Genomic DNA, 112882 nt, shown 5'->3' with positions numbered 1-112882 from the left:
TGCTATTTTAGGCATAGCACTTGCTTTTCATCTTTATACTTTCAATTAAATTTGCATTTTAAAATTCCATGATTGTACGAAAATAGTAACCTGCTTGCAGTGTATGAAAAATTCAAAATCAGCTTTTATTTAAAAATGAAAATCTACAATAGATTCATTAGTTTAGAAGTTTCATGATAATTTTATTATTTTTAATGCTTCTACAACGGTAGAATTATTAAACAAAACAAAACAATTTCTACTATGCTGAAATTTTGCCACCACGTGACGTATTGGAGCAGAGAAAACCCAGGGCTGTCTTAGAGCCTACACATAATACCAGGGCAAACTTTATGGCATATCATCTGAAAGTCTGTCATTACACAAAGTTCTAGTGAACAATTTAAAAGTTTCTTGGCAGGGAATAGTTTTTGATTGTTCATTTCAAGCAAATATGAACATTTAAAAAAATTTAAATAAACTTATTTAAAATATGTAAATTTTACTTCCCATCAAGAAAGTAACAGTGGCAAATGAATAAAAATTGGCAATGTCTTCAATAATCAATCCTATAATAAATTCATAAATACAACCTTATAAGCTACTTGGAAATGTTTAGCTATTACTATCTTAAAATGGTGTCATTGTGGTTTTCTAAGATATTCTAAGCATCTTTTCCTTTGTGAACCATACCCCTCCAGTGTTTGACAACACTTTGTTCCAGCTCCGGGTTTGCTCTTAATACCTGTGTGGACTTTATCAGTTGTTTTAGTGAGGGCAGTGATTCCTTTGATACTGAGGGCTTCTTCTAAATAGAAAACAAGTCAACTGGAATAGAGAATTTCCATATTAAGTTTCATTTCTATGAAGCAGGCTTTTTTTTTTTTTTTTTGCATGGGCAGGCTTCAGGAATCGAACCCGAGTCTCCAGCATGGCAGGCAAGAATTCTGCCACTGCGCCACCATCGCACCACCTGAACTAGGTTGTTGTCCTCCAAAACTATGTTTAGTCCCTAATTTAAAGAATTCTAATTATGAGTTATCATTCTGGAATTGAGCCTTTTAATGAAAGAGAACCCCTTTGTGGCAAGGACTATTCAGATGTATCATAGCTAAAAATGTAAACCAAAATTCGGGGACCTGGACAGGACCTAAGAGATTTTAGAACTCAATCCCCATATATTTATAGATAAAGAAACCAAGATCAGAGTTCAACTGACTGCTAGTTATAAGCAAAATCGGCATGATGACCCAGTGATGACACCCACTACAATGCCCCACCATATCTTAAATTTTACTCATTAAAATTCTAGATGCAACTAAAACTATCTTGAATTTACATTTACATAATGCGCCATTCAATGGTGATGACCAAGTCCCTCAGCTCTTTGTAGTTCTATTGAAATAATTTGTTGAGCTCAGGGAGTAAAACCAAAATAATTCGAATAAGAAGTGTAAGACGGTTGGTTAGTTAGGGAGGGAACCACAGGGCTGCTCTGCAGGCCACATCTCCCCCACTTTCTGTGAGGACTGTTCTTTTCTTTATGCATTGGATTTGGAATGAAGGTGGATTTTGTTAGCTGAATTTGGGATTATGCCTAGCAGCAGGTTATTTTACTTCTTTCTTTTGCTTGTCTTAGTTTCTCATTGGTTGGTCTTTGCCATCCATTTTCTTTTAGCACATTAAAAATGATCTTTTGTAAGATCTCATCAACCCCAAATCCCTCTATAAGTCCTGTCCTTCTTCTTTCAATTAGGTTCCAACTTCTGTCCAGTTTTCTACGTCCTGAACTTTTTAAAAGATTTAAATTTCCCATACCCCATATGAGAGGTTTCACCTGATGGCTTCTTCAATAGTTTTTTATTTGATACTAAAAAGAGAGTATTTGTTAAGGGTAAAGACGACTATCTTTTAAACTCTAAAAAGACTGGCAGTCTAGTTTCATTCTAGTTTTCAGGTAACATAAGGATTTTTATTTTTATTTTTTTTTGCTTTAATGCTCAAGTCCACTCAGGAAGCAGTGACTTGGAAAGAGAATGTGAAATATTATGTCCCGTAATGTGATTTCTAAGTGTATTTATGCTCTGTTTCATACCATTGCTTTGTTTTGCTTTTGCCACTTTTTTAAAAACAAAGCCATTATGCTATATAGTTAGGTATATGACCTTATATTGAAATTAGGTATTAATACCCATTTTAAACCCTCTATTAAAATATACCAGGATACTTGCCCATGTCAGTTGTAGATGAATACCACGTTTGGGAGAATATAAATTCTATCTCACCGCAGATTTTACTATTTTCAGATGTAATGCGTATTTTCTGATCATTGTCCATATTGTCTGATCAGAAGTTTCTCTCTCCAAATCTAAGCATATTGACTTTAAGATTTTTACTCTGGATTACATGAACCTGGATGTTAATATGAGCACTTAGAATCTGGATTTATTAGGACATTAGCCTTATACACTGTGTCACCAGATCCAGCTGGCCCAATTGTGCTCTGCACAGATCCTCCCAACACAGGGGCAGGTGGGAACTGAAATCCAGCTTGCAATTGGCTCCTCAACCCAGAAATATTTTTATGGTTTGCAAAAATGCACTTATGTGCTAGCAATGACCCTGCTTATACATCTTCAGAAAATAAAAATTAAAAAAATCAAAACAGTACTTAATATCTGCAAATTTAGGATAACAGGTACTTTTGATTTTCATATTAGCTTTCCCAAGAAAGCAAAAGAATATGTTTATCCTGTTGATTTAATTTTTCAACCCAGGTAATCTGCAGCAAGGCACAGGGACCCTGATGTTGGTATCTTCATTGGGTTTTCATTCCATGCACAAATCTCCTTGCTGATTTTGCCTATAAACTGGGATTATATGCATAAATTTTGTCAAACTAATGTAAGCTAGGATGAAATTTACTAATATATATTTTATCTAATAGCTAACTACTAAAATGAGGCTTTTAGAAAATCCAGCTCTTTTTTCCTTTTTATATTAAGTGAGGGTATGTGACCCAAAATATTATATTTTAGTTCATTTCCAGAGTGACTGGTGTCAAGCTCTTTGTACTCTTATCCTAGACATGAGAAGACTATTCAAGCTTAATTTAGGTTTCAGGTTTAAAATGCCCTAAAAACAGAAAATTAGATTCAGATCTCAAAAAAGAATTTCGGATTGACTTTCAAAGTACTAATACTAATTGTACTTTTGGTAGCGTGACTTTTCTTATACCTAAGAACATATTACAAATGTCAAAACTGTTGCATTTTGACATTGCAAAACATGCCTTGAACTCTTGAACTACTGTGAAAAGAATCACTATTGTAAAGACTTTTTTGTAAGCTAGCTGATATTCTTAGGTATGTAAAAATGATATTGCGTTCTAATAGTTGGGTTCGAATGAATGTATGTAGGAATATGAAAAAGCAAATTAGATTTTAAAATGAGAATTGGGCAGTAAGTTGTATCCCAAAAACTGTGTTGATAAGACTTTTACTAGTTGCAATTTAATTGCTTAAGGTGAAGAGAAACACAGATTCCAAAGAGAAACGAATGATTTTTAGATGCTTCATTTATTTCTAGCCTGTGAAAATGTGTACAATTTTAATAGTTAAATATGTACTTGTTTTACTTTAAAATAATGGTATTTTAGACTTTAGTGAAACTCAGTGATAGCTTTCATACCAAATGTTTATCTTTACCAACAGCAAGTCATAAAAGTATTTATTTTAAAGCTTTTTAATATTATTGGTTAACTTTCAGCGGCTTCCAGATGTAAATACTTATCTGCCTAAATGTTATATTTTTATGTATGCATTTAAAAAATGTATTGTTTTATAAAGTGGCAAAGAGAATAAATCAAGCACTCCCTGCACTTGTTTCTGTGAAGCATATAGAACTCTATTTTAAATAAAAAGAAAATGTGTCATATTATGGTTTCTATACAATTATGTTCCATTATTTTAAAATCGTATTTCTATTTCTATGCAGTTTATGGAGAGGCTATCGGAATGATGGCTTCAGTGGGCACTAGAAATTTATTTCCTTCCTTCCTACCAGAGAGTTATAAAATTCTAGAACATCAGCGGTAGAAGAAGCAATCATTTCTCTACTCAGGGAATAATCTTTGTTTTATTCCACTTATAAAGAAACCATTTTTTTTGTGCATCAGCATTTATTGACAGGTGACTGTGTGGCCCACTCTTAAGCCTCAAATAGTTTCCATTACACTTAGAATCAAATCCAAAACGCTCCGGTAGTCTGCATTACTCTCCAAGACATGGAACCTGACTGCCTGTCTGCCTCCATTTCCTGTATCTCCCACCTCCATCCCCAAAAGTTTTCCAGACTTGTGCTTCTTGCTGTTCTTCACAGATGACCAGCACATCCCAGGGGCTCTGTGCTGACTCTTCGCGGAATGTTCTTCCTCCAGCTATTTATATTATAGTTCTCTGTTCCAATGGCGTCGTACCAAAAAGGACCTCCCCAGCCACTCTACCTGGTGTAGGATCTTTACCATCAGTTTTAAAAAGTGCTTATATGAAGGGGAAATCCTGTTTGACATTCACTATTCACTTAGCCTGCTTTGTTTTCTTTATAGCACTTAGCATTAACTGGGATTATATTGTTTCATATATTTTATAGCACATTTCACTAATATTCATATGTATTTGTTTATTGTCTATCTTCTCAAAAATATAGGCTCCATGAAGTAAGAGTGCTTGCTCTGACTACTGCTATCTATCCTATGCTTTAAAGATGTAGTGAATGCTCAACCAATATAAACTGAAGGGATGAAAACAACAAATATGACAGGATCTATTCCCTTTGAGAGCTCACAATCCGTGGGGAAGAGGAGCACAGTCATAAACATGCCTTAATACAAGGCAGCTGAGTTTTGACTTCTATTAAAGGTCACAAAAGTCACAGACATCCACTTTATTCCAGTACTCCGAATCTCAAAAAAAAGCAGAATATTTGGAAAAGGATGGTAGCAAGATAGCTACAAAAATAATCAATCTGGTAGATCCTTTAGTTGTGACTACTTTATAATTCCACTTTTTGTGCATGTGCCATTTTACACAGTGTATTCACATACTTAGTCTCATATGACATGAAATTTAGGCAAGGCAGTTGATGACATGACCGTTTTAAAGATGAATGAGGGAATGGAAAATCTTTGTTGAGGTTAGATTTAAACAATGAGAACTTTTCAGTTTGGAGAAGAGACTCTGAGGGAGCCATCTAACAACTCCCAGATAGAGGGAGGTTAGTTGAACAGTATCACAGCAGCTAAATCCTTGAGCGTTAGAATTAGGGCTCATTTCACTTAAATTTGAAAATAAGTTTGCTTTTTCTTTAACTTTTTTTATTGTATAGAATAACGTACATTCAAAGCAAAGAAATAAAAAAAGCAAGTTTTCAAAGCATTTTTCAACAAATAGTTACGGAACAGATCCCAGAGTTTGTCGTGAGCTACCATATGATCAGATTTTTTTCTTCTAGCTGCTCCAGAATATAGGAGACTAGAATGCTTAAATATTTTTTCACCATCACAATCAATTTTTTTCCTTCTTTTTTGTGTGAAAAATAACATATCTACAAAAAAGCAATAAATTTCAAAACACAGCCCCACAATTAGTTGTAGAACATGTTTCAGAGTTTGACATGGTTACAATTTCACAATTTTAGTTTTTTACTTCTAGCTGCTCTAAGATACTGGAGACTAAAAGAGATATCAATTTAATGATTTAACATTCATATTCATTTGTTAAATACTATCTTCACTGTATAACTCCACCATCATCTTTGATTTTTCTCTCACTCTAGGGGTATTTGGGTTATTGCCAGTCTAAATTTTTCATATTGGAAGGGTCTGTCACTAATATGGGGTAGGAAGATGGGACTACCTGTTGTTCTGGAGAGGCTGGGCCCTCTAGGTTTCAGGACTGGACCAAGGACCCATCTGAAGGTTGTAGGTTTCTGGAAAGTCACTGCAGTGCATGGAACGCTTGTGGAATCTTATATATTGCTCTAGGTGTTCTTTAGGATTGGTTGGAATGGTCCTGGTTGGGATTTGGCAAGCTATGATAGGTAGCAAAGCCTACCTGAAGCTTGCTTAAGAGCAGCCTCCAGAGTACCCTGTCTACTCTATTTGAACTCTCTCTGCCACTGATACTTTATTAGTTACACTTCTTTCCTCATTTTTGATCAGGATGGAATTGTTAATTCCATGGTGCCAGGGCTGGATTCATCCCTGTGAGTCATCTCTCACATTGCCAGGGAGACTTTCACCCCTGGATTTCATGTCCCACGTAGCAGGGAGGGCAATGATTTTACTTGCAAAGTTAGGCTTAGAGAGAGTGAGGCCACATTTGAGCAACATTAGAGGTCCTCCAGAGGTAACTCTTAGGCATGCCTATAGGTAGTCTGATCTTCTCTGCTACCTACATAAACTACACAAGAGTAAGCCTCAGGATTGAGGGTATGGCCTATTGATTTGGGTGGCCCTAAAATTTGACAAAATATCAGGGGATTCCCTGATGGTAAGGTTTAATAGTTCCACATACTTTCTCCCATCTCTCAAGGTACTTTGCCCATACTTTTTGATTATCTACTTAATATATTGAAGGATGTATCCAGGCATTACAATAATCTATACAGAATTAAAGGACCTCTTTCTTATTCTGGGCTCCCTGTGTTCAAATGAGCTTATACAGATAGGTTGAGTTAGATTATGTGCTACAGAAAATTTCAGTTCCGGACCAAATAAACCTTTCTTCCTTTGGTCTCAAAGAGTATGTGTGACTTTAAAATGTAGACACTGTCTTCCTTACCCCTGTGTTCTGAATTACTTTAACACCAACCTGATTGGCTTCATTCTTATCTCTAATATATTAAAAAAAATATATATATATATATGTAAAACAGCCTCTTAAAATCCAGAAATAATAATCACCACTCTGGACGCAATGTGTCTGCTCTAAAAGCTTACAATCTTGGCCCCTGTTTTCTTATAAGCATTTTCTAAAGGTGACCATACCATTGCTGTTTTTATGTTTCTGGCTTATTTTGCCTCACCAAATGTCCCACATGTACATTTACAACATTGCATACTCACGACTTTGTTCCTTTTTGTAGAAGCACAAACTTCATTCAAAAGTATACACCAGCATTCACCAACCTACTTCTCAGTCAGTGCATCCTTCAGCCACCTGCTTTCATCAGGCATCATGAGTAGTGCCAAAGTCCATAGTCCATCAACATTCTCAATTTTAGATAATTTCATTGTTTCCAAGAGAAAGAAAACCAATAAACACACCCTAGCCAAATAAGATATCTAAACATCCTCTTAACACTTGTCCCTCCCCTCATATTTACCTCTACTGTTGCTGTGGTAGCACTGATGTTTTCCTTTTGAACATAGCCCACAGTATGCTTTCAGCACTTCTGGGTATATACCAAGTAGTGTTATTGCTGGGTCATAGGGCAACTTGATATTTGGTTTCCTAGGGAACCGCCAAACAGTCTTCCATAGTGGCTGCACCATTATGCATTCCCACAAGTAGTGTATAAGTGTTCGAATTTCTCCACATTCTTTCCAACAATTATAGTTTCCTGTTTGTTTAATAGCAGCTGTTCTTATAGGTGTGAGGTGGTATTTCATTGTTGTCTTGATCTGCATTTCCCTTATAGCCAATGAAAATGAACATTTCTTCATATGCTTTTGAGCCATATGTATTTGCTCTTCAGAAAAATGCTTATTCATATTTTAGCCCATTTTATAATTGGGTTGTTTGCTCTCTTGTTGTTGAGTCGTGTGATTTGTTTGTATATACAGGAAATAAAATATTTTCTCTCATGGAGTTGGCTGCCTCTTCACTTTTTTGACAAAGTCTTTTGAGGTGCAGAAGCATTTGATTTTGAGGAGTTCCCATTTATCTATTTTTTTCTTTTGTTGCTTTTGCTTTGGGTGTAAAGTTTAGGAAGCTACCTCCTATTACTAGGTCTTAAAGATGTTCCCCTACATTTTCTTCTAAAAGTTTTAATGTGCTAGTCTTATATTTTGGTGTTTGATCTGCTTTGAGTTAATTTTTGTGTATGGTGTAAGATAGGGGTCCTCTTTCATTCTTTTGGCTATTGATATCCAGTTCTTCCATTCCCAATTTTTGGAAAGACTATTTTGTCCCAGTCAGAGGATTTGGGGGCCTTGTCAAAAATCAGTTGACCATAGATTTGGTGGTCTATTTCTGCACTCTCGATTTGATTCCATTGGTCAATATTTCTACTTTGCGCCAGTACCATGCTGTTTTGACCATTGTGACTTTATAATAGGTTTTAAAGTCAGGGAGTGTTAATCCTCCCACTTCATTCTTCTTTTTAGGATGCTTTTGGCTATTTGGAGTCTTTCCCTTCCAGATGAATTTGGTAACTTAGCTTTTCCAAGTCTTCAAAGTAGGTTGTTGAAATTTTGACTGGTACTGTGTTGAATCTGTAGATCAATTTGGGGAGAATTGACATCTTAACTGTATTTAGCCTTCCCATCCATAAGCAGGGAATGTCTTTCCACCTATTTAGATCTCCTTTGATTTCTTTTAGCAATGTTATGTAGTTTTCTGTGTACAAGTCCTTTATGTCCTTAGTTTAAGTTCATTCCTAAGTACTTGATTCTTTTAGTTGCTATTTTTAAAAATTTTTATTCCATATGTTTTACTCGTCTGTTGATAAGGTAGATAAAAAGGACATCACACACAAGGTTTTCACAATCACACAGATAACAGAAAAAGAAATAAAACAAAAACAGAAAAAAATTTATACATAGCTTATCCCTTACCCCTCCCTTTCATTGATTGCTAGCATTTCAAACTAAATTTATTTTAACATTTGTTCCCTCTATTATCTATTTTCACTCCATATGTTCTACTCGTCTGTTGACAAGGTAGATAAAAGAAGCATCAGACACAAGGTTTTCACAATCACACAGTCACATTGTGAAAGCTATATCATTATACAATCATCGTCAAGAAACATGGCTACTGGAACACAGCTCTACATTTTCAGACAGTTCCCTCCAGCCTCTCCATTACATCTTGACTAACAAGGTATTATCTATTTAGTGTGTAAGAATAGCCTCCAGGATATTTGTTGCTATTTTGAATGGAATTTTTTCCTTAACTGACTCCTTAGCTAGGTCATTGCTTGTGTATAGAAACATTACTGATTTTTGCACATTAATTTTATATCCTGCCTCCTTGCTGAATTTGTTTATTAGCTCAAGTAACTTTGCTGTAGATTCCTCAGGACCTTCCAAATATAGTATGATGTCATCTGCAGATAATGAGAGTTTTATTTCTTCCTTTCCAATCTGGATGTCTTTTATTTCTTTGTCTTGCCTGATTGCTCTAGCTAGAACTTCTAGCACAATGTTGAATAATAGTGGTGATAGTGGGCATTCTTGTCTCATTCCTGATCTTAGGGAGAAAGCTTTCAGTCTCTCTCCATTGAATACTATGCTGGCTATCATTTTTTCATATATTCCCTTTATCATATTGAGGTAGTTACCTTTGATTCCTATTTTTTGAGTGTTCTTATTAGAAAAGGATGCTGAATTTTGTCAAATGATTTTACAGCACCGATCAAGGTGATCATGTGATTTTCCCCTTTCAATTTGTTAATGCTCTGTATTATATTAATTGATTTTCTTGTTTCAAACCATCCTTGCATTCCTGGCATAAACCCCACTTGGTTGTGGTGTATAATTCTTTTAATGTGCAGTTGGATTCAATTTGCTAATATTTTGTTGAGAATTTTTGCATCTATGTTCATTAGAGAAATTGGCCTGTAGTTTTCCTTTCTTATAGCATCTTTACCCTGTTTTGGTATCAAAATGATATTAGCTTCATAAAATGAGTTATGTAGAATTCCTTTTTTCTAAAGTTTTTTGAAAATTTTGAGCAGGATTTGGTGTTAGCTCTTTCTGGAATGTTTGATAAAATTCACCTTTGAAGCCATCTAGCCCTGGGCTTTTTTTTGTAGGAAGATTTTTGGTGACTGATTGAATCTCTTTGCTTGTGATTGTTTTGTTGAGACCTTCTATTTCTTCCTGAGTCAGTGTAGCCTGTTTGTGTGTCTCCAGAAGCTTGTCCATTTCATCTAACTTGTCTAATTTGTTGGCATATAGCTGCTCATAGTATCCTCTTATGATTTCTTTTATCTCTTCAGGGTCTGTGGTAACGCACCCCTTCTCATTTCTGATTTTATTTGCATTCTCTGTCTCTTTTTCTTTGTCAGTCTTGCTAGTGGCCCATCAATTTTATTGATTTTCTCAAAGAAGCAACTGTTGATTTTATTGATTTTTTCTATTGTTCTTTTGTTCTCCCATTCATTTATCTCTGCTTTAATTCTTGTTATTTCTGTTCTACCTGCTTTGGGATTAGTTTGCTGTTCTTTCTCAAATTCCTCCAGGTATGCTGTTAAGTCCTCAATTTTTGTTCTTTCCTGTTTTTTAACATAGGCATTTAGTGTAATAAATTTCCCTCTCAGCACAGCCTTTGCCACATACCATAAGTTCTGATAAGTTGTATTCTCATTTTCATTCATCTCCAGATGGCTACCGATTTCTCTAGTAATTTCTTCTTTGACCCACTGGTAGTTTAAGAGTGTGTTGTTTAATCTCCATATATTTGTGAATGTTCTTTTTCTTTGGTAGTTATTGAGACCCAGCTTTATCCCATTGTGATCAGAGAAAGTGCTTTGAATAATATCAATGTTTTTAAATTTATCAAGCTCTGTTTTGTGCCCCAGCATATGGTCTATCTTGGAGAATGTTCCATGAGCACTGAGAAGAATGTATATCCTTGTGTTTTGGGGTACAGTGACCTATATATATCTGTTAGGTCTAATTCATTTATCAAGTTATTTAACTTCTTATTTCTTTGTTGACCTTCTGTCTGGTTGTTCTATCTATAGATGAGAATGATGTAATGAAGTCGCCTACTATTATTGTTGAAACAGCTATCACTCCCTTCAGTTTTGTCAATGTCTGTCTCATGTACTTTGGAGCTCCTTGATTTGTAGCACAAACATTTATGATTGTTATATCTTCTTGGTGACTTGACACTTTAATTAATATATAGTGTCCTTCTTTATCTCTTATGATGTCGTTACATTTCAAGTCTGTTTTGTCCAATATTAGGATAGCTACTTGTGTTTTCTTTTGGTTACTACTTGCGTGGAAAATATTTTTACATACTTTCACTTACAATTTATCTATATGCATCCTTGTGTCTAAGGTGAGTATCTTGTAAGCAGCATATAAATGTGTTATATTTCTTAATCTTTTTTGCCAATCTGTGTCTTTTAATTGGTAAGTTTAGTCTATTTAGCATTCAAAGTTATTACTAAAAAAGCATTTCTTGAGTCCACCATCTTATCTTTTTTATTTTATTTGTCAGATCTATATATTATTTCTCTTTCTCTTTTTAGCCTTTAAATTACCCTTAGTGGTACTCTTCAATTCTGTGCCATCCTCCAGACCTCCCTCTCCTGTTTTTTTTTTTTTTTTTTTTTTACATCCAGCAGGACTCCTTTTAGCATTTCTTGTAGGGCTGGTCTCTTGTTGACAAATTCTTTCAGTACTTGTTTGTCTGTGAAAACTTTAATTTCTCCTTCAGTTTTTTTTTTTTTTTAAATATGGGAAGGCACCGGAAATTGAACCCAGGTCTCCAGCATGGCAAGTGAGAACTCTACCTTCTGAGCCTCTGTGGCCTGCCCTTTGTTCAGTTTTGAAGGATAATTCAACTGAGTATAGAATTCTTGGCTGGAAGTCTTTCTCTTTCAGGATCTTAAATATATCATACCACTGCCTTCTTGCCTCCATGGTACTCAATCTTATGTGGTTTCCTTTGTATGTAGTAGATTGTTTTTCTCTTGCTGCTTTTAGAATTTTCTGCTTCTCTTCGACATTTGATGGACTGATTAGTATGTGTCTTGAGGAAGGCCTATTTGGATTTATTCTGTTTGGAGTTCGTTTGGCTTCTTTGACTTGTATTTTTATGTCCTTTATAAGGGTTGGGAAAATTTCCCCCATTATATCCTCATCTACTCTTTCTAGCCCTTTACTCCTCTCTTCTTCTGGGGCACCAATGATTCTTATATTTGTAGGCTTTGTTTTGTCTATCATTTCCCTGAGATACAATTCAGATTTTTCCAACTGTTTTGCATTTGTTGTTTTGAGTCTTCAAAGTCAATTATCCTGTCACTGATTATTTCTTCTATTTCTTCAAATCTGGTGTTGTGTGCCTCTAGGATGTTTTGTATTTGGTCAACATAGTGTTTAATCTCTGTGATTTCTGCTATTTTTCTATTTATTCTTTCAAATTCCTCTTTATGCTCTACTACTGTCTTCTTGATCTCTTTTATGTCATTTACCATCTCACTTATTTTATTAAGTAGATTTACATGAACATCTTTGATTAGTTGTTCCAGCATCTGTGTCTCCTGTCATTAGGCAGGGCTATATCTATCTGCATTGTGATATGCTTAGTGATCTTCTGTTGTTTTCATCTCATGAAAGTATCTTGATTGATTTACTTTGGGAGTTGATTTCTTTCAGTATTCTAAGGCCTTGTGTTTGCGGGATGGATGTGCCACAGGGAGCAGGGTATGGAGCAAGGCACAAACAGTGCAATAATTCATTTCAAGGCAGGTATAGGTGCCAATTGGGGATGTTACACTGATGCTTGTGAATGTGGGTACCCAGCAACCAGAAAGGATGTACCTGTGAGGGTGCACAGGTCTGGGGGGCATAACCCTGGTGTGTTGGTCTAGGGCATGGGGCCCTTCATGCGCATGTATAGAGCTGTGGCAGCAGGTTGGTGTTATGCCTTCATTTGTTGGGGGCAGACATGAGCCAGCTGTGCAGATGAACACTCTCTCAGAGCTGGGAAGTGTGACTGAGGGCCATGTGCATGCACGGTTCTAGGAGTGCTGTAACTGAATTTCTCAGAGCTGAAGGATGTGATTGGGGGCCCATGTATATGTGCAGGTCTAGGAGTGCCATAAACTGATGCACAGAATTCAATTGGGGAGGTTGGGTGAGGCTGTGAAATCCTATGGGCAGGGTGGGGGCTGGGGGGAATGGGGGAAATCTGGGTGTGGAGGGTAGCACTCGTAGCCTTTAACCACTGGCAACAGCCTGCAGGTAACAGAGAGGGGGCATTAATGCTCAGGAGGGGTGCAGGAGAGGTGGATTAGGCTGAACTTGGGGTGGGGATGTGGGATGGGTATGCGCACTGGGGCCTGGTGGGGCGGGGGCACTTGCAGCGTGGGGAATGGGAGCAGGTGACAGGGTTTGGTTGTGTGGGGTGTGGGGTAAGTCATGGATCACAGGGCTGTGCTGGTGAGGGTAATGCGTTCAAAGAATGTGGCCTGGTTTACTTCTTAGTCCCCAGTTCCCATCCATTCCTTCCCTCAGGCTTCATCCCTCTGTGCCAGTCTCCGGCTTTCTGTTTCTCAGTTCCTCAACCTCTGCAACCAGGGCTGCCCTATGTGGTGCAGAATACTCTCCCAGGTTAGTTGCACTCTTGAATCACTGTCTCAGTTGCCCTCCCATCCCTTCCCTAATTTTTCCGCAGAGCAAGGCTGAACTAGACCTCCTTTATTCAGACATCTTCCTGGAAGTCTGAAGATAAGTTTTAAGATCAGTAATACATGTATTTTTTCCCATGACATGCTTTATTTTATTTAAATAATATTGTTTTTTAGTTCCCTTCTATATTTTGATCATAATATTATATAGCATTTTAGAAGAAGAGTATTTATGTATCATAAGACCCTACACTTCTAACACATGTTTATTTATCCATGTTTGTATTCATCCTTGCCATGAACATATATATTATAATACTAAGATTATAGTTGGAGTAATACATTTTAACTCCTTCTGTTTAGAACTGCATAAAAACAAAGCTAGAATGTGGCCATCATGTTAGATTTTCAGCAATAATATTTGTTGCTTACATGTATGTAATTACTGATCTTTTGAATTAATATTACTTTACATTCTTACAAAATTCAGCATTCACTATACCCATGTTACTTAACACTTCTACACTGTTGTGCTACATAATTTTCATAGTAATTCTTGTTCAAAATCTTGATTCTTTCCTGAATCATGTGCTAACAGGTCCATATAAAGTATTTCATTTTTCACTATGAAATTTTCTGATGTGAAATCCAGTAGAAGATTTTCCTAAATTGACTTTGGGATTGTTGTATCATCAACATAAGGATATTAATGCTAAAGGAATAAATGATCACTGAAGTTGTACCTTCATTCATGACACCAATAAGAGTTTTATACAGAGTGAATTCTCACATGCCCTGCAAGTGTTGTTGTATGAATAATGACTTCTTGTGATTTTTCATGAATAATATCTCCAGCATGAATTATCTATACTCCCTCAAGGGGCTTCATCCTCTGGTAAAGACTTGTCTCTCCATCAGATGGAGCAATGGATGAAGACTCTTCTACTTTTATCACATGAATATCATGAGTTCGCTCACATTTTATATCATCAGACCATCTTATTTATAAGGCTTTCTACATAGATGACATTGATATTGATTTTATCCATATGAATTGGCTTAGATTGATGAAGTAGTCAGCATGACTAAAGGATCTGCCAGATTGTTTGCAGTGCTTCTTCAGTGTATGAGCTCTCTAGTATGTTTAAAGGTTAACTCTAGGACCAGAATATCTTCCATACTCAACATTCTCATAGTATGAGTTGTCTCATTAATCTAATGTCTGAATATTGACTGAAGCCTTCCACATATGTGTCATTCATAGGGTTGTCTCCACTCTTAGTTTCCTCACGTTGTCCTAAGGTTGCAAAAATAAGCTACAGTTTCCCCATATAGACAATTTTCTTACAATATCTCTCCAGAGAGAATTTGCTCATGTTTTCTAAAGGAGAACAATGGGTGATGGTTTTCTTACGTAGATGACAGTCATAAGGTTTCTCTCCAGTATAAATCTTCTCATGTTTTCTAAGGCTAGAATAATGGGTGAAAACTTTCCCACATAAATGACATTACAAGGTTTCTTTCTACTGTGAGTTCTCTTGTGTTGTCTCAGAGTAGAATATTGAGGAAAGGCTTTCCCACATAAATGGCACTCATATAGTTTTTCTCCAGTGTGCATCCTCTCATTTTGTTTCGGGTTAGAATAGCATGTGAAACCTTTTCCATATAGATGACATTGATAGGGTTTCTCTCAGTGGAAGTCTTCTCATTTTGTCTAAGGCTAGAAGAATGAGTGAAAGTTTTTCCACATAAATGACATGCATAGGGTTTCTCTACATTGTGAATTTTGTCACGTAGACTAAGATTAGAAATTCTACTGAAGGCTTTCCCTCATAGACAGCATTCATACAGTTTCTCTCCACTGTGAGTTCTTTCATGTTTCAGGGCAGAACATTGAGTGAAAGCTTTCCTATATAGGTGATATTCATATTGCTTCTCTCCTGCATGACTTCCATTGTAATATATAAGGCCAGAGCTTTGAATTAAGGGTATATTAATTAGATGACATTCATATGATTTACTTCTAGTGTGAATTTTCTTTTGTTGATTAAAAGATGACTGCTCCCTGAGAGTTCTTCCAAATAGATTGCTGAAGTTGGGTTTCTTTCCCTTGTGAGTTAACACATGTTGAGTTACTCTGGAACTGTGAGTGAAATCTTGCAATAATTCAGTATGTGTAATGCCATTCTTCTGACTATGAGATGTCTGTTTCAGTAACATGATGGTAGATGGGTATTTCCTGTGATATGTTGAATGGATAGCATTTCTTGTTTTTAAAACCACATTCCCTATCTGAATTTTGGGACTGGAAAAACCCAATTCCTTGTCTCCATAGTTCCACTCCTTGCTCCAACTGGGAACTTACATCTGATATGCAGACCTGTGTTTACACTGGAGTTAGTGATCTTGAAAGCTCAGGTGACAACTTCTATCCTTTAGATTTTCACTCAGAACCAGGTAAACACTAAGTGAACAAAGCACATTCCAGTGTCAGAGATTCTTTCTCACTCTAGAAAAAGGACTATTTTTATAAAGGATTCTCCTTTGATGGAGTTGATAGTGTCATCAGTCCTACAAATTGAGAAAGTAGTAGTAAGCCACATGGGAACAGTGTAGAAAACCAAAGTTTCTGTGCTCTCTATTTAGAATGAAATAACACCTTGTGATCTAAAATTGAGAGTATTGATGAACTATTGACTTTATACATGATGCCCAATGAATGGAGGTGGACAAAGAACGCACTGACTGAGAAGTAGATTGGCGAATGATGGTGTATACATATGATGGAATACTGTGCTGCTACAAAAAGGAATGAAATTGTGAGACATGCAACATTATGAATGAATATGTGGGACATCTAGTGAGATAAAATAAGCCAGAAACAAAAGAGCAAATATTGTATGGTCTCATTTAGAAAATACTTATAAGAAAACTGGGGTCTATATTATAAGCTTTTATGGCAGTCACATTTAGTCTGGAGCAGTATTATTATTTCTTATTTTTGAGAGGGTGTTTTATATATTTTTTATATACATATAACCTGGTATTTAGAAATAAGAACAAAGTCAATCAGATCAAGATTAAGGTAATTCAGAATATATATGTAAGGAAGACATTAGAATTTCACCTACTCTTTGAGATCAAAGGAAGAAAGGTTTATTTTGTCCAGAACCTAAATTTTCAGTAGCACATAATCTAACTTAACCTGTTTGGATAGATCATTAAACAATCCAAACACAGGGAGCCTGGTATAAGAATGAGAGCCTTTAATCCTATATAGTTTAATGTAATGCCTGGATACATCCCCGAGTATATTAAGCAGAAAAAAAGTATTAGCAAAGTCCCTTGAGAGATGGGAGAAAAAATATGGCACTATTAAACTTTACCACCGGGGAAACCCTGGATACTATGTCAAACTTAGGGACACCCAAATCAATAGTCTAAGCCCTTGATCTTGAGGCTAGCTCTTGTGAAGTTTATGTATGTAGTGGAGAAGTTTAGCCTACCTATAGGTATGCCTAAGAGTCACCTCCAGAGAACCTCTTTTGTTATTCAGATATGGCTTCTCTCTAAGCTCAACCCTGTAAGTGAAATCATTGCCCTCTCGACTATGTAGGACATGCCATCCAGGAGTGGAAGTCTCCCTGGCAACATTGGAAATAACCCCCAGGGATGAGTCTGGCCCTGGCACTGTGTGATCAACAATGCCAATCTGACCAAAAGGGTGAAAAGAAGTGTAACAAATAAGATATCAGTGACTGAGAGAGTTCAAATAGACTGGAGAGGCTACTCTGGAGGTCACTCTTACACAAGCTTCAGTTAAACATTTCTACTATCATAACTTGCCAAACCCCAACTGAAACCATTCCTGCCAATCCCAAAGAAAACCTAGTGCATTATATAAGATAATACAAAGGTTCCATCCACTAGGGTAACTTTGCAGAAATCTACAACCTCCAGGTGTTTCCCTGGACCAGATAAGTTCTGAAATGCAGAGGGACCAGCCTTTCCAGAACATCAACTAGTTCCAACCCCCTAACCCATATTATCAACAGCCCCTTCCAACATGAAAAAGTTAGAATGGGCATAGCCCAAATACCCCTAAAGAGTGAGAAAAAGCTGAAAGGTGATGGTGGCATTATATGGTGAAGGTTGGGTTTAACGAATGAGTATGAATGCTGAATCATTATATTGATATATTTCTTTTAATCTTCAGTACTTTAGAGCAGCTAGAAACAAAAACCTAAAATTGCGGAATTGTAACCCCTACCAAACTCTGAAATCTGTTCTACAACTCAATGTTGTGATGTACTTTGAAACTTATTGCTTTTCTGTATATATGTTATTTTTCACAAAAAAGAAAATAAAGGGAAGGAAGAGTATAATAATAGAGAAGACAGGATTTAATAAATGAGTATGTCCGCTGAATCAATATATTGATATTCCTTTTGGTCTCCAGTGCCTTGGAGCAGCTAGAAAAAATTGTGGAACTGTAACATATACCAAATTTTAAAATCTGTTGTATGAGTACTTATTTAAAATGTACTTGAAAATTTAGTGCTTTCCTGTATATGTGTTTTTTTTCACAATTAAAAAACATTAAAAAAACAATATTTTAACAAAATTCAAGATGGCTGTTCTAGTACAACTTTTTTTGAGAAGATGAGGTTGCTTGGCTTACATTTCTAACCTTCTAGAGCAGCATTGGTGTTCTCTGGGCTTTACCACAGCAGTTAGTTTACTTTTGGTGTTTTAGTTTGCTAGAACTGTCAGAATGCAATATACCAGAAATGGAAGAGCTTTTAAAAAAGAGTTTATTAAGTTGTAAATTTAGGATTATAAGGTTGTCAAAATGTCCAAACTGAGGCATCCAGAAAAAGATAACTTGATTCAAGAAAGGCCAAAGTGTTTGAAACACCTCTGTCAACTAGAAAGGTACCATGACAACAACTACTAGCTTTCTCTCCTGGCTTCTCATTTCATAAGGATTCCCTGGGAGCATTTTCCTTCTGCATCTCCAAAGGTCTCTAGCTGTGTGGGCTCTGTCAGCACTGAGCTTTTTCCAAAATGGTTCCCTCATAAAAGGCTCCAGTAAGCAAACTCACCTTGAATAGGTGGAGACACATCTCTATGGAAACCATCTAATAAAAAATTACCACCTGCAATTGGGTGGGTCGCATCTTCATGAAAGCAATAAAAAATATCCCACCCAGCAATATTGAATGTGGATTAAAGAGCATGGCTTTTCTGGGGTACATGATAGTTTCAAATCAGCAGTATGGGTAATTAAATTCCTTTACCTCCATGTCGTTGTTTTTTCCATTTTTAGGCTGTTTTATTAATAAATATCCTGATTATCTTATGTCAGTACTAGCTAGATTTATCAGGTTAAGCTTCTTGATCAATGATTATTAGGTCTAATTCTCTTCTTCATCATTAGCTCCTTCTTAGGGCTGAAGAGAAAGGCTAGATATTTGTTTTATGTTAATCCTGACTGTGAAGCTTATGTGTGAAATAAAATGAATGCTTTAGTTTCAGCAGGATTAGCCACAACTTTTTCTTTATTAATTATAATTTTTCAGTAATTTTTGGCATTTCTGTTTTTAAACACTTATGCATGCAGAAGTTGGTGAATATTTACATTGATGAGATAGTTTATCTGTATCTGTTAACTTAAGATTGAATAGCTACTTTTTTTCCATTGGTTTAAATCCTTAGAGATTAGGTGATCACTAAATTAGGCTTGTTTTATGCGGTATTCTAGAACTGAGATTTTCAAGAAATGCTCTATGATTTAGAGAAGAAATATGTGTATGTTGCAGTTAGGGAAAGTTATTCACACTTTGATTTGAAATGCTTCCTTAAAATCTATTTAATTAGAAATATTTACATTTAGAGAGGTTTGTTTTTTTAATACTATAATGAAAAAATTGTAATTATAATCTGTAATTAAAATTGAATAATATTCTTTCTCCTACAAATATTAGTCAACAAATCTTTATGAACCATTGCTGCTAAGTGCATTGCATCATAACATCATTGTAGGTGGGTGATAAGAACCTAATAAGACCCTGCGTTCAAGAAGATCATAATCTATTTAGGAAGACAAGGCATGCAAATGAAAAGTTCTCCAGTCTTAGAAGACATTAACACAAGAGATGTCATAAGGTAGAAAATTATTAAGATCAAATGTGGGTACAAATATTAAATGATAAGAAATATATAGAAAAGAGGTATTAAATTGGAATAGCTAAGAAAATTGATGAGTTGAGTCTGGTAGGAAAGACTTGTGTAAGTGGAATGGACAGGGAAGTGATCCCTGGTAGGCCTTAAACAAACGTAGCGAGAAACCTAGCTGACAAGAAGAGAGGGTTTGCTATAAGGACCAGATCACAGCATGTAAATGTGGCATATCATCAACAGAGATTTTGACATTTTTGGGCAGCACTGATAAAGTGAAGTTGGTATTTAATAAAGGTGGTACAATAGTTACCTTCTTAGGAGATCTATCCGAGTAACTTAGAGATTCCACTGTAGCTTTTCCTCCCTACCTGGTGAATAATTAGTGATAGCAGACAGGTAAAAAATACCAAGAAGGAATATATAGTTGATGTGATGTTGGCATTTTTATTTGGTGCTTTTTTTCTTCCTCTATAATGTGTCTTAAATGTATAGCAAAATAAAGTCATGAGGAAGAGAAAAAGAAATAAGTTTATCTTTAGTAATTTAAATTTATCATGAGTATTAACCAGGAAATTAAGATACACACACACACACACACACACACACACACACACACACACAGAAGTAATCATTTAAAAGGTCTACCTCTTAAATCCATCTCTGCATGAAGAAATTCCCAGGTGCCACTGAACTGTGTGCAGTAAATTTCAAATATAATCAAATTGGCTTTAGAAATCCTAATGGCAATTTCATGGAAGAACCCTTGCTTCAGCAACTTAGGAAATTACACTTGATTTTCTTTTGCGTGTTACTCAATTGTGCCTGAAATTGTTCATTTGAACCCTTCTAAACCAGAAGCAGGTGGTTGAATGTGGGCACTGTTTAACATTTATACAAAACATTCCAAGCACAATGCACTTTTGCCCTTTGAATGCCAACTGACTTTCCCCTTCTCTCACAGAGCCTGTTTGTCCCTGGCCATTTGATTTTATCTGACTCCATCCCTGAAAGAAGAATTGCTTCAAATGTAGTCACCTGCTATGGAGCATTAGACTATTTTTATAGCCTTCTCGCTAAAGCTTTTAATGTGGCGACTGCTGGTTACTGAAGCAGTTTAAGAAAAAGAAACTGCCGAGCTTGCCTTTTATTTTAAATGGAAAAACACAAGGTGACACAGTCGCATAAGGTATAAGTGAACCGGAACAAGAAAATACAGCCTAGGTATTCTGCACAGAGCAAAAGCAAGACTTTGCAAAAAACAGATTTCAATTCTCTACTGCAATCTGGATGTTTGCTTTTGAATAATACACGCACTTGCTCATAAAATGCAACTTTCTCTATGTCAGTTTTTCCTTTACCAGAAATGCTGGGGTGAGCTCATAAAGTCCTGTTCGTGAACATCTTTACTGGGAATCTGATTATGAAATATTTATTAAATATCAAATATTTACAATCAGGTAGGAATTTGGCCTTCAAAAATATGTAGACTTAAAAAAAAAAAAAGGGCGGGCCACGGTGGTTCCTCCCGGTGCCTGCCCGAGCAAAAAAAAAAGACTTTGTTAACTCTTTGTTTCTTCTTTTCGTGCGAAGTAAACTTTTGTAGGGGTAGGGTCCATTCTCATTCCCTGTCTCCTATCTACTCATTCACACTCCTTGACTCACAACAGTAGAGTGTTCACCCTCAGCTTTCCTCTAGCATTGCCTTTGCTATCCTCGCCAGTGACTTTGTAGTAGTTTACTGCAAAGAACATGCACCCTTTACTTCCTTAGTCCCACCAGGACCTGCGATACAGACTATCCTCTCCCAGAATTGTTTTCCTTCTAAAATACTAGTTTCTTCTGGTTCCCCTCCTCTCCCTATCCTTCTTTCTTAATTTTCGGCACATACTTTTCCTTTCTCTGTGTGTCCCTAAAATGCTAATATTTTCCTAGGATTCTGGCTTTGGGTTTCTTCATCCTAAGCATTCCTCCTTGGCAATCTCATCTACTCCTTTGTCTTAACTAGGCTGGTGATTCCTAATCTTACAGATATGTCCCAGATTTGTCTTCTAAGATCAGGCCCAAATGACCAGTTATTTTCTCATGTATTCACTTGGATGTGCTACAGTTACTTGACACACAAATATCAAAATGCTTTCTTTGGTGTCTGACTTCTTTTGCTTCCCTCTGTGTTTTTGAGAATCATCCAATATCCTTAGGTGTATCCATAGCTTCTTCTTTCTGAGTACCATTCTATTATATCAACATGCCACAATTTGTTTATTCATTCACCTGTTGATGAATGTAAGAGTTGTTTCCAATTTTTGTCTATGCTGAATAAGTCTGCTGTTAAAATCCATTCCAAGTCTTTTCTTGGATATATGCTTTTGTTTCTCTTGGGTAAATATCTAGGAATATATTTGCTGGGTCAAATGTAAGTGGAAATTATTTTCCAAAGTGGTTTTTACCATTTTACTTCCCACTATCTATGTATGAGAGCACTATTTGCTCTAGACTTTTTCATTTTAGCCTTTCTAGAGGAATGTAGTAGTATCTCCTTGTTATTTTAAATTGCACTTCCATGATGATTAATGATATTTAGATTCCTTTTATGTGTTTATGGGTCATTTATATATTGTCTTTTGTGAAATGTGTTCAAATATTTTACCCATTTTTCTATTGGTCATTTATTTCCTTTCATTGAGTTGTGGTTGTACTTTACATATACTGGATACAAATATTTTGTCAAAAGGGTCTTTTCCCATATCATCTCTCTATTTCCTCTCATTTATCTTTACTTTCTTTCAGGTAACTGTTAGCAATTGCTATTTTCCTATTAGAAATCTCTCAATAGTTTCTCACTGACTTCATAACAAAATGAAAATTTCATAACATTCAATTCCCTTCATTTCCTCTTGCCTAGGCTCATCTCTCATCTCCTCCCCCATGTATCTATCAACCCAAACTACTTGCAGTTATACAAACACTGCATGCTTATCTAAAATTCTGGAAGTTCATGTTATTACTTTTCCATCTGTATGGAATTTTCTTCTCTCTGTTTAACTCACAAACAATTGACTTCTGTATTTGCAGATGAGACTCAGCTTAAGCATATTCTCTTGAATATTCCCTCAATCATCATGTGTTCTGAATTATGTACCTGTCTAAGTTTGGGTTCTCTAGAAATCAAAATCTGAGGAAGAAATTAGGTGTTGACCTTTTATTTGGAAGGTACAGATACAATACAGCAAAACTGGAGACGCACACTGTGGCTATTTTTTCTAAGCCCCAGATTTATAATTGGGATCAGTTAATCAATGTACGTGTTTATGTGTATAGTTATGTGTGTATGTGTGCATGTTTGTGTGTGTATCAGAATCCTCATATTGGTTTCTGTGAATAACAGCAAACTAGGAAGTAAAGGCAACTACTTTAATCAATAACCGGTATCTATGAAAAATCTATAGCTATCATACTTAATGGTTAAAGACTGAATACATTCTCCCTAAGATCAAGAATATGTTAACAATTTCTACTCTCACAACTTCTGGTCAACATTATTTTGGAGGTCTAACCTGTACAGGGAGGTGAAAGAGATAGAAGATAGATTGGAAAGGAAAAAGTGAAACAATCAGGTGACATACTGATATTATATATTTTATATAAAATCCTAATGAATCTACTACAAAACTACTAGAACTAATACGTTAACATAGCAAGACCACTAAATATAAGATTGACATCCAAAAATCAATTTCACATGAATCAAAGTATACATTATGTACTCTCCATCAAGAATATGTATTGCAAATATTTTCTCCCAGTTGGTGATTTGCTTTTTAGTGCCTTAATGGCATCTTTCAGAAAGCGCAAGTTTTTTTAATATGATAAAAACCTATTTCCCAGATTTTCCTTAGGGATTTGTGCTCTTATTTTCTACTTGAGACATCTTTGCCTACTCTGAGATAGTAAAGAGTTTATCCTATGCTTTCTGCTATAAGTTTGATAATTTTAGCTTTATGTTAGTAGCTATGATCCATTTTGAGCGAATTTTTTTTGCATGGTGAGAGGTAAAGATCATATCCATATGCCCACTTTCTCTAGTACATTTATTGAAAAGACTGTATTTTCACATTTAAATACCTCACTATTCTTCCAAAATTTGATTGACCATATATTTGTGGGTCTGTTTCTGTATTTTCTCTTCTGTTTCTTTGATCTATACATGTATGCTTGTGCCAATTGTATACACTGTCTGGATTATTCTAACTTTATAGTAAGTGTTGACATGAGGCAATGTAAGTCCTCCAATTTTGTGCTTCTGTATTGAAGTTGTTTTTCTATTCTAAGCCTTTGAAGTTCCATTTAAATTTTAAAATCAGATTGTCATTTTCTACGCGCGCACACACACACGCACACGCACAAAAGCCTGCTGGGATTTTGATTGGGATTCCACTGACATCATAGATCAGTTTGCAGAGAATAGTTTCCTTAAAAATATTGACCCTTCCAATGCCTTCACATTATTTATCTCTCCATTTATTTGTTGTCTTTAGCTTCTTTTAGCATTGTCTTACTGTTTTCAGTCTATCATCATATTATACATATTTTTTATTTTATTCTTAAATATTGTATATCTTATAAGACACTCCTGTGAGTTTTTTAAAATTCCATTTTCTCATTTTTTCCATGTGTTACTATATGGAAATTCAATTACTTACTGGAATGGTTTCTCAAGAGCAAAGACTTTACCTTCACTGCCTTTCTTTTAAACACTGTACCATGAACAGTGTCCTAGACATAGTAAACAATTGATAAATATCTGTTGAACTGAATTTAATGAATTTATGTTTGGATATCATTTTAGCTCAAAGTCCAGATTTACTCACTGGAGAGTTATATTTTAAGCCACCAGAAAACTATATCAGGATGTCATATATTCTTTATAAACTTAGAAAATCCTGTGATGTTTTGGACAAATACTGGAATAATTTAAGTGGCAACAGCCTTTCATTTGCAGGTGAGAAAGCTGAAGCATAGCTATTAATAATTTCCCGTGTGTGGTTGTAAAGGTGGCTGTAAGCCCAGAGACATAAAGCAGGATGGAGAACAGGGACGTGCTGTGCTGTGGGTTTCACAACTGGCCATTCCCTTTAGAATGCCAAGGAAACTAAGGATGAATTTTTAAATTACAGAACCTATTCTACCTGGAAAACTGCAATAAACAAAAATAGGGTGAGGCAGTGGACAAAACTTTATTCTCCTTTTTTCTACCAATCAAAGAAGGATGAGCAAGTTCTCGATTCTGCTTCATATATACTTTGATCAATGGATTCTGGGGAATAAACATCTTCCCAGTAGTTGGCTGTGTTTTCTCTTTGCAGATGGCATGCTGTAGTAGACCTGACTACTGGAATCAGTCTTCTGGGCCCAAATCTTAGTTCTCTTTGTGAGATAGTTTTGTCTTGAGTCATCCATACTCTGATTTCCATCCTTTTTTTTGGAGGGACCGCATGGTCCAGGAATCAAACCCGGGTCTCCTGCATGGAATGCGAGCATTGTACTACTGAATCCTTGAGCACCCTCCATCTTTTTTAATTTAACTGAGATTGATGGTTCATATTGATGAAAGTTCTGGGGGCACTTGAAAAAAATAGGTATCCTGCCATTGTTGTATACAGTGCTCTATAAATGTAAATGAAGTCATGTCGTTTGATGGAGTGTTCAACTCTTCTACAATTGAAAATCTACTCATTCGATCAGTTACTGAAGGAAAGGTTTGAAATCTCCACTAAATTTGTGGATTTGTTCATGCTTCCTTTCACTCTGCCAGTTTTCGTTTCATATATTTTGGTGCTTTGTTTTTAGTTGTATACACATTTAGATTAATATGTCTTCTTGATTGAGCCCTTTATCATTGTGAGATATTTCTTTTTGTGAAAGAAAAAGAAATATATTTTTGTCTTTTATGTCTGATAATATTCTTTGTATATTAATATAGCCGGTGCAGCTTTCTTTCTTTGCATGATATGTATTTTTCCATCTTTGTCTTTAATCTACTTGTGCCTTTATATTTAAAATAGATTTCTTGTAGATAGCATATATTTGGGTGTCTCTTTTTTTTTTTTTTTTTTTTTAAACTTTTTTTTTTTTAAGAGATCATTTTATTAGTTTTTGTTTGTTTGTTTGTTTGTTTGTTTTTACATGGGCTGGGGCCGGGAATCGAACCGGGGTCCTCCGGCATAGCAGGCAAGCACTCTTGCCCGCTGAGCCACCGCGGCCCGCCCTGGGTGTCTCTTTTTAATCCAGTTTGACAACCTCAGGTTTTTAAAAATGAGAGTGTTTAGACTATTTATATATGATACAATTGGTTTTAATTTCAATGTCTTGCTATTTTTTTTTCTATTTGTCATATCTGTTCTCTCTTACTTTCCTTGTTATTTTGGCTTAGTTTTGTATTTTTAGTATTCCAGTTTATTTCCTCTATAACTTATTAGTGATATCTCCTTGTTTATTTTTGAGAGGATTGCTCTAGGGTTTACAGTATGCAACTCTAACGTATCACATTTTATCTTCAAATACTGTTATACCAGTATACGTATAACATAAGAATCCATCACAGTATTTTTCCATTTTCTCTCTCTTGTCCTTTGTGCTCTTTTTTGTCACATGTTTACATATATATGTATATATATATATATAAATAAATAAATCCCATGAGACATTCATATAATTTTTGCTTTAAAGGGTCAATTATATTTTAAATAACTATATTAAATAAAAAAATTTTTAAATGAGAACTATTTTCCCTCATACTTACTATTTCTGGTGGTCTTCATCTCTTTGCGTAAAAATGAGCTCTAATCTGGTGCTATTTTTTTTTTTCAGTAAGAAGGCTGTCCTTTAACAATCTGTTTTAGATTCCTAGGCTCCTCAAAGCAGATACCATGAAATGGGTTGGGTTTAAACAATGGGAATTTATTAGCTTACAGTTTGAGGTTGTGAGAATGTCCAAATTAAGGTATTATCAAGACAATGCTTTCTTCCCAAAGACAGGCTACCTGCAATCCTTGGTTCCTCTGCTAAATGGCAAGGTACATAGCAATATCTGCCGGTCTGTTCTCTTCTAGGTTTCGTTGCTTTCAGCTTGTTGCTTCTGCGACTTTCTCTTTCTGTCTTGTTTCCATTTATAAAGGATTCCAGTAAAAGGATTAAGACCCATCCAGAATTAGGTGGGTGACGAAGCAACCTCATCAAAAATCCTATTTACATTGGGTTTATACCCACAAGAATGGATTAGATTTAAGAACATTTTTTTTCCTGGGGTACATACAGCTTTAAACTAGCACACAATCCTTATAGAGAATTGATTTATCTCAGCTTCTGTTAATCTGAAAATCCTTTTCATTTTTGAGCGATATTTTCACTGGACCTAGAATTTAAGTTAACAGGTGTTTTATTATCGTTGTTTCATTATCTTCTGGTTTGCACTGTTTCTGAGAAGTTCAGACTTCCTGTGTTTGTAGTGTGCTTTCTTAGACTAAGATTTTCTCTTTTCACTGATTTTCAGCAGTGTGATTATGGTAGGTGTAAGCATAGTTTTCTTGGTGTATTTCCTACTTCTGGTTCACTGATCTTCTTGGCTCTGGGTGTTCATAGTTTTCATCAAATTTGGAAATTTTCTGAGCACCATTTTTTATTTAACTATTCTTTCAACTTCATGTACTATATTCTCTCCTTCTGGAAATTCAATACATGTATATTTGATCACTTGCTTTTGTTCTATAGGTAATTGAGATTCTATTCATTTTTTCATAACCTTTTTTCTCTGTATTTCAACTTGATTCATTGCTTTGCTTTGGCTTTGAAGTTTACTACTCCTTTCTTTTTCACTTTCTAGTCTCCTGGTATAAACTTCCAGTGAAAATTTCATTTCCTATATTGCTTTTTTCAGCTCCAGAAGTATCTCTTGGGTCTTTTTATACCTTCCATTTCTTTTCTCATTATTTTCATGTTTACTTCTATGCCTTAAGCTCATTTATAATAGCTGTTTTAATGTCTTTGTCTTCTTCTGGATCTGTTTCATTTTACTATTTTATTTATTTTTATTTTTAAATTTGTATTTATTTAAAAGCTTGTTTTAACTTTTTTTATTGTATAATATAACATATATACAAAGCAAAGAAATAAAAAAGCAATAGCTTTCAAAGCACTCTTCACATTTGACTGTTTTTTTGTCTTGTTTATGGAGCATATTTTCCTTTGCATGTTTAGTAATTTTTTACTGGATGCTGAACATTTTGAATGTGATATTATTTGGTGTTTGGATTTTACTGTGATCATATCAGGAGAGTTGAAGATTGATTTGGAAAGCATTTTAGGGTAGGTCTAGAATAGCTTCAATTCTAAGGCTAATTTAACTCTACTATGAAGGTGTTACCTTCCTGAAATTTCAATTGAATGCTCAAGATTTCAACATGCTCTCTCTCCAGTCTGCCTGGTTTGTACTTGAACATCTCCCAGGCTTGTGTGAAGTGTACATTTTGCAGAGTCTCATTAGTTGTTCTTTGCCTCTTCTTATAGAAATTCATCCTATATATGCACTATTTAGTATTTAGCAGAAGACTTAAGGGGACCCTTATGCAAATTTTTGACACTTTTTATCTGTGTAGCTCCCTTCCACCCTGCAAATACCAGCCATTTTAGCCCTTTAAAAAAAATCTTTCAGTAAGAAGCTTTTCAAACTCTAAACTCTGTCTCCTTAATTCATTGACATTGCTGTTCTTAACTTGGGTTATCCTCTCTCCTTAGAATGGCAGTGCTAATTTCTTGAGTTTCTCTTCTCTTAGGGTTATAGTTCTGGGCTACCTGTTGTTGAATGTCTGAAACAGTTGTTTGGTGTATGTGTGTATATATATATATATATTACACTTCAAAATGCATGAGTATATATATATATATATATTACACTTCAAAATCTGAATATATATTTTATACATGTATTTCATATATATATTTGAATTTTTAGCTGTTTACTGCAAGGGGAAAATTTTGATACCAGAGGGTTTTTCGTGCCAGAAAGCAAAGTCCCTGTTTCTATTTTCAAGTTTTTAAAGACACTTTATATTTTTCCAATTATTCATCACAAAGCTTATTTATTCTATGGACTAGGTCTTTTGAGACTGAATCAAGTCAAGTGCAGCAGAATGGTGAAGTACCTCAAATAGAATTTTGGCATATCCAATTCACTAAAATGTGTTTATATTAGAGACAGAGAGACAGAGACAGAGAGTCAGAGAGAGATAAAGAATGAGAGAGAAAGGTCACAAGAGCTGCACAATCATGTGTTCACATTGAAAGTTTGCAACAGGCAGATGGTAGGAGGTGGTGAGTGGTAATAACTTCTGATGTGAAGACTACTTGCATCCATTGCAAACATCTCAAAATTATCCCTGCAATCTCATTATAGGCATAGTTTGAACAAATATTTTGTATGTTGCCTATATTACTTGGATCTTTAGGTTAGTTCTCTATGAAATTTGTGATTTTTACAGAACTCTAGAACAGAACCACTGATTATTATTATAAATGAATGTGGGTAATTGCATATACTTTGACACTTCTCTCATTTTTCTGACAACTACAATTTTTTTGGCTCTGAAATGTTGGGGCTTGGAGTGGTAGGTGCCTGACATGTCCCCTAGTGTGACACTTATGCTCCCCTTTCATCCTCCCACTTTTTCTTCTTTTCCTTTCTGGTTTTGTGTGTACTTTCATTTCCCAGTCTTTGTTACTCAGTGAGCAGTAGAAAATGAGGATTATAGTAATAAGGAATGATTCAGTAGGGGAAAGAGTTTTGCTTCAATGCTTCCGTCTTCTCATGGCTTGGTCACTTCTGAATGCTGACCGACACAAATTCAGCTTACCATCTTTTGAGTATAGCTTCATGAAACCAGACTTATTTATTGAAATTTGAGACAGAACAGCTCTAAGGGCAAGTTGACACAGTCCCCAGTGGTTTTCAGTACTATCATAATGTACCTTCTTTGATGCCCACTCTAATGAAATAGGAGTGCTGAATTACTACAAATTGATTTCAGTTTCACTTGAGAGAGCTTATTTAAGGGCAGGATGGAGCAGGGAGACAATATGTATTTACTAAAGAACATTGAAAACTTAATAAACTACTCAGTTTGTTATAGGGTCATAGAGAGCAGGAGAAGAGAAAATCCCACTCACAAAAAGCATTTCTATCAGATTATAAAAAGGATATAAATTTAGCTTTTTTTGTATTTATGTCTTTTTTCCTCTGAAGAAAACATCTATAAAATTGGTTTTCAGCATTATAAGAACTAAGTTCCTTTTCCAAAAGTATATTTTTGAAATACTGTACTCCATAACATAGACTATAGCGATATTTCTTAAACATTTTTTTTCCTGGTCAATGATATTTTAAGAATCTGATGAAAGTCATTGGTCCTCTTCCTATTAAAAAAAAATCAGAGACCATATACACTCACAAAATTTTACATTTGATGTAAGTTGTCCCTAAAGACCATCCATATATTCCATGGTAAGGCAGTATTTTGGAGGAAGATGGAGAAAAATGTATGTTTTGCTTGAGGCAGGGAACTGACATGTGTTGAGCACTTATTTTTTTAAGCAAGTTATTTCATTTAACCCTGCTGTGGCAGATTGTATTTTCCAAAAATGAGTGCAACAATATTTTTGGTCTCACATGCTCTTCCAGAAACTTGCTACTCCCCTGCCCGTGAAATCTATTTTCCTTCCCTTGAACTGATGGGGCCTGTGTGACTATCTCAATGAATAGAATGCAGCAAAAATAGCATACGTTACATCTGAGGCTAGGTCATAAAAGGCAATACAGCTTTTTCCTGGCTCTTTATTTCTCTCAGAATGTTCATTCTTGGAACTCAGCCACCATGCTGGGAGGAAGCCCAAGATACATTGGAAAGATTACATGTAGGTGTTCAGGCTAACAGCCTCTGTAAAGATCTCAGCCAATAGCCAATATCAACCACCAGACATACGAGTGAACAAGCCTTCAGATGATTCCAGCCTGTAGCCTACAAGTTGCCCATAGGCCTTACGTTACCAGGTGAGGTTCCACATCATGGAGCAGAGATAAAATGTGAATTCGGTCTGCAGCTTTTGGCTGTCTCTGCTAAGGGCAGGTTGAGCAGAGACGAGCAATCCCCTCAGAGTCTTGCTCAAATGTCAGATTTATGAGCAAAATAAATGCCATTATTTTAAGCCATTACTTTTTAGGTGGTTTCATAGGCTGCAAAAGAGAACTAGAACATATTTTGAGTCTAAGAAATGCACTACAGCCAAAACAAAACTTAATAAATGTAGCAGTAACTTTAGGGCCAGGGGCAGGTGGAATTGGGATGCATCTTTGGGATAGTGTTAGTGAAAGCCTATATGAGCTCAAAGAGACTAATGGGGGTAGTGCAATGAGCCTTGAAAAGGCTATTCGTGAAGACTTAAAAGAAAGAGAGGAAAATTTTACTGAAGGATTGAAGAAAGAGGACTCTTGTTATGTGACAGAAAGTTTAGTAACAATGTCTTGTGATAAGGTGGAAACTAGGAAATATACCTATTTTCTAGCTAAATGAGATTTTTAGAGGGCTGAGAGTGCTTTGCTTCCTGGCTGTTTCTAGCTGCCTGTAGTAAAATGCAAGGAAGAGAGATGAGCCAAAGAAAGAACTGCTATATATAAAGTCTCCAGGACTTGTTGGGTTGGAAAATAAAACTGTTTCTCATTCCCAGCCTCTCCAGATGGCAGATGATGCTATAATTAAGATGTGGCTTCTGAGCAGAGATCAAATCCAGGGTGCTGTCAGGAAAACACAGGCTAAAGAAAAAACCTTTTGTTAAGGCCTCAAAAAGTTTTGAGATAGTCCTTATAGACCATTTCAAACAAACAAAAGGTCCTGTATGAATCTTAAGGGGTGCCTTGCAGATTCTTTCTATAGAACAACAGCATTTATTAGATTCTTCAGGGATATATCCTTAAAGAAAGCTCATTAGAGAAAGTCTTATCCTACTGAGATTTGGGCATGTGGCTTTTGTATAGTGGAATGGAATAAAAATTGATTCATAAGAAATCCACATAGTGTTTAAAGGAACTTTATCACCTTATACTGAAAAAGATAGAGACATTTCAAAATGAAAAGAGGCCGTAGAACCCCTAAACTTCTACAGTCATAAAGCAGCAGCCTAAGAAAACCATTCAGCTGAAAAGATGTCCTACATTTTATTGAAAATGAAAGGAAAGTCAGTGGGATGAAAGAGCCCAAAAGGAAAAGCAAAGGACTCTGGAGTATTCCCAGGCAATAAGACTGAACCCTAACCAAGGAACTAGTAACATGTGCCTTATTGTGTTTCGGAATTGTATTTTAGAATATATCAGTGACTGCTAAGTGCCTTCTAGTTTCCTGTTGTTGAAGGCAAGTACATTTAATGGTTTTCTTTTTCCTATCACATCGTTGTATGTCAGTTTTGTGGGGGGTAAATGAATCATCTCTTTAGTTCATAGATTTTCAGATTAGGAAGAGTGATAACTCAAGGTGCTAAATACAAGGAAGTACACTCAAGTACATCAATTGATTTAGATAACAAGATCCTGACTCTCAAAGCTGAGCCTGAAGAGCTTGCGGGGAGGAGTATTGGAGAAGAGTGGTGACTACATCGCATGTTGGGGGGATGTTAGTTATTGTTACCTGGAAGCTGTGGCAGATTTTAGTTTCCAATAACAACTACAACAATACATTTTGGGCCCAAATGTTTATTCAAACCCTTGTCACTCCCAGTAATGGAATATCTGTCCCATCCCTTAGAAGCTGGGTAGGCCTCTGTGGCTGCCTCAAAGAATAGAATGCTGTAAATATGATGCTGGGTAACTTCTAAGGAGGGGTCACAAAAAGAAATAGAGCTTCTACATAACTACTCTTTCTCTCAGAATGCTTGGAGCCTAAGCATCGTATTGCGAGGAAATTCAAGAAACAGGAAGAGGTCACTTGTAAATATTTTGGCTGACAGCACTAACTAAGGTCTCAGCCAAAAGGCAGAATTGATTGCCAGATTTGTGAGTAACTAAGGCATCAGATGATTCCAGCCCAACATTTGAGGTCTCCTAGCTAACACTTAGTGGAGCAGAGATGAGATACCCATCAGGCCCTAATCAGATTGCAGATTCGTGAGAAAATAAACATCAGTTTTTCAAGCCACTAAGTTATTGTGTGGTTTGTAATACAGCAATAGAAAACTTGAACACTACCCAGAAGTAATATAAGCTAAGCATGATTATCTGTCTTACAAGTGACATAGCAAGTAAGTGGCACAACTGAACTGTGAACACAGGTGTGTCTGAATCCAAAATCTGAGCTCTTTCCACTCTTTGACACACTCTTGTAAGAGGGTGTGCTGGTTTGAAACTATTGTGTACCCCAGAAAATCCATGTTCTTTAATCCTGACTCCATATTGTTGGGTAGAATCTTTTTGATTAAGTTGTTTCCATGGAAATGTGACCCACCCAATTGTGGCTGGGACCTTTTGATTAGGTGGTTTCTATGGAAATGTCTCTCTACCCATACAAAGTGGGTCATTTACAAGAGTCCTTTAAGAAGGGACCAGTTTGGGTGGGCCACAGTGGCTCAGCAGGCAAAGTTCTCACCTGCCATGCTGGAGGCCAGGTTTGATTTCCAGTGCCTGCCCATGCCAAAAAAAAAAAAAAAAAAAAAAAAAAGAAGAAGAAGAAACCAGTTTGGAAAAAGCTTCAGAGCTCATAGACAAGAGACCTTTGGAGATCCAGGAAGAAAACACCACTGGGAAAGTCATTTGAAACAAGAAGCAGGGGGAGAAAACTAACAGACTTCACCATGTGCCTTCCAGCTGACAAAGACTCCAAATATCCTCAGCCTTCTCTTGAGTCAAGGTATCTTTCTCTGAATGCCTTAGAACATTTTATGGTCTTAGAATTGTAAACTTGTAACTTAATAAATTCCCATTATACAAGCCAACCCATTTCTGATATGTTGCATTTCTGGCAGCATTAGCAAACTAACACAGAGGGCATGGATTGATAAGAGGAACATGGGGTTGAACTAGAAAATCTATTATTTCTAGCATGAGAAGTTTGGTTGAGCCTAGTAGAAGGAAGGTGAGATTTTTAGGCTGCCAAATGTAGAAACCTCCCTAGAAAACAAGGCACAAATCTGCAGTAAGAAAAGTACAGCCAAATCGGCCCTTATATTCATAATCCTTGGTTTGACTTAGAGCAAGTTATATTATTTCTCTGTCTGCAAGTTTTCCCAACTGAGAAATAAGTTACATTGCAAGATTGTCATAAAAATTCTGGTTTTTGCATTGAAATGAGAGGAAATGATCATTATTAGTTTGAATATCTTAATTTGATTGTCTGAAAGCCCTGCTGAAATGACAGTGGTGCACATCTATTGCTCACTGACCTCTGAACAAAATGCCAAGTTCAAGCCATTGCTCCTTGTCTTAGTTTTCCAGGCTGTTCCAAGAAAATACTGTGAAATGGGTCAGCTTGAACAATGGGAATATCTTAGCTTACAGTTATGTGAAGAAGAAAATAACCAAATGAAGGCATCATCAAGGTAATGCTTTCTTCTTGAAGACTGGCTGCTGGTGATCTTTGGCTTCTCTACCATGTGGCAAGGCACATGGCAGTGTCTTCTGGTCTTTTCCAGGTTTTGTTTTTGTTCTTTCTAGCTTTTTGCTTCCATGGCATTCTCTCTCTCTCTCTCTCTCTCTCTCTCTCTGTGTGTGTGTGTGTGTGTGTGCGTGTTCAGGCAGTTTATAAAGGGCTCCAGTAATAGGATTAAGGCCCACTCAGATTGATATGGGTCATACCTTAACTGAAGTTGACTCATCAGCAGGTCCTACTTAAAATGGATCCACACATACAGGAATGTATTAATTTTATGAAGAGGCTTTTCTGGGGTACATACAATTTCAGATCACCACACCCACCCTCTGGACTCCAAAAAGATATGTTCTTTCTGCATGCAAAATGCATTCATTCCATCACAAAATCCCCAAAGCCTTAACTTATTTCCGTAACAATGCTAAGTACAAAGTCTCATCAATTGGTTATAGATGGTCTGCCCTTGGGCAAAATTTCCCTTTGTCTGTGGACCTATGAAACCTAGAGAATAAGTTACCTACTTCCAATATACAAAGGAGAGACAAACCTAGGAAAAACATGCCATTCCTATAGGGAGAAACTCAAAAGAAAACAGTGTCATGGGTCCCAAACATTCAATTTTGAGTAATACTTCATTAAATTTTGAGTAATGAGAGTCATCTGAAGAATGACGTTTTGTCTTCCAAGCTTGATAGAGCAGCAGCTCCAACCCTTCCAAGTGCTTGTGCAGAGGCCATGCTCTCCTCCAACAGTGGAATGAAGGCTCCACCCTCATCAAACATCTGGGTAGTGGCTGGACTCTCTATAACTGCCCAGGCATTTGAGAAGACTGAGGTGGTAATACTGTTCCTGGACAACAGGGCAGAAGTCTACCCACTACAAGTGCCAGAGCAAACTCACCCTCTCCACATACATGCGTGGGGTCTGCTTTCTTGGCCCAAGAAGATATCTTTAGTTTAGACCTCAGCTTCCATGGTCCTGCCTTCAAAGTGATTTTTCTTTCAATCTGTCCCTTTTCTGTCCTTTTGAGTCCACGCTGGCAGTGGTTCCATATATACAGTTCTCATGAAAAGCTTGTTGGTTTTGCATGTAATACAGAGGGGTCCAAACCATCAGACAAAAGAACTCTCCATAAATCTTTTCTGGATAATTGTAATTCCAAATATGACTTCCACTGAAATGGTTGAATTCTTCCATGTTCAGTTAAACACTCGATGGATCACTATTCTCTAGGGACTGAATTTCTGGAAGTTCAGAATTTTCCAAACCATCAGTTTTTGTTTTCTTTGTGCACAGGAGTTCAGTTCTCAGCTTACCCCTTTCCTCTCACATTTTATGATAAACTGCAAGAAGAAACCAGGCTGCACTTTCAACATTTAGCTTGGAAATCTCAGTTAAATATCCAGGCCTGTCACTTTCAAATACTGTTTTCCATCCAACATCAGAACTCAATTTTGCCATGTTCTCTGCCACTTTAAAACAAGGATCGCCTTTCTTACAGTTTCCAATGATGCATTCATCATTTATGTCTAAGGCCTCACCAGAAGTACCTTTAGCCTCCATAATTCTACCAAAACTCTCTTCAAAGCAATCTAGACCTTTTCTATCAAGCACCACACGATTCTCCCAGCCTCTACCCATTATCTAACCCCCAAACCGTTTCCACATTTTTTGGTATTTGCAATGCAGAACTCCACTCTTATAGCAAAATCTATTTTAGTTTTCTAAGCTACTCCAAGCACGTACTATGAAATGACTTAGCTTGTACAATGGGAATTTACTAGCTTATGGTTTGAGGCCATGAGAATATCCAAATCAAGGCATCATCAAGGTAATGCTTTCTTCTTGCAGACAGGGTGCTAATGGTCCTCGGTTCCTCTGCCACATGGCAAGGTACATGGCAGTGTCTCCTGGTTTTTCCTTATGTTTTGGGTTTAATTGTTTTCAGCTTCTTGCTTCTGTGGCTTTGTCTGAATTTCGTTCTCCTTTTATAAAAGACTCCCATAATAGGATTAAAACCCATTCAGATTGAGGTGGGTCACACCTTAATAGAAGCAGCCTTATCAATAGGTCCTACTTACAATGGGTCCATAACCACAGGAATGGTTTAACTTCATTTATTTATTTTATTATTATTATAATTTTTTTTTGCATGAGCAGGCACCTGGAAGCGAACCCGGGTCTCTGGCATGGCAGGCAAGAATTTTGCCTGCTGTGCCATCATGGCCCACTTGGATTAACTTTAAGAACATGATTTTCTGGGTTACATATAATTTCAACCCCCTATACCCCTCTTCTTTGGAAATCCTGCTGCCACTTGCCATGTCTTCCCCTACTTCAGACACTCACTGCCCAAATATTCTCTGGCTATCGGGAGCCTGATACTCCCTCCCTCACATCTTCTTCCCCTACCACAAAATTTCCTTCCTTGAACTTTAGTTAAATCTGATTATTTGTTTAATGACATTCAAATGCAAATGATGCTTAACCCTATGAGAACTTTGAACTTTAGAAGAATAGCTCATTAACTACTTTGAATCTCTCATGGATGGAATTAGTGGGAGAGAACATTTTATTCCTAGAGTTCTTTGCCTACTCTCTCTCCTTTCACAATAAGCAAAAAATATTTCTGAGAGTTACTTTGTGACCTCTCTGCACCCCACTTTGGAAAACACTCTGTACCCCCTCAGGGCCCCACAGAAATTATTATATTACTTCTGGAGAGAACTGAGGTTGGCAGTAAAATACAAATGAACTCTATTTTTAAATTGGGACAAGTTTTCTACCTCTCACTCTCCTCAAATGGCAGAGGGGGCCATGTACCATTTATTATCACAGTGATGAGGCAGTGTTTTAGGCAGATCTCATTTAATGACATCAGCTACCTATTTATTTTCTGGCTTAGCCAAACTTTGTTTTAAAAATAGGGGTGCACAGGCTATTTGGTGGTAGAATTCTCACCTTCCATGTGGAAGACCTGAGTTCTGTTCCCAGCCCAAGTCATACAAAAACAACAACAAATGAGGCTTCAAGAACAGACTATTCACGTGGAAATGAATGAAATGTGTCCCCCACTGCACAGCATACAAAAAATATATATTCACATTTAGTTATTATTTTAATTCTATCAGAAAGAGAGGAAAAGGGAGAAAAAGGTAACCATGTTGTTTCTTGATTAAGGCAGGCTGATTTTGTCCCATTTTGTTTGATATTCCAGCACAAAGCATTTCACTACTGTGTACAATGGAGGTTCAAGAAATAAAAACTGTATAGAATAAAGTATAAACAAGAAGGTCTTTTGAACTGGCATTTTATTCACTCTTTAAGAAATATGCAAAGAGTTATACAGCTAAGGATACTGTTTTAGTTTGCTCAAGTTGCCAAAATGCAATATACCTGAAATATACCAGACTGGCTTTTAACAATGGAGATTAATTAGCTCACAAGCTTATAGTTCTGAGGTCATGAAAATGTCCAAATCAAGACATCATCAGACAATGCTTTCTCTTTGAAGACCAGCTCCCAGTGATCCTCAGCAACTCTGTCACATGGCAAGGCACATGGTGGGTCTGCTGGTCTCTTCCTTCTCTTCCAGATTTTGTTGCTTTCAGCTCCTGGATTCTCCATCTGTGGCTTTCTTTTTCAGCTTCTGTGCCTTTTTCTATCTCAGCTTTTCTGTCTTCCTCTGTTTCTCATCTTCTTATAAAGGCCTCCAGTAACAGGCCTGAGACCCACCTGGGGCAGGCCTTAACTGAAATAGCTTAATCAAAAGGTCCCACCCATATTAGGTCTATACCCACAGGAGTGAATTAGCTTTAAGAGCATCATTTTTTCTGGGGTCCATTCAGCCTCAATCTACTATAATACTAAAGGAGATAAAGAAGGGGAATAGGAGTGGATAGATCTTGTGTTGTATCATCCATATTGTACCTATTAATACTGTCCCCAAAGTGCATGAAATAAAGTGAAAATGTGGTATGATTGGATAAACATATAAAAATGTTCTGTACTAAACAATATTGAATAGGCCTTATCCAAATATCTGCCTCCATTTCCAGTCCACACAGAGTTGCCCATTTCAGCACACCCTCTTTGGATTTATTAATTTGCATCTCCATTTTGTTAAAATGCATTGTCTTTAACAGTAAAACCATAATTTTGTCATAGCAACATTCCATTTTCTTTAGCCTCCACCTTGTTCCTTTTTACCTCTGATTCCTCAGTCCAGAAGTCATGTCTCCATTCAAATAATCATGTAGTACAAGCAAGTACCTCTTCTGTTCTCAAAGTTCCCAGGCCTGGCTGTATGTCAGAATTTTCTGGGGAAATTTAAAAATTATTGGTTTCTTAGGTGCATCCAGAGCTACTTCATTATAATGCTTTTCATATCTGTTCTTTACTTTCTGTTTTCATTACTACTACCCAGGTCCAAATTTTCAGTTGCTAGGTGGTTGCACTTATTAATTGGTCTATTGAACTGCAGTTTTTTTTCTCCTCAAGAATGCTTTTGCCAGATTAACCTTCCTTGAATGTATTTTATACATGTTGTCTGAATATTCAACCACCTTGAAAAACTGGCATTTCCTTACAAAGATAAATATACATTTTCTCAATGAGCAATTAATTTCACTCCTACTTATTTATACAAGACAAAATGAAAATTAACACCCACAAAAATATTGCACAAGGTTGTGCATAACATCTTTATGTATAAAAGCCAATAGCTGAAATCATCCAACTGGACAACAGATAAATTGTGATATATTTATACAATGGAATATTACTTCACAGTAAAAAGGAATAAACAACTGATACAAAAATATGACAAACATCACAGACATGATGTTGAAAACTAAAACAAGACATGAAAGTAAAAAAACAGCAACTATATGATTTGATTTCTAGAAGATTAAAACAGGAAAATGTAATCAATGGTGATAGAAATCAGAACAATTGTGTCTTTGGGGAGAGTGTATTGACTGGAAAGGGGCATGAGAAAAATTTTTGGAGTGATGGAAAATTTAATATCTTTTTTGGAATGTGAGGATTACAGGTGTATACATTAGTCAAAGCTCATTGGCTCATGTGCACTTCACTGTCTCAATTATATCTTAATAGTAAATGCAAAACAAATGTAGGAGGGTGTTCTAGTTTGCTAGCTGCTGGAATGCAATATACCAGAAACAGAATGAATTTTAAAAGGGGGAATTTATTAAGTTACAAGTTTACAGTTCTAAGGCCATGAAAATGTCCCAGTTAAAACAAGTCTATAAAAATGTCCAAAGTAAGGCACCAACAAGAGGTTACCTTCATTCAAGAAAGGCTGATGAAGTTCAGTGTTTCTCTGTCTACTGGAAAACACATGTGAACATGGCGACATCTGCTAGCCTTTTCATTTCATGAAGCTCCTCCAGGGGTGTATTCCTTCTTCGTCTCCAAAGGTCTCTGGCTACATGGGCTCTGTGGTTCTCATCATTCTCAAGCCTTTTTCCAAAAATGTTTCCCCTCTTAAAGGATTCCAGTAAACTAATCAATACCCAGCTGGAATGGGTGGATTCGTCTCCCTCTAATCAAAAGTTAAGGTGGGCACAGTGACTCAGCAGGCAGAGTTCCAGCCTGCCATACCAGAGACCCGGGTTCAAGTCCCAGGTGCCTGCCCATGTTAAAAAAAAAAAAGTTAATACCCACAATTGGATGTGTCATATCTCTGTGAAGATAATCTATTAATCTAATCAAGTTTCCAACCTACAGTGCTGGATAGGGATTAAAAGAAATAGCTGCCTTCACCAAATGGATTAAAATTAAAATATGGCTTTTCTAGGATGCATAATCCTTTCAGGCCGACACAGAGGGGTTTAGTTGAAATACTGGTATAATGCAGGGATCTAAGTCCACCAGGAGAAAGCTGACACCACTAGACAGGAAGGGCCTGAATGGGAGAAGAGATCATCAAATCCATAAGGAGAATGAGTCCCACACTACAGGCCAGTGAACTGACTTCAGTTGAGGAACATAGACAGGCCTTGGTGAACTTGAAAGGATGGAAGCAGTAAAATAAATATTCAGAAGTCAATTCTCCCTTATTCCTCATATTTCCTGCTGGGGTCTTCATTGACCACACCACCGGAAAGACAGAAGGTATGGGAGCCCTGTGGATGCTGTCATCATAGGTCATCTTCCCAGGGCATTGAGCAGGGAGAAAGAGGGAGAGAGGATCTTAAGTGCAAACATAATATATCAGGAACATACCTTATTTTTATACAACTCCAAGGGTCACCATTTACATTGTCATCTATGTAAATGGTTCTTCCTTAAACTTTGCAAGGTGGGAGAAATGAGGCTAATAATAGGGAAGGAGTTATTGGAATTTTAAGTCAAGAAGTGAACATATGAATAGCTCTTTGGGAAAATGGAAGAGTGAAGTGACTAGAGAAATACATTATAATTGTCAGCAACATTCAAAGGCCATTTGAAATTAGGTAATATAAATTAAGTGTGAGAGCACTCAGCATAATTTTATGCTTTCTCCAGCCATGCAGTTATGTGGGTGTAGGTATGGGTTTGATAGAGAATGGACTTAATCACAGTCATGGCTTGGCCAAAAGATTCTACAAAGTGAGAAGGGACTAAGTGAGTTGGAGTTGTATAGAAGAAAGTAATTTCATGGATTGATTCTGAAATTTAAACAGTTTAGTAGTGAAAATGAAGACGTTATGGGATGAGGGGCAGTGAAAATGTGGTAGAATTAATGGAATATAGAACCTGATGAAGTCAAAGGATTACTGGGGCTGGGTACCAGAAGAGGGTGTTCTTGTGGGGAATTATGAAGGAATTTCACTTACTGGTAGTGAAAGGTCAAGGTATGTCCATTGGAATCACTGGCTAAAGCAGAACAGCATACACATGATTGAAGGAGAGGAAACCAAGAAACTGAGTCACCAGGATAATGGAAGGATTATCTATATATATATTAAAACCATCAAAAACTATGGCAAGATGGAGAAAGCGACAGAGGGTAGGAGCTAAAAGCTCCAAAAGAATAAGGAGGAGTAATGGGGGGGAGGGCACTACATGACTGCTAGAGGAGAAGTGGGTGGCATAGTCTGTTAATTTGAGTCATCCTTGATACCTTTCTCTCTCAGCCCCCAGAGTCAACCAATCATTAAGGCCTGTCAGTCTATTGCTTTTCACTGCATCACTATTACTGCAGTCATAAAGCAAGTTTTTTTGAAAATAATTTTTCTGTTACAGAGCAATATATTTTTAATTGGTCCTCCAGTAGCCACTCTCGCTAGTCTGTTTTCTTTTCTGCAGCCACACTGAACTCTTATCAATCAATGTGGGCATGCCCTACTTGGCTTTCTGTGAGCCACCACTTTAATATTTTTTTTCAGTGGGTTTCCACAGCTTTGAAGAGTAGGATCGAAATCCTTAAGTTCTAAAAGGATCTGAATGATCTGGGCTCAGGTCTCCCCTTCCATATTCCACCATCATCTCTGTGAGTTGTCATACTAGCCCTCCTGTTCTATTCTACCTCAGGGCCTTTGCATTTATAGTTCAATTTGCCTGGAATGTGTCCTCTTTTATACCTTCGCTTCTCTCTGTTTCACCAGGTTTATCTGTAGCCATCAGTCAAAGCTCAGTCCAAACATCACCTGCCTAGGGAAACCAATGCCAACCTTTCCCAGGCTGGGCCTAGGCTAGAGATAAGGATTCAAGTCCCTGTTCCCTCGTCCACCAGCCTGCAGCCTCCTGTAAGGCCTTCCTCCTTTCCAGGCGTGTTATCCTCAACAGTAAGAAAAGACCTTTGGATTTTAGATCAATGATACATTGCTCTTAAAACTTATTTGTTGTTGTGTTATTTGAAAGATAGATGGTTTCTTTACATACTTTGCAGGTCCCCTTTCTTTAAAGGATATTTTTATATTGTACCCAGGTACTGTATTATATATAATAAAGGTGAAAAATGGAAATGCTCTTATTTGGTTGGGGGGGGGCAGTGAAGGGTAGGGAGTGGGTTGGGGGGGTGATCCAGAAGCCCACCCAATCAGCCATCCCACCCTGGAAGCTTTTGTAGTACCCATGCCAAACTTAAAGGCCATACATTGAAAACACAGTAGGATAGAAGATTTGTTACAATTTTTCTGACATCTTCAGAGGCATTGGTCTCTCCTAGGAACTGCTACATGTATCCTTACTCATTTTGATTTTGCATTTACCATGCTGCTACATGACAGTCCTAGACTGAAAGGAAAAGCATGTCTAGAGCAGGGACCAGGTCATATCTTTTCAGCGCCCGGCAACTGGCACAAAACTGTCAGCTCGTGGTTCACTTGATGAATGTGTCTCTTGTTGATCACTGTGCCGGGATCTCTAGAAACCTCCTGGATGATGGGGACGCAGAGTCAGGCCTGGGGAAAGGCAGGATTGAATTACTGGGCAGGAACTATTGCACAGTGGGGGCTGTGCTGTGATGACAGCAAAGGAGGCCATGCAACCAAGAGCCATGAGGCGTTCTCAAGGACAGAAAGACAAAAAGAGATAGCAGGGGCTGGACGGACTAAGGTGGGGGACTGGGGCAGGACATGTGCGTGTAGTAACTGAACTGTGACTTGAGACAGCCTAACGTCAGAAACAGGAATTATGATGATATATTTTAAATTAGCTCCCCAATACAGCCGCCTCAGCAAGTTCTTTCAGGAAGATAAGTAGAACTGTGGGCAGTCTCCATAGCAAAACTTTTCCTAACATTTCCAAGGCCACATCCCATAACTTCCTTTCTCAGCTCAAGCCTACACCTCTTTCCAGATCCAGGTGAGAAAATGATTGCTCTACAGTCCCCAGGACTCTCTCCACCAGGTAGGCTAACGGCTTCAGCCGGCTGGCTGTAGGTGGGGGCATCCTGCCCTCTGCTGGACATGGTAGGTAAAAATGGAATGAACATGGTCTGCCGAAGAATTAAGGTAGAAAGTTTTTGGTTTTCTCTGAAAATAAATGCTTTCTTGCATATTGATAAAGTCTAATTAATCAGGGAATGCATCCTTTAAATGGCATCTGGATTCTTATAGAATTTCCAGGCCTCCAGGAAAAATCATTATATATCATACACACATCTCTTGCTCAGAATCAAAGCTGCATCTCCAAAATGTTTTTTGTAAGTATTAACATAATATGATGTGTTAGAAAGAACCCTGGTAGTATTATCATGTTTATACACTAATTCTGTAAGATACTCAACCTCTCAGTATCTTCATCGGTAAAAAGCTGTCCCAGCTACTTTACAGACTTGCTGTGAGGATTGAAAGAGCTAATGATGAATTTAAGAGCACTTTACTACTTCCCATTAAAACTGTGAGGTTTTAAAACACATGCTTTTCACAGTCTCACACAAGAGTACTAAGCACTTCATGTTAGCAACATTGTTCAATTACTGAGTTCTTGAAATTTATTTTGGAAAAAATTTGAAGATAGATATTAATGTTTCCAATGTAGAGAATGAAAGGAACCTTCCTGATCATATTAAAAGAAATTTGGAGGCCCTTAAAATAATTTTGTAATGGGCTCTGGAGACAGGAATTTTTTCACTGAATGGTATTTGTCTTTGACTGCCTATCATTATGTTTTGTATAAGAATGTCTATATTTCTCACTTTCATGAAGAGAAGAAAATGGCAAAAATTAATTCTTTGGATAATTGTTTACGGCAGCCCAGCACCTCCTTTTCCTTTACCTTTTCCTCTTTTATTCTGGGTGCTTCTCTATCCTTTCCTTGTGCTCTCATCCTGTTTTATTTGAAACTAAAAATAAGTAGTTTCAGCTAGCACTATCCTTACTGTTGATAGCTGTCTTTGACTTCCCACCACAGATACCGTTTTCTGTTCAGTGCTATTATTGGACTAGAGCAGGGACCTAGCTCTTACGTTTTTGGCTAAAGGGTGAAAAACGGTATGACCCAGGGATATCGATATTAATGTACTAGTTCTTTAATTGAAAATAATAGATCTGCTTTTAATTTGATTTATTTAATTGATTTTATTATCAGCTCTGCATAATTTGTGCATCCAGTCAAGAGTAAACCCGGGTATAACTGATTACCCCACCAGCCTCTGTAAGTGCTATATTTGATATGTTATAGGAAATTCAAATTCAACGAAGGATTCAACAAAGCTATTACCGAAAAAACAAAGAAATAAGATGTGATCTCTATATTAAGGTATTCGGGCTTTAGTTGTGTATGTAATTAATTAAATATAACACTATAAGCTGGTGGTATGAAAATGGGGAAGAAGTTACAGGAAGATGTTATTTCACCTTGAATGAACAGTTTTCCAGGTGGACCAAATGCCAAATGTGTGTATGTGTGTGTGTGTGTGTGTGTGTGTGTGTGTGCAAACTGGATATGGGCAGCAGGCTTTAAGGCAGAGGGAAACAGTTAAGCAAGATATGTTATCATGAAAATATGTGCTGTGGCTATATGGAGAGGACAGGGAGGGAGGTTGAGGATGAGGTTGGAAAGGTAATTTGGGACCAAATGTAGATGCTATTGAACTGGGAAAGTATGGAGTCTAAATTTCATTGGGCATGTGTGTTAACTAACACACTTGAGTGGTGGGTCAATACCACACCTTGATTATGTTCTATACAACAAGGGCTGTGTTTATTAAGGAGGGGAGTTGGATCTTAATAATAGCCTATGATTTTTAACCAGTGTACATTTCTGAACAAGAACTGTGAAGTCTGAAGAATACTGCCTGGCTTGGGTTAGGGACTGAATTAGTGCACTAGTGTCCTTACCTTGCATCTTTAAAAGACAATAGCTTGAATCCCTTCTATCAGAAAGTCATGCATTTTTAAAAAGTAGCTACCAGCGTCTTTTGTACAGTTAGTTTTAGATAACCTTAGACTCTAAAACATCAGGAGTTCATTGCCTAAGGAGAAGCATTTAAGGAAGTTGTCAATCCCTCTCCATATCCTATCTGCCATTTTGTCACATAAAATCAGAAGGGAGTCAGAAAAAGATCTATGGATAAGGCTCTCATTACCAAATATGCTTGTTCATCTGGCTAATAACTTAAAAAATGCAGATTATTTTAATCAACTGTTTAGTTTATAAAGATTTTACTGATCTTAATTCCTTGTCCTCCTTTGTCTATTCTGCAGACAGTAACAATACAAGGATTGTTCACCGTAAAGCTTTGTTTATGGCATCTGAAAATAAAGCACTTTGAATTGATGTTCCCAGTTCCTATAATCATAATGAGATTTACAGGTAACTGAAAAAGTTTCTTTTTGTGTTTGCTCAGCACTTATCACATTATGGTCATTCTGAAGAATGGAGCACAGTCCATTAAGCAATTTGGGCAAAAATAAAGTGTATACAGTGTAATAAGTCCAGTGGCTGGATACTTGGTGTATTGACTGGGCCAGCCATTGGGCAGGGACTCGAGAGACCCACACAGGAGCACCTACCTCCTCTGTCTGCTCCCAGTGACTAGTACATAGTAGGTGCTCAATAAATATTTCAGGAAAACTAAGCAATGAATGGAATCACTGTCCTCCCAACTTTGCTTGCAGGACTATTGCTAAGCGTGTCAAAAAGGAAAAAACTGCTCTGTGACTGCTTGGGCTCATGAGTTAATGTTTGCAAAGCGCTTCTTGGGAAAAAAGAATGATATTTTTGTTGGCACCGTATCGTGTTTGCAGTGGCACATGAATTACTCCTTCTTGCCATCCTGCTGCCCACGCAGTGCAGCTCGCGCAGCGACGGGCGGGGTCAGAGCTCCCCCAGCGCAGCCGGACTGCCCTTGCTGCCTTCCCCCAGCCAGCTCCAGCGCTACGGGAGAGGTAGGGGCAGAGCAAATGCTGCGATATCGCAGTGAGGTCTTTGAGGAGACCCGGGGCAAAGAGAGTTTGGTTTGATCCCGAGGGCTTTTAGAGCAGTTGGTGCACAGAGGAATGCAGGCTCTTAACCAGCCACTGGGACAGACAAGCCAAGCGGTGAGGACACCCATCCAGCTCCTCAAGGGGAGACAGAGGGTGTCGTGTAGACGATTGGGAGTATGTGCTAAGGTCGCTTTCTTAATCATATATGGTTCCATAGCATGATGCAAAGCCTTGACTTTTACTTGGCAGCAAAATATTACGGTTCTGTTAGAGGCAACCTGTAAGACAACAGATATCTTTTATAAGGGTGGGTGAAACTTTCGACTGTCATGATTTCTTTCTCTGATTTTTTTTTTTTAATATTTGATGATGGCTATCTCACATATGGTTGATCAAGGCTGCAATATCTTCCAACCTATTTGCTATAAAAATTTTTGGTTTTAGTAGCTCAATAATTAAGTAGTTCAAATGTGATTTGGTAAACAAAAGCTGCCTTTCCTATTAAGAATGGCTGTCCTTTCTGAACAAATTCAAGAAAAATAGTTTGTTTCTTTGCGAGGTTACAGCATATTAACTTTCAATAGATCTTGCACGATAAACACCTCAAAGTACTATGGGGAGAAGTGGCAGGGGTTGAGAATAGCTTGAATGACTGTTGGAGGAAGATCATGCCTTACAGGCAGGACCAGTTTCTATTTTCCATAACTTTGATGTGATTCATTTTCCAAACTACACCATGAGTTTTTCTCTGAGTGTGGAAAAATTTCCATGCTAATCATGCGCTAGCAGCTGTACATGTGGTAAATTCACTCTTTCTATACATTGTTTCTAGGGGCTGGAAACGAACGTCATGTGGACAAAAACTAACATGGATTTCTATTAAAAAGGTAGACTGCATAAATGATGTCTGTTCTGCTTCAAAGAAAAACCTCCGGTAAGTCTAGCTTTAGTTGAAGAGCATGAAGTTAACCCAAAGTATGGCTTAAATTTTGTTCTCAAAGAAAAATTATGGAAGGAAACTTCTTACATAATAATATGTAAGACTAATAATAATGACATTGCACTCATTATTACCCTGAAAATAAAAGCAAGTGAAATAAAAATTGTAGTTAGGTTACAGTAAGTAGCATTTGAAACTCTGAAAGATTAGGGCCCCTTAAAAAGTCACATGAAACATTTACTTGGCAGTGACCTAAGATAAGACAGAGTTTCTTTCCTTGACTCAGTATAGAATGAAAACCCTGTTTTTTCATTAGCACATGGCTTGAGAATCAATTTTGTTGTTGTTTTTCTCTTTAATTTTAAGGTATTTGATACTAGACAGTCTGTCCATGTCTTATAATAAATAGATGAGAGTTTGCTTTAGGAAAGTTGAATTGGTCATTATAAATTAGGGCAAGACTTGTTTCCTCTTCAGTATGTTCGTATATTATTGCACGGCCGGGTGCTGTAAAATCATTTAGATCACAGTAGAACAAGCATTATATACTCTGGCTTGGAGACCAAGAGGAATCCCTGGACGGAGGTTTGCCAACTAAAGTTCTATGGTAAAATGAACACTTTTAGTTTTCAGTGTGCGCTGATACCTATCGTGCATTAATTTCTTTTGCTTTGGGGGAAAGTAATTAATGAATTTTAATAAAGTATTATATATTTAGGTAAATAAAATAATGAGGGAAAGATTGCTGGTAATTTTTATCCAAGTGTTTAATGAGTAAGCTGGTTGCCTCTTAGGGGGTTTCTTTACCAAATATTTTGGAATTCTGCTTGTTTTTGCTAAGTTGTTCTCTTCTATTTTTTTCTTTCATCGTGTGGTCAGTAGTTTTAATGGTGGGGACGTATTCTACCAAGGCAAATAAATGCTGAGTTTATGATATCTTGACAGTTTTCTGGAAGGTCCAATGAATTCAGGGGCATGGCTTTATTTCTAGGAAAAGGGAAAGATTCGAGAAGCTGAGCTAGAAAATTGAGATTTCTTATTAAGAGAAAGAAAAGAGGGCATGGGTGAGAGGCTAAGTTTAAATCAGTTAAGCACTATGAACTCAAGCATGACATTCCAATGACAAAGACAGAGTAAGACCACGCTCATGGGGATTTACTGTGCGTCTGTGTGTGTGTGAGAGAGAGAGCGCACACTGATTGATTATTATTTAGTCCACTCTAGTTTTTCGGGGGACAGGAACCCTATCCTTTCAACTCTGTATCATCAGCAAGGTATAGACAATAAACATTTACTGATCAATTTGGAGTTGCTTTTTTTGTAGCTACTTTTGGAGAGGTACACCACTTACTTGTATGTGCTTTCTCTTTGATAAGTCTGAATAAGGTAATCAGAGCTAAGCCAGAGGTCGATGGAACTGAATCAGACAAGAAACCAGCCATAAGGTGAGCTTGAGCCTGTCACAAAGTAGTTCCTCAAATTCTCATCATGTTAGAGTCACTTTTTAGTTAGACCACCAGGGGTCAGGGCATTGTCTCCAGAAAGCCTTTGTTAAAGTACACTTTTGATGTCTAAGAAGAAAGACCCAGGGCAGTGGGTCGCAAACTTTTAGATATATTAAAACAAAAGCAAAAACAAACAAACAAAAGAGCAACCGAGAGAATGTTCTAGTATTAGTTCCTGGGTCTCACTTCCAATATCGCGAGTCAGTAAGGGTGGGTGGGCGTCCCCAGGAATTTTATTTTGTGAAAGAGACAGCTGTTGGAGGATCTCACATTTTAGAAAAATTTCTGGAGTTTCTCTAGCTTGTTTTCCTCATGAACAAAAACGTTTCTCTCATGCGAAGATTATCAGTTCAGAAGGTACCAGGATCCTTCTCTGAGAGATAGACACAGGGCGGCTTAGAGTCCCACAGATCTGGGTTTGAATCCCTCCTCTGGCTTTGGGCAAAGCATTTTTCATTTTTGACACTTGGTTTTCTCCTCCTTTTAAAAAGGAAAGCAATATTACTCACTTCTTAGAATTTAAAAAAAACATAATGCATGTAAAACACTTAGGGGAGTGACTGGCACATAATAAAGCAATCAGTAAATATTAGCTTTTGGGGTGGGGAGAGAAGGCGAAGGTCAGGGATAAGCCCTCTGTCTCCAGGAAAATGGATTGGAGCAGACGGAGCTAAGGGGGTGACCCGCCAGGCAGTTCTTAGATCCTGGGGATCTGGCCAAGGCCTGAAGGTAGGTACTAGGTAGGAAGAGGAGTCAACATGAGGGTGGAAGACAAACTTTCTTCCCTGAACAGTTTTTTCCCTGGTAATGTTAAGGAGCAACCCACATGGCACCATTAACTGGAATTATAATTGATCCCTAAAAAGCTTTGAAGCTAATAGTTTAATTAATTTCCCTCAGGAGAACGTTATCAGAACTTCTAAAAAGGACACAGTGAAATGGATCAAATTTTGTGATTTGTTCATATCTGTCATTCACCTTGCGTTTAAAGAGTAATGATAAACAGAGGAACCGGTCAAAGGGAGGGAGGGAACTGGGGTGACAAATCACATAGACTGTAATTAAATCGGATACTTGTCTGACAATTCAGTCCAATGTCAGGTTGTACTGAACTGGCTAACTGGCTGGGATGTGCTGATGAAGCACTGAGAGTAGAGGAAACAGCACTGGAGTCTTTCTTTAAAGAAAAAAATGAAACTCGGTGGCATCTACATGAAGGAGGTGACTGAGACAGCTGACAAGTTAATACATGGGGGATATGAGGGATGGGGGAGCTGGGAGTGTGGTAGATTGTCCCTGCATGGATCCATCATCTTTCAGCCTCTCCGGACCTTAATTTCCTTTCTAAGTGACCTTCTAGTCCTGATACACAGTGAGAAGACATAGTATATTTTCATATTTATATGATACATTCACATTATGTTTTTCTCATCTGGAGAGTAGTGCCAAAACTCAGGTATTTAAGTTTTTCTAGCAATTTTGAGGAATTTACTGTGCTCTGAACTGTGCATTGTGGTGTTTTTTTTTTTTCCATAAGTTAAAATTTTAGCTAATCTTTTTTTCTGGGTGCATGGTCCAGGAATCTAAAATGCTGTTTTATTATTTTTTTTAACCATTGCTGTATTCTCTGGATATTATTGGTGCTTTCTCAGTAGAATCTTGGAAAGAAATGCTAATTGATAGACAGATGAGGAAGATGAAATGCTGCTAACAGCAGCTACTGTTTTTGGCGCGCCGGCGGCCTCCTGGGTGTTGGGCCATCAGGTCTCATCGTTGAGCCTTCTGCTAACCCTGCTAGGAAGTGTTCCTGTGTCCGTTGTCCACATGGATTGAGAGACGTTTCAGAGGTAGCAGCTGGCAGGGCCAGGGTTTGAATCCAGGTCTTTCTAATTCTGAAACGCATGTTTTTACTCCTATAATAAATTGCAAACCTGCTGAACTTAATGCTGGCTGTATTGATCCTGTGTAGTTTGCTCTTCGATTCAGAGTTTCCTAAATATTATTCAGAATTTCAACCTGGGGTGTGTAGTTAGTGCCCTACCCCCTCTTATTACAAGTGACCACATTAGTGGCCCACTCTATTACTAAAGGCAATGCATTAAAAAAAACTACTTTGAGCAATGGATTTACTGCATAGTCTGAACTTGTCTAGGCCATATTCATGAACGTAACATTTTTTCCCCTCCAGTTACTTCAGCTTTGTCAAATTTTCTGTTTTCTTGGGCAAATATAATTGTTGTATATTTCAGTGTTATAAAGCATCGATCTCAATCCTGTTTGAAACCATTACCTATGTCCAGTCTCATAGTCAGCAGATGCAATGTTTGGGAATCAGAAGAGAAGGGTGCCTCTGGGTCACCATCTCCTTCTCCTTCTTCTAGGCTTCCTCTAAGGGGAGGAAGGAGAAAGGACACATTTCTCATGTTGACCATGCAGTGGTGGTCCTTTCTCCAAGTAGGTTTCTGCCATTGCTCTGGTTAATGTAGACTGGCGGCAGCCTGAGGCTATTTGTGTGATAGGCACCCATGATTGAATTTTCAGAGAGCCCTCAAGGGCTCCCCGGCGATACAGTCTTTGATATGGGAGATCCTACAGCAATAAGATTTCATCCATGTAAACACCCCCAGCCACCTGCTGCTGGTGTCTCCTTGCTCAGCAGTCAGCCCTCATGGGTAGAACATGGGAGAGAACATGAACCTTGCTACTGCCCCCAAGTTCACTTGGCCCATGGCCATGCATATTGGTTGTCCCAGGGCTGTGGCCTCTTTTTTCCCAAAATTTCATTTTCCCTCAGTTTAAATGTGTACAGGGAGTGGATTGGCAAGGCCGCTGCACATGCAGATGTTGAACCTAGAAATGAAGTGCCAATATTCCTTTCCTGTAGATACCTCCTCTGAGGCTTTAAGGACACTCTTGGCCATCCGTGCACTTGGCTCAGTGGTAAGAGATGTGTCTTTGGGGGGTGGATGGAAAAATAGCAGCATCATTTCCTTTCCACCTCTACCAAGGCTACCTTACAACTTTGATGATTCTACCATCTATTTCCCCACCCCAGTTTTCTTTTTAGACTCAACTGGGAGAGGAATGGTGTAGGGAATCAGTCAGTAGCAGTAGCCTGTCCCATAGTGGGCTCTGAATGAGGTGGCCAGGTCCAGTTTGTTATCAGTTCTCCAGCCTTTTTGTCCTTATATAGGGGCCCTAATTGTCAATTCTGGGTAATAGGAAAAGTTGCATTCAATACCCGGTTGCATTCGTGAGCTTTTGGGGTCAAAAGTTAATTGATGTTAAAAATATTGTTATAAAGAGTTACAGGTAGCCAAAGAAGAAGAATCTAATTTCAAAGTGGGGAGCTGATTATTCATTCACTTTTGCATGGGGCAGTGTAGTTGTTTGGAGCTGTACATACACACCCCAGAAAAGCGTATTCTTAAACTAATCCATTTCTGTAGGTGTTGACCCATTGTGAGTAGGACTTTTTGATGAGGTTACTTCAATTAAGGTGTGGCCCACCTCCATGAGGATGGTTTTAATTATCTTACTGGAGTCCCTTATGAATGAAATGAAGTTCAGATAGAGAGAAAGCCATGGGAAGCAAGAAGCTAAAATTCAAAAGAACCTGGAAGAGAATGGAGAGGGCAGGAGATGCTGCCATGTGCATCACCATGTGACAGAGGAGCCAAGGACCAAGGCTCACTGGCCACCAGAATGTTAATCTTCAGGAAGCAAGCATTGCCTTGAAGATATCTTGATTTGGACTTTCTCTTAGCCTCAAAACCTTGGTCCCATAAATTCCAAGGAAATGAAAATGGAGAGAGTGATGTTTTTATTACATGACTCCATCCCTTGAACAGAGAATGTCAAGCGGATCATAAATGCAGTTCAGTCTTTCTACCTCCTCTCTGCATTTGAAACTCATACATACTGCTCCTGAGATGTGCAGGAAGTAGCACCAGTGGGGGAGAGGAGATTTCTTCTTCCAATTCTCCTTGATAATGAAGCTAATTCCAAGGCTGCACAGAATTCGACATTACAGTTACTGTTCTGAATGATGTAATTCTACAGTGACTCATTATTACCTAGAAAAACAGCAGGCAAAAAAGTTGGGGGTTCCTTTTTTCTGTGTTAGAACTTTAGTTCAACTTTCAGTGAGGTTACAAGAAGCAGAGAAAGACAAAATTTAAGCTGGCAGGTAAGATTTGGTATAGCTCACAGAAATTTAACCACTTTGATAAAACTGACAGCTGCCTTTTATGTTTTTCTGTCACATTTACCTACAGACACCAATTTTGTGCCTTGGTCCTATGAATTTCCCTTTTTCAAAATAATAAGTTTTGCACAATTAATGAAGTGAAACAGATAGCTATATTTGGACATTTCCTAGCTAGGTATTAAGAACATTTATTCCTGGGGCATGGGGTTGCAGATGATTTTAAATTTTATTTCTGCATTTTCTAAAATGTTTTAAAAAAAGAGGCATGCATTTTATTTCAGGTTTGAGTGACATAGTATCTTTTATTTTTTTATTTAATCCAATTTTAGTGATATATAGTATATATTCACAAACCATATAATAATCCAAATCGTACAATCAGTGGTTCATAGTATTATCATATAGCTGTGCATTCATCACAATTGATTTTTGAACATTTTCATTACTCCACAAAATAAATATAAGAATAAAAGTGAATATAAAAGTGAAAAAGTACACCAAAAACCTCCCATGCTCCCTCCCCCTATAATTTTTTTTTGTCTTTTTTTTTTCTTTCTTGTCTGTTCATACACTGGGTAAAGGGAGTGTTAGTCATATGGTATGACAATCACATGGTCGCACCTTAAAAGCTCTGTAGTTATTCAGTCATTTTGAAGAGTCAAGGCTACTGGATCACAGTTTAATAGTTTCAGGTATTTTCCTCTACTACTTCAATACACCAAAACCTGAAAATGGATATTTATATACTATATAAGAATAATCTCCAGAATGACCTCTCAACTCTATTTGAAATCACTCAGCCACTGAAACTTTATTTTGCTTCATTTCTGTTCCCCCTTTTGGGCAAGAAGACTTTCTCACTCCCCTGAAGCCAGGGTCAATCTTGTCATGGAGTCCTATCCCATGGTGTCAGGGTGATTTATATCCCTGGAAGTCATGTCTCACATAGTGGGGAGGGCAGTGAGCTCACCTGCTGAGTTTGGGGAGAGAGAGAGGCCACATCTGAGCAACAAAAAAGGTCCTCTGGGGGTGACTCTTAGGCACAATTATAAGAAGGCTTAGCTTCTCCTTCACAGGAATAAGTTTCTTAGGGGTGAACCCCAAGATCAAGATCCTGGCCTATCAAATTGGCTGCCCCAAAGAGTATGAGAATAGCAGGACTTCCCCAGGTGGGGAAGTTTAATATTTCCACTTTTTCTTTCCAAGTCCCTCAAGGGGATTTTGCAAATTCTTTTTAATCTTCTGCCCAGATTACTCTGGGATGTTTAGGGCATCACACCAACCTGTACAAATCAACAAGCTCTCACTCCCTATTCAAGGTTCCATGTAATTATGGCGGTCAAATAAGCTGACCACACAAGTTAGATTAGATAGTGTGCTACCAAAAATATAAAATTTTGCACCAAATAAACATATATTCCTTTGGTCTCACACATAAGTTGAAGTTTTAAGATGCAGTCTATATCATCCTTTGTCCTTTAGCCTGCTTGTTCTAGTTTGCTAGTTGCTGGAATCCAACACACCAGAGATGGATTGGCTTTTAATAAAAGGGGATTTATTTCATTAAAACATGTAATTCTTCAGAGAAAAGACAGCTAACTTTCAACTGAGGTTCTTTTATATGTGGGAAGGCACGATGATCTCTGCTGGCCTTCTCTCCAGGCTTCTGGGTTCCAACAACTTTTCCCAGGGTGATTCCTTCCTGCATCTCCAAAGGCCTGGGCTGAGCTGCGAGTGCTGAGATGAGGTATGCTGAGCTGCTTGAGCTGTGCTATATTGAGCTCTCTTATTTAAGCACCATTCAATTAAATCAAACATCATTCATTGCAGCAGGCATGCCTCCTAGCCGACTGCAAATATGATCAGCAACAGATTAGGTTCACTTGCCACTGACTCATGTCCACAGCAATAGAACTAGGCACCTTCACCTGGCCAAGTTGACACCTGAACTTAACTATCATACTGCTTTACCTTAGTCCTACCTGGATCAGCTTCATTCATATCTCTAGTTGAAGTCTGATCACTTTTTCAATGTGTTTACCAGTTGCTGATAGGTAATGCTGACTTTTGTAACTGCAGAACTCTAGCTCTGAGTCTCAGGTGTCACACAAATACCAAGAGTTTCAGAGAAGGATCAGATTATACACAAAGAGATCACGTGCATTTCTTTTATTATCAGAAAAAATTAAAATAAAGGAAGCAATTACCATTTAATAAAAAATTTACCTGGAAGAAGAAACAGGTAAAGTAGCTATGAAAATTTTGAAAGATGAGAGTTACAAGGACTTGCTCAACTAACATAAAATGTTGACAACAATTGCCAACACTTATGCAATACTTTCCATGTGTCAAAAGCTATTCTAAGTTCTTAATTGTATTAACCTAATCTTCTTAACAAACCTATGAGGGAAATCATAATAGCATACCCATTTTACAGATAGCAAAACTGAGCCAAAGAATGGCCAGGGCCTGCCCACTATTAAATGGCTGGTAGGTGGTAGGGTTGCAATCTGAGTACAAGCGCCATAGCTCCAGAGTTGTATTTTAAAGTACTTTACTGCATTGCAAATATATTTGAATGTTTTTAAAAGAGGAAATTTAAGTTGCATATATGTTACTAGAATAAAAGTTAGAAAAAAATGCACAGGAGTATGAAACACAAGGAACTCTAATGTAAACTATTTACTATAGTTAATTATATATTTTTAATTTAAAATTATAATAATATTATTCTAACAAAAGTACCACACTAGTACCAAGTGTTAACAGTTCGAGGTGGTGGTAGATGGAAATTGTATTTTCTGCATGGTTTCTCTGTAAACTTACAACTTCTTTAATTAAAAAAATTAAGAAAAAATAGGGGGGGTGGTCAGACCCCACTATGGTGGTAGAAGATGTAAATGTGAAACACTAGAAGCTTACCATTTGGGGAAAACCCTACTTTTAATAAGAGAGAATGAAGCTGAAATACAGAGCGAGGCAGGGACAAGAGACAGAGGGAGAAACTGTAGTGAGCAACTTCCCATTTCCGTGTTCTTGGGATCCAATTTGCTCCAAGATGTCCCTCAGTTACCCTCTATGATAAACCATTGTGTGTGCAAGTCAAGCATGGTGATCCTATTCCCTTTGTCTACTAATTGGTTTAGGAGGTGAGACCATTTGACCAGTTCTGGCCGGTGGGTCCTAAAGGAAAGGGATGTCTAGGATGGATATAACATGCTCATAAATAGAGTATCAGCAAGGAGACTTACCCCTACTTCCTGCCTTAAATGTGGGTGTGTGAAGTTTGTGCTGCTTGGAACCATGGCAGCCATCTTGCAACTATGGGGTCACATATGTAAAGAATTAAGGTCAATATACCAAGAAGCGGACAGACAGTAAGGACTCAGGTCCTTACAATGTTGTTGTGCTTCTGCTGCAATCCTAGAATGGCAAACTTCCAAACTTCATAGTATATAGGAGCAATAGCCTCTTTGTAGCTAAAGCCATTGCTGGTAGGTTTTTCTGAAACAGCTACAAGTACCCTAACTTATTTATACAGTAAGTAGCTGATGCAAAGGCTGTTGGAGGATTCAGCCAGGAATGAGAATGGAGGCTCAGAGCCAGGAGGCAATCCAAAAAGGGGTTCAGAGAGCAGAGCCTGTTTTTCATGAAGTCTCAGTGTGGGCTAATGGGAGCCCAATGGAGGAAAATGCATCTTTCTGTTTATGGAATTAAATTTGCTAGGTGCATAAGCAAAGGACCCCTCTGGAGGCAGTCCTTTCTTAAAGCCCACTTGCCAGCTGGACGCTTGTGGAGAAACTGATCTGTAAATGTGGTGCTGTGAAGGAACATGTGCTGTGAAAGGAAGAGGATGAGCCTAAGGTACTTGTAGCCCACCCACAGTCAACTTCAATAAAGAGGCCCATTCCATGATAGCCAGAAAGAGGAAACAACTCAAATGTCCATCAACTGATGAATGAATAAATAAATGATGGTATATCCATATAATGGAACATTATTCAGCCATAAATAAGAATGAAGTTCTGACATATGCTACAATAGCATATTGAACTTTGAAGACATCATGTTGAGTGAAAAAAGTCAGACATGAAAGGACAGATATTAAGTGATCTTGCTGATATGAAATGTCCAGAATACGCAAATATATAGAGACAGAAAGTAGATTAGTGGTTGCCAGGCCTGGGAGGATGGGAGAATTGGGGTTTGATGGCTAAGGGGGTGGCCTTTTTTTTTTTTTGGGTAGTGAATTGTGCTAAAATTGATTGTGGTGTTAGATGTACAACCTTGTGAATATACTAAAACTATATATTAGATACTAAAACTATACACTATAGTTGTGTTCTTTAAAGGGGTAAATTGCATAGTATACTAATTATACTTCAATAAAGCTGTTAAAAATGAAAAAAAAAAAGCCACAATAGTAAGGACTATAGTAGGTAAAGATTGGAATTATTAGCATAATAAACATAAATAGGCTGGAAATGAAAACAAGAATAGAAAAGCTTAATATAACAGATGAGACACCATAAATTAGTGAAATGGATTGTTGTATAATGCCATTTTCAGAAATTGGCTACTTGGTTAAAAAATTCAGCATAGAGCCTCCTTACCTAAAAATAATTATTAATTTTCCTTCCAAATGGTTTAAAGAATTAAATATAAATAGTTAAACCAAAACAACTTGGAGGAAATATAGATGAATATTTATCTGACTCTGGACAGTAAAGAATTTCCTAAACTTAAATGCAATTTTAAAAATCAGGAAGGAAAGACCTGATAAATGAAATTAAAAAAAAATTCTGTATGTCATAATAAACTAAAAGGCAGTCAATTTCTAAATTTAGAAATTTTATACAACAAATACATGTAAGAAATTGATTTTTGTGCACAGATGTAAAAAGTCACAAAAGAAGAAACAAAATATGAAAAATATTATTTTGTAATCCAAAAAAGGCAAATTTTCATATTAAAACATAAAATTAGGTTCCGTTTTCACTTCAAACATTTTAGCAAAGACTTTTAACTGCTAATAATGAAAGTTTTCAGGAGTTCTACAAATTTTTCACTTTGATTAACAACCTTTCTGCCAATAATTTAATAATATTCCTCAAAACCCTTAACAACATCTATATTTTTCAAACCAACATTTTTTCGTGTAAGAATTTATCCTAAGACAATAGTGGAAAAAAAGCCTTACATTTGAGTTTTCATCACATCGTTAGTTCCAATAGTGAAATATTAGAAGCTTGTTAAAATTAAAAATTTTGTTTATGACGAAAGAAACTGACTATTAAAACATCCATGGAACTACACAGCATAAATGTGAACACTAAGTTGAACCATTGTGCTGGTTTGAAACACTTATGTACTCTAGAAAAGCCATGTTCTTCTTCCTTCTCCAATCTTGTGGAGGCAGATCTACTGTTTAGGGTGGAACCTTTTGATTAGGTTGTTTCCATGGAGATGTGCCAGTTGTAAATGGGATCTTCTGATTAGGTGGTTTCCTTCAAGATGTATCCCCGCCCATTCAAGGTGGGGTTGCTTACTGGAGTCCTTTAAGAGGTAACTATTTTGGAAAAAGCTTCAGCACAGGCACAGACAGAGACATTTGGAAATGCAGAAAGAAAATGCCCCCAGAGAAGCTGTTTGAAACCAGAAGCCAAAGGACCAGCAAATGCTGGTCCATGTATCTTCACAGATCGGCCTTTCTTAAGTCAAGTATCTTTCACTGGATGCCTTCATTTGGACGTTTTTATGGCCCTAGAATTGTAAGCTTGCAACTTAATAAATTCCCTTCATAAAAGCCAACCCATTTCTGGTCTATTGCATTTCTGGCAGCATTAACAAACTAAAACAACCATGAACTATAGGTAAGAGTTCAACTATAAAAATGTGCTTTCATCAATTATAATAAAAGTACCACATCAAAACAAGGTGTTAGTCACAGAATGGTATATGGGAATCCTATATTTTATGCATGATTGTTCCATAAACCTACAAATTCTGTAAAAAATAAAAAGAGAAAATTATCATTAGATAGCCTTTTAAATGTAATAGGAGAGGACACAGAATTATTTATGAATAATTGTCTTATGTTACTAACAATAATAACTAATAAAAACTAGAAAGTTTATGACAAAAGTTCCTGATGGCTGTCATAGTGGTGGAATCATATATATATATATATGGCTGTTACAAAAATGAATGTTTTCCCCCTAAGGTCATCATTTGACTATTGTATAAGGGACTCCCCTGGGTGTCTCCATCAGTTCAGTATATGAGACGCCAGTTGTTGGATCTCTACAGCGTGATGTCACTGAGTCTCAATACATTAATCATTATGATATGTGATACTCTGTAACTGCTTTGCTCTATGAGTCAAGGAGATGATACCTGTGAATTAACAGTCTTCTATGCGTGCCTTCTTTCACCTCCCATCTCCTCTTTCTCTCTGAAAGTAACTTTGGCTTCCACCAAATACTGTACCCTAAGTGCCAAATTTTCAAATATAAATGGTGTTGTGCCTGTTTACAGGAATATCACTTTGCCTGTTCATCTGCTTTTCAAGTAAAAAAGTCACAGCTTAAATCGTAAAATGCTAATTTAAAACTGGGATGTCTATAGAGAGGTTAAATGCCTTTGTAATCAGTAGGTCTGTTTAGAGGCATGGAGCTGCATCAACTAGGGATTTTATACTAGATCTTATAAGCACGTCTATTGCCTCTTGGAATCACTGCTGCCATTAACCTCTGATATAAACATTGCCACTTTTGCTTTTAGATCTAACATTCAGTCATTTATTTAGCAAATACAGGAAGAACACCAACAATTGCCAGGTGCCCTGCTAGTACTAGAGATATAAGAATGAAAAAGGGAAAGAACCCTGCCTTTAGGGAATTTACAGATGGAAAATACTGACAAAAAAGAGCTAATTACAATATGGTGGGGTGAGAAAAATTCTGATTGACGTGCAAGGCAGGTCATAATAGACAAGAGGGCCACTCAGATTAGCGTTTGGACAAGTTAGCCGAGGAAAATTTCCTGGAGAAGCAGTCTAGAACTTAAAGGAGAGAGACCTAAAGCTGTCCGGGGTCTGAGATTGTCTGGTTCCTCCTCCATGGGATGCCCATGTGTGATGCATGGGCCACCAGCACACGCTGGAATTCCAGAAGTACCGGGATGACTGAGTAGTAAATCATCCAAACCAAGCTTGGCTGGGTTCTGGCCAGCAATGGGGAAATGAAACATTTTCATCTCTGTTTTTGGTCATGATGGCATCATTGAAATTTTGGGGTGTTTTCTGTGTTAACACATATTAAAAAGAGAAATCTATGAACAATCATTTCTTTTCCTGAACAAAAACCTTGGCTATGACTTGATGGATCCAAGAGCTCTTCTGGGGTCTGACTGCAGGGCTAACTTCCCTGGACATTGATTTGAAGCCCATAGAGTGACCTCATGGAATAGAGCTGCCCTGTGAATAGCCAAATTAAAGAGCACAAGGCTGCATGGATGAGGTTGAGGCGACCTCTGTGGATTTATCTAGCTCTGCTTGGGTGCAGACTTCACGGCTCAAACTTCTTCAACTTTAGCATCCCAGTGCTTGCCGCAGTTGCTCTTTAGCTTGATCAGCCTGTGATATTCTGGGTCTCGGTTTGCTTTACCTTTTCATCTCTGTTTGTTCTAATACCATTCCAAATCTCTTTATTAATGCCCATGTTACTATTATTCCTTCTTCTATTACTGCTCTTACTCTTATTTTTGTTACCAATACTACTAAAAAACCTTGGCTTTCTTCTTTTTTTTAATGTTACTATATGCTAGGCCCAGCCTTGGGCATTTTTTTCATGTCTTCAGAACAACCCTGAAAAGGAAGTATTATTATTTTCATTTTGCGAGTGAGTTCACTGAGGCTCAGAGAGTTTAAGAAACTTTGATTCATTGAATATTTTTCTCAGCCTATTGTATGCATTGAAATTAATATACACTCCTTGACACCAAATGGCCGTTGAGTGCTGTTTACAATTCTCTTGATTTAGAAAGCCCCTTGAATCCCAGCAGAGCTTCCTGGAACGGGGAGCATTGGCAGCAAAATGACTGGAACAGCCAGATGGGCCTGGCAGTGTAGATAAGCTCCCACAGATTTCAAGGCAAGCAAAGGGTTTTCTTGAGGGCAAGGGTCCCACTGGAGGAAAAACAATCAGACTCCAGAGTCAGCAAGCAGTGAGGACCCCTGAATGCTCACCCTAGGACAGAAGTGTCACTAGGTACTGGTTTTCTCTTTTGTTTTCATTAATTTTTGGTTTTGTTTGTACTACCTACTGGGTATGGGTTGTTATGGGCTTAGGGCTGTTAATTCATGGCAATAAAAGTTCTGAAATACTGTAGTTGTAACCATTCCTCTTGAGGACAGGGAGAGAGGTGCTTGGATGGCTGGATGAACATCCAAACATTGGACATTATTAGCCACAGGGATCATTCTGTAGCCCTGCAAATATGCTGACCCTTTGGTATGCTCTGAAAGCTTTTAGATTCAAAGCAAACAAATCAACCATTTTTATGGCAAAACTATATTCTGCTTAGTATTTCCCTCTTTGTCACAAAATCAGAATTGCTTATTTTATTGTTTTTAATGTTTGAATTCTGAATAAATGGGTGTCTCATGCACTAATAAGCTCCTGCTGTGTGGGTAGACACTGTTATTGAAAGCAAGTTAGAGACTTTTCAAGCTTTCCATTGCCTCCCAGACTCTAGACACTGTATTGAACATAGATGAGTAAAACTGAACACATATAAAACTAGTTTGAATTTTTACTCTCTGGGCTAGGTACAGAGCTCTGTGTGTGTGTGTGTGGGTGTGGGTGGGTGCATGTGTATACACTAGCATGTTTGGGGGCATGATTGAGAAAGTGTAGAAATTCCTTACCATGAGGAGAGAAAGGTAAAACAGTTATCATATTGGTTCAGACCAGATTATTGAAGAAGCACTGGCAGTGTTGGAGACAGAGGTAAAGCCTGTGTGACTAAGAATGGAATATGTGTTATTTGTGCTTAACCACAGGCTATGGGTTAGTGGGGCTGTATTTCTCACTGTTTTTGAAGTAAAATCAACCTCAGGAGGCTTCTTGTTGAAACAGCTCTTATGCTAATGGCTTGTGCTAAAAGGGTACTTAGATGATATCAAAGAGAATCATTATTATCTGAGGATGGCATTTTCCTTTTCTATAATGTTGTGGGAGGTGGAGACATTGAGAAGGAGGACAAAAAGGTCTGGAAGCAGGTATGGAGCTGGCTATGTTGTATCAACATAAACTGACCATGTTGTACCACATAAATTCTGAGTATGTACTTTTTTGCTAGTGGTTTGAACCAGCTTTCAGAAGTCCCAGCTAAGTGTTGTTAGGAAAGCCTTTGTAGGTGGATTTTCCCCTTTAAGCACTTTGTAGAGACCTGATTAGGAATTCCCCAGGCCCCTTCACAATTCAATCCAATTAATCAGTGAGAATTTTGAATATGCGATTTATGTAGTATACCCTTCATATTCAGTACACATTTACATACCTATCCCTCATACTTGTTACACAGTGATGGAATCAGCAAAGTTTTTTTTGGTTATTTATTCAATTTCTCGGTTTATTTAATCTCATTCTATGCTATAACAAGAGGGACTCAAAGTGGTTAGATTAGTAAAATTTAATGAGTTGGCTTTTTACCACTGTGCCTGTTTGAAAGGATTACGTATCTTAGAAAAGCCATGTTTTAATCCTGTTCCATCTTGTGGAGGCAGCCGGTTTCTTTTAATCCTCATTCAGTACTGTAGGTTGGTAGCTTGATTGAATTATCTCCACAGAGATATGATACATCCAATTGTGGGTATTAGCCTTTGATTAAAGGGAAATGTGACTCCACCTATTCCAGGTGGGTTTTGATTAATTTATTAGAATCCTTTAAAAAAGAGAACATTTTTCAAAAAAAAAACTTGACAGCCACGGGAACCACAAGAGCCCATGCAGCCAGAGTCCTATGGAGATGAAGAAGGAAAATGCCCCTGGGGGGGGTCATAAAACAAGAAGAAGCCTAGAGAGAAAGCTAGCAGATGTTGCCATGTTTGCCACATGCCTTTCCAGTTGAGAAAGAAACCCTGAACTTCGTCAGCTTTTTGAATGAAGGTATCTTTCCCTGGATGCCTTAGGTTGGACATTTCTACAGCCTTGCCTTAATTTGGACATTTTTCACAGCCTTAGAAGTGTAACCTTGCAACTTAATAAATTCCCCTTTTAAAAATCCATTCTGGTTTTTGGTATATCACATACTGGCACTAGCAGACTAGAACAACCACCCATGTATGATTTCTCTGTTCTTTGGAAGACTCTACTTTTTTTTTTTTTTTTTTAATTTATTGTGGGTATAGAGAGTTTCTTGCAACGTGAATTGGTGGTATCAGCTTTAAGTTAAAGAAAGGAAACAGGGAATACACATTTTATTCCCTTGAAATGTCCACAATTTGAAAGAGTTGAAGTACCTGGTTCACAGTGGGAAAAAAGTCAAGCCCTGTCACCTGCAAGGAGTTAAAATAATATTTCATTTGGTTCTAGGATACTTGGGTAAGTTAAACCAAACAGGAAACAACAACAGAAGTCCCTGAGTCAGAGAGGAACTGCTCATTACTCATTTGACTTTGCAAGCAGAATGGTGATGCCATTACCCTGAAATCTATAAACTTGCCAAGATAACTCATTGTCACTTATGAAAACACCATGATTAGGCTCTTGCATCATGTCTTCTGATGGGCAATCCCGCCTTCTCCAATCCCCTTAAATGACTCCAACCCTTTCTACTTCTACAACTAGATCATGCATTCACGAACTTTTTAGAATCTAGGGCACTTTGGGGAAGTAGAAGATAACCTATCCCACTTATCTTTTGGGTGTTCTATCCCACCCCATAAAATTGCATATAAAAACAAATGGAAAGATTGATGCTCCTCTGACACTTTGAAACAACATCCAGTTTCTCAAATTACAAGTATTTAAAAAGATAGATGCAAAACTCTTGTCGACAGGAATCTGCTCGATCAATGGATGGCAGTCATCTGAATCACGCAGACAACTTCTCACACCCAATGAGATCTGTGAAGGAGGGGAAGCAGAATGGGGAAGTGGGATGGAAGGTTTTGATTTACGGGCCTCTTTTAACATTTTGGAAAATGTTAGTAAAATGTGGCATTTGCAGAGGTTATCTATCACACTGTTGCCAAACTGTCATACACGCTTGCTTTGCATGAGAATGCTTGTTCCTTTCTGATCTAAGGAGGAAAGAGTGTGTCTTTCATCCTTAGGTACAGCCTGATTCTGCAACTTTGTACCCTGTGTCCACATGGTGGGCCAGTGCTCAGCAGCTCAGGGTTTCTTAGATATTTTTACTAATATTTTCTGAATGTTAACTCTTGCCTCAGGTACTGCTGCAGTGCTTTTTCACAAAATCCCTGAGGTTGGTGCTATTTTTATACAGATATTAGAACGGAGGAGCAGAGAGATAAAATGCAGCTGTCTTCAACAGCTCAATCATGATGCAGTCCTTATGGTGTACCTGCAACAGTTGTTAACTTGGTCTCCCTTAATTTAATCAATTGTTATTTTAAAATTTTAAAGCTGTTTTTTGAAATTGCAACAGTAAACACATGTGTTAGGTAAGGATAAAGAGGAAATACAAACAAAAAGAAGTCTCCCTTCCATTGTGGCCACATACGATTCCATGTAACTATAATTAATTTTTTTTTTATATATTTAGAAATTTTCTATGCATAAACTAGGATGCATGTGTACACACACACACACACACACACACACACACACATCCATTTATGTTTGTTTTCTCTTCAGATAATTTTGTTATGCTTTGGCATATGGTCATTTGTGAACATACTTTTCTTCCTGAGTTGACTGTAAATTCTCTGAGCCTAGCATCTAGATATTATTCTAGTTATCAAATGGCCCCATGACTTAGTGGCTTAAGCCAATGACCACATTTATTGTGATCACTATCCTGCAATTTAGGCAGAGCTCAGAGAGAACAGCTCATCTCTGCTTCACTTAGCTTTCTCTGGTGGCTCCAAAGCTGGGGGCTGGAATCATCTGAAGGCTTTGTCATATTCACATGTGTTGGTATCTGATGCTGGCTCCCAGCTTGACCTTGACTAAGAAGGTAGATGAACATCTACAGGCGGCCTTTCCACGTGGCTGCTTGGCATCCCTAAAGCACTGTGGCTGGTTCCAAGGGCAAGTATCCAAAAGAACCAGGTGGATGCTGTACTGCCTTTTATAGCTTGGACTTGGAAGTCATATAGTGTCATTTTGCCATGGCTTCAGGCTTGTCTAGATCCAAGGGGAAGGAATATAGACCCCACTTCTCAACAATCACATTATAAGAAGAGTGTGTTGGATGGGATATATTGGTGAGGTCATCTTTGGAAAATACAATATACCACAGGTATCTTTTCATCTCAGGTTCATTCCTCCTACTTGTCAAACTTTATCTCACAGTTTTGAATGCAGTAGGTGCTCAGTTAATGTCTATGAAAGCAAATTCAATCAGAGTTCAGAGGGATCAGATCTCTGAACTGAGCAGGGTGGGGGGTAGGGGCTGAGAAGAAAGGGGAGGTGATGGCTCATGCCCATATCCCAAAAGTTGGACCCAGAGTATAAAATCCCACAATTGGCAACTGTGGGGAGTTGCTAGAAAAGGTACTCATGAAATGATTCCATGGGCTACCTAGAGGAGTCCTTTGAGCTCCTTTCTTTGTTCAAGATTGTTGAGTGGTGCTGTTTTGATTATGAAGGGTAAATGGGGGCTAGTGCTGCGCTTGTGAAATGACACAGCCTCTAGCTCTAGGAACAACAGCCGATGCATAAAGCCGTGCCATTTCTAGTGAAACTCACCTGAATAGCTCACTTGTCTTGCATGTTTGGGAAGCTTTAAAATAACATATATGGTGAAACTATGGGAACATAACATGAGGGCTGTGTGCAAATAATGTGTCTTGTTTTTTCCTAGATTTGATATGAATAAATATTATAGTTGCTTAGCGGAGCAGGGCCTGAACAAGTGATAATAACGATGTTGGTCCCCTGGTATTGGGGCCAGGTCTTAACAGCTGCTCATGTCTGCTACTTGAGAACATATCTCCTGGCCACCAAAGAAACCTGAGCTATGCATAATTAGTGTGGGGGTGGGATGGAAAGTCATATTTACAGAATTTATTCCTGAATCCATCCCTGATGTCTTATTTATTTCTTTTTATTCTCGATCTTCTCTCCTGCCTGTTCTTCCTACTCTCATACTAGGTTTCCTCAGTCAGCTCTTAAATCCCTCTGCTCTCTAGACATTTATTAGTTTGTTCTGTCCTGGTATCAAATCACTTGAACTGATAACCTTGAATCAGAACAATTTGGACCCTGGAAACCCCCACTCCCACCACATATACACACACACACACACACACACACACACACACACACACACACGTGCACGCACACACATGTCCATGTCCACGTGTGGATACTTATGGTCTCCCATACAGGGCTCTAGAGTTGGGTCTTCAAGCTCCAAAGGTTCTGCTCTGCTTCCCAGTTTGACCTCAATCAAGCAATGGCTAGAAACAGAGATACTATTGAAAAAGAGCTTGATTTGCTTATATGTAAATGTATTTGGAAAACATCTATCAAAAGAGCAAGGTCAATATTTTTAGGTAAATCTTCTGACTGTCTATAGGAGCTCTCGTGCTGCCTATGCCAATTCCTCCATGGGTGTCCCATCCACAGCAGTTGATCGATTCTGTTTTCCATTTAATTTAACTCATCATTTTAAAAGTTTAAATTGCTTTAACTATTACTTTTGAATAAGTCTTTAAAGGCAGGCTACCCACCCATTAGTCATCACTGTCCATGTTTCTGAGAAGTTCCAGCAGTAAATTATAACTTCATGGTAACCTTCGGGTTTGCCTGACATGGGAAGAGGAATCAACTGAAACATGAATTTCATGACAGGTATCTGACCTGAACTGACAGGGCACTGTTCTTAAGAGATTGTCAGAGACTCATCTAGTTGAGTTCAAGGAACATGTTTAGTGTGGCTTCTAGACTTATTGTTTTTGGAAAGCTACAGAATCTTGGTACTTACTAACCTTCCCTTGTAAATGACTCCCAAAGTGTGGACATAAAGAGAAGATAAAATTTCCCAAGGTGGGAAGGTTTTCCTGATTAAATTTATGGACCTCAGAGGTTGAGCTTGACTGGAGCTTGGCTGTAGTGGTGGAAGTGAAACTAGGGTCAGACAGCAGAACAAAATCCTTGGGTAGCCTGCCATGCTATTCAGGGTATCATCATCCCTTCTGTTCCCCAGGATGGTTCAGAGTCCTCAAGTCCTATTACTTATCCTTCTGCCATGCTGCTTGCATCTACTCTCTCCCTTTCTCCCCATCCCATGGACACCAATGCAGTTAATCCTTCATTGCCTGTTTCTAAGATTACGCTATGGAATTGAACAGATCTGCACCTCTCTCCCCTCCATTTATCTCCTAATTCACTGCCAAGTTAATTTTCCTAAAAATCCTATTTAGCCAACTTATGCTTCTGCTGAAAAACAGACAAACAGGGCAGGCCATGGTGGCTCAGCAGGCAGAGTTCTTGCCTGCCATGCCAGAGACCCTGGTTCATTTCCCAGTGCCTGCCCAAGCAAAACAAATCAACAAACAAATAAACAAACAAAAAAACCTAGTGATTCACCTCTAATAGGCAAATCAAGTCCAAAGTGCTTAGTGCAGTAGATAAGCCCCCCACCCCCTTTATCATATATCTCTTACCAAGCAGCCCACACCCCTGGCACATAGCTTCCTTATTGAGCTCTGCTCAGCTCTACCTCTGTGTTTTCCCTTCTTGATGTCTCTCCTTATGCTCTCTTTCACATATGAAATGCTGGTTTTTCTGTAGCCTCCTACCACAACTACTGAAATTCTATTGATTCTTTAAAACTTTTCTTTCTCATTCAGAGGCAACCCTTGTCCCCAACTCAAGAAGAAATTAATCTCTTGAAGTGCTTTGTGTCTTTTTTTTTTTTTGACTCCACCTACGTGGCATGTTGATCCCTTTTACGAGGCTCTAGACTCATGCAGTGCAGAGACCAGGCCTTATGAACCTCTACAGCACTTTCCCTTAGCACAGGGCTAGACATGTAAAGGGCTTTCCTAAGTGTTGTGGAATTTAATTTAATTTTTACAGATTTCTCTCTGGGAAAACGTTGTTACGCACAGAACATCAACTCGAGTTTTCTGCATATAAAATGTCTAAAATGTGCAAGTCAAAATACATGATTTATTTGCCCTTTAATTACTTTGATTTTATTTCTTAAGTCAGAAAAATTCAAATGTAGTTTAATAAAGGACGTTTAAAAGATGTGGCAATTGACAATGGGACTGCTTCCTCAAAATTTAGGTGCATAATGACTTCATTTCTGCATAGAGTTTACCACGAGCTCTGACTCTTCTAGATAAAAAACCCACATGTACAGTAATGCTAGCAGTTGTTTACCTGCTATCCTGATGTAGGAAGTCTTTAATTATTTTGGAGTATACATCTTATGCCTTTACTTTACTCACCTCTTTTTAGAGGTGAGTTCTGTCTTATGGTATGTTCATGAGACAAAGACCACCCATGTTTATTTCTGTCTTTAAGTATAACAAGAACTGACTGATGTGCAAGCTGGTCTGAAAGTTAGAATCACTGAAAATTGTGTATTAATTCATAAAACTGGTATTTTAAAAGAAAATCTCTTTTTTTGGTAATTTTTCATGTGTTTATTACAGAAACACAATCATGGGAAGCTCTTTTGATGAATAAGGAGTATAGAATTTTTAGATTAAGAATTTCACAGCAATGTTCTGCAATATAAGAAGTAACAATAATTCATAACTAACCAATTCCTTGGTAGAAAAATGTTGGGTGCTTTCTGTTAGCAAAAGAAATTTGTTATCTGGGTAGCACGGATTTAAAGGCTTTGTATACCTTCTGAAGTTGTTTTAATTTATTTAGTTGAGGCCTGTAATTAATCTGAGGCAATAAGCCTAAACCCTGGTTATTGGATTAAAAGATAGGTAATGGGTCTTTTGAGGTGTGTCATGTAGGTGAGTTCCTATCCCTAGAGAACTGCTGAGCTTTTCGTGTTTGTGTGAAAAGAAATATTTATATAATCTAGGAAGAAGCAATGTGGACTCTTATGGACGTGGAAAATTTATAAAAAACTTTTTTAAAAAGCTAGGGTGTTCAGAATGGTTCTCTTTGCATCTTGTAACAATATTTTAGTTGTCCTGTTTTCAGTTGTGAATAGTCTGTCATTTTTCCATCAACACTTCTGGTAATATATTCTTTTTCTTTTGATCATGCTTTTCAAAATGGGCTTGCTTTTCAGTCCCCACCACAAACTTAGCTATTTCTTGTGGGCTCTGCTCTTCCTTTGAAGCCAGCAGGAGCTTTGTGCACAGATGAAATATGTGCAGGAAGGGGGAACAGACATTTCCCACCTTCCTCTCTCAGACTCTTCCATTACTGTGTAACAAAGTTGTTCATTTCTCTAGGGATAAGAATATTTTTGAAAAATTTTCAATATTTAACACCAAGACTAAATGCTATGAAACTACATCAGCTATTCTCACCACATCCACCCAGATTAAAAGTGACTCAAAGACAATTAGGTTATTCTGGCAGGAACTGTGAGCCACAAACTGATGGTTTTCGATAGTCTTTCAGTTCTCCAGGTGCAGGCAACATGTTATCTTTTGCAGAGGCTAGGAGCTAGACAAGGCAGTTTCCTTTTTTGCCTTGTTTTATTTTTTCCCCTTTTAAAAATTAGCACATTTGTAGGCTTACAGAAAAATCATGCATAAAATACAGACTTCCCTTATACCTCCCTTCTCATACACAGTTTTCCTTATTATGAACATTTTATGTCATGGTACCTTTATTTCATTTGATGAAACATGTTTTTATAATCAAACTATTAATCACAGGCCATAGTTTACATTACTATCCATCTATGGACTTAAAAAATTTTTATTCTGGTAAATTTAGATTGTTGGTATACAACAATCTAAAATTTCCCCTTTTAACCACTTTCAGTGGCAGTATTTATATTCACAATATTGGGCTACCATCACCACCATCCATTACCATAAGTTTTCCATCACCTAAAACAGAAACTCTATACCAATTAAGCATTAATACCTCATTCCCCACCACCGCTACAGCCCCTGGTAGCCTGTATTCTAGTTTCTGACCCTATGAACTGGCGTATTCTGATGGCTTCATATAAGCAAGTTCATACAATACTTGTCCTTTTGTGTCTGGAAAATTCTGGGATGGGAAGCCAGAGACCAGTGTTCTGGTTCAGTCCTTCAGGTTGCTAACAATAGATTGGCAATGACATACAGAGGCCACTCTGCTCCCTAGGGGAATAGAGCCTGAGGCCCACAATGGGAGTGCTGGCTGGCTCAACACCAACCCAGGCAGGGGTGAAGTAAAGAACCAGCAAAGGTGCTTTGGGGTTCTTCTACTGCTTTTAAGTTGTGCTTTCTTGATTTGGTACTTACCCAGTTACTGCAACCTTTTAATTTTCTCCAGAACTCTGAGGAAGATAGCTTTGTTAGTTTTTGCTAGCTATTCAAAGATTATGAGTAGAACCGAACCCTAGACTGTCCTACACTATCTTGTGGTCAGTTGGAAAGCCTTACCCTCCCTTCTTTTTTTTCCTACGAGAATAGGTTATATTTTTTTGTCTTCGCATTTTTGATCCTTAACTTGATTTGTTAGCTCTAGAAGGCTATTTGATGATAGTGCTCAGTTTTCATGAGCAGTCACTGGATTTCATCCATCCCTCTATCCCAGATATCTGACCTAACATCGTAAAACTTTGGAAGAAGATACTTCACAAACTTCCTTGACAACTTGTGCTGAATGGGCTTCCCTTTTAGGAAGGTGAAACCTAAAGTAGTCATGTTATTATTTATGATCTACTGTTTTTTTTTTTTACTTTCAAGGAGAACAAAGTCAACCACGTCTTCTTTCAGATAATCTTAAGGCTAACATCAGGTCAGTCTCCATGCTTTATCCAGACCCTGTAATTCACGTTATTAACTTCTTCATGAGTATTCTGAATCTTCCTCCAGATCTCTGTAATCTGTGAGAGGTTAAAGTTTGGGCTTTCTTTAATCCTAAAATTATTTTCCATGTTTAAGTTTCTCCCACATGAGATAAATTCAGTAGAGTAAATACATTTTCCTTTAAGTTAGGGAACTGAAAGATCTGGAAGAGATTCTGCTGTAACAGTTTTTAACAAATGGAAATTCTTCTTCTTCCAACTCATGTGCATGGGATTGAATGCATGAGATTGAATACTTGAAGATGATAAACCTTTTCTAAATATTCAGTTTTAGGTTACCGTTAAACTGAACTAAATGGTTTTTTTCCTTCATAGTAATTTTGTTTTAAAATGAATTTATGTTTCTATATTGTCAGATACATTTTTTATGCATTCTTGAGCAAATTGAATAATCTGTTTTTTCCTAAATTTCCTTGGGTGTGAAATGAAATAAGAGAAGATGATACCTAAGGATGTTTCTAATTCTAGTCATACATATATTCTAATTACACATATATTCTAAGTATATATATTTAATGTGTGCATGTGTGTGTGTGCGTGTAGGTGGGTGTGATTCTGGATGAATTTTATTATGGGTAGAAAAGTGAATAGGAAGGGACAGTTGGACACAAAGTCATGAATTATTGAGTTGAAAAGGACTTGGGAGTCACATGGGATCATTTTCTCCCTCTGGGACAGTTTTCATGTAAACTCAGCTAGAGCCTTCAAACTTTTCCTCTTTCTGTTTCTCCTTCTCTTTCGGTCTCCTTTTTTTTCCCTTACTCTCCTTAAGGTCCTCTTTTGTTCTCGTACCTTTTCTTTGTTCATCTTCTAGAAGAAAAAAGGCAGAATCTTACTTGGCAGCACATTTAGGAAATGTTCCTAATGTCTTTCCCAAATTCCTCCTTTTTCTTTATAGACTGCTATTGAGGAAAAATAAACTGTGTCAGTGTCTACAAGTGTTTTCTTAACTTTCCACCTCAGCAAGAGCTCAGGAGGAAGAGTATTTTTCAAAATGCGAGCTCTCTCTTCTATATCCTATAATGGTTCTTCCTCATGAAAGCCCAGTTGCCATGATTGAATCTATGTCTTATCTCCCTCCTTATCCTCCTCCTTCCCCAAACTACCATCAGCAGGAAAGCCTTTTAGATTTATTTAATGTAAAAAAGAAAAGAAAAAGCAGGAGAACAAGAAAATCAGTATTGCATTTAATACTTTTTTCCTTTTGGACTTTTTCTAGGTATCTGAGGAATGAAGCTTAATTCTTTTTTCTTTTTTCTTCTTTCCGATAATTATGTTTTAGAATTGAGAATTTTTTTTTTGTCAGAGTAGATTTCTAGAAATTTTATAAAATGTTGTAAAATCAATTGGAGTCTTTTTTTTTTTTTTTTAAAAAAAGCACTGCCAAGACTGAGAAATACATTCGTACATATTCATGTTTTAATTGATGGATGGATGACAGGCAGTAGGCAGAAGGATTGAGTACTAAACGATTCCTGTGTCAGGCTTCAGAAATCTTAGCGATCTGCTCTGCAGCACATGAAAAGGAGAAGGAAAAGAGCAAAAACAGAAATATGCATAAGAATTTGGTTTTAAATCAGAGAATAGCAGCAAAGAATTATTTTTATTAGGAGGAATTGAAGAATAGTAAGGCTAGAGAACTGAGACTTCTGATACCATTATGAACAAATGAACTGATTATTTTATATTTTACTGAAAAGTTACCTGCCATCTTATGCCATGTTGAAATTTTAGAGTTTAGTTGAAAAAGCATAAAAAGATGATTGAAAGTTTTGAAGGCTGGATTTATGAGGAAAGGTGAGGCGAGGGCAAAGTGGGCTCCCATGATGATCTTCCAGTAAGTCTTGTGTGGTTTGGTGGAAATAGCCTTGGTCTGGGAAGCAGGAGGGCTGCGCCCGAGCTTTAGCTGTTCCCAGCGATCTGTTCTTCTCCAGGTAACTTGCTTCATCTCTTTGTGTCAAATTGTCCATATCAGTGAAATGAGGGCTTTGCATTGGGTAATTTTTATGGTTCCCCCAACTCAAACTTTAAAGTAATTTCTGATTAGAGGCTATGTGCAGAGGGCAAGGAGTTAGCGTCATTAAGAAAAAACAGGAACAAAACCACAGCAATTTCTCAAACTAGGAATGAAACACTCATAGAATTTGGGGGATTTTGACCAATCCATAAAGTGTCTTCTGGGGGATTCCATCCATGGGTTTCCTCTAAGCCCACTTTTTATAGTGCCTGCCAACTCTGCCTCCTCTGATTCTTTGCTATTTCTATTAGAGCAAACAAGTTAAGAAAATAAAACAGAACACAGAGAGGGGGATCAAAAGGAAAAAAGAAAAACAGGACAATTGCAAAACTAAGTAAAGCTACTAGACTTATGGGACTCGAAAGCAGAATAACAGAAAGTTGTATGCCTCTCTCCTCATAGATCCTTTAGGAACACATGGACACAAATAATTAACCACTGCTCACTGGAGAATGACAAAGAAAGCATTGGGGTTTGCTGAGCAAGGACTAGATGGTCTTTAGAATCCCCATGCGGTCGAAGTTTCCATGACATGATCCCTGCCCTCAGGGAATCCCATTTCAAAAGTGGAAAAGAAGGGAAATCTGAACTAAGCCAAAGTAGTTTACTTGAAAAATGACATAAGCTATTTTACCTCTGAGAGTGTCCCTAAACGCTCCCATTATTTCATGAAAGCACTTTTTTTTTTTCTTGGAGAGATCACTGGTTTAGATGATTTTGGTTTCTCAGTGGCTTGGAGGAGTAAACCGTGCTCTGAAAGCTAAACTATTACGCAAAGAATAGCAAACAGTGGAGAGTGAAAAAAAAAAGCTGTAATGGTAACCACTTATGAAGCATTTATTGAATTTTATCCTTTGAAAAATTCCAAAGGCATAAGTATAATAAAGTAATCAGATAGTGGTAATTGAAAAACAAATCAAACCATTTCTCATGCTATCTTTGCAGTTTAGAAAGAATATTTTTAAAGCATCTATCTTTAAAAATCTGCTGCAAAGCCAGCTAGTAAACTGACTCGCTATGCCAGAGAAAGATGAGAGTAAATAGCCTGATTCTGGATGTGAAACCTCAGGTCTGTTTTCCAGAGTAAAGAGAGAAAGAATTGGTCCCTGTTTAGTTTTGCATTTGTGTGTACTGTATACAGATTTTTTTCCAGGTATTGTGAAGGAGACAAAATACATGACACAAACACATTTTGCATTTACGATGAGTATTATTTTGGAAGAGAAAATACATCAGCATCAGAAAGACCAGGCTATACTAACAATTCAGTGAGTAAAATTATTGTCCTACATGCCAATTACAAAGTTGAGTATCACATCATAGATATGAGCAACAGATCTATACAATCTGGTTTTTTCTTTATTCATGTTTTAGTTCATGGCCTGAAGCCAGTGCTCTATTTTGCTGTCTCTGTTTCTCTCTGTACACCTGCTGTGGTAAGCAGTTGTTATGTTTCTCTTTCTTTGCTCAGCTATGATAAGTGCACTTTTTCGATGTTCTAGGAAGAATTTTAATTAGCCCTGGGTAGTAATTATTGTGTCTCTCCAGAGGCATCTCTCATATATATATATATATATACACTTCATTTTTATTCTTCTCCAGTGCTATGGAGGAGGGTGGTGCTGCAATTCTCCATGTTACTGAGCTTATAGGCTGAAGTTGTACTACCAGCAGGAAAGACAAACAATGCTTACATCTCTCTTCCTGGTAATATTTATAACGACATCTTTATCTGATGCTGCTAATCTAAAACTTAGGTATTTTGGTAAATGCAGCCACTCTCATTTGCCCCTTTCCCTAACTCCAAGAATATTCAACATTTTATCATTTCTACTTTGAACTTGCTCTATTTGGTCCAACCAGAGAAAATTGGCAGGGGGTAATGACTCTTTTATCGCCTAGTGTGTCCCTTGACATGTCCAGTACTACCTTACCAAGCTCATGAGTCTCTCACCAAATCAGCATTGAACGATTTTCTTTTTTTCTGTCATTTTCATTTGCTATTACTCCTGTCATGTGACTTCAGAAACCTCCATGTAGACATTCAATCACCCAGATTCTCTGCTCCAAAATTCTTATTTATTCATTTGGCATAAAATTAATCTAGTTTTTACTAAACCAAAACATCGTTTAAGTCCATGGGTATTCTAAATATATGTAAAACCAGGAAACCATAGAAGCCTCATCATGCAAATGATTATCTGTGATGTATGGCCATGTTTCCAGTGGGCTGGGTGAGTGGGACAAATACTACATGTTATAGGAGTTCAGGAGCAATAATGAGACATTTCGCTGTTGTCATCAGGGGATGCTTCACAGAGGAGGTGGCATTTGAGCTCAGCCCTTTACAGTGGGCAGAATTTCTATGAATAGAAATGGGGAGGGGATTTTAGGAGGCAAGCATAGTTTAAACAAAGATACAGAGAGGTAAGACAGCGCTAGGTAGATGGTCAGGAGGAAGGCATCTTGAAGCAATCAGTTTCTTTAGATAAAAGTTAAGGCTGAGAAGTTAGGCAGGAATCACGTAGGGGATGATTTTGAATGTAAAGCTGAGATGTTGAAACTTAATTCAGCAGGCAAGGGAATGCAACACAATTAAACTATAGGAACAATTACATTGGGGAGATAATATATAGGAAGACCAACTGCAGGCTTTTGTGTTGTAAGTGTTGAGGACTGAAACCCCAGGGCTTGAATTAGGGAGATGGAGGTCATGGAAAGGAGGGGACAGGTGTTGGGTAGTCCAGAGGCAGTACTGACAAAAAATGAGGCCAAGACAATAGAAAAAGAGGAGGAGTCTGAGACCACTAAGATGGGAGACAATGTTCTGCCTTGCAAGGTAGTCTCAGAAGAGCCCAGTCTTGTTCTTTCCGTAGTTTAATGTGTGCATATCTTGGGACATGGAGAGAGCTGTGTTAGGAGATAGGAGTGCAAGCTGTGCTTCTAGAATTCTGAGGTACGGGTTCTCCACGCTTTACATCTCTGAAATGGGTGCTTCTTACCATCTACGGGCACATTTGATGAAGAGCTTTTTCCTGAAATGCAGTTATACATTAATGGTACAGTATTGCTTGTTGGTGATTATTTCTTTTTCTCCAAAGAAATAAAATATAAAATATATATTATTCCATATCAGTTTTCCTTCAAACTAAAGCAGTATTTCATACTCACTGCAATTAAGCCAAACAACCTAGTAAACATAAATTATGCTTAAATATTAAAGACTCTGAATATTATTCACCAAACACCTACATTGCCCAGAGTAAAGAATCACTGGAAAAATAAATCAACTGCCAGAGCTTTGGGCAGAGTATGCATGTATTCATCAAATGCTTACTGAGAAGCTCTTATAAGAAAGTCAATCTTGCAAGTGCTAGAGGGATTTAAAGAAGAATGAGGTACGAACTCTGCTGTGGGGCAGGGGGCAGGTGGAACACATAATTTATTAAGGAAGAAAAGACAAGTATACATAATTTTAATAAAACAAAATGTGATTAATCATAAGAGAGTTCCCCAAGGTGTGTTTTGGATGCCCTGAGGAGGATGTCCATGTCTGTTTGGAAATACTAGGCATGGCTCCCTGAAAGATGTGACATTTAAATCAGGCCTTGGAGAATAGGTAGGATTCTAGAGATAGAGGTGGAGTAGGTAAATCCGCGTACACCATGTGTTGTGAACAATGCTAAGTAGTTGGGAAAAACCATGTGTGTTCAGGGGATGCAACAGTCAAGGGTAACTGGAGGGCAGTCTAGGAATATTAAAAATGATTGCAGGAAGCATTCAAGGAGCAATTGCTTTGTGCTGGATACTGTCGTACTTTACTTGGTTATAGGTAGTATGATCAGTTTCATTTTGGAGCTGAGGACAATGAAGCACAGATCAACTGAGCAACTTGCTCAAGAGTCTAAGAGTTCAAGCTTACCCAGTGTGTCTCACTCCTTTCATAAGCAATACGGTTTAAGGGTGTGTGCACACAGCTCTCAAGGGTTTTTCAGCTGTGAAGCAATTCTGCACAAAGGTCAGGGAAGGCCTTCACACTGTGTGAAGTGCTGGATCTGAAGCAATTCTGCAGCTGAAGTGCTGGGTCTGCCACATTGCATCCCCACTGCTGAGGTGTGTGTACCGTGGAATTGGACCACGGTGGTCTTTAGAAATAGAGTACCAGGGGAGGGTAGGTTGTGTCCGATTCTAAGTTTCAAGGGGACTTTTAAAACCCTTAATTTTTTTTAAGTGACATGAACAATTTTATTACCAATAAAGTACAAAAAAAGAATTGTTGTAGAATTTAAGAAAAGGTTAAATTACCTTTAAGAAGCTGGAAGTGAATATAATACATTGATGGACAATTCTATTGAAATTGTTGCTATTTTATAAATATTTTAGAACAGAAGGGGTACATTTTTAGCACTTGGTTTCTCATACAATAAAACGATAGTTACTGTATTAAGCAAACTATAAATGGTTTCTGAAATATCATGACTATATGTATATATACAAATATATGTCTAAGGTGAAGCTAGTTGAATATACTCTTACTGTGAAGGACAAACCGCTACATATAGTAAGCCTGAAATGAATACTTTTCAGCAATTTCATTCCAGTGTAAAACACTTAAATTTTTGTAACACTTTTCATTGTCAAAGATCTTACCCATTTCCTGTGTCATTTATTTTGATAGTCATAATGGTCCTGCACTGAGTATATTGGGAAACATAATCCATATCGGCATTAACTTTGCCAAAGCCCTATGGGTGGCCAGTGGTAGATCCAGGGGAGAAGACAAGATCTTCTACTGCCTAAACAATTGCTACTATATTCTACTCTGTCCTCTCTTGCATTGACTAGTTTTATTTCAACAATTATCTCTTTAAAATAGAAGCGGAACTGGATATACACATGGTGATTGATGGATTTGCGAAACAGAAGAAACCAATGCTCCCAAGCAGAAGATAGTATGTTTACTGGACAGGAGAAATGGATGGTCCTCCACTTTGGAAACACTCAGGAAGCACTAACTTCTGTAGTTTTCTATCAGTGAAGAGGGAGCAGTCCTAGCGGGCCACCTCTGGAAATCCAGTATCTGGACTTCATGGCAATTTCCCCAGGCTTCTGTTTTGAGAATGAGGTCAGCTATCCAACCATCTTAGATGAAATCCTTCATTTCACAGCCTTTTTGCCCCCTGAGATTTTAGTGAAGTAAAATGTTCATAATGCTTGGCTAAAGGGGAAGTGCCACTGTTTCTGAATCCAGCACAATGCTTTGCCAAACACCTGTATATGTTTCAATATTTGTTATCTCACAGGCCTTCTATTGTGTTTTGAGTCAAAAACCAGGCCAAGGAGATTCTGGGTGGTCATCAGTTTTCGGAGTTCACAGTGCCTTCTACTTTTTACGATAGCCTTAAATATCTCTTTAAGGAGATAAACGTAAGAAAAAATGGGTAGTAATGAATAATTGACACTCTTCCTTTTAAAATGGTTCATTTTATACACTTTAGATTGCAAATGTCATAGAGTATGAGCTGAGATATAGTAGAGGAAATGCTTTATTTCTCTTTGGTAAATCCATAGTATGTGTTAAACAGTGATATTAAACTGCTATCATGCTGAGACTTCACTCATTCATTCACTCATTCATTTGTTTGTCTCTATCTTCCATTATTGGATTCTGATCTTCTTGAGGCAGGGATCACCTTTACATCCCCATAGTGCTAGCAAAATTATTGGAGACAGTAGTATAGAGCAGTTAGCCTTGTCAGCACTGGAAAAGGATGATGTGGATTCTAAGCTTGTCTGTCCTAGATAAGAGCTGTGTGATTTTAGGCAAGTGTGTTATCTCCAGTATCCTTATCTGGAAAACAGAAAGATAAATATAATACCATTATCATGGTTTGTATGAAATTAAACATGTTTAGCACATTGCCTAACTGTTATCATGATTATATGCTTAGTAGTCTATTTAACTTCATCAATTAAATTAATAAAGTAAAAGTAAGGATATTTACAGATGCCTTTACTTTTCTTCCCTCGGTTAACAATCAGCTCATTCATGCATTCATTATTTACTGAGGGTTGAGAACTATTCTAGGAGCTACGGATTCAAATGAACAGTTCTGTTTTCATGAATTTTATGTTCTAGTGGGGGAGGTCAAACAATAAGGAGGTAAATAAATAAACAGAATAACATTAGCTGTAGTTAAGTGCTATCAAGAAAATGAAACCAAGCAACAGAACAGAGAGAGTGGCTACTTTAACTGAGGCAGTCAGAGAAGGCTTCCCTAGTAGATAATATTTAAGCTGGGATTTGAATGGAGAGAGGAAAGAACAAGGCAGATTTCCTGCAGAGGGAATAATACGTGAAGAGGAACTGCTTTCTGTTGGAGGGACAGAAGAAAGGCCAGTGTGACCAGGGGGTAATGTGACGTGAAGTTATAGCAGCTCATAGAACATGCAGGACTTTGCTGGCCAGACCAAGGAGTTTGGTTTTTATTCAAATGCCAAAGAGAAATCATCTAGATCTTGTGTGGGTGTTTGTTGTTTCAGGTACTACACAAAATTCAAGTGCTCAGAGAGGTCTCTTGCTTTCCAAGAAGCTACCTTCTAAAGTCCCAAAGCCCTTCCTGATCCTGCAGAGTTAAACTGCTCCTCCCACCCCCGCATTGGGCAAGAGTTAGATTACCCAAAAACTGAGCACAGGGGCCAATGCGGAGTGTTAGCTAAGGGGAGAAATGGAACATTGTTTCTTGTTTATCTTGAATTTTGATAAAAAATCCAATTGTGAAATGAAACTCGGTCTGGTTATGTGTGTAAGGATTATGGTTTGATCTGATTAATTTCCAGAATCACCTTTCTGAAGCAATGGGGAGGATGAAGGGGATAAAGACAGTCCAGTTATTATAATTTTTCTAAGGCAAATCATAAGAAGTTGAAAACACTAGAACACCATTGCCAGTGAAGGGTTTGAGGTTCTGAAGTCAGATTCAGGTTGAAAGACTAGTGTTTCCCCATATTTTGTCACAATGGACACTTTGGATTGGGGATGTTATCAAAATATTTAATAACTGGTCTGACAGAAGCACTGACAAGAAGAACAGGGAACTGACCAATCAAAATAGACCAGGTTGTAAATATATAATCAATGGGTGTGACCATCTGGTATGCACTGGCTGCATGGTAGTCAATAGACTCTGGTTCCACCCCCCCCATAGATCACATGATTTGATTTGTAAGATTCCACTCGCTAAACACATTTCATAAATTAAATAATAAATAATTTGTTTTCCAATTTCTTAATTAAATGAAAGACATGTATAATTAACATAATTTTTAAACCAGCATGACTCACAAAATTGACATAATTTTAGCCTCCTCCATAAAACATGATGCATTCATTGGCCTATGTTACTGTATATCTGGGAAATGCATAATTTCCACTTGGTATTTTGAAATATTAAAAATATTTACCTCATTTTAAGGGGTGCAAGTGTAGTTCAGTGGTAGAATACTCACCTGCCATGCAGGAGACCTGCGTTCGATTCCCGGCCCATGCGCTTCCCAAAAACAAACAGACGAGCAAAACAAAGAAGAAAAATTCACCAATGGTGCTGCAATAATGGGGTACTCAGATGGAAAAAGAATGAAATGTGACCCCCATCATACAGCACGTCAAAAAAAAATTACCTAACTTTATAAAACTTCTTAGGTGACAGGTGGACTGCTGTCCTCAATAAATAGGACTTAAATGATTAAGTACGGTGGGGTATTTTGGAGATGTTTTAAAAATGCCTATCTATCTAATCCATAAATTGTACATAACTGCTTTTATAATTGATATATTCTTCATTGCCCAAGTTTCCCCTTTGTCTTACGCATACATGCTCCCCACCTGTCCCCTGAAGTTTTGTGTGTTTATAATCCCTCATTTAGATCTTCATATATTTTGGGGAGCATCATTTTGTCCATGTCATAATTCAGCTCCAGTAGTAATGAGTTATGGTGTGGTAGGGTTTTTAAAATTTCTGAATTGGCTCCATTCTTTGAAGAACTGTTAACTAAAGGTTTTACTACTCACATTTGGCAAGCTCCGCTTCAATTGAATTCACTTTGGCTTCCAACGCACTCATGTTCCATTTCAGTTCAAAGACTTTCTAACGCTTTTAAATTCCACTGTTGGCCTTCAAAATGAGTTTGAAAATCATATTTGACTTTTTTGTGCTACATCAAACCTTTTTTTTTTAATTTTTGTTTTGATTCCTCCTTTTACTTGCGTCTGTAGCCATGTCCCTGAAACTAGTTCCCTCAAAACCTACCTCTCCCCACTGCCCATACACAAAACATAGATGAGCCAAACTCTGTGATCTTGAGTGCTTTGTGATGATGTCCTTGAGTCGTATGTTCACGTAGAGACCAGCTGGCGACATCGGTGTGCCACTTTGGTTTGCCCGTTGTCTTCCTGCTCACTCCATTCTTCCTCTGCGACCACCTGCTGATGCGGAGATTCCCTTCCCATTGCACCTTGTTAAAGTAATGGTTGATTTTCACCAGGTCACAGTAGTAGAAGGACAACGATGCTAAATGGTTCCAACCCGAGTGGCAGATATAATGTCTCCTTAATGAACATTAATGAGGTAGGGGGTACCTTTGGAAAAATACATTACAAGGGCTTTGTGAGAGAACATTACAACTGGAACCTGAAATTCTTGTTTAATGTTCACAAGAACTGCGTGTCCGCACATTCTGACTTTTACATTGCACGGCTAATATTTAAGGGAATGGATGAAAAACAAATGGCAGAACTTTGGGAAGTTTTTCTTTCTTCTTTAAAGAAAAAGATGGCAGATGGTGTTTTGATCTTGCCATAGAACATGAAAGCTTAAGAGTTCTGGCTGTTTGAAGGAGAAAAGAATAAATTGATTTTCTTTCATTGTAAAAGCCAGCTTTAAGTTCTCCCAGGGGCTTAAATTAAAAAAAAAAAAAAAAAAGGCACTAAGAAATGGGAGTGAACACCAAGATAGCGTTTGTGTAACAAGTACCTCAAACCACAGAAGTCACATGGGTTCTTTCTGCTTTGCTACTTTTGATTACTTGTGAGAGGGTTAGAGGTTTAGCTTCGCCCTGGCCCGTAAGGCCACTCAACCATGTACCAGCTGGAGTAATTTTTATTCTCACAATGTCTTTACAAAGGCTCATGCAGTCGAGCAGCCATGGCCGTTTGGACTACTGTGTGCCTCCAGCGTGTGACTCTTACTCCCCACTCACAGACAACCTGCAGATGGAGGATAATAGAAGGCTCCAAATGCTGGCAGACGCTGTGGCTACTTTACCTCGGGGACGAAAGCAGGTATGCATTTCTAAAGAGCCTGTGTTCTCACCAGAGTAGAATCATAATGTTTGTCTGACTTCATCCTAGAAATGTTATTTTAGAGGCTTTTAGTGATAAGAGCATGGGTGAGGAAGGAGGCAAGGAGCCCAGAGAAGAGTGGACTAGTCTGAAGGCTTGAGACCAAAATCAAAATTGTTTTTCAAGGCAAAACGTAATAGCAAAGTGTTTCTCTTATTTGAAGAGATGTTCGGGTAAAATGAAAATGGGAATCCTTATGCACACCAAATGTGAAGGTAGTTTGTACAGATACAACCATTAAGAGAATTATTGATCTTTTTTCCCCATTATATCTCCTGTGGACTCTTTCCCTCCCATCCTTATTCCCAGTCTTTGATAGTTACTCATTTCACTTTATAATCAAATGGTAATATTTTTTTTCTTGAGAGCAAGTTTTGTTGGGTAAATACAGTTTCTTCAGCTCTGGGGTGTTTTTTCCATGTGCCTCACGCTATGAGAAATTAGAATTTCTCTTGGGTAAGAGAGGCTAGACCGCAAGGGGAGTGCCAGAAGGGACACCAGGGCTGTCACTTACTAGCTGTGGGATCCTGAGCAAGTCATTTGCTTTTCTAAGCCTCAGTTTTCTTTTTTCTAAAATCAAGATTTATTATAAATAATAGAGTCGCTCTTATGGGTCTCTCATGCTGCCTAAGTGAAGAAACGTGCAGTGTTTAAAACAATGAGGGATGTAGAATATGCGCTCAAGAAAGACTAAATTATGTTATTATTTTTACTGCAATGCATTCCCCTAGGGAGGAAACCTCGTTTGAAAAAATACATATCTAACTGAACTTTTTTTTCATTCTCTGGCTTACAATATGTAAAATAAAAGTAAGCGTAACAACGCTTCAGGTGGTACCCATTTGAATTTAGACATAGCAGTCATACGGAAAATATTTAGAATTGCTTTAAAGCATGAATTTTTGCCCTTAAATCATGCATCTACAACATATGCTCCTCTTAAACCTACTAATTTCAGGATTATAAAATTACAATAGGGTGGGAGAGGCATGATCTTTTTTTGATAAATATCTATTAACTGATTCTTTGATACTTTTCACAATAAAGATAGCACATAGTTGCAATGGTTTGGTTTTTAGCTCCATCTTAATCCAAAGTGCTTACATGATATTAAATTTAATGTGATGATGAACATTCCTATCAATTCACATCCTGTTTGAAAATAAAGCAAGTAAGGCAAGTACCAACATCTTTATTTAGTTTTCAAACACAGAGCTTTCTGTTGTACCTTCTATTTGCCATGCAGCTATCAGGCAAAACGTGGTTCACTTGGTTAGGCTCTGACTTCACCTTTTGATAGACTATTTATTGCTAAAAATAGATAGCGATTTTTGAATTAGGGTGGGAACTTTCCACTCTCCCATCCTCCCTATCTGCAACCTCTTCATCTTATCTATTTCTTTAGCTCATGCTTAGGCATTTCAATGCCATAGATAGTTTCTAAGTACTTAGGAGGGGACAGACATCATGCTAAGTGTAGGAGGTACAAAGAGATGAGAGAACCCATTTCCTGTCCTTATCGGGTTTACAGTCTAGTAGGCTGAGCGACTAGGCACTACAAAGTGAAACAAAGTAAATGATCTAATCCAAGTACAGGTCCTTGAGTACAGCCTAGAGGATGAATATTCCAGAGTTTGGAGAGTAATCCACAGCCAGGGAATAATTAATGGTGAGGCACAGATTCCAGGGATTGTAGGGCATATTTGAGTAGCAGCAAGTTATTAAGTGTGTCAGAAGGACATTGCACGTGTCTGCGTGGGAGGTTCCTCAGAGCCGGGCTGCTTTGCGGAACACTTGGGCACTTCCCGTGAGGAAGTAGTAGTTTGGCCAGCACAGGCAGCCTCTGAAGGATTTTGAGCACTGGAGGGACTTAGGAACTTTATTTTAGAAAAGTGGTATGTGTGTAAATGGGTGGAAAGTAGTGGAAAGGGAGTGACTTGCATTCTTTGGGGAAAGAGAAAATGAGGGAACGGAGGGGAGACAAAAACACTTGAGTATGAAAGGCAATGGCGACAGAAGGGTCTCTCTTTTTAAGCCTGAGTGAAGATAACATGAACTGAGAAAAGGTAATCAGTTGGAGAGGCTGATTTTGGGGAAAAGATAATGATAGGGATTTAGGTATGTGAAATCCCTAAGAAATGCATATATATACACATCCCGATTAATTTATTCATATGTTCTGATCTTTTCTAGGTCTCCCCCAAACCCTTTACATTTTCTTTCCAATGGTAGATCCCTACTGTCTAAACAGCTTTTTCTTATTGTTGTGAAAATTGATTAAAAAAATAGAAACGAAAGAACACCTTGTAGGAGATACTTCTGGTTCTATGCAATTGTCATTGATGGGACCTAATAAAAATTTATCATCACATTTCAGAATTTATCAAATGGATGTTCATTTCCTTTAAGTGGTTTTTAGAGGATTTTTAGAGTGCCACTAATTTGGTAGTGCCTGAATTACAGGCAACAAGATCTTTGTGAGACCATCAAAAGAGCAAGTGTTTCTCTGCCTACTGTTATCTCCAATACCTTCAGGGCTTACGTCAACAATTCATACTTCTTGTTATGGTTGGCTTTGGTTTCTGCAAAACTGTATCCGGTTACCCTGCAGTTTCAGGTTAATCTTTCGAATCACTCAGACTTGTTTAAAATGGATTTCTGTGCATGCATTTATCTGAATACTTGTATTTATAGACGTTAGACACCCCAGTGTGTCTCCTACTTCTGAACATAGGTTTAGAAAAATATCCTGCAATGGAGAACTCTGTAAGAAGGAGACAGGAGGAAACAGGATAGTTTTTATAAATGTAGTGATGCCAAAGGGGTATTGACTGTACATTTTCACTCACTCTCCAAATCGGGTAGGTAGCCTTTGGAAGGGCAGCTTTCACAAAGTTGTAGTGAAAATGGGGATCTCACTGGCAAGAAGCTTAAATGTGCATCAGTGGTACTACAACTGGCTATCTTTGCCTACTTTTCTTTCTGTTTATTGAACTATTCCTAAATAGGCAGCTTCTGGAAGGGTGATTTCACTTGCAAGTTCAGATATGGAATATTGTACTAAACTCTGTAGTGCAGATATTTCTGGGTTGTGGATATATCAGGAGCTTTCACATTATTCCTGGCAACACACTCATCACTTCCTATAACTTCCAAGGGTTTCTAACTGCACCAAGGTATTTTGATCATTTAAATGAATACTTTTAGATAGAAAACTGTGAATTTCACTACAAAAGGATTTGAAAATATTCTTAATCCATATTGTGACATGCTTGGAGTCAATATGCAACAATTATACGTGAAAAAGATCTTCTTGGGAGGCTTCAACATTCTTTTGAGGTTCCTAGAAAGCATTTAGAAGTTAGGAAATTTTGCAGCTCCATTATTTTGTGTCTTTGCATAGGCTGCAGAACCTGATATCCTAATGCTCCTAATTTAAAAGGGAAAAAAAAAGGCAGTGGTCATGGAAGAACTGGGGAGTGAGGCAGGGGACTGGAGAGGGAGCAGAACACATAATTGTAGGACTTTTGAAATAGGCAACAGAAAGTAAACAATCAAACAAAACAACCCCACCGTGAATAAAATATCCTTCCCCACCCCTCCTCCAACACTTTCAGGAAATGACTCCATGGAGGGGAGACCAGGAAGTTACAGTCTGTAATTGAGCAGCAGAAGTGGCTACATTACTCAATTTTGAGCTCCTCTGAGGCGGGCTACCTGTTTGGTTGAGCAGCACATTTCCCGTATCTTTTGAAAATTGACAGCTGGAATTTTTGGTATTGGTTTCCAGTTAAGAGGGATCACTGCGGAGCAGCAAAAATGACAGTGTAGATTTATTAATACTTAATCTTTTATGTTATCTGATTAAAAAGAGAAGAAGAATGATATTAGTGGCTAGCAAGGAGTTAAAAGGGGCTTTGTTCAGCAGTGGCGATTGAATGTGTAGTTTGCAGGCCTGCCAAATTGCTAAACTTGGATGTTTCATATTAGATAATGTGTAATAACAGACAGCTGCTGCCAGCATATGTTATGCATTGCACACCAGTTCCTCATGATTGTTGATGCCTTGGCTACAACCCTGAGAAAAGAGTTGGGAGGGTTGGGAGGGCAGGGCTAGAGAGTTTAGGAATCCAAGGGTCAGATTCCAGGACAGGACTGCTCACACTGGGGAAAGGGCTGTAGAGAAAACTTTTTCCAAAGTGGAAGATCTTTGAAAAGATCTCAGACATACTTCTTTGCATTTAGGCTGATAGTTTTGTGAGTGAGCAAAGTTGAACCCTGACAACATTCCTTTTCCAACTTGCCTTAGTCTGACAGCCCAGATCAAAAACAAGCAGGCTTTGTGGCAAGATGTGGCATGTATCAGAGAATTTGATGGTGCCTAATTTATTTAAATGTTTTTTTTTTTGTATGCTGTATGGCAGGGTGACATTTCTTTCTTTTTCCATGTGAGTATCCCCTTATTGCAGCACCAATTTGTCGAGTTTTTTTTTTTTTTGCTTGTTTTTGGGGAAGTGCATGGGTGGGGAATCGAACCCAGATAACCCACTTGGCAGGCCTGAATTACCCTCTGAATTACCCTCACATCCCCCTTAACTTGTTTTTAGTTAAATATTAGGTGCTAAGACAGGCCCATTGCTAACCGAAAGTAGAAGCTATTTTATAACTTGACTTAGTCTGATTTGTGCATCTCTGACAGTCCACAAGAATTTACTATTTACTCTGCATTTCACCCTGTGTTAGTCAAATATTTTCAACAAATCAATTAGCTACATAGAAAATTGAACAGGAGCTAAGAGGGGGAATTTCCTTCCCTATAACTGTCTAAGATCTGTCCCATGAAATGTATTTTAGATCTGTATCTATTCAGAATGACTTTTTATTTAGAAGGCAGGTGGAGATAGAGTAGATGGAATTTGAGGTTCTTGTTAGTGCTAGAATTGTTTGCCTAGCAAAAGGAAATTAAAAGTTGCCAAAGAAAGGCTTAAATTTTTAATAATTCATTAATTCCTGCCATTATTCATTTATTCAGCAATTATGTATTAAGGCATTACTATTTTAACTTTATTTCTATTAGTCATTTTTCTCTGCTTCTTGCTGTTTTTGGATCAAGACTTTTTCCCTTCTTGTTCATTTTCTTTTATTTTTAATCTTGCTACATGTTCAGGATACCCTATTTATATTTTCTTCGTGATTACACTTGAGTTGCTTCCTGAATATTTAAGTCAATGAAGGACAAAGTTGGAGAATATTCTAACATGTTCCTCTTGAACAATATAAGACTTTTTAGAATAAATTGTATCTCTCACCCGTTTACTTGCTTGCATTGTTGTCTTGCAGTTTATTTCTCCGTCTCTTTCTCTATTTTTAAGTTTCCCTATTTTCCAGGACTTGTGCTAGGTACCAGGGTAGAAAGTAAAACAAATACAGTCTCCAAGAGGCCCAAAGTATTCAGATAATCAAATGTAGAATCGAGGCATTAATTCTGTGTGTCCTTCATATAAATTTGAAAAATGGTAATTTTTGGCATGTTAGGTCAACCTAATGAGGTGTGATGGAAAAACTGTTTTGTAATCACTTAAGGTCAATTAAAATTTCCTTCACATACTAAACTACTTTTTTTTCTCTTCATCTCCTTCAAAGATGTAAAATATATGTGCCTTAGGTTTGGGGACTGGGAGAAAAAAAATTTGTGACTTTATTCCTCAACCTGCTCAAAACCTAGATATTTTATTTCAAATCACAGCTCTTACGTCTGATCCAGATAGACTGAAGTCCATCCTGCCATGTTATTTGGGCATTATCTCTTCATTTAATTATATCTGTTCATTTGGAAATCATGAGGTCAAAGAAGCAGCTTTCAGAACTCAGATTTGAATTTTCTGCTGATGGGAGTACACATCTTCCCAATTCCTATACCCTGTCAGTCCTTTATTTTGCAAAAGATGTAAAAATTGTATAAACTAGAAAATATGAAAAAACATAAATTGTAATAATGCACTTAAAGGACTTCAGTATTCTTGATTACATCCTCTTTCTCTATTATGTGTTCATGTATGAATATATACACATATGTTCTTATCTATACATAAACATGTAAATATTCTGATGAGTAATGGTAGCAAGAAGGATATTTTTATACAAAATCCTGTAGTTAAGAATGAGATAAGGTCCACCTAAGGACCCTGCAATCTAAATTAAGGATAGAAAACAAGGCAAGTGAAAAATTATAAAAATAGATTAAGTAAATGTAAGTACAATTTAAGGAAGGATTGAGTATTCCTGAGAATATCAAGTTTATTGTACTCTCCCACCAAAAGGCAGCTGTCTGCATAGCTAAATGTTCCCTGTATACAAATGATGTGTATCAAGTACAGAACCAGGCTATGGTAAATGATAAAAACTATTGCAGGCATTGCACAGTTAGTCCTAAAGAGTAGAAAGAGATAATATTGATCAGTGCTACTGAATCTTTTTGGGTTTGAGCCTTCTCACTTATGTCTTCAGGATGTTATAGATGAATTGAGATCCAGAACTGACAAGACAGGAAAGTATACTTCACGCACATCCAGTGGCAAGAGATCACCTCTCCATAACATTGATTATATCGATCGGTGGCTGAATTCTGAGGATTGAGTCATTCTGGAATATTTTTGAGAATTCTGGTCTTTGGGATTTGATATTTCAAATACCTTACAATGATGTAGTCTTCTCTCCTAAAGAATGCCCTAATTAGAATTTCATTTGTTGGTAACTTGTCACATACACATTGATTTTATTTGCTTTATTCTCCTTCCAGTTTTCATCATTTGTTTATTAATATTTTTATATGGGCTAACTATGCATTGACCCTGGAAGTTTAAATTTATATACTCTTTTTCCAAAATGTGTAGAGAAGTGACGGTGATATTATTTATATCATTTTTACTATTCTAAGGTTTCCATTTCTTTCTTGGCTGGAAATTTCATTGCATTCTTCAAGAACTATTGCAAAAATAAATCATAGACACAATTGAGGTTTTGAATCTCTGATTTCATCTGAGTTGTGCCTCTGTATATGAGTTAGTCCTTCAGAGATTATTTTATCCTTCTAAAAACAGTAACTCATATCGAGCTGTTAGAATAAAAGCAGTCCTTTCATTAACATTGCCACAACCCATCAAGTATTTGCATTTCCTATGCCATTCTATGGGTGTTATTTTACTTTGGATGCCATTGTGACTATAAATTGTTATGGCTAATCTTTCAGAGGCTGTTTTAAATACAGATCAGATATGAAGCTCATTTTGGAAGCTTTGGAGCTTTGCCACATTACATTAACTCTTGTACCACAATGTGTTATTTTTGGTCTTTCTTAATCTTTTAAACAGACTGCCTGAAAGTCCCCTTTCCTAGCTCTCCTCTGCCATCACTAGAGAAGAATTACCTTACATAACAATTTTGCAGGAGTTGGGCCAAAGAAGGTGATAAAGAACAAAGTCATTCGTGCTTTGTAACATTTAACAGATGTGTGTGAAGGACTTAGATAACTGTATTTTTTTTTTTTTTTCAGCTTGCTTTGACCAGATCAAGTTCTTTAGGTGAATTTTCCTGGCCTCAAAGGTAAAGACTTTCATTTATTTTTTGGTCTCTCACAAAGATATTTAGGAACATAGCTCTCCAGACTGTTGATAACACACACGCATGCGCGTTCACACACACACACACACACACACACACACACACTCACATACAACAATTTGGACAAATGCCAGCCATTTTTAGTTATGACAATTATTTCTAAAGATAAATATATGCCAAATGTGATGCTGTGGTCTTCAAGTATAGATTTATTATTATTGTTATTACAGAAAGCTGGTTACAGTGGAAAAGCAAGATAATGGAACATTTGGATTTGAAATTCAGGTGAGCAGTTTTGACATTTTCCAGACCTTTTAGGACAAAAGTGACCTGGTAGTGACATGGTATTTGCCAAGAAAGAATGAAGTTAGAATTAGAGAATAATGCAAACTGTGACTTTTGTTTAGAGCGTGGTTGTTTTTGGTAGATCCTGGTATGTTGGGTACCACAAAGAAAAGAAAATATTGAAGGGGATGAAAACAAGACCCTTGAGATGTATTCAGTTCTTGGTCTTACCATAAGCCAAAGTCTGATCAAGGATGCTTGATATCACCCAGGCTTTAGATAAATAGTGAAATGCTTTTTTTTTTGACAGATGGTACTGATATATTTGATTTTTATGTGTAAATTTTTATTTGTTTTGCATTACCATCCTCTTATACTGTATACCGAATTTTAAATCTTCACTTTGGTATTCAAGAAATACTTGAAAGACTATATGTGTATGGAATGTTACATTTTGAAAATACTAAAGAGTTCATATTGTATATAATGAGAAATTTGTACTTTTTTTAACTAATGACAATAGATTATAATTGTATTTTGAAACACTTAAGAGTACTTGGATTGCCTCATACTGTAGAAAATTAAAGGTCTTTATAGGTTTCAATTTAATTGCCCAATAATTTAATTTCTTATTTTCTGTTTGCTTTTTACTGGTCATATTTGTGAATAGGATAACTCAAGTCAAATGAAGTCCAGTCCAATTAAGTACAGCAGCCATTGCTTAAGCATTGCAGGCTCTTTTCGATAGCATGTTTGCATTTTTTTCAGATATATTTTGTATAATCATATGCTTGTACTACACATCAGATTTTAGGTCTTAGCTTTTGTATTGCTTTAAGAAAAAGCTTCAATGACTATGTATCAGCCCCAGAATTGGAAAGCCAGTGTGCATTTTAAGATTAGGAACAGGAAGCTGCTAAGCAAAACGTGTTATGTGTAAGGAAATAAAATGGAGCTCTAGCTACAACGAGCAGGAGAAGGCTACTGGAGAAAAGGAGGTACCATCTATTTTCTAAATTCTCTGTTTAAAATTTGATATATTCTATAATTCTTACATCAGATTTTAAAATCATAGTACTCTCTTATATTTCCTATTCACATAAAACACTCTTCTGTTGAAGAGGCACTATACTTGTGTGACTGCTTCCTTTGAAACAAGAATTATTCACAAGGATGTGCAGCAATTGCTACTGAAGACAGGACGAATGTTTACATATTTTCTCATTCCATTATACCAAATGTCACTGTTTCTCTCCCACACTATGAACATTTATTTTACACAAAGAAAGAGTAAAAACAGCCATAAGTAGGCAATGGGCTAGAACACCATCGAAATGACATAAGCTCATGACTTTGTATTTCAACATGAGCTGATGGCCTCACCTCTGAACTGCAACCAGTGTATGTTATCTCAGTGACACAGGTACCCACTTCCCCCCCAAAATCCCTTCTTGTGTGTGTTCCCCATTACCATCTCTACACCATAATCTATTCTCTAGTATTCATACAGTTTGCAGCAGTGAACAAAAAAGGAGAAATGCTTCTGGGAACTCTCTGAAGACCAGACAGAACCCCTGCGCCCATATTATTGCACCTGCTGTGACTATATGTGTGTGTCTTGGCCTCCTGGGTGAAAGGCACTTTGGAAGAGTTCAATCTCCTCTTGATTTTCCATGGCTAATGAGAATCATGCAGGATGATAGGAGCACAGGTTTTGGACTCGTGCTCACATGGATTCAAATATTCACCTTATCTACCCTATGGGGTTCTTAGAGGCTTTAAATGAAACTACACATATATAGTATGTGTAACAGGCCTGGTGTCAGTGGAAGTGCAGCTAATGACATATCCAGCGAAGAGCACTGGGTCTGAGAAGGGGTAGGCAAGCATTCCAATACTAGCTCTTAAATATGGGAGCTGAGAGAATACATAAAAAGGGGCAGAAGCAACTGATTAATCATTTCTTTCCATGACTTTGCAGTTTCTGCCTTTTCCTATCTCTAACCCCCCATATTTTGCAGCCACTGTGAACATGCTTGCAGGTGCTGACTACATAAATCAACATGTTTCCCTTCTCCCGAACCTACTGTGATCACTGGAAACTGAGAACAGATCCTCACTGCTAATGAGAATTATTAGAAGTTTTTTTAAAAAATATTTTTATTGAGAAACCTTCAATCACATACAGTCGAACCATATTATACAATCAGTGGCTTACAATATCATCACATAGCTGTATATTCATCACCATGATCATTTGAGAATGTTTGCATCACTCCAGAAAAAGAAATAAAAAGAAAAAAGAAAAAACTCAAACATCCCATACCGCTTGTCCATCCCTCTCATTGACCACCAGTATTTCAATCTACCCAATATTTTACCCTTTATCCGTACTTATTATTTATTTAATTTTTATGATTTTTTTCTCATCTGTCATTCCTGGGATAAAAGGACCATCAGACAGAAAGTTTTCACAATCACAAGGTCACATTGGAAAAGTTATATAGCTATACAGTCATCTTCAAGAATCAATGCTACCGGAAAATAGTTCAACAAATTCAAGCACTTCCCTTTAACCACTCCACTACTCCATAAACTAAAAAGGGATATATATATAATGCATATGAATAACCTCTAGAATGACCTCTCGACTCGGTTTGAAATCTCTCAGCCACTGAAACTTTATTTATTTTCATTTCTTTCTTCCCCCTTTTCATCAAGAAGGCTTTCTCAATCCCATAGCGCCAGGTCCCAGCTCATCTCCAGGATTCAGGTCCCATGTTGCCAGGGAGATTTACACCCCCAGGAGTCATGTCCCATGTAGCAGGGTGGGTAGTGAGTTCGTCTAATGAGTTGGCTTAGAGAGAGAGGCCACATCTGAGCAACAAAAGAGGTTCTCTGGGGCTGACTCTTAAGCATGGTTATAAATAGGCATAGTGTCTCTTTTTCAGGAATAAGCTTCACAGGGGCAAGACTCAAGATTGAGGCCTCAGCCTATTAAGTTGGTTGTCCCTACTGCTTGTGAGAATATCAGGAATTCCCCAGATAGGAAAATTTAATATTTCCTCCTTTCTCTCCAATCCTCTAAGGGGCCCTTGCAAATACTTTTTTATTCTCTGCTCAGATTACTCTAGGATATACCAGGGCATCACACTAACTTGTAAAAACCAACAAGATCTCACACCTTATTCTAAATTCCATTTAATTATGTTGTTCAAATAAGTTGATCATACTAGTTAAATTAGATAATATGCTGTCCAGAATATAAATTTTGCAACAAATAAAGCTCTCTTCCTTTGGTCTCACACAGAAGTTGAAGGTTGAAAATATGGGCCATATCATCCTTTACCCAGTCTTCTGATTTGCCTTAGTTCTATCCAGATCAGCTCCATTCACATCTCTAGTCAAAGTCTGATCACTTTTTCAGCTTTCTTAACAATGGGGTAATGCTGACTTTCATAGCTTGAGTGCTCAAACTCAGAGTCTCAGGTGTCACGTATATACCCCAAATTTAAGGGAATGACCAGGTTATATTCAAATAGCTCAGTATCTCAGAATTTAGAAATAACAGTTATAACACCTGAATATATGTGACTGCTGTAAGAACTTACAATCTAGGACCCTTTACCATAGGACCCAACCTAGCAACCCATGTTCTCGACTTCAATTCTCTGAGTTTTTATATTATGGTTAGTCCATATGATTGAGGCATGATAATATTTGTCTTTTTATTCATCCATTTCATTCAACATATGGCCCTTAAGTTTCATTCACCTAATTGCCTCACAACTTTATTCCTTCTTGTGGCTGCTCAGTAGTCCATTTTATGTATACATCACAATTCCCCCTTCCATTCCTCAGTCGTTGTACCCTTAGGCCACCTCCATCCATTGCAAATCATGAACACTGCCTTGAAAAACACCAGTGTGCAAATGTCCATTTGTGTCTCCACTCTCAGTTCCTCCAGAAATATACCCAGCAATGGGGTTGCAGGATCATATGGCAACCCCACCCCTAGTCCCCTGTGGAACCACCACTCTGCCCTCAGGAGGGGCTGCACCTCTCAGCTTCCCGACCAACAGTGAATAGGTACATCTATTTCTCTGCATTTTCTCTAGCACTTGTTTCTCTCAGTTCATTCTCAAACAGTTTTATTCACACATCATACAATACAACCTAAGTAAATAGACTTGTCTTCAGCACCATAATCTATATGAAAACATTTCTTTCTCTTCTGCAAAGAATCCATTCCTCTCCCCCCTACCCCAACACCACCTCCTGGTTTGTTGACATTGAGTTTTGGCATAATGCCTTTGTTACATTAGTGGAAGCATATTACAGTGCTACTGCTGACTCTAGACCCTGGCTTGCATTGATTGTACTTCGTCCTGTATAGCATCCATTTTCAATGCTTTGCAATGTTGATATTCATTTGTTCTCCCTCATGCAAAAATACTTTCGTTTGTACATTTATTCATCATCATTCTCCACTCTAGGCATTCCTCAGTTATACTGTCTCAGTCTTTATCCTCTGTCTTTCCTTGTGGTTTCATATATGCCCCCAGCCCTTCTCTTGTAACCAAACTCACATTCAACTTCATTCAGTGTACTTACATTACTGTGTATCGTCAGGTAGTGTTGTGCTAGCCATTTCTGAATTTTTATGATCAGTCCTGTCATACAATCTGTTAGAGTAGAAGTTTTAAGAGTGTCAACTATATCTTTAGCTCATGGATCACATGAACTAAACTATCTTTCCATCTCTGGAAGTATCAGGCTACAGTGAGAGGATTCTCTGGTAATAAAATTGTTCAAGGGGTTTCTGACATAGAAGGGAAATTTATTAAATAGTCTTTTAAAGTCCCTTTTATGTTTAAGATTTGGGGATGCTAAATGCTTTATATAATGAATAGAAATACCTTAGAAGATAATGAACCTCAGCTTCTAGAAGTTGCTTGCAAATAACTGACTTGTGATGTCTAATGGATTGTCAAGTAAGAGGAAAAGAATGCTAGACATTGGTGTCTCTGTGAAGAAGATGTATTGTGATGTTGCTTAATTTTAGCTTTCAGATGTTCAAAAGACAACTTAAAATGCTGATTTTGGTTCTAAATGGAGCTAGACTTCATAATTCACATGTGTGAAAAAGAAAAACATGTTTGTTATAAGACATTGGGAATCTATATCTAGCAAACATTTATTCAGTGTTCATGAAAATTTTGAAAAAACTACCAAAAAAACCCCAACTATATTTGCCAAATTGAGGCAAGCAGTGGAGCATAACTTCTTTTTATTTAGTTGGGTGACTAATGAACCAGTGAGTGTTCAGGGCAGGCAACTAGAGAGTGCTCTGAAGTGAAGGTAATTGAGTCAATTAGAGTACCTTTGAATAAATGCAGGACATATTGTCATTATTTGCCAAACTCTGATTTAAAATAATCAGTGTTGGCGTACCTCCCTTCCTGGATGTGTACTGTTTCACACTTTCTTGTAATAAATGCTTTAGCTTGGAAGAGTCACAGAGGGATTTTTCTCTTTGCACTTGGCCACCATTGTTTAATCCCATTGGTAAGTGGGAAACTTTATTTTTCTTAATAAATATACAATGATGATAGCATCATGTGGTCTCTTAGGCTTGAAAGTCTAAAATCTTGTACTTTTAACCCATTTTCTTTTCTAAACCAGATGTTTTTTAGTGAGGGGGTAGGCTTCAGATAGTCTGGTTAGAATTGCAAAATTGATACAAGTGATTCAGTTTATATGCAGGAAAGGCTTTACAAATTATTCTTTTCATTTACCTCTCATACCACTTAAGGTAACAGATGCAAATTTACTTTCTGACAAATGTATTTTTTGAATAGTCACTATGTATTGCCTCAATTCTTACAGACTGACAGGCTTCAGAACCAGAATAGCTGCTCCTCAAAAATGTTCACTCTGATCTGCAAAATACAGGAGCACAGCCCAGCTCACTGTGCTGGCCTGCAAACCGGTAACTTATAACTTTACTCATATTGGGAATCATTTAAATAAATAGCAAGAGAGGAAAACATTTTATAGTGAAGAGCAAGATGTGATTGTTGTTTTGAATTTCCTTGGCTCCTTTATGGTTTGGGGCTTTTGTGGTAGCTTTTGTTTTATTTGTGGTACAAATCTAGATGGATTATTTAACATTCGTTTTTCTTGACATCTCCCAGGTGATGTCCTTGCAAATATCAATGGCGTGAGCACAGAAGGCTTCACCCACAAACAAGTGGTTGACCTGATCAGATCATCAGGAAACCTGCTAACGTAACTATCCATCTCAACCCCAGGGGGCTTCACAATGTAATGGTCTCTCTTTATGCCCGTCCAGTGAATGAATAGGCTTTTTGTTCAGGGATCAGAAGAAGAGAGGCAGCACAATACAGTTTTGTGTATGGGCATTCTTCTCAGTTACTTTGTTTTTCAAGGTTTCCTCAAACTTGAACATATTGTCAACATCTGAAGTCCGAGGACATCAACAGCGCACATATCTCTGTGGGAGGGATAGCATTTAAAAATCTACTTTTTATGTCAAATTAAATTAACCTGGCATATATTCTCTTTGGATGAATTAAATTTGCCTGGTTGATATAAGCTTGTGGCCTCAATAACTAAAAGGTCAGAAAGGCTGTGTTTTTCCTCTTATGCCACAAGCCAATTGTTTTTCTCTTCTAGTGTTCCATTGGGAAGGGAAGAACAAAATCTTCTCACCCTTGTTCCCCAACACATACTTATACCTACTGCTAAAATCCCAGACTTAATGACAGAATATTGGTCTCTTCAATTGAAGACTGGTTCACCATAATAGTCCCAGCATCTGATAAGACTGTAACAAGTAGTTAAAAGATGGAATTCACGCATTAATTAAAATAATATTTATGGATTAAATGCTCTATTTCTAGCTATGTGATAGCCTCAGGGAAGACAAGACTCTCCTAGTTCTTTAATAATTGTGGAAGGAAATGTATTAGAGAAGCCTATACAAATAAGTCATTTCAATATTTCAATTATTGATAATTGCTATGAAGAAAATAAAACAGGGCAATGGATAGAAAATTGAGTAAGAGGGTTGCTACTTTAGCTTAGGTGTGCAAGGAGGTCCTCTCAGGGGAAATGAAAATTTGAGCTTAGACAAATGAAGAGAAGGGAGAGTCATAGGAACACCTGATAAGAGCATTTCAGCCAGAGCGAGGTCTCTGAGCTCTCCAATGAGCTTGGGTCCAAGGGACAAAGACCGCCAGTGTAATTGGAGGTTGGTGGATGAGTGGCTTGAGGAGGACGATAAGAAATGCAGAAGGAGTAGGGGTAGGTCCTGAGCTTCCTCAGCCATACCAATGAGTTAAGGTTTATTCTGATTGAAGACGAGCCCATGCTATCTCATTAATTCTTCACAGAAATAACTAATAGGTTAGTTTTATTCCTATTTATGGATGGAGTGACTGAGGCTTAAGTGAGGGCTTAGTTAAGGTCACCCAATGAGTAAGTGACAGGGCTGTGATTTGAGCCTTGTGCTCTAGATGGTAGGATCTGTTCTCTTCAGTTATACCACAGCTGCTCATTGCAAGCTGCCAAGTGTAATCCCCTGGATGCTGTTCTGTGATTCCTAGTCTAAAACTTCAAAGGATTTTTTGGGCATGTGTGAGAGTAGTTTTAAAAGTTGACTGTTGTTGGTAGAGGGCTGAGTCCAGCTCTCTGGGGTCCTGTGAGTTCAGGGTAAAGAACATGTTTAGGGGCACTCATGCTCCAGAGAAACCTGGAGACAGAAACATTATACAGCCCAAGAAAATATGCTAGTTGTTAGGGTCAGAAAAGTGTGTTCCAGCAGATTGAAGTGGGCAGACCCAAAGTGAGTTGTTAAGATGTAAAAGGTTGAGACAATGGTTGGCTATCCAGAGATCAGGAAAATGGAAGACAGTCCGTACAAATATTGAAGGGAGTGGCTGATGTTTGTGGTTGTGCCTACAGAGAGCTAATGCTTGGGCGGGTCAGCTGAGCGTACAGAAACCCATAGACAAAGATTTATTGAGTTCCCTACTCTTGCCTGGAGGGTCAAGACCACCCTTACAAGAAAAACTGAGCGCCCCTTGGTTTGCTGTAATCTCATTATCTAAGATGTGATGGTATTAAAAATATAGGACATCTGGTCTCCCCATTTAATGGCTATCCTACTATGTCTGAAAAAAATTCCAACATCTTTGTAAATAGTTATAGCTTATTTATTAGGAGAAATTTGACGTAATACTTTAAAAATACTTAGGTATGTGATTCACAGATGAAATTTCTTATCTTATTCAATGTTTTTCTTATCTTATTCAATGTTGGATGGCTTCATAGTCAAAATAAAGGCCTATAAAGAGCCCACAAATCAGATCACTCAGGACAGAAATCTTTTTTTATTTTTAGAAAAGCGTAGGGGTAGCTAGAAAAGAATACTGTGAAGTTGCTAATTCTAGGATTAAATCTAAAAGATTTTGAGATGAAAGAGTCATATGAAGGTTATTAAAGTGGTTTGGTTCAATTTTGTTCTCATTCCAAAATTAAGGCAATTTACAGAGGCAAAGTCCCCTAGAATCCTAGGGAGAAAAGGATTTCTCTGTGCTTCAAGCAATAGCACGTCGATTCCACTGTTTTGAGTCTCTAGTGGCTATTTTTTTCATTGCTGTATCCCCCATGCTTAACACAATATCCACATAGGGTCTGGCACATAGTGGACACCCAATAAATATTCACCAAATGAATGAAGTGATTCAACCAGTCCCCACAATAGATTCCAGTAGAGAGCAATCATCATGGCTGTATAGTGGTTTCTATGAAATGAGTTGCAGTTTACACATTAGCTAGAACCTTTCCTTTCAGCTACCCTCTCAAGGGGAAGTATTTTTTTCTATTTTCTTCCTTTGAATTTTGTCAGATTTGGCATAGATCCAGATACTTGATGTGCTATGAGAAATGTAACATTTATGTTGCTTTTTTTAGTAGAGTCTGTGCTCCTAGTGTAGTGCTCCATAAGGATGGTACTTGTTTAAAAAATCACTCACACTATTCCCAACCCTTTTTTTTTTCTTAAAACAGGATAGAGACTCTTAATCGAACAATGATTCTCAGAAGAACAGAACTTGAAGCAAAGCTGCAGGTTTTAAAGGTAATTTAATTTAATACAGTCAGGCACATTTTTCATCCTTGAATGTGTGAGTGGTAGAATGAAGATCTATTTGAGGAATCGGGAAAGCCCTTGATGGTGAAATGCAGCGATGAGTCTAAACTGCTGAATTATCAAGAGCCACACAATTACCTCTGAAGGAATATAAAATTTCACGGACCTCTGCAAATCACTTCCTTCCTTCCTTATGTGTATCTATCTATGAGGCTTCGAAAGCCAACGGGAAAGCACATTGCATGGAGAACTTTTCATTAATGCACCTGAGATCTCCCTCAATTAACATTTTGATTTGGGGGTAGGGAGGAAGAGCTGGTCTTTTTGTTATTTTTCCCAAACATTGTACGTGTGTGCTGGAAAGCCTGGTATTTTTGCTTTTCCAGGGTTCTCCTCTGTGTCCTTCTCTTCTGCCTCACTATTACCACAAAGACTGTCTCCCTTTACTGGAATCTGCTTCCTTTGGCTAATGGGCCACCAACTTTGAAGAAACAACTAGAGTTTCCAAGAGATACTACACAATGCAGGGTATTCTGTGACATTAACCCCGGGTGACTCTGTGAGGGTTTGAAAAAAATCTCAGTTTGCTGAGCTGCTGAGATTCTGCCAAGCCTTGAAAAGCCCAGACCTTCACTCACAGGCATCTGAGTCTTATCCTTGATAAGTAGGCATTGCCTACTTGGCTTTGTTGAGAAAGTGCTGCCATTTATTAGTGTTATAAGTGTGCTTATTGACTTTGGGTCCATTTTACTTGTATGTATTCATCTCTTGCCCTACATCCAGTTCATCACCAAGCCCTGCTCTGTTCTTGTCAATATTAGTTTTGATACTCTAATCACTTTGCTTAGCTCTGTGATTTTTTTTCTATCCCTGTGATCTCTTTGCTTATTCCTGTATCAAATTCCTTGAAAAAAATCCACTGCTCAGATTTTTATTGGAATTTAATTTATAAAATAATTCACACTTTCATGCTTTTCATTTTTTTCACTTTGAACTATCTCTTTTTATTCAGATCTTTTATGCACTTCAAAAACATTCTGTAATTTTCTTCATATACCTTCCATATCTTTTACTAAATTTATTCTTATAAACCTTCCCTATTTTCTTACTATAATAAATATGATCTTTGAATTTTTCAACTGCTTATGGCTGTTGATTTTTGTGCTGATTTTTAAATTCAAAAGTCTTGATGAATTCCCTTTATTCTAATAATGTTTATGTAGATTCTCTTAAATTTTGTCTATGGTTGTCATAAAAATCTGCAGTTTATTTTTCTTCTTTTATAGCAGTGGCTAGGAGCATCAGTATATTTTTACTCATAAATGAAGTGGCTATCCTTTTATTATTCTTGACCTTAAAGGGAATGTTTCTAACTTTTTCTCTAATTTCATTTCATTAAATTTCAATGAAAAATTCAACAATTCTTCATATTATATTTAGTTTGTGTGAAATTTTCCAAATTAATTTGATTTTACAAAAGGGAGGTACAGAGTTTTGGTGGACATCATAGATGTATATTAAACTGGCTTTTCAACCTATTGTAGTAAAAGGAAAGGAATATAGAAACATAAGTGAGAAATAGGCCAGTATTTCATGGAATAAAATGCTCTCCTGCACAAACATATTTCATGCTTCAAAGCACTTTCTGCAAATCAGTTGTTTTCTCTTGGAGTTTTGACATACTTTATTATTTTTTCTAACAACATATAAAATTTTCAATATATCCATCCTCTTTCTTAACATCATAGTGAGTTTAATTTGCTGTAGATATCTATTTAACACACGTCTTCCTTATTATAGACTATTTTAGAGAGTTTCACTGATTGTTGTTGTTTTCGTTTTTGTTTTGGCATGGGCAGGCTCCGGGAATCGAACCGGGGTCTCTGGCATGGCAGGCAAGAATTCTACCACTGAACCACCATTGCACCACCCTCACTGGTTTTTAAAACTACAAAATATAAATTTCTGGCCCAAATACCTGATAGTGAACAAATATACCAGCCTGTTGAATTAATGTGCTTACTATTGATTTCTTGCATTCTGCTCCTTACCTCTGGGTTTACTTTTCTTCTTGCTGATGTACCTCCTTCAGTGAGAGTAAGTAGGCCGTTTTTGTTTAAGAATGTCTTGATTTCACCTTTACTTTTTTTTTTCCGCATGGTCAGGCACCGGGAATCGAACCTGGCACAGCAGGCAAGAACTTTGCCACTGAGCCACCATTGCTTGCCCTTCACCTTTACTTTTGAAAGAGATTTAGGTAGATAATTTAACTATTCTAAGTTTTGTTACCTTAGAACTTTGAACATGTTACTCCCTTGATTTTTCTGTTGATGAGAGAGCACTTGTTTATAATAATCTGCATTTTCTGTATTTTCTTCTAAAAGTTTTAAAGTTTTTCTTTTCTTTGTTTAAGTTCTTAATTCATCTGGAATTAATTTTTGCAAATATGTGAGGTAGGGTTCCACTTTTATTTTTTTCTTACAGATACCCAAGTATCCCAGCACCATTTATTTTGTAGTCCTTCTTCTATCCAATTTACTTGCAGTGAAACTCCTGTTTTTAAGCAAGTTCCATATATACATGGTTTGCTTTCAAACTCCTTATTCTGATTCATTGGTTAATTTGTTTATTCCAAGCTCAGTTTTTATATCCTTATAATAAATATTGGACAGGACTTCCAGGTTATTTTTGATCTTTTGATATTTCATATAAATTTTAGAATCAGATTGTGACATTCCATATAGAAATGTTGAGGTTTTGATTGATATTACATTTTGTATATACAGATCAATCTGAGGAAACTTAGTATCATTATAATACTGCATTTTCTCATGGTTGAACTATCTCATCATTTTGATTTGTTTTCAATAAAGTAATAAATTGTCTTTCAATAAAGTATTACAATTTTATGCCTACAGATTTGCACATATCTTGTTATTTATTCCTGGGTACCTTATAATTTTTGTCCCCATTATAGTTTCTTTATAAAAATCCCATGTTTTGATTGAGGTTAGTGTATAAATCTCTGAGATCAATTTTTCTATGCTGATATTCAAATACATTGATAAACTCTCTGATAATCTCCAATAAGCTATCTATACATTCTTTTGGGTTTTCTATGAATATAAAAATATCTGTGAATAATGATAATATCATTTCATTGATTCAGTCCTTATGATATTCAGTTATTTTTCTTGCTTTATTATTCTGGCTGGGATACATTACCATGAAGATAGAAGCTATAACAGCATGCATTTTGTTTCACTCTCAATTTTTAAGGCAATCCTTCCAACTCTGGTAATGAGCTGTCTTTATGAATGAACTTTTGAGATTAAGGAAACTCTTTTCTATTCCAAGTTTGCTGGTCGTGTTTATAGTTCTTGTGTGTTAAATTTTATATGATGCTTTTTTCTGCCTCTGTTAAAATGGTCTTCTGGTTTATCTACTTTTCAGCTGTTAACATAATGGATGACATTTAAAGATTTTGTAATGCAAAACCATCCTTGCATTCCTAGGATAAACCTGAACTTGTGATAATTTATAATCATGCTTTAAATAATTGTAGATTTGATATGCTAACATTTTCTTTAGGATTTCTGAGCATAGCTTAATGAGTTACATTGGGCTGTAGTTTTCGTTTCTCAGACTATCTTTCTTTAGTTCTGGTATCAGATTTACTGAACTCTTAGCATGGGCTGGGGAATGTTTCCCCACTCCCCTATGCATTTTTGTTCCTTTTCCTTTTCTGTAGAACTCTTGTAAAACCATCTGAATCATCTGGGCCTGATGGGTTTTTCTTTGGTGGGGGGGAGATTTTTAAACTCCTCTTTCAGTTTCTTAATTATAAGAACATTCAGGTTTCTTTGAGCCGGTCTAAGCAAGTTATGTTTTGTTTATAAAGTTTTCAAAATTTCAAATTATTGGCATAAGCTTGACAATAAAAATTCTATTCTCACGTTTTAAATCTCTATTATAATAGCAACATGCCCCCTTATTTATTTGTACTGTTTTTTTAATGCCTTTTCTCTTTTTTCTTCTTTGAAATTTTTGCTAGAGGATTTTCTATTTTCGAGTCTTTTCAAAAACTCGAAATTTTGGATTTGCACTCATCTTTTATTTATTTATTTGTTTTGGTTGCTTTTAAGATGTTCTTTTGCTTTTCCTGATCTAGAGTTTCACCACAATGTGATTAGGTCTGGTACATAAATTTTAAAATTTATACTGCTTAGAACTTGCCATGCCCTTTCAATCTAAGGATTTTTAGAATTTCTTTGGTTTTAGGAAATGATTAACTTTGACCTCTTTGAGTATGACTTCTTTACCATTCACTGTATTATCTTCTGGAATTCCTATTAGACATATATATATATAATTTTACGCTCTCAACTTATCATCCATGTTTTCTAACTACTCTTTCATATGCTATATCACTTTATCTTTTTGTTCCATCTTTCTTTTGAATTCCTTAATAATATCCTCACTAATTTTCTTGTTATCTGTGTCCTATATAGAATATCTTTTTTCTATTAAGTTTTTAAACTTAATTAGTGTATTTTTATTTTCTAGCATTTTTTCTTTCCATGACTATTGGTCTTGCTTTATTTATGTCTTTGTTTCAAATTTCCTGTTCTTATGACTGCTTATCTGTCATTTATCTCTCTAAGGATTATAAAACTCTTATTTTAGAGTCTTCTTTGGTACTTCATATTTTAATTTTTTTGAGAGAGAGAATCCATGCCAATCTTACTATCTTTCTTACCATTAAACTTCTGTGGGTGTTTCAGAATTTTTGGTTGTCTACCTACCTTGAATGGTTGCCTCTCTCTTCAGCTTGATATGATAGATGGACAGCTGACTTCACTCAGCACTTTCTTGTTCCAAAACCAGCATCAAGTCTGGTAGCTTGGATGCCCATCCTGGAGATAGTGAGCTGCTTGGCTCAGGTCCTGAGGCTGTGTTTATTTGCTCTCGCCAACATGAGCCATGGCAACCATTAGCAATTTTTCTTAGCCTACTTTTACCAGTGCTGGAGTTTCAACCAAGGTTCTTTTGTCAAGTCACAAGCCTTGTGCTTCAGATAGTAAGTTTTGCACTTTAGGTAGGTGCATTTAAGCCATCCAAATTCTTGGCTTCCTCTTTCTGGTTCTCCAGGTCCCATGTGCCTTTGGGTTCAGTTATGCTTACCTTTTTCCATTTCTCTCCCATTTCTATTCTTGAAATTATGACTTTTCCATTTCATCTCCTGAGTCAGAATGCCCAGATCTGACTTATAATCAAGGTCAGGTTGACTTCCCCTCCACACTGAGACATTTACTTCATGTGTCCTCAAGGACCCACAGGTATTCTTTAGAAAGAACAGTTCCTTGTGAGTCATGATTTCAGGGATTCCCTTTCTACTAAACTATGATTCAAATCTTTAACGTGAAACCAGCACTTTCAATGGACTAACTAGGAGAGCTATCTTTTAATCTAGCTCTGCTATGTACTAGGTTTTTAGCCATTTGTAAATACCTCTGTGCTTTGAATCTTTGTTTTCTATTCTGTAACTTTTTAGTGCAGTTATGAAAATTAAATAACATATCTTTGAAAGTACTACAAAAGAAGTAAAGTGCCTTGGAAGTGTTTATTAATATATCTCATGCAGATCAAAAACATTGGAAAGAAATGTTTTGGAAACCACTCCAGTATGACAGTTGAGTTTTGTTCCAGGAAGCCATTCTTTCACGTATTCATTCAATCGGCATTCACTAAGCAGTTGCCATGTACCAGGCACTGAACTAGGAACAGTGAGGTTAGATCTCACATATGATTTTATTCTCTTCTAATTGTGAGAGTTTAGATTTGACCCAAATAGACAATTGTGATGTCAATGGAACAGGCAGAAATGACTCAGGAAAACAGGGAAGTTTAGTTATAGATCCTTAACAACTGACTAAAAACTCTTAGTCCTTTGGCACATGTGCTCTTTACACTGGTATTTTCTTGGTTTAAGTGACGACATACATAGATGATTGGGCCAAATCAACAGATGAGATATTTTAAAACCTTTATTTTCACATAAAAAAATAACTATTTGGCAAGACCTGACTGTATTTTTGAACAGTGCATGCAGAGATACAACTTCCTCTTCTTTTTATAATTGTTTTGATTGTATTTATAAAGTGCCCCTCTGCTGGATTCTAGCCTCTTGCAGGAGATAAAGCTCTTTAAGAAAGAAGAAAGGGATTGATATATATGCCAACTTCTTGTTAGCCCTATACTACCTGGGTCCCTGACTCTGACCTTCACATGACCACTTGGATAACAAGAGCTGTGATTGAGGCAACCCAGCAGGCTTATAGCCATTATTGCAGTTCAGAAAGAAGAAGAAAATAACTCGGGCAGCCATTTTATTCCTTTGATTTATTGCTTGCATGTTTTATTGGCAAACACAAAGATTGCCACTGAATATTACTGTTATAGAGGCTTGGAAAATCCTGCGCAGTGATTGTTCAGTCCCTGAAGACTAATGAATGCACTGTGCTCCCTTTAAGCATTAAAGACATTCTTGTAATTTTATTCTTTTCTTTCTCTTAGGCTTTCCCCTACCAAATGTACTTCTTTTCCTTTCATTTTAGCCCTCAACTTCCCTTTACTGATTACTTTGTATGAGGGACTGCTTTATACAGTTTGGCTATCTTTCCCTTGGGATAAATGCCTGTGGGCAAATCTGAGCTCTGCCTACCTGCTGGGCTTGCTCTGGGACCTGAAATGACAAGGGAAGGGCACGGAGAAGAGGACAAAAGAGTAGGAGGGAGAAGGAGCCCTTGTCTGTGCCTTTCCAGATGCCTTCTGCCTGGTTTGCTTTCCATTTCCATTCCTTCAGGCTCCCACTTTCTCTCTCTTCCCTCCCTTGCTCCCAAGGGCTGAGTAGGCCAAGCAGTCTTGAGTGATACAACGGTTACTTCATCCCACTGTCGAGCAATGCTTTCATGTGCTGGGGCAGCCAAGGAAGGAAGCACAGGAGAAGTCAGGGTGCTTAGGTTCTATGTTTAGCCTTCCAAGGAAGTATTTCACAACAGATCTGCTTTCCTCTTCTTGCGATGGAAAATAAATGTTTTGCAGAAAAAATGTTTTAGTGGCTCAGGCTCACAGGTGATGATCAAATATTTATTGAGCAATTACTAAATGCTAGCTACTGTTATAAACGTTTCACACATGTTAACTCATTTAACTCACTGAACCCTCATGACCATCCCTGAGTTTAGTTTCTGTTTTGTTTTCATCCTGCAGGTAAGGGAAACTTAGAGTGTAAATCCTTGCCTACATGGCTGACAGATGGATTTGAAGCTAAGCAAGCTGGTTCTATAGGATTTAAAAAAATAAAAATAAATACATCTCATTGTTGCTACTGCTTTTGGAAAGAAAACTTGTAAAGCCTACAAAATTATTTCTGGAGAAAGTAATATTCACAATACTCTCCTTTTAGACAGCAAAAATCTTTCAAATGAATGGGAAGGGGTTGTTAGTGCTAGAAAAAGGGGGAAAATATGCTCAAACTAACACCTAGAAGTAAATTGCTGCCTTTACTTCATAATTATAAGTTTTTTCTTATTTCTTGTAGCAAACCTTAAAGGATAAATGGGTGGAGCTCAGATCTCTGCAGTTGCAAGAACAGCGCCTGCTTCATGGTAAATGTGATTTCCTGCCTTGAAACCACAGTAACATTTCACCCTTTTAGCATTTTTGCCTCTAATTGTTTAAAGACTATTGTCAATACTAGAAAAATTTGTCTAGCACTGGTCAAAGATAATAATCTGTTTCTTTGGAATGACCTGTGGAGGGTCCTGTGTTTTTGGAGGAGGGGTGAGCAAGGTCACACTCCTTCCTCCAAACTTATCACATGTATGCACGCAAATATACACACTCACATATGTGTACTCATGCATGTTTACAGGAGGCATGTGCTTACTTAGAAATTTTAGAAAAGCAGTAGGAAAAACTGCCTGAATTTCCTACATCTTCTGCAGAGGAGTTAAATTCCTGAAAAGGTTCATGGCACAGGGCTGTGATGTTTTCAGAAGCTATTGTGGCTGGAATGGTTGTGTACTTTTTGGGTAGAGCTACCATCATTTATTCAAATTGGGTAAATTACATGCAGGCAGAGAAATCCTTCTTCATGGATCCCATGACCAAGGCAGAAATGTGCAAGATTAGAACAACAAAAGCAAGGCTTTTGCCACTGGGTACACTCTGAAGGGAAGGGTTGAGTTTAAAATTTCTGATTTGACATTTACTGTGTGACAGCCATAATCTAAGGAATGAACTTGCATGTAAAAATAATTCACCAAAACCATCACTTACGTGGGTGTGAAAACTGAGGTTATAATCTTTACACAACATAGTGCTAGTGCTTATATATAACCTGGGATGTCTGTGAAAAGTGATAATCTGCTTGTTTACAGAAAAGAAGACAATTTAAACCTTAATTAGCTACTAATTTTTATGTTGAAGTTCTGTTTTTCTTTTTTTGTAAAAAAAAAAGTGGCGTGTGGAATTTATAAATTAGTTACTTCTTTTTATGTGTTTGAATCACTGTTTTTAAAAAAAAAATTCGTAATAGATTTCATTTGGGTCGGATGTTTGTTAGTGAAACAGATATCTTCCTGGTGACCTTCTAACAGAAGTTCTGTGTTTTTAATTTTTCTAGGGTCTGTCGTCCAGAGCCATTCCACAGTAGACTAATTGATTTTCTGCATTCTAGGTGATGCCGCTAACTGCCCGAATTTGGAGAACACCGACCTCGACGAGTCGTCCTCGTTGGGCTCGCTGCCTGGGCCAGGCCCTATCTTCATGGACCGCGACCGATCATTCAGCGCCAGCAGCTGCAGGAGCTGGCTGAGCTCCGTCACCATGGACAGCGAGGACGGCTGCCAGATTTACCCGTCTGAGGACTCGAGCAGGGGCCTCCCCAGCCGGCAGACCAGCACAGATGATGAGTGCTTTGTCCCAAAGGACGGGGATGAACTAATGAGGTGGTCTTCGAGGAGAAACCGGAGCGTCAGTACCACCAGCAGCGGGTCCATGTCTCCTTTGTGGGAGAGCAACTTCTCAAGCGTGTTTGGTACCCTGCCTCGGAAAAGCAGAAGGGGAAGTGTCCGGAAACAACTCTTGAAATTCATCCCGGGCCTTCACCGCCCAGTAGAAGAGGAAGAGAGCCGCTTCTGAAGGATGGTGGTGCCCTTACGCGTTAGTTTATTTCGCAAATATTTCTAGGCTCTTCTAGATCAACTCCATCCAGCTACGTGGGAAAATGCAGTTGGTTTGGGAAACTGACATCCACTTCACAGCAATAGGGACCTTTATTTAAACTTTTGTACCTTTGGTTTTGCTTCTTGGATCTTTTTTTTTTTTTCCAACCAGAACAGCTGAAGTTCTGCAAACCTTAAGGAAATTCAGTAATGTTAGATAATATAAAAATGCTAGTTACCTCCTATCCTAATGCTGCCTATGAAGGTGACTGCAATATTTATTTTCTAGGTTATCCATGTAAAAAAGCTGAGAACTTTTTGGATTCAAATATGAAGAAGGGAATGAAAAGATATAACTATTTGGAATATCTTCCATGGACTTATGTTTACTTAAGCTCACTACTTCTGGTGAGGCTTTAGGGTATACAGTTTTGAATGTCTATGATTTAATCAATGAAAGGTTAAAACCATTGATGGCCATCAGCCATTTGCCACATCCATAGTGACAATAAAGGAGGGAATTTAAGATTTACTGTGAGGGTCTGTACTTCATGAAAATCATGGAAGTGGGTTGGTCTTAGATGGGTGCTGAGGAAAATTCTAATATTAGCCTTTTTAATAGGTAACTTTAAAATGAGTGAGAATCTCATTCTTCTTGCCTGATCTAACTTTTGTTCTGCCTGAACATTGATGACAAGTTCAGGGGTGCTTTCGGAATCTTACAGCTTTGTGACTTTTTTTTTTTTTTGCCACAAACACCTGAAATTATAGTTTGGTGAATGATTTTCTTTCTGTAGAGTTTCTCACATTACTCCTCACTTTATATGATATATTCCAAATAGTCATTGCTTCAGTTTTCCTTTGTTATTAGTTATGTTGTTTCAAATTCCCTCTACACTTTAAATCATGTTTTTTTTGGGGGGGGGGGCAGGGCAGGAAAGTGCATGCACCGGAAATCAAACTTGGGTCTCCCACATGGCAGGCGAGAATTCTATCAGTTACCCTTGCATCCCCCTTAAATCATGTTTTTGTTCAATACCCATTAAAGCTTATGATTTCTCTATTCTTGTGATGCAGTTGCTCATTACTTATACCCTAAAGTAGATAATCTGAACTATATAATAAATAATCCTTACTGATTTTAGCTCTGTGTGTGTGTGTATGTGTGTGGTTTGTAGAAGGAAAGTAAGTTGACTTTGGGATGTCAACATGTAAGTAAATTTTGGAGTAACCTCAAGAACTAGATATTTTGAGAAAAAAATAATTTTCATAGAAGGGAGGGTGAGGGAGCTCATGCAGTAGGAAATAAAATGTGAAAAGATTTATAGTTGGAACCTGTTTTCTGTTAATTCTTTAGACTCAGAAACATCCAGTGGGGTCCAAAGGAGTCATTTATATGAAGGTGATGGAAGTACCTTTCATGGTAACAAACAGGAAGTCAGAGAAGTTCTCAAGGTCACAAAGTTAGTGGTAGAGCTGTACCTGGAAGCCAATTTTCCTGGCTCTAGCCTATCCCATTAGTCTTTCTAGATATTACTTACTCGTTTGCTGGTACTATGTGGTTTTCATTACAAACTTTTTTTTTTTTAAATAGAAAGCTTAAAATGCAGAATGGAACATACTAGATGGGTAGGGATCTTGTCTTTGTTAAATAGAAAGACAAACATATATTTAGGGCGATATTTTCTCCTGACCTCCACAAGAAGGTTTTCAGATATGGACTCATTAACAACTGCATGGTTAGTAAAGCATTTATTTTCAACCAGGGCTTGCAAAAAAAAAAAAAAGTCTGCAGTTCTTGCTTTTTTTCCATTATAGATTAGAATTACCATGTTAAATCTGTTTTACATGAGTGCAGCATTTCTTGTTAATCCTGTTTATCCAAAGTCCAGGGGAAAGAAATATCAAATTTAATACTTGAGGAAAAATGACTTTAAAGTCCCTTACAGTGTGAAAAATTGAGAACTATCACAGGTTATCTGAGAAAGCAGACTATAGGCCATTAGCTTTTCTTGTGTATTTAAGTGTTAAATGCAGTGCAACTAATGCAAAGTGATGCATCTTTCCATCATTGTACGCTCATGAGAAGAAGTATGCAAGTAAGACATGTTACAAGAATACATTAAGTGGGCTGATATATGGATACAAATTTCAGCTCATTACCATCAGTGTCTTTCTAGGAAGAGATTCGGTGTTTTTGTGTTTTTCAGAAAGGAATTAATTGTTTGGATGTTCCCAGACATCATGTGGATGATCCTAATTCCAGAGTAACTGAGAAGATGAAAAAGCTTCACTGTCTCTAAATGGTGTATCAGTTACTTCTGAATTACAGTGAAGGTGGAAGCTGAAATGAAGGTGGGGAAGGGTCATGATAAGTTTCACTTTAGTCTGTTATAAGAAGAGTTAGAGATAAGAGATATATTGGAGAAGAAAAGGAAAGACACTGGTTAACCAAGGTACAGGAAGGAAGGGTATGTCATGTTTTATGTGTTCACCATCTATAAGAATACTAGCTGTTGTTAGTGGAAATGGGTAAATTTTACACAACATTGCTTTTCAGACTGAGTCTGACCTCATTGGAGCTTTAGAAGATTTCATTTCTCTATTCTTCTGGCACACACTGACTCATTTTGTTGTAATTTACTGGAAAAAAGAATTGAAGTGGTTCTTTTTTTAAACTCAAGGTTATAAAAAATGCAGTATTGGCGAATTGTGTTACTAGACAATTTGTTATTAAAATGCATTCTTTTCGAATTGCAATTGATATACCAAATTTAAATCAAACTATGTGGTTAATCATTCTGTCATGTGGCTAAAGGAGTCATACCATATCAAACGGGATGGAACTTTATTTTCTAAAATGAATTTTTATTTATCACATGCTACTATGCAATACATTTATATCCTAATTGCATAAAACCAACAGCATTGAAAATCCCAGTATGAATGGAAAAAGTAAGAGTTGGACATGGTTTTGGGTTCTGATGAATAAAATATCAGTATTTATGAATGTATAAATTTCTAAGTATAATAAATAATACAAACAACAATATTGAACCTTCAGGTCACAAAAGTTTTGTTACTTTACAGCCATTTTCCTTAGAGGATTGGGGCTATAAAATTGAAGTTTAAAACATTCCTGAAATAAAGGATGCTAATTTTCAGTGTCAGAACTTTTTTTTTCCTCTCTCTATTTATCTCGGTCTCTACAGCTCTATCTGTATCTATCTACTTACTTACTTACCTAACTATCTTAAATGGTGTTAAAAGTAGTTTTTTAAAACCTGAGGTGACCATTTGACACTTTTTTTAATTGAAACCCTTAAAAGTAAAAGTTCTGAGGGAATAGGGGTAAGATAGAGGAGCAGGAAACTCCAGGAATCAGTCCTTCCACAGAGCAAATATTAAACATGTGGGAATCGTCTGAATGAACTATTTTGAAACTCTGAAGTACAGTAGAACACTGTGCAGCATTCACGAAAGAGTGGGAGGAAGAGGCTGGCAAATTGTGCTAAATGAGAAGTGAAATGCTCTCTCTGCACAGTGGTCCTCATCTCATACCCCAGTCTTATGGCAGGTAGCAGGGAGCTTGGCCCCTAGCATAGCTTGCTGGTTACAGTGAAGGACATAAAAGTCTATTTCCCCAAGATCTGGTGGGGTGGGGATGGGAGTTCCATCACTGATCCTGGCTTTTGATTAGCTATTTCAGATAGCTAGGGCCTTAGCTCTGAGGGTGGCCAATGTTCTACCCTACCTGGACAAAGGTGGAGGCAGAGGACAGTATATTTCTTCAGAGCTGCAGAGGACAGGTGAAGGTCTATACTTGCTGGGCAGGTGCTACATAAAGAAAGTGCAGCTTCTGGGAGCCATGGATGAAGTCTCTGGTACCCATCCTAGCTGCTCTCACAAGGAGGACACTGCACTTTGCATTTGTCTTGGGCTGACTTTCCTAAAAAGGGATAATCTCAGAAA

At 37.5% G+C, this 112882-nt stretch overlaps 1 protein-coding gene and 1 long non-coding RNA gene across 5 annotated transcripts; both read left to right on the top strand.

The window, feature by feature from the left end:
- The first annotated feature begins 30677 nt into the window (after positions 1–30677).
- LOC143676344 (uncharacterized) lies at positions 30678–45642 on the top strand. 2 transcript variants are annotated; one of them, XR_013172023.1, is made up of 3 exons: positions 30678–30853; positions 44475–44645; positions 45593–45642. It is a non-coding gene; the product is annotated as an uncharacterized LOC143676344 (long non-coding RNA). The 2 variants fall into 2 exon arrangements; XR_013172024.1 differs by lacking the exon at positions 30678–30853 and adding an exon at positions 43142–43247.
- A 595-nt stretch (positions 45643–46237) lies between these two features.
- CYTIP (cytohesin 1 interacting protein) lies at positions 46238–110054 on the top strand. Of its 3 annotated transcripts, none has more exons than XM_077153883.1 (10): positions 46238–46429; positions 47148–47249; positions 82381–82537; positions 90150–90199; positions 90448–90502; positions 96392–96494; positions 96700–96793; positions 99599–99668; positions 107284–107350; positions 108424–110054. In XM_077153883.1, the coding sequence occupies exons 3-10, from the start codon at positions 82385–82387 to the stop codon at positions 108885–108887; spliced, it is 1056 nt and encodes a 351-aa protein (XP_077009998.1). In that variant the 5' UTR covers positions 46238–46429; positions 47148–47249; positions 82381–82384; the 3' UTR covers positions 108888–110054. The 3 variants fall into 3 exon arrangements, with proteins under 3 accessions (XP_077009998.1, XP_077009996.1, XP_077009995.1); XM_077153881.1 differs by having other exon boundaries at positions 46238–46622; XM_077153880.1 differs by lacking the exons at positions 46238–46429; positions 47148–47249 and having other exon boundaries at positions 82257–82537.
- Positions 110055–112882: the final 2828 nt, after the last annotated feature.

This window comes from Tamandua tetradactyla, chromosome 3 (genome assembly GCF_023851605.1).
Source record: "Tamandua tetradactyla isolate mTamTet1 chromosome 3, mTamTet1.pri, whole genome shotgun sequence".
NCBI classification, from domain to species: Eukaryota; Metazoa; Chordata; class Mammalia; order Pilosa; family Myrmecophagidae; genus Tamandua; species Tamandua tetradactyla.
Note: the sequence above shows the minus strand (reverse complement) of the source record. Positions and strands in the feature narration are given on the sequence as shown.

Bases quoted from the DNA above. Each gene is read 5' to 3' on its own strand.
- CYTIP (XM_077153880.1), top strand. From the start codon at position 82,367: ATGTCTTTACAAAGGCTCATGCAGTCGAGCAGCCATGGCCGTTTGGAC. The intron at 90,200-90,447 runs GTAAAGACTTTC...TTGTTATTACAG, and splicing joins GAATTTTCCTGGCCTCAAAG to AAAGCTGGTTACAGTGGAAA. The intron at 99,669-107,283 runs GTAATTTAATTT...TATTTCTTGTAG, and splicing joins CAAAGCTGCAGGTTTTAAAG to CAAACCTTAAAGGATAAATG.